This window comes from Leopardus geoffroyi, assembly GCF_018350155.1.
Source record: "Leopardus geoffroyi isolate Oge1 chromosome D3 unlocalized genomic scaffold, O.geoffroyi_Oge1_pat1.0 chrD3_random_Un_scaffold_49, whole genome shotgun sequence".
In the NCBI taxonomy this organism is placed as follows: Eukaryota; Metazoa; Chordata; class Mammalia; order Carnivora; family Felidae; genus Leopardus; species Leopardus geoffroyi.
The window spans coordinates 77,226-178,842 of NW_025543561.1; the positions used below are offsets into that span (position 1 = coordinate 77,226).

A 101,617-nucleotide genomic window follows, 5' to 3' on the forward strand; every position below is an offset into this window, starting at 1 on the left:
TTCTTGGTAGCAGTACTATAAATCAGACATTTGAGACCATGAGTCATTCAAACTAAATGAACAAAAGTTAAAAATATTCATGCCTAGAACTAACTGAGCATAGTATGAAGGTATATTACATCAAAATGACCAACACATAAGTGAAGAAAGATATTCTCACATTAGAAGAAATAGATATAAATATCCTTGTAATATAACAATGACTTTGTCACAACACTGACACAAAAGATCAACTCCCTAGTGTGCTTCTAGGTTCTCTTTCCTGTGAGAAACCAGACTTGTCAATGCTAATCCAGGGCCAAAACTAGTTGTTCTATATGGAGCTAATAGTTAGCCCATTCCAAGTGCATGGCTCCCAACCTCTTGGGAGGACTCTTTCTCCTTACAAAGGATGTAAAGGGACAAAATCTTCCCTGGAGGTATAGGCGATAAAAGGAAAAACAGACTCCTGAGCACACTGATTCCATCCATGTAGCTGGGCAACTGGAGAAGTCATCAAATATTTGTCCTTCACGTCAGCAGACCTAATAGACAATGCAGATCATGCTCAGGGGCACACCGAATCCGGCTGTTGTCTTTCACTAAAGATATTATAGATCTTAGTATCAGCTTTAGCGTTCTTTTAAACTGGAAGGTGTCTTTGCCATTGCCAGCACACTTTATTGTACCTGGGTTAACACCGCCAGCAAGATGGAACAAGCCGCATTTTAAGAAAAAAGAAATAAAAAGGCAACTTGATACTAAGATAGACTCAGGTAGGTATGGGATTTGTTTTATTGGCCAGTGCTGGAAAATACTGGGTCATGGTTCTGGAGTATCTTTCAGGTACTTTTTTTTAATACCTTTTTTTTTTTTTTTTTAAATAAAGGAGGCTCCAAGCCCCGCCTGGAGCCCAACGTTGGGCTTGAACTCAGATCAAGAACTGAGCTGAGATCAAGAGTTGGACACTTCACCTACTGAGCCACCCAGGTGCCCCAATACTTTTTTTCTTTAATAATACTTTTATATGTCTCGTAATCAGTATCTGCCGTCCAGAATCTTAAATGTTCATGCACAGACACCATTCTGCCAATGGATCAACAGATGATACGAAGACAAAACAGGATAAAATCATGCTGATTGATTCTTGAACTGAGAACCAGCCCTCTACAAACAAAACCTCACTTCAAGGGGAATCAACAATAGTGATGCATTGTGGACAATTCCTGCAACTTTGGCTGAGAGGATGTGGATAGGGGATACTAAGGATGAGTGGTTCCTATTCTTTGTTTTCGGCTACGGCAGGAACTAACCACCAGAACTGGTTTGAAACCTGTCTCACTCAATTAATGACAACTTTACATCAATAAGCACATATCTGAGAACTAGCCAATCAGTGGCAGCCCCAGGCTTCTGGAAGCCAGTAAACCCAAACAGATGCACTCCAGTAACTACACTATCACAGATAAAGGCCAGCCAATCTCTAAATGCTCTCTCTACAGTCAGTAGATCTTTTTTTTTTTTTTTCAACGTTTATTTATTTTTGGGACAGAGAGAGACAGAGCATGAACGGGGGAGGGGCAGAAAGAGAGGGAGACACAGAATCGGAAACAGGATCCAGGCTCTGAGCCATCATCCCAGAGCCCGACGCGGGGCTCGAACTCACGGACCGCGAGATCGTGACCTGGCTGAAGTCGGACGCTTAACCGACTGCGCCACCCAGGTGCCCCAACAGTCAGTAGATCTTTACACGTCCAAAATCCCATTGAAGATCAGCTTTCTGCTTTGCTAAAAGAGACCATTCCTAACTAGGACAGCTCTTTCCCTTGCTTTGCAAGGGATAAATTCAGTTTTTTGTTTATTCCTTTGACAGAGTGTTGGATGCAATGGGAGTGAACCTCTAGCCAAAGTATCTTCAACCTTAATGCTACTGCCTTGAAGAGTTGATGCCTATTATGGGAGATGAAAATACAATGATTAACAGCCTTCTTTGTCTTCCTCTTCTTTGTTCTCCTTTTCTTCCTTTAAAATTTTCTTCATAAGTTTTTTATGTTGACTTATTTTTGAGAGACAGAGAGCACGAGGTGGGGAAAGGAAGAGAGAGAGAGAGAGAGAGAGAGAGAGAGAGACAGAATCTGAAACAGGCCCCAGGCTATGAGCTGTCAGCACAGAGCCCGACGTGGGGTTAGAATCCATGAACCACACGATCATGACCTGAGCTGAAGTCAGAGCTACCCCAAACACCCCTAAAATTTTCTTGTGTGTAAAAATTATACCTGCTATTACAAAAAATAAGTTGAGGAATGGAAAGAAGGAAACGAAGGTCAATAATTGCAAATCACACGCTCATAAAGAACTACTGTCAGTGTTTTGACATCCTTTTACTCTTTTGTAGGCAACTGTCTTTATATATATATATAATATATATATAATTCATATTTATATAATGTATAAATATCGTATATGATAGATATTTTTCTAGCTTTATTGAGGTATAACAGACCAATTATCTGTTTAGATTTTTATTGTGAACTTATTTTTTATTATAAATAACTTGTGATGTTTTATGGATGTGTATTAATTTCATTTAACAAATATGTATTGACAATTGGCTTTGTGACTTGTTATGTGAGGTATTGGAAACAGAGGCATGAAGAAGATCAACACGATAAAGGACCTCATGGGTAGAGAGTCTGGCAGGGTTGATATACAATACGTGAGGCACAGGCAACAGGATGATTGCGGATTGTAATATCCACTGTGACAAATAAGAAAACAATGTAATGCAACAGAGTAATTAAGGTATGTATACATGCTACTTTCACTAGGAACAACCTGAAGGATGAGAAGAAGACAGCCAGCCTGAGAAAGGGCCAAAGAGCCTGAGAAGTAGTTTTTGAAGTAAATGGAGAAAGTGCAGAGATCTGGGGTAAGAAAGAAGCAGGAAAAAAAAAAAAATCAGGGGCAGAGCCCAATGTGGGCTTCGAAATCAGGAATCGTGAGATCATGACCTGAGTCGAAACCAAGAGTTGGATGCTTAACCTGCTGAACCACCCAGGTGCCCACTTTTTTTTTTTTAACCCATACATTGAGAATCATTGCCAAGTGTTGGTTCCAGGGATGGGGGCTGTGTACTTGCATACACAGGCATGTTTTTCATCACGCTAGCATTTAGTTTGACCATGATTTAGTTTGATTTAGTTTGGCCATGTGTTCTTTTTACTTTAAAATGTATCTTTACAGACTTTACCATTGCAGCTGTTTAATGCCTGCTTCAGATTTCTTCTCCTTGTACCACTAATGTTTTACATTGAAAATCATCACAACCCTACCTTGTGGACTTGTTTAGCTAGTGAAGGTGCAACCAGGGCATGTTCTCTATTCTCTTAAGACTCTCTCTGGAAGACAGTCAAGGCTTTCCTGAACTTCCTGCCTATCTGGTACTTGGAGATAAAAACCAAATAATTGGCCACTTTGCTTTACTTTTGTTTTGCTTATAATTTCAGGGATTCTATGTTAAACTCCATAATTTTGTGGGACAAATAGAGGCTGCTAGGCCAGCAGTGATACAACTGTGAGATCCAGACTCATTCCAATATCTGGAGGCTGCATTTTCTAGACACTTTCTAGAACGTGTCAGAATTATAACCATCTCTTTGCTGCTGGAGGTGAGAGCAGGAAGTGTGTCTCTCCCTTGACTTTATAAAGGCAGTTAGTCAGTTTTCTGATTGTGTAAATAATTATAATTTTTATAGAAAAGTTTTGGAGATTAAAAAGAGAAAATAAAAATCATTCATCATGCAGTCACTTAAAGACAGTTATTACCATTTTTGTATATTCTGTTTTGGAGTGTAGGGTTTTGATGCATATTTTTAAAGCCATTGGGATCATTGTATATAGACAACTTTGTATTTAGTTAAGGTTTGAGGGCTTTGGATTACATAGGAAGTTACAGATATTTCATCCATTTCTGTTTGTGTATCAGGAAGAAAATAATATTCAGACTTGGCTTTTGTAGAGCCAGCCATGAGGATTCATGTCTTTAGAAGTTTGCAGTGGCCTATTGTGTGCGATGGGATTGTGATAATTTTTTTCTTCTAACTTCTCATGACCCCTGGCAAACACTTAAAGTCTTGGGCAATGTGAGATTTTGACATTGGTGAGTCACTGTAATTATGGCCACTTTGACCACAGGGAAGTGGCTATTTATATAGCCCGTGTTACAGATGTTGGTCTTAAGCTAATAGTGGTTGGTCCTGGTACCTAGCAGAGATTGGCTTTAGAATTTGGATTACTACAGTTTTATTCTGAATGACACTGGTGTTTAATAGCCTTACAGGGTCTCTGCAGACAGTGGGCCATTGGCGTCTCAATAATAAGTGCTTCTGAAGCAAGGGATTCATTCAAAAGGACAAGAGCATCTTGACTGGGGATAATTATTTACTGTTTTTACAAGTTGACTTTCAACCAGGTCTCAAGGCCAAGAATTTAGTGCAACTAAATTATGTGTGTGAGCCTAAGAACTAACATGTAAGTAAACTTTTTTTATTTTTGAGAGAGAGAGAGAGAGAGATGGGGAGGGGCAGAGAGAGAGGGAGAGAGAATCCCAAGCAAGCTCCGTCCTGTCCATTGTTAGTTCAGAGCCCAATGTAGGACTTGAACCCAACCCACAAAACTTGAGATCCTGACCTGCGCTGACACCAAGAGCCAGATGCTTACCACCCAGGTGCCCTGAGTCTGCTGCTATTTCTATTCTCACTGTTCCCATCAATAATTGTACCAGGCAAGTAGTGCAAATTTGTATATTTACTTCCTAGTCCTATAAAGTACAAATGTCTTTCCTATTGAAGTATATTATTAAATTTAAGCATAGCTATTTAAATTACTATATCAACTTAGACTAGGAGGTCCTTTATGCTAGCACAAATATATATCACCCAAATATTATCACTTATGAGGAGATTCCTTTAGAGTCTTCATGGACTGATGTGCCCATGGATGTACCAGATTGCATTTATAATGTGGAGGAAGGTCTGCTTCTGCTTCTCCCGGCACCATTTTGTATTCAAAGTAAGGATGCATATGAGTCAGCTCTTGGCATTTTCCTTCAGTCTGGTACATAAGATGTGGGGCATTTGGGATATTTTGGCTCATGCTCATCTTATCTCTTTGGTCAATCCAAATATTTCTGGGAAGAAGTATTTTAACGCTTTTTATGGCACTGTGTTTTCTGGAAGTCAACGTGCACTTTCATGGACTCTTAAAAATCAAATCACAGGGGCGCCTGGGTGGCGCAGTCGGTTAAGTGTCCGACTTCAGCCAGGTCACGATCTCGCGGTCCGTGAGTTCGAGCCCCGCGTCGGGCTCTGGGCTGATGGCTCAGAGCCTGGAGCCTGTTTCCGATTCTGTGTCTCCCTCTCTCTCTGCCCCTCCCCCGTTCATGCTCTGTCTCTCTCTGTCCCCAAAATAAATAAACGTTGAAAAAAAAAAATTAAAAAAAAAAAAAAATCAAATCACATGCTGTTTCTGGTGTTTGGAAGCATCTCTCAAAGACATTTGCTGATTACCATGTTAATGCCTAAAAAATGTTGTAGAGCTTTTTTTCTATGAGTGCATTACCTTAGCATTTGGGATTTAGATCTGTCTCCGATTCAAAGATCAAAGTATAATCATGGGAACTATTTTTTCAGGAAATTAGATTTTCCTGGCTGAGATAGCAACGAGTCTGATTGTCAAGGAAAATTCTACACATTAACAATATTCTAAAGGAGGAATCAAGAGTCTTTATCTGGGTATTTCAGAACACTGAGGGAAATAATTGTTTAAGGTGGGCCTGATCTTGGCAATGATTGTTTAAAATATTGAAAAAAGGAAGATAAAATTTTTACTTTTACTCCTTTATAACCACAAGATGGCACCATTTTCCCATTTTTTAAAGTTTGACCCTGCTGTTTTTCATTTTTTGCATTTTTTTTCTAAGATTACAAGCTGTTGGGTGATGTTTGGTTATAACTTTCCCTCAAATATGGGCCCACAGATTATAAGACTTAGAGTTCCTGCATTAAATAAGAATTTGTAGGTAGAATAAGATTTGTAATTTTCATTGCTTGCAACAAAGCTTCAATGTGGAGGGAGTGACTAATGAATAAGGTGGAACACTGCAGTAATTTTGCTCACAAATGTTAAATTACAGAGTAAGTTTCAAACTTAAAGCCTTATATTGGCAATTTTATTAGCATTTTCTCATACAAAGTCGTATCTATGATTACAAACCAGCTACTAAAAAGCAATAAATACTAGAAACCTATTTACATGCTTCAGGATCTGGCTATATGTCTTGTCTTTGTTACCATAATTCTAATGCATTTAAGAGTTTGGATGGCCAAGACCAATAATCAAAGTATATTGTATCTAATTGCTTCCTGCTAGCTTTTGTAGATTATCCAATAAATAAAATTGGGATTTCTCAAAACACCTACAAAATAGATTTGGGCTAAACATTCCACAATCACATTTTCTATGATGTTGCTTTTAAAGCAACTTGAAGTTGTGACATCCTTGTTAGACTCTAAGCCCTGGCGACCTTGGATAGGGCCCAGAAGATGATGAGAAGGCATTGACAAAGCAGGTCTGTTATAATTGTCTTCCACATTAGTTTATAAGTGTTACAACTGTTCCAAAGGACATAAAGCAGAAATGAAATTTTCTCATTCAACTGAAAAATCCACAGATAATCTGGCTTCCAGGACAGTTGGATTCTGGGCTCAATATCATTAGGGCTTGACATCCAGCCCCTCCATGCCTCTTCTCTGCCTTGCACTGGGCTGGCTTTATATGCGAGCTTCCCCGTCATGGCCACTGGGACTTAGAGTCTCCCTCTTTGTGGCAAAATGACTACATCAGTTCTAGACTCAGATGAGTTCAAGATTTAAGCCTAGCAGGAACACAAGACCCTTTACTGAGAGATCTGGGAGTCACACATATGCCCACCCAAGAACCAAGCTCCATGGGTAGGGGAATGTGGATCTGAGACATATAGTCCACCAGTGGAGCAGTGGTAGAACCCACCCAGAGTACGTGGACTAGATTGAGGGAGGAGTAATCCCCAGACTGAAATAGGGGGCTGTTATGAGAATAGGTGCGGTGACAGGATCTTACTCTCGAACCGTCTTACACGGCCCTGAGCCTAAGGTAAAGCAGTACTGGATGCAGAGGAGATCTCTATGCTTCTGAATATATTTTGTGGAGGTATCAGTTACCTAGACTTCTGCATACCTGTGTGTCCCCAAACTTGCTTACTTCCTGCCAAAAAAACCCTCACCTTTCCAGAATACCATTCTGTGTTTGGTATAATTTAAGTGCTAGATATTACCTCCTGGACTTTTAATGCTTTAATTCAAAAAATGACCAATAATATTGAGCACTTCTGTGCATGCCTGTATGACTTATTATGTTGTAAACTTATTATGTGGAATGTGTTTTATCCATCTCTGTGACTGATGTTAGCTCTCAATATATGTCGGTAAAATGAATGAAGGAATAATAAAGATTTAAAACTTAAGGGAGATGGGACCAGCAATTTGTGCTTTTCAGAGCTTGGAAACATCTGCCTCTTCTGACAAAGAATCCCTAATCTTCCTGACTAATTATAGATCTTCAAATATTATAGCATGTGGTGGTTAAGGCCAATACTGCAGCCCATATGTAAAAGTCACTACTGAAGTATTGTTTTGGTGCTTGTCAAATTGTATTTGCTTATCTGGGCCATGTTAATCCTTCTTAGTTATTTCGTTCATTCTTTAGAGGTAGTTGAGGACAACATTAGCTATTTACTACACTCTCAAAATAATTTGGGGCAGAACAGTATGTGTTCTCTGAGTTTTCTTTTTTTTTTTTTCTGAATCAGAGGATGAACTAATAGCTTGTGCCAGAGAAAGAGAAAGGGCTGCATAGGTGAAATGTGATTACGTGCGATTACTGTCAATTGTGGGTATTGAATGGTCCAGTCCTGATAAAGAGAGGAGAGGGAGTGAAGTGTAGTTGGTTACATTTAAGGTTAGATTAGTGAGAAAGTGTCCGAACGTATCTAATTGAGAATAATAAATGATATCAGATATGGTCTATAATTTACTCAAAAGGTTTAGAGAAGAGATAATGTTGCCCAAATATATACAAGGGCCATGTCATTTTTAAATTATATTTTCCTTAGTATACAAATGCTGTGATCCACTTAAGTGTGTGCATAATGAGAATTCACAAATGCTGTCAAGGCAAATGCTACGATGGTGTATGGAAGCCTCTTTGGTTACAGGGGTGGAATATACATGGTTGGAATTGCAGTGGGAGGGAAAGGAGTGTCTCTAGGCGTTTTGCAAGTGAACAGGCATTGAGTAACCTAATTTGGGTTATGTGAGGAGAAGTCAGATATAAAGTGATCTTGGCCAGGCATTCCCTGTCTGGCCCAAGGGTACGAGTTGGCTGAGAATACAGGCAGGATGAGAAAGACGGTAAGAATGTCAGCTGTGCTTAGAGTTAAGCTCTCCTAGCAATGCTATTTGTAAGTGAGAGGCATACTGAAGGTGTTTGAGGAAGGAGAAGGAAGAGATCTCAGCTCTGACCTGACTCTGTTAACATATTCTGGTTTAGCATACCATCCTGGGCCTACAGAAGACAAAGGAAGGGATCCCAGTGGGGAACCAGCTATCTTCCCATTCTAAATGCTGTTGTAAAGTTGTTGTCTAGCTCTAGTTCCAGGAACTTCCTCTCCTCTCCCTCCCTTTACCACGTGTTTTCCTCCTCTTCGTCAGTCTGATCCCATTTGGTTGTAAGTAATAGAAGCCCAGTGCAAACTATCTTAAGCAAAAATGAATTTTATCAACTCATGAGACTTAAAAGTTCAGGACTTGAATGACTCCAAACAGTTCCATATAGATGCTCCACTGTTGGCTCTGTTTTTCTCTGTATTGTCCTCAACCCCCTCCACATCTGTCCATGTTCCAGGAAAGTTTGCCCCAGCAGCACTAGATTTTCATGATATTCACAGCCCTCAAGCCAGAAGCCATTAGTCTCTCTCCTGGTATTCCTATAAAGGACCCTCATTGATTGATCTGGGTTATGTGCCCATTTGACTGGCACCTGTGTAAGAATTATATGGACCATATAAGGTGCAATTACCAACAGAAAAGGTTTATGGGCAGATTTTAAATGTAACCTGTGTCCACTAGATCTTCCTAGGAAAGTATCAAGACTATAGCATGGCCCCAGGCCAATGTTCCCAATGCAGTAGGAACTACATTACTAAATGCAGTGAAAATGCACAGCTTATAATTATGGTTGAGGACTAGATCTAAGTCTGGAGATCTTCATCTTAGGAGGAAAGTCTCATGGAGAGAATTACATACGTGACCTGTTGTTACTCTCCAGTATTTCCTGTTCCTTTTAGCCGTTTACCTCTATGGGTGAGTCTAATGGTGGGCAGGTTGTATTCAGAAAAATTCTGGACTCAGAGCCTCCTAACCTAAAATCGATAGCTCTCCCTCTCCTTCTCCCTTTCTCTGTTTCTCCCTCCGTACCTCTTCCACCCAGTCACCAAATGTGACTGGATTTCCTTTGACCCACTTACATGGTACTTGCTCAGAAGCCTGGAATGGAGGCATTCAACAGAAATCTTCGGTGTAAAATCTTTGTGCTCAAAGTGGGGCCTGGGGATGCTGCCTTGGACTGACATGTGGTCATATAATAGTGCTGATAACAAAAGCTCTAGATATAGCTACTAGTGTTGACTTCCATTAAGTTCCATCTCACAAAGTATAATGAGTGTTCTGTAGTGAGTGCCTGGGAGGATGGCTCTCACCAAATCTGGAGATGAATACATGAAGAGGAGAGTTCTTCTGGGTAAAAAGATTCCTGGTGCCAGGTGTTGGAAGCTTCTGTAGAGCTCAACAGCATAATACAAAGATTAATTATATACTTGTATATTTTAGGCTTTCCAAGTCTATTTTATAAAAGCTCAACCCACTATATTAACATAATGACTGTGCTTTTCTTGTGGAAATCTTGGAAACAGACTAATAATACATTTTTCCACCTACTATGAAAACTAGATCGCTTTAGTTCTGAGAGAATCAAATCTGGGTTATTGCAAGTCTCACACTGACATTTTCTACACTATTTTGGACAGCATCCTCAGAATATTTAACATCTACTTTGACAGCAAAACGGTGGAAAGAAAGGTTCCGATTGATTGGTTATGAACCAAAAAGCAGAAGAAGAAGCCTGGCTTTTAAACATAATTTTTTAGCCTGTAAATCCCCTTATGGGTCTTAAGGAAATGAGATAGAGCGTATTCCATTAACCTCACCTCCAGAGTCAGAAGAGATGGCATTTTACCCTCTGACCACAACCGCCCATTATTCCAGATCACATGGTCATCACTTTCCAGCACTTTGAACTTCACTGGCTCTGACAAGTTCCTCACGCTCTATTCCTCCCAGTGCACCAGCCTCTCCTTTCACCATTCCAAACTTCGATTTCTCTCTTGTCAGCGGCCAATCCCCCCCACTTGTATTTTGGATTCCGTCTTCCTGTTTTTTTCTCCAGTTCTTTATGGTATTGATAACTCCTTCTCTATCTTGTAACGTCAGTCTCTACTCACTGAATCCTCCTGGTAGCATTTAAATATGTTAAAGACTCCCTCATTAAGATAACTGTATTTGATTCTCATACACCGTTCCAGCTATCCTTCTGTATCTCTCTCCTCCACACTCAAACTCCTTCAGAGATGATTTGAAGTCACAGCATCCATTTTCTCACCTTCCACGTACTGCCCAATCCATTCCCATTTAGCCTCTGCCTCAACAGAAGTATTCTCAACACTTGTCGCTGAAGTCACCAGTTTTTAGATGCCACATATAAGTGAGATCATGCAGTATTTGTCTTTCTCTGACTTATTTCACTTAGCATAGTGCCCTCAAGTCTCATCCGTCATGGCAGAGGGAAAGGTTTGTTCCTTTTTATGGCTGAATAATTTTCCATTTTATATTTATCCCACATTTTCTTCATCCACTCATCCATTAATGGATACTTAGGTTGTTTCCATATCTCAGCTATTATAAATAATGTTTCAGTGAACAAGGGGGTGCATCTATCTTTTCAAATTACTGTTCTTGTTTTCTTCAGATAAATACCCAGAAGTGGAATTACTGGGTCATATGGTAGTTCTATTTTTAATTTTTTATTTTACTTTAATGTGGAATGCCAAATGCATACTGTTTTCCACAGCGACTGCACTAATATACATTCCCACCAACAGTACACAGGGGTTCCCTTTTCTCCACATCTTCCCCAACATTTGTTATCTCTTGTCTTCTTGTTCATAGCCATTCTAACAGATGTTAGATGATAGGTTTCTCACTGTGGCTTTGACTTGCATTTCCCTAGTGATGAGTGGTGTTGAACTTCTTTTCATGTACCTGTTGGTCATCTGTATGTCTTCTTTGGAAAAATGTCTGTTCAGTGCCTCTGTTCATTTTAAAATCAGACTATATCTTGTTTTGTTTTATTATTGAGTTATATGAGATGTTTACGTATTTTGGATGTCCCCCCTGACTGCCCCAAGTCCTATTTGTACGTTCCCTTTTCACTGACTGGTACCACCAATCACTGAATGTGCTAGCTTATCTCTCATCCTATGTATCACTGAATTCTGAAATTTTTACCTCCTGAAAATCTTTTGAATTCTTCTGTCAGTTTCTACCCTGAGGGAGTACCATTTTTTTTATGTGGTGTATTACCTTGGCCTTAAAAGTAGCCTTCTTGCGTGCCATCTGACCTTTACCCTGGCAGAGTAACCCTTTCAAATATACATCTGATTATACCACTCCTTAGATAAGACATTTCAGAAATTCCCCTGCACAACCTCTCTAGCCAGTGTCTCTCTTGACACAGAACCTTCTCACATGCTGTTCCTTCTTTCTGGGTCACTTTTCTACCCCAACACTGCTTACCAAGGTGGCTTCTATCTACCTACAATACAGGCTTAAGCTTCATCTCCTTGAGTCTGCCTTCCTGGACCCACTGCATCTCTCTTTCGTGGCCCTTATCACCGATAATTTGACATTTGTTTTTATTACTGTTGTTAGCCAGTAATGCCTGTCTTCCCTACTGGACTCCAGCTCCACGAGGTCGTGTTTTAGGTCTGTTTTTGCCAATTATTATTACTGTAGTCCCAAACAAGAGAATATAAAAGGAGCTCAGTTTTTATGAGATGAAAGATGGCTTATATTACTTTACAACATATTTTTTCTATCTAAAAGAAAGCTGCGTATCATTATTGTTCAGTTTGGGCTGTCTTGAGTGTCATTGTGAAATGACCAGCAGAAATTTTGATGGGAAAACACAAAAGGAAGTGTAGCCGGCTACTGTGAATGTTCTTTTAGAGGAGGTTGTGGATATAGTAGCCCAATTTCTCAATCAAGTTACCAATTTTGTTTATTACATGGACCTGGACATGGACATTTTAACTCTGACTGGAGGATTTTGTCCTACCTGCTAATGACCACAAAAGTCGCATAGCCTGTCTGAGTTTTCATGGGGCAGAGGAAGATCTTGCTCTTACCCACAAAACTTAAAGGGAACAAAGGGAGACAAAAATAAAGTTGCATTACGTTTATACCTCATGAGTCCTATATGTTTCATATGCTGGTTACATAAACATAAAGTCTTCAAAGACAAATAAATATAAATCATTTTCTAGGGGTGTCTGGCTGGCTCAGTCGGTTAAGCATCCAACTCTTGGTTTTGGCTCAGGTCATGATCTCCTGGTTTGCTACAGTATCCTGCATATGTTCTGAACTCAACAGGTTTATTGATATTAGTTGTTAAAGATTGTTAGAAGCACTAATACCTAAGTGGCTTTTTAAAATGAAATTTAGATTGCCTGAAAGAGGTTTGCTACACTAGCTTAGTGTGTCACATGTTTAGAGAGTAGATGACAATAGAAAAGTATCAAGCATGCAGGATGTGAAAGAGCTGAGTCAGAGCAGGATAGTAGTCTTGGCTCTGCCTTGAACCAGTTGTCTAGATTTTGAGCAAGTCCTTTAACTTCACTGTTTTCAGAGCGATAATACATTTTTCTTACAGCTCTAAAATTTCATGATCTGATGAGCAGAATGTAGTAAATACGATTCTAGCATTATTATTAGGGAAAATGAGTTTCTCTTAACTGGCTTTATTTGTTTTCATTTATTGTGTGTGTACATTTATTTTTGTTTCCTTTTTTTTAAAATGTTAAATAATTTCATACTTAGAGAAAGGTTATAAAAATAGTACAAGAATTTTTGCATGGCCCCAAACATTAATATTTATGCTTTAAACATATGCTTTATCATTCTTCCTTTACATACACATACCAGTATTCTTGGGGTTTTTTTTGTTTTTTTGTTTTGTTTTATTTTTTTAACTGAGACTAAAACTGGAGACATGATTAACCTCTAAATACTCTGGTGTGTATTTCCTAAATGAAGATGGATACAATTCTACTCTATGTAGACAGATTTCATTACTTGTCTACATTTCTAATGTCTTATTTAGAAAAAAAAAGAAAAAACTATGTTTTGTTTCTGGTCCAGGATCCAGTCCAGGATCACACACAATTTCTCTCCAGTCATTCTCTCTAGTCTTTCTTTGTCTTTCATGGCTTTTACATTTTTGGAGTTCTTACAGGTCAGTTACATTGTAGAATATCCTTCAATTGCATTTGTCCAGAGTATCCTCATGGTTAGATTCAGGTTATGCCTTTTTGACAGGAATTCTTCAAAGTGTTTCTCAGAGCATGGTGGATATCTGTACCATTCCTGTGATGGGATTTAGGTCACTTAAAGTGACATATGCCAAATTTCCGTACTATGAAGTGTCATTCTGTCATTCTAACTATGGTGGTTATCAAACGGTGATTTTTCAAGTCCCATCATTCCATCTACATTTCTCATTTACAATTCTTTAAGGAGGAGGTCTCTTTTTTGTTTCTTTCTATCAACATGTACTCACAGTGCCTCTAAATGTTTAGTCAGTTATACCAAGCATTACTTAGCTTTTGTGTGGCATATTAACATTTACCGATTTACCTTTATGTGTGTGAAAAGGAGTCATTTAAAACACTAGTAATTTAGGGACACCTGGGTGGCTTAGTCAGTTAAGTATCGAACCTTGGCTCAGGTCATGACCTCATGGTTCATGAGTTCGAGCCCCGTGTCGGGCTCTGTGCTGACAGCTCACAGCCTGCAGCCTGCTTCAGATTCTGTGTCTCCCTCTCTCTCTCAAAAATAAAATAAAAACATTAAAAAAAATTTAAAACACTAGTAACTTAAAATCCATTTTAATTTGGCTTTTATATATTACTTGTTCCTTTAAAAATTTGGTAGTAAAACTTCATTTCACTCAGAACATGCCTAACAATGGATAGTGAGGAGAAGGGTAGTAACTGGCAGGAAAATAAATTTGCCTAGAGTTAAAATTTTACTAAGGGAATGATCCATATAGAATATAAAGCCATCTGTCCTCATTTCAAACCCAGTTGGAATCTGGGGAGTATGATACATTATGTGTTGTCCTTCCTATTAAAAGGGCTTTTTCTGTTTTAAAAACAAATACTGAGATTGTGGCATACTGATGAGTATATACATAATTTGTTCCCCAGATGGGCCCTAGGTCTTGAAAAGTATCTTTTACATTTAGGCATCAGATTATTTTCTGCCGGAGGTTATAACTAACATACACATGAGTTTTTAAAATAAAAGCAATTAGCCCATTTGCTATAATGGCCTTGTAAAAATTAGTGCATTGTGGAAAATTAGTATTTTACCAATAAAATAGTAAGGAAAGTATACTTTTGTCTTTCCGTAATATGGTGAGACACTCAAGTTTTTGTCTTGTATTAAAATATCCATTTAACATATTTGTTAGATTTGGAGTCTGAGGATAGTAAAATAAAGTTGGTGTTTTCTTTTTTCCTTTCTGGCCGTTGGCCAGAGTAACAACAAAGAGAGGGAAAAACTAAAACACATACGCTGTATTCCACTAAACTAGAAGAGAGCTAAAAACCCTAGGCCACAAAATAGGCGGAATGTCTGCCAAAAGCAGCGAGAACAAGCAGGCTGCATGTGGGAAGTGGAGCGAGGATACCACAGCTATAGAGCTTGGAACCAGCAAGAGATGCTTCATGAAACCGAGAGGCCCACCCTGAGATGCAAAACCAAAATCCCTTGTTTGCAAAAGCAACATGGCTTTTAAAGCTGATGGCAGGAGTTTCCCTGTACCTGGTTTGATTCTAAGAAGTTGGGGAGATGAAGCCAAACAGGTTTTTTTTTTTTTTTTTTTTTTTTTTGGCATTTTTCTGTCTCTGTAGCAGTGGGGAAGAGATGTCTTTGCATCCTGAAAACCTCAGGGCTGCTTGTCTCCAGTGGCTGTTGAGAATTAAAAAAAAAAAAAAAGATTCTCATGGAAAACCCTGAATCAAAACAAAGTTTTTCTGGTCAGGAACTGGAGTCACTATGGCCTTCTTCATGAACCTCTTACAAATAGCTTATCCAAAAAACCCCCAACCTCATTTAAAGATGAATTAACAAAAGGATTTCAGCTGAAGGCCACTACTACCTTTCCAGAATCAAAAAGGAAGAAAGTAGCAGAAAAACCAAGGACAGATAAAGCATACTCAACAGAAAAAATACTTCTGTAAGGGAGTTGAAAATCATGTCCAACCATTTTGTTACTTTAAAACACTTTTTGGAAGTATTTACCACTGAGAGCACAAAGCAGTGATAGAAGAGGTCAGGGAAGAGATAGTGTAGCCACATGAGAAAATGCAATGTAAGCTGATTGAGCAGAAAGAAAAATAAGGTAAGAAAATAAAACCGTCGCTGAAATGAAGGTGAAATTAGAAGGATCACAAGGGACAGTAGAGACTGGAACACAAAATAAAGGACAGGGAAGCTAGAAATGGAAAAAATGGGTGGGATTTATCAAAGTGAATACAAATGTTAAAACACATTAGAGAAAATGATGTGGAAATCAGAAAAGGAGATTCAGCATATGTGTATTTGAATCTTAGAAGAAGAAATAGAATGAGGCAACAGATACAAAGGTATAACCCAAGGTAATTATTTCAGACATAAAAATAAATACAGACACTCACAAAATTGTAAGAATATACTGAACAGGTTTTTTGTTTGCTACATAGGGGTGTTTGAAAGAAAAAGGCATAAAGTTTCTTTTTCTGCTGTGGCGAGGCCATATGATGGTACTTAATTGGCTGCATAAATAGAACTAATTGAAATGTAAGCATCAGTTAGATCTTGTAGAAATTACATTAATTTCATATAACTTGATTACATGAGCAAAATTTGCTTCATGTTAAAGTTTTTATTTTTATTTTTAATTTTTTTTAAGTTTTTGTTTTTTAATTTACTCTGTTTTAGGTAACTTACTTTTGAGTAGAAAAAGTGCTTTAAGTAAAACTTTTTTTCAAATAAAAAATTAGAAAATTTAAAATGAGTTGCCTACTTGAGGTAGCTCTAAACTGTTCCTTAATCTGGTTGTAAGACATAATTGCTAAAATATATGAAAATGGTTTGAGGTTTGATACATTTCAATGTAGACAAATTTTGGTTGTGATTGGTTGACTTAGGTCAATGATTCTTATTACTCCCTTGTTAAGCTTTTAAAAATATTAATGAGTGTGCCCGCTTATTACCTGTGTTTGGCTTCTAAGGACAAGCGGCCAAATCTGCTCCATCCACAAGTTACCTTATGGTTTGGGTTTACTTAACAAAATGACAATTTATTTAAAATAGTGACTTTATATATCTTGTTTAATGCCATAACACAAACTTGTTAAATTATTTGGAAATATTAGGTAGTTAGAAGAAAAATGTAACTATTCTGTTTCATGTAATTTCATTCAGTTAAACATTTTAATTGGAGTAAAGCAATAAAGAGGGCTCTAGCATTTCTGTATGTAGAATAATGACAAATGGTCTTCATCATATGTAAATAATTTCTTTTTCCTCTTTTACAAAGGGTTTTATTGGGAGAGAGGGACTTTTTTCATATGCCTTGTCAGCACTGATTAATGGTTGATAGACTTTTTAACACGAAGTGTCCTTGCTTTCCTAGATAGGTCTTCGCTCATATTTTTGACATATTTCTGGATTATGTTGACTAATAGTTTAGGATTTTTACATCTGTTTTTGTACACAAGATAGTCTTTATTTTTTTAAAAAACAGGATTTTATATTAAAGTTGCACTGGTTTGTGAAATGAAAGTTTTCTATCCTTTAAAATTGTCTTTATTAGCTTCAATATTGGAATTATCTGTTCTGTAGAGGTTACATTTTACCTGTGAGTCATTTTGATCCTTCTCCCTTCTTCACAATTCTAACCTCTTCCGGTTTTCTATTTCTTAGGACAGCCTTGGGAGTGCCTCGGCGGCGTGCGGCGGCGGCGTGCGGCGGCGGCGTGCGACAGAAGCGTGCTGCGGCGGCGGCGGCGTGCGGCGGCCTGCGACAGAAGCGTGCTGCGGCGGCAGCGGCGCCGGCGGCGTGCGGTGGCAGCGGCGGCGTACAAATGAGGCGTGTTGTGGCAGCGACGGCTGCGCGGGGCGGCTGCGTGGCGGGGCCTGATGTCACCGGGCGCTCGGCCCCGCCCCCCCGCGGTTGCAGCTGCGGAACCGGAGCCGGAGAGCAGGCACCAACACAGTCTGGGCTGAGAACTCAGCGTGCGCGGCCATGGCCTCCGGCGCCTCGGCTAAGCGGGCGCAGGGCGCGGGAGCAGCGGGAGGGCAGCCCCGGGCCCCCACCCCCAGCGCTTGGCTGACTGGCTGCCCCCTCGTGTCGTCCCACAGAGGCGGACACTCGACAGAGGCTGCTGCACACCGTCCAGAAGGAGGCGGGTGCTGGGGGCGGGGTCTCGTTTCTGGGGAAGGGGGCTTTCAAGCCCCCGGGGAAGGGTCTCCGAAGGAGAGGTGGCCGGTGGCGGCGGCTGGGATGGCCATTTCCGGTTTGGGGCTCAACCTGGCTGGGTATTTACCTCCGGCGGAACTGGAGGCGAGTGAGTTTGGGGGTTGGAGTATAGGGGGACTCTGGATGTTTTTATGCTGTGTGCAGGGGCGGGTGCAGCGGGAGGGCCCCCCCGGGTGTGGGTCACCCCTGGATATGTATGGGTAGGACCTCCTCTTGTGAAAGAGCCGGTGGTTGGATCTCAGTGAGGTGAGGCAAGCACCTGGGAGTGCTGACTGGGCATATTGGGTGGTGGGGGGCTGAATGGAGCTGCAGAAGGAAGACCAGACTTCGGAAGGGGGGAAAGGTTCACTGTGGAAAAATGCCCCTCATCCCAGATCTCCCCTTTCCCGCAAATTCTCAGTGCTTGGAGCCACCCCCAGGAGCCAAGAGACTCCCCCCGCCCCCATTCCTGAAAGCCCCTGGCAAGTGGGTTACTCCATTTGTGGGCTTGTCCCCTGCTGTTTTGGCAGGTGGGTTTCCCTTACCCCTACCCCACCCCCACATGCAGTAGAGTGAGAAGCAAGCAAGGTTCAACTGTCCCTCTGCCCCTTCCCTCTCCTTGGGGCCAACTGGGAACCCAGTCCAGCCTTTAGTTTGTAGCCCTGGACTGCCCGCAGACGGGAGAATCCATAGTGGTTGGTTCCCGGGGAGCGTTCAGATGCTTGGACTGTGTGTGCATGTGTGTAAAGCATGCACACGCCTATGTGGGCGAGGACATGTGGCTGTGAGTGTGTGCCTCTGAGCATGTCTGTGCATTGGTCTGGAGATATCCAAGTATATCTTCTTATTGCGGGGTCTGTGTGTTCATGTGTTTTCGTGAGTATGAGGTGTATCTGTGTGATGCATGAGTCTCTGTGTACATGGGTGAGGCCGTGACCATGTATGTTCGATTGTATGTGTGTCTATCGCCTTCCTTATGTCACTTCCCATCCTGGGACCCCGTCACTGCTGAGCTGCCTCACCCCTGTATCTTTAGTCCTCAGCCTGAGACCACAAATGCCCTCAGACCTTGGGGGCTGGCCTCATATCTGTGCCCATGTATGTGTGTTGAGGGTATCCGCATCTGGTGTCAGCACTGAGCACCAAGAAGCCCCTCCCCGCCTGGTGGCAGACAGCCACCAAAGGACAGGTTTGAAGCCTGGACCTGTTGCTGCCCCTCCCTGCTCAGAAAGCTCGGGCATATGTCTGCGTATAGGTCTCTAGGTGTGGCATGTCCCGCGTTGTTGAAAGAATCAGCTTCAGGGCTGACTGTACATTCTAGCATTTCTTTTTTTTTTTTTAAACATTTATTTAGTTTTGAGACAGAGAGGGACAGAGCACGAATGGGGGAGGGTCAGAGAGAGAGGGAGACATAGAATCTGAAGCAGGCTCCAGGCTCTGAGACGTCAGCACAGAGACCAACGCGAGGCTGGAACTCACAGACCATGAGATCATGACCTGAGCCACAGTCGGACGCTTAACTGACTGAGCCACCCAGGCACCCCTCATTCTAGCATTTGTGAATAAGGTGGGATGTGTGGAATTCCTCAGAAAGGCCCAGATGTTTTCAGTTTAGCTCTCTTAGAGGCCCTGTGGGGACCTGAAGAAAGCTCTATGTAGATAGACCACCTTCCAACAAAACATACAGACCTACAATATTCTCATGACTGTGTTAGGGGAGGGTGTCTCTAGCACCTCCCCCAAAAGCCTTCAGGTTAAAAACCTGCAGACTCTTTGTCCATTGTTTAACCAAACCTAGCTGTAATATGTGCTCTGCAGATGTTTGCAACTGGAATGGCTGTGTTTTCAAGGAAATGGTTGGCTGTTCAACTGGGAGTGGGGGCCACAGGCAGAAGAATGTGTGAACAAGGCATCTGCCTCTGGGCAGGGCTCCAGCTGGGACCCTGGTCCCAGCTCTGCCAGCAGCTCCCTCGATGCCCTGGACAAGTCCTTTCCCCTCTCGAGGACTCAGTTTCCACATGTGGAGAAGGAGCATCCTTGGAGGTCCCACCCATGTCAGTCTAGTTTGGATTATTGGCCGCGGGGTGGGGGGTTGGGGTGGATATACCTTGCCCCTGGTGACCAGAGGTGTAGGCCTGCATCCTCTCTCCTGGGAGCAGCCGAGTTTGGGGCATGGAATGAGCTTTCTGCCTGACATGAGGCCAAGACCATCGCCTGATCAGAGGGACCTGTGTGGCATCCCCCTTGGTGCCTCAGTGGGGCAGGGACAGAACCTTGCAAATTTGGGCAAAAGGCCTCTACTGCCCATTGACTCCGGATCTGCAGTCAGAAGGCACGGCTTACAGTAGTGAGTTGGTAGCTGATTCTGAATTCTGTATTTCTTGGGGTACATCATTTCAGGAATCAGAACTTCCATTTCCTGGGGGCTACTCTGTGCCGTACCCTGTGTGTACAGGTAACTTTCTGAGGTGAGTGCGATTGTCCCCACTTTATAGACAGAGAACCCGAGCTTGGAGGGGAGGTGTGAGTTGCTCAAGAGCACACAGCTGACAGGGTGAGGAGCCAGAAACTTCACCCCCAGGTCTGTCTGACATCAGAGCCAGGCTTTTACATGTCATAACCCAAACGTGTCCATCCACGTCTACGCAGCACTGCAATGTCAGCATGTGTGGTGCCATGATTTGCATCGCATGGATCGCCTCCACTGTTGTCAACATGTTGCACGACAGTGGTCCATTTTTAGTAGTATATATTTTTCAGTTCCTTTGTTTAGTTTTGAGTGAGAGAGCATGCATGTGTGTGAGCAGCAAAGGGGCAGAGAGAGAGGGGAGAAAGAATCCTGTGCCCTCAGCACAGAGCTTGATGTAGGACTTGCTCCCACGAAGTGTGAGGTCATGACCTGAACTCAGATGCAGACTTGGATGCTGAACCAACGGAGCCACCCAGGCACCCTGACAACAGTGGTGCATTTTATATGGACACTAACTCATCATTTTCAGGCAAAGTTTCTAATTTGCATTAGTGTTCAGCCTTGGTGTTATACGTTCTATGAGTTTTAACAAATGTGTAATGATGTGAATCCATCTTTGTGGTATCGTGTGAAAGAGTTTCACTGCCTTAAAAGTCCTCTGTGCTGTGCCCCTTTATCCCTACATTCACCCCAACCCTTACCTCTATCGTCTTCCTCTTTCCAGAGTGTCATATAGTTAGAATCATACAGTGGATATCTTTGAATGTTTAGAAAATTAAATTCCCCGGTAATTGAATGTAGGCATTCAGGATATTCTTTGCCCTTTGTTTTGTTTTGTAGCTCATCAGTAGAGGATCTGATGATATATGCCTTCCATGAAAAAAAGCGTGATTTCTCTAGATGTGTGTCACCTAATGGGGACATCATGAACCACTGCATAGCACTCACATTGGGATCATGCTCCTGTGTGATGTGCGGTGGGTCTAGATAGACTCTCTAGCAATGGAAGGAGACAATCTCAAGAGGTTAGAACTTTATCAAACTGGAATACCAAATCCTTCTTCCTTAACTTCCCATTGGAAATAATGCCAGGTAGAGTCTGTTTGCTATGGTTTGGCCATGCTGCAAAGTACAATACCTGTAGAGCACACTTTGTGAGGGGGTGTTTCGTCCTAAAACTGAACAGTCTGTACTGAAGGGCTGGGGAAGTTCTGCCGTGTTACAGCAAAAATAAACATACTCTCTTTTAACTCCTCTAGTAGTGGAAGTCCAGAAAAATCATGCTAGTTTCAGTTTGACATTGTCAGCTTAGGATAAACATTCACCTAACGATACCATTTTCCTCCAGCGTCATAGAGTCGGTCAGTGATGGTCACTGTAAACATCAGTTCACCTGTAGGTGTCAAATTCTGATAAAACCCATTTTTGCTTTTGGACAATATAGAGGAGAAGGTAAGATTTCTTAGTGCTTTAAGCCTACCAATGGTATAATTACCATTCAGTGTAGTGTGGTTTCTAGGTGTGGTCCCAAAGGAATACTTTTGAACAAATCATTAGCCATACACTTGTAATTTCCTGTATTTTTCGATTGTTGATTTAACATGTATTTTGCTTTCTTCTCTAGGAGCAGATAAGAATGCTGAGGAAGACTCTATAACCAGGTAGGATTTTTATGGATTTGTAAAAATGACATTTGTTGGGGCACCTGGGTGGCTCATTCGGTTAAGGGTGTGACTCTTGATTTCAACTCAGGTTTATGAGTTCAAGCCCCACGTTGGGTTTTGTGCTGACAGCCTCCTTGGGATATCTTTCCCTCTTTCTGTGTGTACTCGCTCTCAAAGTATAAAGGAATGAAATAAAATGAAACGAAAATGAAATGAAAGGAAATGAAATGTATGAAATGAAAATTATGTGTTTCCTAAGGGAACATAGAGAACAAAAGCAGTTGTTGAGTGTTCTACCCTGGACGAGACACTATAACCTATGCGTAACATCTGTTGAGCTATATAGTCATTGCATAGCTTTGCAAAGTAGCTGTGTTATTGTAGCCTACTTTTTATTACTTTGGCAACTGTGGTTCAGGGAAGTTAATTACTTGCCCCATGATTCCATAGTTAATGAGTAGCTGAGGGGTTTGCGCGTCAGCTTGTGTAGCTTCCACATCCATGCTCTGGTTCCTCAGCGGCACTGAGATGAAGACATAGATCCTAGGGCAGATCAACTCAGAATGTCAAAGGTAATGATGTCGGAGCTCCAATTTAGGGTTTTCTTAAGAAACCAGGTTAGTCCAAGCATTTGCCCTTATATGTTTGACCACTAGTGCTAACAAAAGTAATTAGTGCGGTGGTAACTAGTCCCTTGTTTTTACCATCAGAGATTTTAGGGTGGATGTCAGCTATGTCCATGGTGTCACGGCTTTTACGTAATAAGCAAGATTTAGTCAGGCAGCTCCTTAGATGTGGTGATATCCCCTCTTCTTGAGACAAATGAGTTTTCTGTAAGGGAAGGATATCCAGTTGTAGACATGTTACATTGATTAAATTCAGCCTCTGTTTTGAGGATATTGCTCTATGATTCTCTGTTGCCTAAGTTCCCCTTCTGGTTTCCCCTTGGGCTAGTACCCTTGACTAGTTCTAGGAAGTTTTTTCTTTTTTTGGAGATGTTTTTTCCCATGACTTTACTGTGTTTTTGCCTTTTTACTTCCTTCTATGGTTTTGTTGGTATTTTTTTTTTCCATTAAGTTTTCCACTTCTGCCATCTAAGGACTCTCCATTTTTCCATAGGCCAAATCAAAAGCATTTAGAATCTCAAGATTTAGGGAACCTCAGAGATTAATTCATCAAAATACCCTCTGGTACTTCAACCTGTGTTTATCCTCCTTGCCCAATGGTTGTTTCCATGGAGAATTTGAAACTCAAAAGAGATTGAAGTGACCTGTTTGGATATGATAAGTGACAGAAATGAGATTTAAATTCGGGTTCTTTTCTTTCTTTCTTTCTTTCTTTCTTTCTTTCTTTCTTTCTTTCTTTCTTTTCTTTCCTTTCTTTCCTTTCTTTCCTTTCTTTCCTTGTTTTTGTCTTCACCTTGCAGGCAAATGTTTCAATAGTAGAAAGCTGTGGAGAGGGTCTAATGAATACAATGAAGGAGGGTAAGAATCGAATTAGCAGAGGAGACCAGGTTTCAAGAAGAACAACACTGAGCTGGATAGGAATAAGAGTTTCAGAAAAGATGTCAGAATATGGGGGTTTATGCCAAGTGAGATAAAGGTGAATGACAGGAATGAAGGACCCAGGATTAGGGGAGTTGCTTAGAAAGGCATATTCAAATAGAGAGTTCAAGAGGGTCCTGACCAGGTTTCTGCTTTTGTGTCTGTTGGTTTCATTGACGGTGCGAGCATACTTCAGATTTTCTGTTGAGAGAGATTAAAAATCATTTGAGCTGCTGGGAAGAGTCTGTTTACAGCAAAGAGAAATACGATATCATCTACTTGCACCCCCACTTAGGGAGGATGGCTTAGATCCTCTCAAGGAATTGGGGGTGGGGGTGGAGATTGTGATCTACAGAGACATATGGCCCAAGGCAAGCTGTCTCCTCACTTCACCTCTTTTCCTAAATCTGTAATGCCCTTCCCATGTACCTGTAGGGCTGGGCAGGGGTAGGACTGACTTGTCAAATCAGTAAGGGAGCTTCATCTGGATAGGTGATAACATGCCTATGTTGAAGTGACTGTGTGGATGACTGAGACTCCCAATTAGCTTGTTCTCCAGGAGCAGGACATGGCTCCTACCCTCGATCATTTGAGCCCATCCTTGTTGTAGGAGTCTGTGCCTTCATAGGCTAAAGATTGAAAGGTTGGAGAATGTCACTGAACCGTGCCGAAGAGTGATGGAGGAGTGGGAGCTCATAGGGAAGAAAGTATTCAGGCAGCGTAGAGAGAAATGGAGGCACAACTACCAGGACCATTTTGATCGCAGTCTCTCTCCTTGGGTAGCTGAATGCCCCTGAAGTCTTGGAAGGTCTTGCTAGTTCTTATGGACCTCAATAAGGCAAGACCAGTGTAGGAACAAAGTTGGCCTTGGGAACTTTTAATCTTTTAATCTCTAGTTGGTACTTCCACTCATAACATAGAAACCTTCACTTTGGTATATTTACTTAAACAGAGGTCTACCTGACACACATGTAATATATGATGCAACAACTCTGGATGTTCCTCCATGCTCGCCATAAGTGTAGCTCCCATCTGTTAATGTATAATGCTATTACGTATCACTGACTAGATTCCCTATGCTGTTCCTTTGAGCCTTGTGATTTATTTACTCTGTAACTGGAACCCTGAATTTCCCTTTCCCCTTCAGCCATTTTGTCCATCCCTCCACCTCCCCTCCCTTCTGGCAACAGTCAATTCTCTGCATTTATGGGTCTGTTTCTGCTTTTTCTCTTTTTGTTCATTTGTTCCCCTTTTTAGATTCTACATAAAATTGAAATCATATAGGATTTGTCTTTCTCCGTCTGACTTATTTCACTTACCCTCATACTGTCTAGGTATATCCATGATGTTGCAGATGGCAAGATCTCATTCTGGTTTATAGCTGCGTAATATTCCATTGTGTGTGTGTGTGTGTGTGTGTGTGTGTGTGTGTGTGGTCTGTTCATGTATTGATGGACACTTGGGTTGCTTCCATATCTTGTCTATTGTCAATAATGCTACAATAAAGATAGGGGTGCATATATCTTTTCAAATTAGTATTTCCATTTCCCTTGGGTAAATAAATACCCAGTAGTGGAATTACTGGATCCTGTGGTATTTGTATTTTTAATTTGTTGAGGCCCCTCCATACTGGCTTTCACTGTGGCGATACCAACTTACATCCTATGACCAGTGCACAAGGGTTTTTTTCTCCACACCCTGAGCAACCCTTGTTGTTTCCTGTGTGTTGAAACTGAGCCATTCTGACAGATGTGAGGTGAGAAGTCATTGTGATAACTTTTATACATTTAATTTTCAACCATTTCAGAGAATTCCCTGCCTGTCACACTGGGTTATGGAAACTCAGACTGGGTGTTTCCTGGAGATTTCACGGGTTAGGAGAGGTGGAGGCAAAATAACGAACTGAAAGCTGTTTTAAAACAGGGTCCAAATTTTGAAAGACCTATACCCTGGAAACCTTAAAACACCGATTGAAGAAATTGAAGGTGACGGAAAGAGAAAGACATCCGATGCTCATAGATAGGAAGAATACGTATTTTTAAAGTGTTTACACTACCCAAAGGAATCTACAGATGTAATGCAATCCCTGTCAACATACCAACAGCATTTGTCACAGAACTATACAAACAATCCTAACTGTTCTATACAATCACAAAAGACCTTGAATGGCCAAAGCAATATTGCAAAAGAGGAAAACTGAAGGTATCACAATCTCAGATTTCAAGTTTTATTCCAAAGCTGTAGAAATCCCAACAGTATGGTTGGTACTGGTGTAGAACATAGCCACATAGCTCAATGGAATAGAACCGATAACCCAGAAAGAAATCCACAATTGTATGGCAGTTAATCTTCCACAAACAGGAAAGACTATCCAGTGGGGAAAAGGCAGTCTCTTCACCAAATGGGGTTGGGAAAACCGGACAAGCCACATACCAAACAATGAACCTGGACCAATTTCTTTACCATAGACAGAAATAAACTCAAAATGAATTAAAGACCTAAGTGTGAGACCTGAAACCATAAGAAATCCTTGAAGGGAGCACAGGCCATCATTTCTCTGTCTTTGGCTATAGCATCATTTTACTAGTTATGTTTCCTGAGCCAGTGGACGTAAAACAAGAATAACTATGGGGACTACATCAAACTACAAGGCTTTTGCACAGTGAAGGAAACCGTCAAAACTAAAGGGAAAGGGAACCTCTGGAATGGGAGAACATATTTGCAAATGTTTTGCAAAGCCAATAAAGGGTTAGTATTCACAATGTATAAAAAATTGATACAAGTCAACATCCCCCCCCTCCAAAAAAGCCCAGTTTAAAAATGAGCAGAAGACATAACCAGACATTTTCCACAGACAACACACAGATGGTCAACAGACACCTGAAAAGATGCTCCCCAAAACTACAATGAGATACCACGTTCACACCTGTCAGAATGGCTAAACTCCCAGACACAAGAAGCAAGTGTTTGCGAGGATGTGGAGACAGAGGAAACCTCTTGCACTGTTGGTGGAAATGCAGTGAGTGCAGCCCCTGTGGAAAACAGTATGGAGGTTCCCCAAAAAATTAAAAACAGAACTCTCCTATGATCCAGTAATCAAAAGAATACAAAAACATGAATTCCATGGGACACACGCACCCCTGTGTTTATTGCAGCATTATTTCCAATAGCCAGCGCAAGCGTCCATTGACAAATGAGTGAACAAAGAAGTCCTATATGTATGTATGTATGTATGTGTGTGTGTATATGTATATCCATACACACACACACACTGTTATATTACTCAGCCATAAAACAACGAAACCTTGTCTTTTGCAATGACCTCGTTGAAGCCCGAGAGTAGTAGGGTAAGCAAAGTCAGGGGAAGACAAATACCATATGGTTTTACTCATGTAGCACTTAAGAAACAACAAATGAGCAAAGGGAGAAAAAAAAAGGGAGAGACAAACCAAGAAATAGGCTCTTAACTGCAGAACAAACAGATGGTTCCCAGAGAGGAGGTGAGTGGTGGGAGGGGTGAAAGAGGTGATGGGGATGAAGGAGTGCCCTTGTCATGATGAGCATGGGGTGTGTATGGAGTTGGTGAATCACTGTATTGTACCACTTAAATTAATATAACACTGGATGTTACTATTACTGGAATTAAAATAAAACTTAATGAAAAAAACAGGGGGCGCCTGGGGCACAGTCGGTTAAGCGTCCGACTTCAGCCAGGTCACGATCTCGCGGTCCGTGAGTTCGAGCCCCGCGTCAGGCTCTGGGGCTGATGGCTCAGAGCCTGGAGCCTGTTTCCGATTCTGCGTCTCCCTCTCTCTCTGCCCCTCCCCCGTTCATGCTCTGTCTCTCTCTGTCCCAAAAATAAATAAAGGTTGAAAAAAAAAAATTAAAAAAAAAAAAAAACAGAGGCCAACTTTTTATTATACCAAGAAACTTTGTTGAGTAAACAGCTGACATTTCCCTTATTTTTGAAATTTTGTTTTTTAATAAATGAACATGTTTTTGTTGTATATTTTTGCTCTAAAGGCTTTCCGACAAACCTGGTCCTGATGATTCATGGCCTACATCGGCTGGCCAAGACTTCGATTTTGGTACCAAGGTAAAGTACCCTCCTGTGAAACTCACTTTCCTGCTCTGAATTTAGTTTTCTCCCTTATTTACTCTTAAAAATTAACAGTAGCCTGTGTCTCATCATTTTATGTGTGTAATGGAAAGTTAGCAAGAACAAACCACTTTGCAGATACATGACGCGTTGAATGTTTTGTTTTGTTTTGTTTTACTCTGGTAAATCCTAGAGGTGGAGGCTGATAAAAGAATGGGCTGGAAAATATATAATGACCGTGACATTATATTGGGAAAAGCTTTCCCATAATGGAGGAAATATGACATTTGGTTAAGGATAAGGATTCTTACTGTGATCATAGCATGACTGATAATACTCATGCCTAAATGAAATCTTATTGGATCCAAGTGTCTATTGTAGGTTGCCCCCAGCCCCGGGCAAGTTTTATGTTGGTGAGACACAGGATTTTCCTTTGTCTCTATCCTTTGTTCTACATTTAGACTGAAATAACATTAGAAAATGTAGAAACTTAGATGTTTACATTATTTCTCAACATTTACCTTACAGAGGTGTTCCCCTGTATTTTTGAAATAACTCCACGAAGAGTAAGTTACAATTGTGCATCTCCCTGAAGAATACGTATTTTGCTGAAAAGAGTAGCTCTATGAGCAGAGGCTCTTCATAGCCAAGTTGTCAAATTTCTAATTTCAGAAATCTTTTCTATTCTAGCTTTTAAAACTATCTCCTCTTAGTCCTTGTGTCTGATTCTAAAATTTAAAGTTTGAAATTTTTTTTTCAACGTTTATTTATTTTTGGGACAGAGAGAGACAGAGCATGAACGGGGGAGGGGCAGAGAGAGAGGGAGACAAAGAATCGGAAACAGGCTCCAGGCTCCGAGCCATCAGCGCAGAGCCTGACGCGGGGCTCGAACTCACGGACCGCGAGATCGTGACCTGGCTGAAGTCGGACGCTTAACCGACTGCGCCACCCAGGCGCCCCATCTGATGTTTATTTAAATATTCATTTCAAAGCCCCTAAATCATTATAAGCTACTGGAGGTTAGGAAACATACTTGTTTGACTCCTGGAGCTCCTAGAATAAAGTCTTGCTTGGAACAAGCAATGTCATAGTTTTTGAATGTGAATAAATGAGTAGGGAAATGGAATTCCATAGAATGGAATTTGAAAAGTAACGAAATACGCATGATATATCACAATTAAATATGTGAATTTAAAAAGTAAGGCTTCAGTTTATATTCCGTTTTAGTGTTTAATATGTATCAACGCAAATGAATTCTATTGAGGAAATCAGGAGTTACAAAAGAAAGAAGGTGACAGTATGTTTTTAGTATCCTCCCATTGTGAGCTTAGAAATGCAGAGAAAAACTCCTCAGCCTTTGTTTTGTTAACCCCATCCGTGTCCCATTACATACATCCTTTGAAGGTTCACATTTCTTCCTAGAATTCTCATTCCAATTCTTTCTCCATAGTGAAAGTTGATGTGTTAGGAACCTTTCTTTTTCTGTTCTTTTGTGAGTGTAGTAATAATTTATAGCTTTTAGGAAGTGATAGATGCCAGTAATTGAACAATTTATAGTGAAAAAAATTAAATTCCTTATTACAGTATTTATAACCAGATATCTGTAGAGTGATACAAGTCAGTATTATTAGGGATATACTGTGAATCGAAGCCTCTGTTTTGCATATAGATTTTATATATATCTTTAAAAGGTTTAGAAAAGACTATTGTTCATAGTATATGCCCAATCCTACTTATGTACCTTTGAAAAGTGTATGTTGTTTCCACTTATCTTATTTTGCTCACATTTTTCCTTTTCTTCCTTGTCTTAAGCTCATGCTTGATTGATTGGTCATGTCTTATTTTTTTTTCCTTTTTCTTTCTTTTCCCCCATTCTTTTTAAGGTATTTTTGATGTTTTTAAAGTTTATTTATTTTGGAGCGAGAGAGAGACAGAGTGCAAGCAGGGTAGGGACAGAGACAGAGGGAGACACAGAATCCAAAGCAGGCTCCAGGCTCCGAGCTGTCAACACAGAGCTCAATGTGGGGCTCAAACCCACAAACTGTGAGATCATGACTCATGAGCTGAAGGTGGACGCTGAACTGACTGAGCCACCTACGTGTTCCCCCCACCATGCTCTTTCTTAATCGTTTACCCCTAGCCTAATGTTTCCTTGCAGAAAACATTTCTTTAGGGTCTGTTCTTTTTTTTTTTTTTCAACGTTTATTTATTTTTGGGACAGAGAGAGACAGAGCATGAACGGGGGAGGGGCAGAGAGAGAGGGAGACACAGAATCGGAAACAGGCTCCAGGCTCTGAGCCATCAGCCCAGAGCCTGACGCGGGGCTCGAACTCACGGACCGCGAGATCATGACCTGGCTGAAGTCGGACGCTTAACCGACTGCGCCACCCAGGCGCCCCTAGGGTCTGTTCTTTTAGTACATCACTTTCTGTCAACTCCATTGTCAACATATTGGTTACGGAATTCTACTGTCTGTGTGTGGTTTTCATCCATGACTCATTGCCCCACAAGGTTTCTTATTCTTTTTTCATCTTTGTTGGAAGGAGCTGAGCTAAATGTTTTTGTAATGTTTGTATTTGTCTTGGAAAGGGAGGGAGAGACAGAACGAGCAAGTGCTCATAGGGAAGGGCAGACAGAGAGGGAAGGAGGGAATCTCAAGCAGGTTCCGCGCTGTCAGCACAGAGTCCGATGTGTGCCATGAACCCCACTAACCGTGAGTTCATGACCTGAGCTGAAATCAAAAGTTGGTCACGTAACTGACTGAGCCACCCAGGCGTCCCAGAAGGAGGTACATTTAAACAGTCATATTTGACTTTAGTGTTTTGAGAAACAGAAGCAACTTAAACTGTTTGCAATTCCAACTTACCTACATAAGATACTACTGAAGAGTAAGTTTGTACATTTTCTCTTACAAGAGATAGTTCATGCCAGTATAAATCATGCAAACATTTCACAAGATAACATATTTAAATTTCTTAGTGTTAGTTTTTTCAACATGCTTTCAATTACATAGGGTTCAAGGTGTATCTGAGGTTACTTTGGTAAAGTATTTACCCGATATTAATCAGTTACAGGTACGGCGAGTAACATTTTGAGACTACCTATGAGATCTCTTGTGTTGCTCACCACATGAGAAAATGGAGACTGGTAATAAATAGTAAACGGCATAACTGAGATTTGAGTCTACATTTGAAAGATTCCAAAGCCTGTGTTCCTTGTGTAAGGGTGCGCATTTGGTAATGGTGAATATTACAATGATTTTATTGAGTTGGATTCTCGTAATCCTTAAAGCTGTTAATTCTTTTCTAGAATGTCCCAAAACCACGCATAGCAAAGCTACTGCATTCTGCTTGGCAATTTATGAAAAACAGTGAGTTATTGGGAGACTTGTATTATTCACTGATTCTTGTCCATTCTCGTGTTATTCACCAATTTGAAGTAACAGGTATTTTCATGTCCTCTTTACTTTGTTTTCTACTAAGTGAGAGCAAATCGTGGCACTGTGAAACCAGAAGGTGGAACCTTATCTGGACAACAGTCCTGATTCTGAAAATAAAGATATGGCTGAAACTCTTTCCAAACCACCAGCCAGAGTTTATGGTGATCCTCTTCCTGTTTTACCATCATCGAAATCTCTTCTGAAACCTTCTCTCAAGACGTTAGCTGTCCTTGGTCTTGCAAAGGTCAGTTGTTTTGTTGTATGCTCCCCCTACCCCATACCATCCTCTTGCTCCTTATAATGATGTAAAGGATCTTAGGATGAAATGGAAGTCCTCAAGATCGTAACAGAAATCAGTGTAATGACCACAGAGAGGAAGGTACAGGATTGAAATTTATAAAGTTTGGTGGGAGTAGACAATTCTCGGGGATGCCTTTATGGAAGCAAAGAAGGAGAAGGCAGCTGGAAAGAATAGCTAGAGGCATATGAAGATGAGGAGGGGGGTGAAGGGGAAGAATTCATTTTAGAGGGGCGAGATGAACTTAAAAGTATGAAGAGTTGAGAGAAAGTATCATCAAATCACAGCAGCAATAGTGGGATTAAGGCAGAGCAGATGTTCTTTAAATTATAAAATGTGGGAGAAAATATTTTAAGTGCAAATTAAGAAAAAAAAAGCCAGGTAATAAAAAAAACAAACAAACAAACAAAAAAAAACCGCTTAGATTCCTCTGAATGACTTACAGCTGATTTCTGTGAAGAACTGGAAGAAACTTTTGCCCTTATGTTTCAGTTTAATAAAGGTGATATCCTGTATTTAGTTTAGCAAAACCTGTGTTTCTAAGGAATGCAAAGTGAAATCTGTTTTAGGCCATACCAGATCGATGGCGAATTTTCAATTTTTGGCTATTGTCTTTCTTGGGGTTTCTAAGGTTACTTACTGTGTGGTATAATCTTGGTATATTTTAGGTCTTTTTGAGTAGAAAGAGAGGAAAGAAACATTTATTCTTTTCATTCAATAAAATTTCTGGTGATGTAAATAAGGTTCTTTATCCGTGAAATGAAAAACTAAATTTGAAGCTGCAACACTGAATTTGTTTTTTGTTTTTGAGCTTATTTATTTATTTTGAGAGAGAGAGCAAGCAGGGTAGGGACAGGGAAAGAGGGGAGAGACAGAGAGAATCCCAAACAGGCTCTTCATTGCCAGCACAGAGCTCTACTCATAGCTCAGACTCACAAACCGGCTTGCGAGATGATGACCTGAGCCCAAATCAAGATGCTTAACTGCCTGAGCCACCCAGGTGCCACTTAAGCTGCCACACTCTGAAAGAAAAAATATATAAAATATGTTTTCTGCATTCTGATTTACCTTTTTTTAAAGTGTTCAACTGTTTATGTATTTTGAGAGAGAGAGAGAGACAGAGACAGAGAATCCTAAGCAGGCTCTGTGCTGCCAGTGTCAAACCTGACACAGAGCTTGAATAACCTGAGCCGAAATCAAGTTGGACACTTAACCAGCTGAGCCACCCAGGTGCCACTCTTTTTTTAATAGTATCTGCATAGAATAGACACATACACACATACCATATGAATGAACTCAAAATGTATAAATTTTTGTCTAATATGAACTCTTTGTCATGACAGAATCATAAGGCAGGAAAGGTTTCCAAGAGAGTATGCAAAATTTTTTGTAGGAAATGATTTTTTACTTTTTTGAAGATTTCCGACACTAGATACATTTTTCAAACCATATTTATTTATTTTTGATAGAGATGGAGCATGAGTGGGGGAAGGGCAGAGAGAGAGGGAGACACAGAATCTGAAGCAGGCTTCAGGCTCTGAGCTGTCAGCACAGAGCCTGACACGTGGGGCTCAAGCTCAGGAACCATGCGATCATGACCTGAGCCAAAGTCAGATGCTTAGCCGACTGAGTCCCCCTGGCGCCCCAAGGTACATTTTATATTATTCAGGGGAAACTTTAGTATTCATAGTTGTTCTATTTAGCATGTAAATTCTTTCATGTCTAAAACTAAGAAAGACTAGTGAGTTGATTTTTTTTTTTTTTAGTCCCTTTCTTCTTTCCTCCTGGGAATGTTCAGTCCTGCTTGATAATGACACATGTATTTGAAGACTTTAAAATCTTCAAATTGGATGATCATAAATATATTAGTTTCTAATGCTAGATTCCTTCTCGGGTCCTTAACTACCTTCCTATATGGTGTAGATAGGAAATTAGAGCTCTTCATATGCTGTTCCCAATAGAATAAAAAAAGTATATGAAGTTTAAAATCGGTTTTTATATTTTTCTTAGACATCGTGGTAGTAGTGGAAAATGGCTCAAAATTCTGTAATCCTGTATTTCTCTTCTATACTTTAAATCGTGTCCCTTAAGATTAATTTTTTTATTTGTTTTACTATTTTTTTTAATGTTGATTCTTGAGAGAGAGTGAGGGAGAATATGAATCGCAAGCTGACTCCATGCTTCGTGTGGACGTGACGCAGGGCTTGATCCCACGGCCTTGGGACCATGACTCGAGCTGAAACTAAGAGTTGGACGCTCAACTGACTGAGCCACCCAGGTGTCCCAAGATTAATTTTTAAAAAGGAGTATTCTTATAAAATCCTGAATTAGTGTTTCACAGTTAAAACTTTTTATGACTCTTAATGCCATTCATTACAGAAATTAATATTTGTCTATATTAGTAAACATATAGTTTGCACCCTTAAAACTAATGTTGGAATATAGACGTGAAATCTTGAATCTCATGTTTTTTTCCCCTGCTTTTGTGATTGTATTATTTTTACTCTTTAAAAATATTTTTAGTGCTTGTTTATTTTTGAGAGAGAGAACGTGAGGGAGAAGGGGAGGGGTAGGGAGAGGGGGACAGAAGATCCAAAGCAGGCTCTGTGCCGACAGCAGAGAGCCTGATGCGGGGCTCGAACTCATGAACCAAGAGCTCATGACGCGAGCCAAAGTTGGAGACTTAACTGACTGAGCCACCCAGGCCCCCCTCCCCTGTTTTCATTATTATTCTTTATTTATTCTTTATTTTTATTAGTTTACAATTTAGTGTCCGGTTAGGGAATATATAGTGTGTACAGTGTAGTCTTGGCTTCGGGAGTAGATTCCCGTGATTCATCACTTCCGGATAACCCCAGGGCTCCTTCCAACATGTGCCCTCCTCAATGCCCAACATGTGCCCTCCTTCCACCCCCTTAACTCCCCACCCCCATCAACCCTCAGCTTGTTCTCTGTCTTTTAAGAGCCTTGTATGGTTTGCCTCCTCTAGGTATTTGTAACTATTTTTTCTTTCCCTTCCCCTATGGTCTTGTGTGAAGTTTCCAAATTCCACCTATGAGTGAAAACATACGATATCTTTCTCTTGACTGACCTATTTCATTTGGCATCATACCTTCCAGTTGTTTCCACAGTGTTGCAAATGGCAGGATTCCATTCTTTTTCATGGCCGAGTCGTAGTATTCCATTTTATATAGAAACCACCTCTTCTTTAGCCATTCATCAGTTGATGGACATTTGGGCTCTTTCCATAATTTGGCGATTGTTGATAGAACTGCTATCAACTCTGGGGTACATGTGGCCCTACAAATCAGCACTCCTGTATCCTTTGGATAAATGCCTAATAGTGCTGTTGCTGGGTTGTAGGGTAATTCTATTTTTAATTTTTTGAGGAACCTCCACACTGTTTTCCAGAGCGGCCGCACCAGTTTGCATTGCCACCAACAGTGCAAGAGGGTTCCCATTTCGCCACATCCTCGCCAACATCTGTTATTTCTGGAGTTGTGAATTTCACCACCGCACTCTGACCGATTGAGGTGGTATCCCAGTGGGGTTTGATTTGTATTTCCTGGATGACGTGTGATGTTGAGCATCTTTGCATGTGTCCGTTGGCCATCTGGATGTCTCCTTTGGAAAAGTGTCTATTCACGTCCTCTGCCCCTCTCTTCGCTTACTTGGTTTTTGGGTGTTGAGTTTGGCAAGTTCTTTATAGACTTTTTTATCCTAACCCTTTATGTGATATGCCATTTGCGAATACATACGTTCTCCCATTCCGTCGGTTGCCTTTAAGGTTTGTTGATTGTTGCCTTTGCTGTGTGGCAGCTTTATATCTTGATGAGGTCCCAGAAGTTCACTTCTGCTTTTATTTCCCTTGCCTTTGGAGACATGTCAAGTAAGTAATTGCTGCAGCCGAGGTCAGAGAGGTGGTTGCCTGTTTTCTCCTCTAGGATTTTGATGGTTTCCTGTCTCACGGTTAGCTTTTTCATGCATAGGAGTTTATGTTTGTATAAGGTGTAAGAAAGTGGTCCAGTTTCACTCTTGTGCATGTGGCTGTCCAGTTCTCCCAGCACCATTAGCTAAAGAGACTGTCTTTTTTGCATTGGCTACTCTTTCCTGCTTTGTTGGAGCTTAGTTGGCCACACATGTGTGGGCCCATTTCTGGGTTCTGTATTCTATTCCACTGGCCTCTGTGCTTGTTTGGAGCTAATACCGTGCGTTTGAGGAGTCCAGCTTTGTAGTACAGGCTAAAGTCCGGGATTGTGATGCCTCCCCCACTCTGGTTTCCTTTCTCAACCTTACTTTGGTTGTTCTGGGTCTTTTGTGGTTCTCTCCAAAGTGTAGGATTGTTTGTTCTAGTTCTGTGAAGAATGCTGCTGTTATTTTGATTGGGATTGCATTGAATGTACAGATTGCTTTGGGTAGTATTGACGTTTTAACAATGTTTGTTCTTGCAAGCCATGAGCATGGAATATTTTCTGGGTTCTTTGTGTGTTCTTCAGTTTCTTTCATAAGTTGTCTATAGTTTTCAGCATACAGATCTTTTACCTCTTTGGTTAGGTTTAATGCTAGGTATTTTATGGTTTGGTGCAGTGGTAAATGGGATCGATTCCTTGATCTCTCTTTCTAACGCTTCATGATTGGTGTATAGACATGCAACCGATTTGGGTGCATTGATGTTTTATCCTGTAGCTTTGCTGAATGCGTGTGTCAGTTCTAGCAGTTTTTTGGTGGAGGCTCTCAGGATGTCCACATAGAGTATCGTGTCATCTGCAAACTGTGAAAGTTTGACCTCTTCTTTGCCAACTTGGATGCCTTTTATTTCATTTTGTTGTGTGATGTCTGAGGCCAGGACTTCCAACATTATGTTAAACACAGTGGTGAGAGTAGAAATCCCTTCATGTTCCTGATCTCAGGGGAAAAGCTCTCAGTGTTTCTCCATGGAGGAGACTATTTGCTGTGGGCCATTCATATGTGGCTTTTATGGTTCGAAGGTCTAGTCCTTCTATCCGATTTTCTTGAGGGTTGTATTAAGAAAGAGTGCTGTATTTTGTCAAATGCTTTTTCTGCATCTAGTGACAGGATCATATGGTTGTTATCCTTTCTTCTCTTCACTGGACGTGTCATGTTGATTGATTTGTGAATATTGAACCAGCCCTGCCGCCCAGGAATGAATCGCACTTGATCCTGGCGAATCATTCTCTTAATATACCGTTGCATTACATTTGTTAGTATCTTGTTGAGAAGAAGAAGAAGGATTAACTCTGTTTTAATGTCTGGTAGGATTCCTCTGGGAAGCCATCGTGCCCAGGACTCTTATCTTTTGGGAGATTTTTAATAACTGATTGAATGTCTTCACGGGTTATGGGTCTGTTCACGTTTTCTATTTCTCCCCGCTTGGCTTTTGGTAGTGTGTGGGTGTCTAGGAATTTGTCCATGTCTTCCAGGTTGTCCAGGTTGTTGGCATATACTTTTTCATCGTATCCTCGGATTTCTTGTTGTGTTTCTGTGCTGTTGGTTGTGATCTCTCGTCTTTCATTTGTGATTTTATCTGTTTGGGCCTCTCTTTCTTTTTGAGAAGTGTGGCTAGGGGGTTATCAATTTTGTTTATTAAAAAAAAACATCTCGGGGCGCCTGGGTGGCGCAGTCGACTTCAGCCAGGTCACGATCTCGCGGTCCGTGAGTTCGAGCCCCGCGTCGGGCTCTGGGCTGATGGCTCAGAGCCTGGAGCCTGTTTCCGATTCTGTGTCTCCCTCTCTCTCTGCCCCTCCCCCGTTCATGCTCTGTTTCTCTCTGTCCCAAAAATAAATAAACGTTGAAAAAAAATAAAAAAAAAAACATCTCTTAGATTCATTGATGTGTGCAACCTTGTTTTTGGATTCTATAGGATTTATTTCTGCTCTACTGTTTCTTGTTTCTCTTCTTCTGCTGACGTTGGGCTTTCTTTGCTGCTGTGTTTCTAGTTCGTTTAGGAGTGAAGTTAGTTTCTGTATTTGGGACCATCCTTGCTTCTGGAGATAGGCCTGGATTGCAATGTATTTTCCTCTAAGGACTGCCTTTGCTGCATCCCAAAGGGTTTGGATTGCGTGTTTTCATTTTCATTTGCTTCCATATGGTTTTTAATTTCTTCCTTAGTCGCCTGGTGGACCCATTCTTTCTTGAGTAGGAAGCTCTGTAACCTCCATGCATTTGGGGGCTTTCCAATTTTTGTTCTTGTGGTTGATTCCAAGTGTCTGAGCGTTGTGATCTGAAAATATGCATGGTATGATCTCAGTCCTTTTATATTGTGGAGGGCTGTTTTGTGACCCAGGATGTGATCTATATTGGAGAATGTTCTATGTGCACTTAAGAAGAATGTGCATTCTACTGCTGTTAAATGAGAAGGTCTCAATACATCTGTATCGATATCTATGTGTATAAATGTATATATAAAGGCCAATATATATGTATGTATATCTGAATACATCTGGTCCAATGACACATTGAATCTGTGTTTCCTTACTGATTTTCTGCCTTGATGATCCACCTGTTGCCATGCGTGGAGTCTTAAAGTCGTCTACAATCATGGTATTTGTATGTATACATTTATTCATGTTTGTGATTAATCGATTCATATATGTGGGCGTTTCACTTTGGGGGCATAAACATTTGCAATTGTTAGCTCCTCTTGATGGATAGACCCCTTAGTTATGATAAAACGCCCTTCTGAATCTGTTACTACAGTCTTTGGTTTAAAATCTAGTCTGTCTGGTGGAAGTATGGCGACTCCAGCTTTCTTTTGACTTCTAGTAGCATGATAGTTAGTTCCCCATACCTTCACTTTGAATCTGGAGGTGTCCTGGGGTGTAAAATCAGTGTCTTGTTGACAGCATATAGATGGATCTTGTTCTTTGGTATTGTTTTGTGTTTTATCCATTCTGATTACCTGTGTCTTTTGATTGGGGCATTGACTGTTTCCCACCCCTCCCTTCTGCCCTGCCAAGTTTCTTTGGACAGGTCTGCTGCTACCCTTATGTGTCTTCCCTTGTAGATTAAGACCCGTTTGTCCCTAGCTGCTTTCAGAATTCGCTCTTTATCTTTGTATTTTTCAGGTTTCGCTATGACATGTCGTGGTGTTGACCTGGCTTTGTTGATTTTGAAGGGAATTCTCTGTGCCGCCAGGACTTGGATGCCGGTTTCCTTCCCCAGATGAGGGAAGTTCTCAGCTATAAGTTGTTCAAATAAAACTTCTGCCCCTTTCTCTCACTCTTCTTCTTCTGGGACTCCTATGATGTGGCTATTATTTCATCTCACCGAATCAATTAGATGTCTAGTACCTGCCTCGTGGTCTAGTAATTTCCTTTCTTTCCTTTCTCTGCTTCATCTTTGTCCACAATTGTATCTTCTATTTCACCGATTCTCTCTTCTGCTTCTCCCATCCTTGCTGTCACTACATCCAGTTTGTTTTGTAACTCGTTTACAACATTTAATTTTCAGCATTCATCGTGATGATTCCTTAGGTCCTTGATCTCTGTAGCAGTAGATTGTCTGCTGTCTTCTATGCTTGGTTTCCAGCCCCGCTATGCGTCTTATGAGTGTTCTTCCAAAAACATGCTCAGATATATTGTTTCTGTCTCTTTTGAGCAGTTCTCTGGCTGTCCTTTCTTCCTGGAATTTTTTTTGAGGAGAATTCTTCGATTTCGTTGTTTTGGCTAGATTCCTGCCCTTTATGTGTTTTAATAGCTTGTTCTGTGTCCCACACCTGCGAGTACTACTATATTAAAAAGGGGTCCTACACGGTCCAGGGCCTGGCAGTTGAACAAATGTTTTTAAAGTGTGTTGTGTGCGCTCTTTTGGTGCGTCTTTGGCTGCTTTTCTCGCTACTTGGAGTGGTGGTTTGGGCCTTCCACCAGGTGTGCTTTGATTTGTTTGTTGAAGTAATCCTGGAAAAAGGGAGAAGAGGGTGGTGAAGAATCCTTAGCCCAAACAAAGAGAGAAATGACAGGAGTGGGAAAAGAGACCAGGCAGTGACTCAAAGGAGCTATAGGGCTTAATCCAGAAAGAGAGGGAGGAAAATGAAGAAGGAGATCGGGAAAAGTATAGAGAAAATGCCCGATCAAAGAAACAAACAAACAATCAGAACAGAGGAACAAAGGAAAAAAAATATATATATATATATAATTAGCTTTGACCCAAAGTCAACTTGAGACTACTAGGCTGATTCCAAAGGGAGAAGAGGAGAGAGGAGAGTAGATAGAGAAAAAAGGGAAAAGAGAAGAAAGGGAAACCAAAGGAAAGAAAAGATGGGCGCCTGGGTGGCTCAGTGGGTGAAGCGTCTGACTCTTGAATTTGGTTCAGGTCATGTTCTCGCTGTTGGTGGGTTCGAAACCCCCATCAGGTTCTGCCGTGAGAGCATGGATCCTGCTCGGATTCTCTCTCTCCCTCTCTCTGTACCTCTCCTGCTTGATCACTCACTCTCTCTCAAAATACAGAAATAAACATTAAAAAAGAAAAGAAAAGATAGAAAGAACAATAATTCAAATGAAAACAAACAAACAAACTAAGATACAAAACCAGAGGAGAGTTGTCTGTTGGTGCCTGGGACCGGTGGCTGTGCTGGTCTAGGGGAGGGGCTGTCTGGTCTCATCAGTGTCAGTCTCACTCCCACAGAGAAGCAGTTACCAGGCACAGAGAGGCAGGGTTTGGTGTAATGGGCCTGCCTCCACTGAGGCTCACTGTGCATTCATTGAAGCCCCACGATGTTGGTCATGGGGGGAGAAATGGCGACACCCCAGTCTCTCCTGCCCACACGAGGTGTCTCAAAACTCACTGTTTAGGCCATCCTCACGGAATAGCCTGGGGGGCCAGCTTGCCTTGCTGCACGGTCCCCTGTGCTCCCTGAGCACTGAGCAGGGATTCAAAACCCTGTAGGATCCCGCTTTGCTCGGACCTGATAGTGGAGTTGCGCCACTCTGCCCAGTGGACAAAGGGCAAGCCCTTGTCCCACCAAAGCCGACTTCCTCTCCTTCCCTTTCTCTGCCCACCTCTTTGGGGAGCATCTCCCCCCAGTATCAGAGAGCCAGGCTCCAGTGGAGTGGCATAGGGAAGCTCTTTGCCTAGAAATCCAGGAGTCAAGTCAACTCTTCCTTCTCCCCATTTTCTGGATTCAGAGGAGCCACATCCCTGCCTGTCACAGCCTTGCCCAGAGACACCTCCTACCCTTCTTTCTGGAACTGTTGGCTTAACAGTCAGTTGCTTTTTTATTTTTTCTATTTAAAAACATTTTTTTAATGGTGTTCTTCATTTTTGAAGGAGAAAGAGAGACAGAGCATGAGTGGGGGAGGAGCAGAGAGAGAGGGAGACCCAGAATTCGACGCAGGCTCCAGGCTCTAAGCTGTCAGCACAGAGCCCGATGTGGGGCTCAAACCCAGAAACTGTGAGATCATGACCTGAGCCGAAGCCGGATGCTCAACTGACTGAGGCCCCCAGGCGCCCCAACAATGAGTTTCTTTAGGCAAGGTGTGCAAGCTTGGGATAAGCCACTGAAGCCACAAAGGTCAGCAGAGGCTGTGGGGCTGGAAGCTCTGTCCAGTGCTGATCTGGGGAGCCAGTATGACCTAGCACCGTGAAACAGGTGAAGAAGGAGCTCTGGGTGAGGTTCGAAATTCTGGTGGTTCAAATTCTGGTGCGTGTATTTACTGAGGGGCATCTGTGTGCCAGACACCAGGCTGGGCTCTGCAGACACAGCAGTGAACAAGATAGTCCTGCCCCCTTGAGGCTGACATCCCAGTATGGTAGACACACCCTGATAGACCTTCTGAGTGTGACTAAAAGGATCATTACAGGCTTTGCACCACAGTGTGAAGGAGAGGCACTTGGCCCCACAAGAACGTGTAACAGGGTGAAGTAACCTCATGTAGGTGGCCCAGGAAGGTTTCCTGGAGGTAGTGATGTTTGAGAAGATATGTGACGCACCTATAAACCCTTTTAGGTAAAGGGAGGAGGTGGAAAGAGAGGAACACCGTTCCTGGCCGAGGGAGCTGCGTCTACAAGGACTTTGTGGCTGGAGGGACCACGATGAACTTGAGGAAGACAGAGGGCTCGGAAGTGGCTGGAGTACAGAGAAAAGGAGAATGGTGGCAAAGGCAGAGGGGCAGAGCATGTGGTCCTGTCCCAAAAGCACGAGGAAAGGAGTGAGGAGGACATGAGCTATTGGCAAGGAGAGGGTGGAGCTAAAATTGATTGCTTGTAAATTGCGCAGTCTCAGGGAAGCATCTGTCTTTCCCTTCACAAGGGTCTGGGGGGTTTATCCATGAGGAGGAAAATTACTCACCTATCAGGATGAGCCATGGGCAAACAGCCACCGCGTTAGCCTGAGCTGCTTCTGAGCAGGTATCTAATCTTGTCTGTCTCCCCAGTGTCGCCCAGGGAAAGCTGGGGACAGGGTGGCCTCAGCATGATTTCTTCCAGTTGAGATCCAGCCCGCTCTCATCCTGGCTCCTGCCAGGCCCGCTTTGCCCTCCCCTCCTTTCCTCTCCCCGCCTCCACCCCTTAATTTTGTTTTGGTTCCCAGAGCAGCAGGGACTGGCTTCTCGTTGCCATGACGACTGCCATTAAAGGAGCCTTCCCATGACACAAATTGATCAGGGAAGCCAAGTGTCTAACCTCCTTGTTTTCTTGCCTTAAGCTGGGCCTGGCAGGCCTCTTAATTGGAAGGAAGGCAGGTGCTTGAGGGCCGACCCCCTGGAGGGGGAGTGGGGATGAGGGGAGTGCTAGAGGGCAGGCCACGTGTACCTCTGCAAACTGGAGCCTTTGTCACTGCCACTGAGCTGGGTGTGTTTGGGGAGCTGCACCTCCCAGCCCCTGGGTGTGGGGTGATGGGATGGGGGGAGGAGGGCATCCCATGCTAAGAAGACAGGAGGAAAGAGAGTCAACCAGTGTTTCTACCTCCTAAGAAGATAGGAGGAAAGAGAGTCAACCCCATGGTGCTTCCAGTCTAACCCAGTGGCATTTCATGAACGAGGGGTGGCAATGTTGCCCCCCGGGTAGGGTTGCCAGGTAACATAGAGGTCACACAGTTAAGTTCGAATTCCAGAGAAACAGCAAGTACTTTTGGAGTGTCAGTATGCATTGCTAAATCTGGCAGCCCTACTCCAGGGGGACGTTTGGCAACGTCTGGGGATATTTCTCATGGTGAGAAATGAGAGTGCTGCTGGCATTGAGTGGGTAGAGTCCAGGGATGCTGTTCAACTTCCTGCAATGCTGAGGACAGCCCCCACCACAGAGAAGTGTGCAGCCCGGAATGGCACTGCTGTGGAGGTTAAGAAACCTCTGTGCTAGGCACTGTGCTGAGTGCATGCCAAGCGTTCCTTCTTTCACTCTTCATGACAGCCCTGAGAGAGAGGATAATTATCTCCTTGAGTCGATAGAGGAGGAGCTGGAAGCACAGAGATGTTAAGCAGCTCACGTTAAGGTCACACGGCCTGTCCGTGGAGAAACTAGGATTCAAATCCTGCTTTCTCAGGCTCTGAAGAGTGGCCTCATGGAGGTTCATGAGAGACCCTGGAAACATGGCTTGGGGTCAGGTGTGGGGGTGGGGGCAGATAGATGAGGCAGGAAAGTCATTAGTTACAGCTTACTTTGGGGCTGTGAATGCCAGGCTGCAGCCTTTGCTCTGTCAGGTAGTGGGGAGCTATGGAAGACTTCAGAGCAAGGAGGGTCTTGCTTAGACTTGAACTTCAGAAAGTTTCAGCTGCTAGTAGGGGCCAGGATTGACCCTTTCTGCCGTTTCTTAGAAGAAAACTTCTTCCTTTCCTTCCTTCCTACCTTCTTCTCTACTCCCTATCTCCCTCCCTCTATTCCTTCCTTCCTTTCTTCCATAAATATTTACTGAACATCTACTATGTACCAGGTATAGCTTAGGAACTGTAAAGAAGGAACAAAGAAGCATCCCTGTTCACATGCTCTCAAGCATAGAATGTAGTTGGGGGACAGATAGATAAACATATTTTAAATATACGCAGGCACATCTCGGAGACATTGCAGGTTTGGTTCCAGGCCACTGCAAGAGAGCAAATATTGTGATAAATCAAGTCAAAAGGAATTTTTTGGTTTTCCAGTGCATATAAAAGTTATGTTTAGGGGCGCCTGGGTGGTTCAGTTGGTTGAGCATACGACTCTTGATTTCGGCTCAGGTCATAATCTTGTGGTTCATGGGATCTGAGCCTGTGGTCAGGCTCTGCGCTGATGGTGTGGAGCCTACTTGGGATTCTGTCTCTCTGCCCCTCCCTTGTGCTTTCCCTCTCTCTCTGTCTCTTTCAAAATAAGTAAATAAACACTTTTTTAAAAAGTTATGTTTGGGGCGCCTGGGTGGCGCAGTCGGTTAAGCGTCCGACTTCAGCCAGGTCACGATCTCGCGGTCCGTGAGTTCGAGCCCCGCGTCAGGCTCTGGGCTGATGGCTCAGAGCCTGGAGCCTGTTTCCGATTCTGTGTCTCCCTCTCTCTCTGCCCCTCCCCCGTTCATGCTCTGTCTCTCTCTGTCCCAAAAATAAATAAACGTTGAAAAAAAAAATTTAAAAAGTTATGTTTACACTATGCTGTAGCATTATATCTAAAAAACAATGTATGCATCTTAAGGGGCACCTGGGTGGCTCAGTCAGTTAAGCGTCCGACTTCGGCTCGGGTCATGATCTCGCGGTTGGTGGGTTCGAGCCCCACATCAGGTTCTGTGCTGACAGCTCAGAGCCTGGAACCTGTTTCAGATTCTGTGTGTCCCTCTCTCTCCCTGCCCCTCCCCCACTCGTGCTCTGTCTCTCTCTCTCTCTCAAAAATAGACATTAAAAAAATTTTAATACTATGTTATGTCATATAATTATGTTAACTTTATTTTTATTTTATTGTATATAATGTGTAAATTTTTCAAGTTTTTTGATAATTTTTTTAAGTTTTCTTATTTATTTTGAGAGAGACAGCACGAGCAGGGGAAGGGCTGAGAGAGAGAGAGAGAGAGAGAGAGAGAGTGAGAATCCCAAGCAGGCTCAGCGCTGTCAGCGTAGAGCCCGACGTGGGCCTCGAACTTACAAGCCATAAGATCCTGACCTGAGCCAAAACCAAGAGTCAGACACTTAACCTACTGAGCCAGCCAGGCGCCCCTGTTATATAAATTTCTTTTTTTTTTTTTTTTTTTTTTAATTTTTTTTTTTTAACGTTTATTTTTGAGACAGAGAGAGACAGAGCATGAACGGGGGAGGGGCAGAGAGAGAGGGAGACACAGAATCGGAAACAGGCTCCAGGCTCCGAGCCATCAGCCCAGAGCCCGACGCGGGGCTCGAACTCACGGACGGCGAGATCGTGACCTGGCTGAAGTCGGACGCTTAACCGACTGCGCCACCCAGGCGCCCCATATAAATTTCTTAGAAGGGAGTGAGAGGTGCAGGCTTCCCTACAAAACACCTTCCTGTTAAAAAATGCTAACCATCATCTGAGATTTCAGTGAGTCATAATCATTGATCACAGATCACCGCAACAAATATAATAATAATGAAAAGGTTTGAAATATTGTGAGAATTACCAAAATGTGACCCAGGGACACAAAGTGAGCAATTGCTGTTGGGAAAATGTGCTGATATAGACTTGCTCGATGCAGGATTGCCACAAACCTTCAATTTATTTTTAAAAAAAGGCAGTGTCTGCTATTTGAAGTCCCAAGTGCTGTGAGGAAAATAAAGCTGGAAAGTGGGTGGAGAGGTGTGAGAAGGGCTCTCCAGAGGCGGTGGTCAGGATTGGGTGACATTTGCACTGAGACCTAAAGGGAAGGAGGGGACCGTACTGACATCTGCAAGAAGGGTGTTCCTGACAGAGGGAACAGCATGTGCAAAGGCCCTGAGTGGGGAACAGTGAGTAGGGAAGAGGCTAAGGAGCCTGGAGTGGAGTGAACAAGAATGGAGGAGGAGGAGAGACGAGGTCACAGGGTCTTGTGACCCTCAGAAGTGAGATGGGAGCCATGGGAGGACTCGGCACAAGGGAAGAAACATGGACTCATCCATGTTGTGGACTGCTCAGGCTGCAGGACCGGCAAAAACTGTGGGGGACACCAAGGCAAGAGAGGAAACTTGTTTTCTGAGCTTTCAATTCTTGGGCTAGAAAGCACAGCCCCCCACTCTTGCCACTTCCCCACTGGCCTGGCCAAGTAGGGGTTCCAAAAATGCTTGCCAGTTGAATGCAGGAATACTGGGTGCAGATATTTTGGGGCTCTCTGCTGGTTCTAGGGTTGACTCAGATCAGTTCACGTGTGTCGTGTTTTCAGGCTTAAGACGGCAGAAATGCTCCTCGTGAATAATGCAGCCACATCCGTGCGCACTGCGTTTTGATGCTTTTCTCAGGTCTCTGGCAGTGCGGCTTCCGGGAGCTTTTGCCAGTGCAGCGCTTGGGCTTCAGCACCTTGGTTCGATGAGAAGAGAGTGGCAGGAGGGGCCCTGGCTTTCCGTGTGGGTGATGTCTTCTGTGCAGTGTGGCTGCGTCTCCCCTGAGGTCACCGCATGAGGGGCTCCGGGAAATGGCGGTAGCGTTTGTTGCCGGTTGGCAGGTAGAAAAGGACATTTTTGTCACCCCAGTGGGCCTGCGGTTCCTGGCCGCAGGTCCCAGGATGGGAACTGAGGACCCCAGAGACCTTGTCCCAGTTCTGCCCCTGACCACGCCCCTCCTCCCTGTGTCATTCTGCTTTCTACGTGGACGAGGGTGGACAGCTCTAGTGTTCTAAGAACCTCAAGCCATCAGATTTGGCCAGCATCACTCTCTGAGAGCCAAGTCTTCCACATTTTCTCAGCTCCACATTTGCCAAGCCCGTACTTAAGACCCATTAAAACTCAGTAGCTGCTAAGACTATTTTGGAGTGTCCATTCCACTCAGGAGAAACAAGGGCTCAACTGAAGGCTTTCTTGAGGATAAAGAGTCTTTTACTTTTTAAACAGCACTTACTGAGCAGTTCATACAGATGAGCTCCTTTAATTGTCCCCTTGCCACGACACGGATAAAACACTGTCCCTTATAGCTAATGAAATCGATACACACAGATGGCAAATGCCTTGCCAAAGGTCATGGACATTGTCAGTGGTACGGCTTGGGGTTCTGGCTCTAGAACCCTGCTCTGCATTACCCTGGAGCCAAAGCCAATGACCTGCATATGGTTACGAGCTACTCTGAGAATGTGGAGTTGGGGAAAGGTCCCGGCTTTGCAGCTGGACAGCCTTGAGTTCAAGTTCCAGCCCTGCCATTTGGCAGATTCACGAACCTTTCTGGCTTCTGTTTCCTCACGTATGGGATGGCGGGGGGGGGGGGGGGGTCACGTACCAACACGGCACCACATTGTGCCATCGCTGCCGAAGATTCACCAGTATTTGTGAAGGGACCAGGCTCTGTGTTTGGCTTACCCTTTGAGAGTTGAGGGGCACCTCGGTGGCTCAGTCGGTTAAGTGTCCAACTCTTAATTTCAGCTCAGGTCATGATCTCACAGTCGTGAGATCGAGCCCTGCATTGGGCTCCACACTGAGCATGGAGGCTGCTTACGATTCTCTCTCTCTCTCCTCCTCTCTCACCCCTGCCCACCCCTCTCCCCCACTTGCACGCTCTCTCTTGCTCTCTAAAATAAATAAAATAAAAAAAAGAACTCAGTTGCAGAAGGATGTTTTGCTGCCCTGTCTGGTCACATCCGAACTTGCAGATGTTTTAGCACAGGATCTTGCTCTCCCTTGGGTAAGCCCTGGGCTGGGGGGCGGGGTGTTGTAGACCTGGAAGGGGGTATTTCTTGGGGTCCAAAGGAATGAGCCCTCAAATGGAGGTCAGGAAGGCTGAGTCTCGCCTGACTGCCTCGCCATCCTGAGGTGGGCAGCTGGATCTCCCCTCTGGGTCTGGTGGGTCACTGGCCCCATGGAAGTAATCCCTCAGCCAAATAAGGTCCAACACCCTTGTGAGCCTCCTGGCCCTGCCACTTAAACACTCTGTGCCCCCGGGGGTCAGCAGCTAAGAGTGCTGAACTCCAGTGGGAGGCGGTGTGTTTTTCTTCTAGTAGGTACAGGAAGACAAGTGAATAGGTTCTTACACTTTTTTTTCCTCACAGAATCTCGAAGGAACTCGGGTTTATAGAGGATGGGAACAGCTCCCTTTGCAGTGAGCCTCCCTTTAAAAATCAGGTAGCTGAGAGGCGCCTGGTGGCTCAGTCAGTTAAGCGTCTGGCTGTTGATTTCAGTTTGGGTCATGATTTCTCAGTCCTGGGGTCAGGCCTGTGCTGACAGCAGGGAGCCTGCTTGGGATTCTTTCTCTCTCTCTCTCTCTGCCCCTTCCTGGCTTGTTCTCTCTCTCTCTCTCTCTCTCTCTCTCTCTCTCTCTCTCCCTCTCCCCCCCCGCTCCCTTCCTCCCTCCCTCAAAATAAATAAAACTTTAAATTAAAAACAGTCAGATAGCTGAAGCCTCAAGAGTTCACGGGATTTGGGTGATGCCTGGGACCTTGAATGAATGGTCCTTTAGTTTGTATTATTTAGTATGTTTCATTAGTAAATTCAGATTATAGGAACTATCATTCATTTTTTCCTTCGTTTGTTTTTTTCTCCCTTTTTTGAGAAATAAAGACATTTTACAACCCCCACATATTAACCACTGCTCTAAGTCACCAATACAGAAAGCAAGCTTCCTGTCGAGTAGGTACAAGTAGCAACTCCTCTTTACTGTTGAAGGAAACCGAAGCTCAGAGAGGTTAAGAGGCTGGACTGAGGTCACACAACTTGAGAAGCAGCACAGCAGGGTGCTGTAGCCAGCTTCACCCATTTCACTGTGGGGAATCCCTTGCAAAGCTAGCTAGAACAATAAAGAAATCTAGAAACACAAAGCCAAAAGGGAAAGAGGCTCAAAAAACTGATTTTATTGGTTCAAGGGTATGGGAAGTTGGGGTGCAGACTGCCAGCTTCAGGTGCAGTTCTGTCCAGGGGTCCCAATGATGTCATCAGGACCTTCTCTGTTTTCCTGTCTCTGTGCTGATTTTCTGTGCGTTGGCTTTATGCTTCGCCTGTCTCTGCGGGGAGGGGGAGTGTTGCCCGGCCACTCTTGGGGTCCAGCCTGCCAGCTTGGCATCAGCAGACAGAGAGCTTCCCCTCCCCCTTGGTTTTGGGGGAAGATGTAGGAGGAGATTTTGTTCACAGAACATGGAAGAGGTACACTGATCCCTGCTCGGGTAGGGAGAGTCCAGGAAGGCTCCCGGGAGGAGGGGACATCTGGGCTGAAGCCTGAATTGCTCTTAGCTGGCTGGAGCATGTAGGGAGGGGCACCTGGCCGGAGGCACAGGTGAGCGAGGGCACAGAGCAGAGCCCATGGCGCCGCCTTTGGGAAGCAGCGTCTGAGGGTCCGTGGTCCAAGGCACAGCCGGCGACGCTGCCTGCTAGATCCTCAGCACCCAGGGCGCTCGCAGGGGAGGCAGAGCAGCAAAACCTGTGCTCTGCTCTTTCCCTCTCCTCTTCACTTTGCCCAAATGCCGAGAACGATTTTTAAAGCCACCCTGACACCCTCCAGATACCCTGCATTAACCAGCCTCTCCGCTGTGAGTTTCTGGCAGACGCGAGAGTCAAGGGGCCTCCGTCTCTTTAGCTACTGCTGGCTCAGTGTTACTCGCCCACCTGCACTGCCAGGCGCCGACCATGTGAGACCCCAGCTGGGGTGAGGTATGCCCTGAGTCAGGACTGAGGCAGCAGGCCTCGGAGGAGCAGATGGCAAACGGGCTGGTTTTTACTTTGGCCTCATATGCGCCCCAGGCACAGTGCTGGGGGCTTTATACCAGGGGGTCCCCTGGGCCAAGTCCAGCCTTTTTGTGAAACTGCTCTTGAGCAGAGAAGAATGGTTTTTACATCCTAAAAGAGGGTTATAAAAACAAGAGACAGTGGGACAGAGACTGTATGGCCTGAAAATAGGTTTGCCAGATGGAGTAAGTGAAAATTCAGATTGCTGGCGGGATGGTGGTGGTGGTGCTGCAGGGCACCTGGCTGGCTCAGTCAGTTAAGCCTCAGGCTCTTGATTTCAGCTCAGGTCACGGTCTTGGGGATTGTGAGATTGAGCCCTGCATAGGGCTCTGTACTAACATGGCGGAGCATGCTTGGGATTCTCTCTCCCTCTCTGCCCCCGCTCGCTAAATAAATAAACTTAATTTTTTTTTTTAAGTTCAGATTGCCTGGTTGAATCTGAATTTCAGGAAAACAAGTAATCTTTTAGCATAGGTATGGTCCATGCAATATTTGGTACATACTTACACACAAAAAAAATTCCTTGTGTATCTGAAGTTTAGGTATCACTGGGCAGCCTGTATTTTATCTGGCAGTCCTATTCCAGAACCTGAAGTGTTTGCTGTCTGACCCTCTCCGGAAAATACTGCCCACCCTGGCCTTGAACACACAGCAGATGAGATCAGACGTCCAAGGGACTTAAAGACACTGCCTGGATCAAAACTCAGTGAGCTTTAGCTGCTGGTGTTAGTGCTACTAATATAATCAGAGTGATCACCAAACATAGATTGAGCACATGCTGTTTGTTTGCCTAGTCAGCGTCCTAGAGATGGACACTAAACGCCCTCAGATGTATAGTGGAAGTCAGGCCATGATAAATTCTAAGGAAACGTCTACAGCAGCAGAAGGGGGTAGGGAGTGGAGCTCTCTTTTACACAGGGTGGGTCTGAGCCCCTGCCCCCATCCTGAGCGCTGTGCGTGTGTTTTTATGAAGTCCGCACATGGCAGCCCAGACAGGTGGTGTGAGTGTCATCTCCATTTCACAGATGAGGAAACTGAGGCCTGAGGTCACCTCGCTAATGGCAGAATTGGAGTTTGACCTGGGCCTAGTGGCTCCCTAAACTCATGTTTTTACTGACTTCCCTCGGGCGCCTTCCTTTACGTGGTGCCAGCTGCATGCTGTGAGGCCCTCTGCCCAGATTTTCCATAATCCTTATGACAGCCCTGCACCCTGGGCTGTATTATTCCTATCCAGGCACAGGAGGGGTGAGCACAGAACCGTGCCGAGAGGCAGCGGGGAGTAGTGGCTGATCTGAAACCTGGCAGGGTTCAAGGTGGGCAGCACGAGGGTAACTTGGTGTGGGTGGGCAGGTGGTGGGAGTGAGGAGAGAAGACAAGGCAGGCCCCAGAGGCCCGGGAGCCCTCTCTTCCGGCTTTGCGGGTTGGTCCGGATTTCCCCGCCTGATTCCCTCCTGAGATTACACCTCCTATATGTTGTTTCAATATTTGCAGGTGGAGGGTGGGAGGGCGGGGCTGGTTTCTGAATGGTTGCAGGGTGGGGCTGGAAGTGTGCTGGGGCCTGTGCTCACTGGTGGCACGTGGAGGGGTGGGGTCACAGCCCAGAGGCCACCTAGGTCCTAAATAACCTGTGGATGAGAAGCTGGGGTGGGTGAACAGAGCCTCAGAGCCCCTTCGCAATTGCCTCTTCACCTAACTCACACTCGTGAGCATCCACTGTGGGCCAGGCCGTGAACCCTACGGTCGCTGCCATCTAAGAGTGGCTTCTGCCTGTACAGTTCCTACTACGTGCCAGGTGCCGTCTCATTTGCCGATGAGGTGGGGTACTATTATCCAACACCCCATGGTACAGGTGGGGAGACTTGTCCAGCATCATGAGTGGTCAAGGATTCAACACCAGTTCAGTGACACCACGTTCTGGCTCCTAGCCTCTCAGCTGCCTCCTAACATCCTGTCGTTAGAGCTAATAAGCTGGTTTTGAAAGAAGTGAGCTCCCCATCATTTGGAGGAATGCAGGCAGATGTTGGAGGACTCCGAATGGATGCTGGACAGAGACAAAATCTTTCTGACCTTTGAAGTTGGCTCCCCCTGCCCAAAGGACCCCCACAGGACATGGTTGTAAGAGTCATATCCGGGTGACCCAGGTCTCCTGACTCCCAGTTCAGTGCTGATTTGGTCCCCACGTTGGGCAAGACTGAGGAACCCCTTCTCATAGGTTTCTCAGCACTTTGGGATTTCACAGGGCTTGACCCATTTCTGGGCAGGTTGGAGGCAGAGCTGTCTGTCAGACCTTAAGTTCAAGTCCTGGCTGCGGCCTTTCCTGGTTGTGTGCCTTAGGGCAAATCGCATCAATTCAGTTTACCCATCTTTAAAACGGGGAGGAGAGGGGCACCTGGATGGCTCAGTCAGTTAGGCATCTGAATCTTGATTTCAGCTCAGGTCATAGTCTCGTGGTTTGTGAGTTCAAGCCCTGCATTGGGCTCCGTGCTGACAGCAGAGAGCCTGCTTGGGATTCATTCTCTCTCTCTCTCTCTCTCTCTCTCTCTCTCTCTCTCTCTCTCTCCTGCCTCTCTGCCCCTCCCCCACTCACATGCACACACTTGTGCTCGCTCTCTGTCTCTCTCTCTCTCTGGAAAAAAAAACTTTAAAATGGGGATGATAATATTTTTGCGAGGATTAAATAAGGTATTCTGTGCAAAGTACATGGCACATAGTAGGTGCTCAGTAAACATACTCTCTTACTCTTAAGCTGGGCAGTAACAAAACTATTTCAAATGGTCTCCAGCTTCTGCTTTGAGGCCTTTGTTAGAATAAAGACGCTGGGTCTGAATCCTGCCGCCTCTGCATGACCTTGGGTGGGTTATCTAATAGCTGTCTGCCTCAGTTTCTTCCATCTATAAAACAGGACTATGTCAGTAATCTGTCTTGGGTTATCATGCCATAAACAGTCCCAGGAACACCATGAGTGCTCAAAAAACAAAACAAAACAAAAAAAACAAAAAGAAAAGCAGCGAGCTTTTAGCATTGTAAAACTCCTACTATGTGCTAGCCAGGCCTCCTCTTTTGCAAATAACACCCCATTGAATCCTCACCCCTGGACATGAAGGGCTGAGCTGGATGCAAACACAGGTCTCTGCAGCTGTAGTCGCACCACCCATAGCCACTGCCTCTGTGCTGCCTCAGTCACGCATGATTCTGGGGCCAAAGCTTAGAAAATCACATGGGCTTTTGCAAGGAGCCAGGATGCCACACTGCCACCGCCATCCCCAGACCACCCCGAGGTTCCTTAAAGCTGTCAACCTCCACAGCAGATCAATTCCAAGCTCATGCCTGGAAGCCTGAGAGGGGAAAGGTGGTTGAGCTGCATTTCAGAGGCCTTCTGTGGCCCTCTCCCCCATGCCCACAGGTGCGGTCGGTTCCCCCGGGGATGGGTCCTCCCCTGGCCAGTTTGGGCCATAGCCTCTTCCTGCAGTGAGACAGTGCCCTCTCCCGAGAGGCTGTAGGGACTGACCTTCCGGGGGAGGCTTTCCCCCCCCTGCCTTTTTAATTTCCTCTTCTGGCCTCAGGCTGTCAGCACATTATTAAGTTCTGGGGAAGTCGGGAGCCAGCAGACAGAACCCTTGTCAGAACCCCTCCCTCAGGCTGAGAGCTACGCCCTTGGAGCTGTGTCCCCACCTCCACTACCCACCCCGCCCCAGATCTATCCCCAGGAGCCTGCCTTCCCTGGGGATTACCCTGTCTGAGTTTCAGGGTCCATAGCTACAAACAGACAACCTTCATTCTGTGGGGTTTGGACTTGAGACAACGTTTGTATACAGTCCGGGTAACAATAGGAAACAGATGATTCCTCCAAACTGAGCACACGAAGATGAATTTCATAAGGGTGCTATTGACCAAGGCAGGGTGGGGTGGGGTGGGTGGGGAGAAGGGTGCAGCACCCCGTGGTTGGAATAGTGGGGAGCCGGGAACTGTTGCCTGCCCCAGTCTGATATGGGAAGCAAGGAGAGGTGGCCAGAAGGGACTGGCTGTGTGAGGAAGGTCCCCAGACAGGAGCCGTGACTGCTGAGTCTCTTCCTAAGGATTTTGGCTGCTAGTTTTCTGTCTCCTCTGAAATCCCCCACTGCAATGTGAGCATGCGTGAGAGTAGCTTGGAAAGCTTGATCAACACCCCAGAGTTGCTGCCTCTGTGGCTCCCGAGCATCTGTATCTCCATCCGGTTCTCAGCTGGTGCTGGTGCTGGTGCTGGTGCTGGTGCTGCTGGGCCCTGCGTCAGCACCACGCTTGCCCTGTACCTGTCCTAGCTTGTCCTACCTTTTGGCCCTTTGGACCGAAAGGCCTTCCAGGGCAGGACTGTCAGACTCCATCCCTGCTGCTCTGTGCACCCAGTGTATCCGGGCCTTTGCCGCGCTGAATTCACCAGTGTTTGAATGGTTTGCAACTTGTCCCTGTTGACTATTGCCCAGATGCACCCATGCTGTATCTTGGCGGTCCCTAAGTGGCAGCTGTCGCCGAGATGGAGGTCAGCATGCAGGTTTATCAGGGTGTGCCTTTGGGATTAACACCCAGCGGAGCCAAGTGAAGCGAGCGGTGGTGGGCCAAGGGAGAAGATGGGTCACGAGGCTTTCGTGGAAGCCCTGTGGGGAGTTGCCAGCTTGCTGGGATGGCCCTTCACACTGTCCCAAGTTGGGGGCAAGGATGCCAGACCTTCACAGCCTACACATTCCCGTCACCGGATGGTGGCCTCCGGGGAAGCAGTGAGACCTTGGAGGAGGCTCTCCCTAGGGCTGAAGGGATCCCTGTCCTTTATGGGACTGGCAGCTGAGGGCTCTCCAGGAGCCCTCCTAGCAGCCTCCAGTCCTGAAGCAGTCTGTGTGGCACATTGTGGCACCTGCCACATCATCAGAACCTGCCCACGGAGCCAGGGAGGGGACAGAGGCTTTCTCGTGGCTGCCACTGCCCTCCCTTCCCTATCCCTGAGTCCTGTGGCCCCTCTACCCCCGGCCAAGAAACCCTCTTGGATCCCTCAAGTACACAGAACCCCCAGCAAAGACCCCTGCCCATGGTTTTGCCTACAGCTGAGTTCCGAATCTTAGTTTTGCTGGGCCCAGCCATCCTGTGACACAGAGAAGCAGAAGTCCCCCAGACCCTATCCTGGCTCGTGCTGAGATGTGGAATAAACGCATCAGTGCTGTTATCCACCGCTTGCGGTGATTACGGGGTCCTCCAGGCCTTCTGGAGAGAGGGAGAGGAAAAGGAAGGGATTGTGTCTTCTGTCATGTCCCTGAGGCCGGCAGTCCCAGGCAGTACATCTGACTCCTGTTTCTGGGGCAGAGTGTGGTGGGTAGAGGCTCCCTTTGGAGTCAGATTGACCAGCATATAAACCTCAGCAAGGTGACCTTGGATTTTCTGATGCCCTTGGCTAGGTAGGAACCAATACCTCTGAACTTGTCTGTCAAGTGGGGTGGTGGTGGCCACCTGGGAACTGTGTTGTGAGGATTATGGGGGGGCCGGCCCCGTGTCTCAGCTCAGGCAGCCGAAGCAGAACACCACAGATGGAGTGGCCTAAACAGACATTGATTTCTTGCAGTTTGGAGGCGGAGAAGTCCAAGGCCAAGGTGCCAGCCCATTCAGTTCCTGGCGAGGGCTGTCTTCCTGGCTTGTAGATGACCTTTTCCCTGTGCTCTTCTCCTCTTCCTCTTTTTTTAAGGACCCCAGTCCCATCCCGAGGGCCTCACCTTCATGACCTCATCCAACCCTAATTTCCCCCCAAAGGCCCCATCTGCAAATACCACCACACGGGGGCTGGGGTAGGGCTTCAGCATGTGAATCTTTGGGGACACAAGCATCCAGTCCATGACACCATGTATGCTTAGCCCAGTGCTGTGCATTTAGTAAGTTGGAGCATTATTATTATTTTCAAAGACAAGCCATTGGCTGAAGCTTCTAGAATAGCATCAAGAGCCTGGGTTGACACTCTGCTTCGGCCTCCTGTTCACTGTGTGACCTCAGGTTTGTTGCTTAATCTCTCTGATCTTAATTCTCATGGTGTGAGAAATCGGTATAAACGTAGAACCATGGGATGCCTGGGTGGCTCAATGAGTTAAGCGACCAACCTCGGTTCAGGTCGTGATCTCATGGTTCGTGGGTTCAAGCCCTGCGTCGGGCTCTCCACTACTCTCAGCATGGAGCCCGTTTCAGATCCTCTGTCCTCCTCTGTCTCTGCCCCTCCCCTGCTTGTGTTTTCTCTCTGTATCTCTCTCAAAAATAAACAAACTTAAAAAAAATTTTTTTAAATAAAAATAGAACCAAGCCTCACAGAGCTGTGGAGAGGGTATAGTGAGTTAATAACATAGGTAACCCTAGAACTAATTCATCACTCATTCATTCATTCATTCATTCATTCATTCGCTGGCACAGAAGAGCTCATTCAGAGGGATACGGATAGTGAGAATACGGAGGGTGGATGTATCAGTCTGCCCTGGCCGCCATAACAAGGTACCACACACTGAGTGGCTTAAACAACAGAAATGTATTTTCTCACAGTGCTGGAGGCTGGAGGTCCAAGGTCATGATGTCAGCAGGGTTGGCTTCTGTGGGCCACGAGGGAAGGCTCTGTTCCCGGCGTTCCTTGTGGATGGCCCTCTTCTCCCCGTGTCTTCATGTGGCCTTCCCTCTGTGGTGGTCTGCGTCCCAGTTTCCTCTTATAAGGACACCAGTCACACCAGATGAGGCCCCACCCTCATGACCTCATTGTAACGTGATTACCTCTGTAAAGATCTTGGCTCCAAATAGATCACATCCTGAGGTCCTAGGGGTTAAGGTTTCAGCATGTGATTGGGGGGCAGGGACACGGTTCAGCCCATCACAGTTGGGGAGGTGAAGGCATCCTGGAAAGTGGGAGTTGGGTAGGTCTTTGAGGCCAGAGGGGTAAACTGAGGCCCCTTGGGGCAGTGCTAGCAGCCACAGCCAGAACTTAGAGCTTAGGGATTTTCCATCCCGGCAACCTTTCGTGGACGGAGCATGTGGGTCCTGGCGGTGACTGCACTAGCCACGGGGGGGGGGGGGGACGCGGGCAGACGGCAGGGCCCCTGCGTCACAGTCACTCTGGCAGGCGACAGGCAGATGGCCACCTCCGAGGGGCAGGCGGACATTGGCAGGAGGGCTACAAGCTGCCTGAGAGAGGGCTGGCCCCTGCGAAGAGCTGGGGCTGGCCCTGTGTGTGGGGTGGTCAGCTGCGTTAGCTCTCCCCCCCGTGCTGTCCCCTTGTGTGACACCAGGGCGGGCAGCCTGGGCCAGCCCAGTGGTACCAGACATTCTCACGCAGGATCAGTGAGTTGGAGAAACACACTCCTGTGTGTTTCTCCTTGATCCCACACTCTTCCTGGACGATAGCGCAGACACCAGAGGTGTGTGGGTTTGCTACACCTCAGGCAGTTCTCCGACGCCAGCCGGGTGGCTGCCCCTTAACCAAATTCTGATGCTAGCTGCCTGGAGTCAGTGTCAGGTCCCACAGGTTAGGGACCCCAGTCCTGCAAGACTGTCCCCCACTTGAGGTGCAAGTCTCAGATTGTCACCTGTACTTCTTTGTTGGTTTTGTTTATCTATTTTTGAGAGAGACAGAAAGAGAGAGAGCGCGCGTGCGCACAAATATGGGGAGGGGCAGAGAGAGAGGGAGACACAGAATCCAGAGCAGGCTCCAGGCTCTGAGCTGTCAGCACAGAACCCAATGTGGCTCACGAACTGCAAGATCATGACCTGAGCTAAAGTCGGACGCTTAACCGACTGAGCCACCCAGGCGCCCCATCCCCTGTACTTCTTGATAGCCACATACTGGGGTTCCCCTAGCCCCCTCCTTAGGTTTGATCATTTGCTCATAGGAGTCAGGGAAACACTTTGGTTCACCACTTTATGACAAAAAGGTACGATACAGGACGCAGATGAACATCCAGATGGAAGAGGTGTGTAGGGCAAGGTCTGGGGGAAGGGCACAGAGCCTCCGTGTCATCTTGTGACACCCTTCCATCACCTCCATGTTCGGCAGCCTGCTCTCCAAGCCTCAAACTTGGGGATTTTTATGGAGGCTTCATTAACACAGACACGATGGAGAGTGAACTCAGTCTGCCTCCCTGTCCCCTTCCGGGAGAATGAGGGATGGGGCTCAAAGTTCCAAGCTTCTCATCATAGCTTGGTCTTTCTGGTGACCAGTCCCCATCCTGAAGCGATCCAGGAGCCCGCCAGGCATCACCTCATTAGAACAAAGGACATTCCTCTCACCCAGGAGAGTCCAAGGGATTTAGAAATTCTGTGTCAGGGACTGAGGTCAAAGATCAAATGGTAGAATAGAAGATGCCCCTAGGCTGTGATCACTTAGGAAATTACCAGGGTTTTAGGAGCTCTGTGCGGGGAACTGGGGGCCAAGACCAACAGGTATGTTTTTTTATTATTTCGCGGTCAGCAAACTGTTGCCCAAAGGACAAACCCGGCTCTCCACTTGGTTTTGTAAATAAAGTTTTATTGGAACACAGCCACGCTCATTCATTGGCATATGGCTGCTCTCCAGATACAAGGGTGAAGTTAAATACTTGAGACAGAGACCAGATGGCCAGCAAAGCCAAGAATGCTGACTCCGTAGATCTCTACAGAAATGGTTTGCAGACCCTTGTTTTTGTGCTTCTCTGTCTATAGTTCTAGGTACCAGGTTCACGCCTGGAACTTCCTTGTTGTGCTGCCTTAGAGAAGTGTCTTAGTCCATTTGGGCTGCTAAAACAAAAATACCATAGAGTGGGTGGCTTAAAAAACAGAGATTTATTTCTCAACAGTTCTGGAAATCGAGAGGTCCAAGATCAAGGTGCCAGTAGTTCAGTGTCTGCTGAGAGCCCGCTCCCTGGTTCACAGACAGCTGTCTTCTCTCTATGTCCTCACATGACAGAAGAGGGAAGGGAGCTCTCCAGGGTCTCTTTCATGAGGTCACCAATCCTACCCATGACCTCATCACCTCCCACAGGCCCACCTCGTAATACCCCCATCACACTGGAGATTAGAATTTCAACATAGGAATTTGGGGGGAACTGAAACATTCAGTACATTGCAAGGAGTGTCCTTCTCCCCAGAGCCTCAGTTTTCCCCCTCTGTAAATGGGGAGACTGTTACCCTGAATTGTTGGGATGATCCCATGGGGCAAGGCAGGCAGGAGAGAACTTCACAAAGTGCCACACTCTCGGGACTTATTCTCTCCATTCTACCTGCTGATAGCCTCCACCTTGCTGTGCTGGCAGCATGGAGCCTGGAGCCTGCTTCCCCCTCTCTGACCCTTCCTCTCTCTCTCTCTCTCTCTCTCAAAAATAAACATCAAAAATTTTTTTAAAAAATCAACAGCAAAATATTTACTTACACTATATTAACACATAGTATCCACACTTGTAAAAATTGTGGTAAAATACACAACATAGAATTTTGCCTTCATCATTTTTAAGTTCAGTAGTGCTGAGTAATTCACATTGTTGTGTGGTCAGTCTCTCTTTGTCTCCCAAAACTACAGCTCTGTACCTGTTAAGTAATAATTTCCCTTTCTCTCCTCCCCCCCAGCCCCTGGCAACTATCATTCTGTTTTCTGTCTCTATGAACTTGCATCCTCTAGGCACCGCTCATAAGTATTTTGTCTCTTTGTGACTGGCTTATTTCACTTAGCGTGACATGTTCAAGGTTCTCGCATGTAGTGGCAGGTGTCAGAATTCCCTTCCTTTTTTTTTTTTCTTTTTTAACTTTATGTGTATATTTTGAGGGAGAGAGAGGGAGGGACAGGCAGAGAGAGAGGGGGAGAGAGAGAGAGAATCCTAAGCAGGCTCCACACTATCAGTGCAGAGCCCGACACAGGGCTCTATCCCACAAACCATGAGACCACGCCCCAAGCCAAGATCCAGGGTCGGACACTCAACCAACTGAGCCACCCAGGTGCCCCAGAACTTCCTCCCTTTTAAGGCTGAGTTATATTCCCTTGAATGTGTCTGCTACATTTTGTTTATCCATTTGTCCATCAATGGACACTTGGGTTGTTTCTGCCCTTGGCTGTTGTGGATAGTGCTGCCATGAACACGGGTGTGCAAATCTCTCTTCAGCACTCTGCTTTCAGTCCTTTGGGGTATATACCCAGAAGAGAACTGCTGGATCAGATGCTGATTTGCTGTTTAATTTTTTGAGGACCTGCCATCCTCTTTTCCTTAGGAACCGCACGATTCTACGTGCCCATCAGCAATGCATGAGAGTTCCGATTTCTCCATATGTGCACTGACACTTGTTATTTTCCATTTTTCAATAGGAGCCATCCTAATAGGTGTGAGGCGGTCAGTATCTCATCACGGTTTTGATTTGCACTTTCCTGATGATGAATGATGTTGAGCATCTTTGCGTGTGCTTGTTGGCCATCTGTTTATCTTCTCTGGAGACGTGTCTGTCCAGGTCCTTTGCCCATTTGGGAATCAGGTTGTTTTTTGTTGTTGAGCTGTAGGAATGCATCATACAGTCTAGACATTAGCTCCTTATGAGATACACGATTTGCAGGTATTTTCACCCATTCCATGGGTGTTGCCTTTTCACTCTGTTTATTGTGTCCTTTGATGTACGGAAGTTTGTTTGTTTACTTTGGCGTGGTCCAGTTTATTTCATGTTACTTTTGCCTGCTCTGCTTTTGGTGTCACAGCCAAGAAATCGTTGCCAAATCATGGCGCTTCTCTGCTATGTTTTCTTTGAGGAATTCTGTAGTGTTCGCTCTGGTATTTAGGCCTTTGATCCATTTTGAGTTGATTTTTGTGTATGGTACAGGTGAGGGTCTCACTTCATTCTTTTCCATGTGGACATCCAGTTTTCTCAAGAGCATTTGTAAGAGACTGCTCCCCCCCCAACACTGAATGGTCTTGACATCTTTGTCAAAATCGTTTGATATGTACTGATAGACGTGAGGGTTTATTTCTGGGCTCTCTGTTCTTCACCACTTGTGTTTATGCTGGTACCTCAAACTATGCTAGTATTTTTATTACCATAGTTTTATAATGAGGTTTGAAGTCAGGAAATACCAAACTTCTAGCTTTGTTCTTCCTTTTCAAGATTGCTTTACCTATTCATGGGAGTCCTTATGACTTTTAGGATAGAGTTTCCTTTTTCTGCAAAAAAAACCAAAACCAAAAACCAAAAACAAAAACACCACGCCAAAGCAACATCAACAAAATGCCATTGGGATTTTGATGGCGATTACACGTAGATTGCTTTGGGTTTTATTGACAACAATATTAAGTCTTTCAATCTCTGAACACATGGGAAGCCTTTCCGTTTATTTGCATCTTTAAAAAGTTCTCTCGGGGTGCCTGGGTGGCTTAGTCGGTTGTGCATCCAACTTCGGCTCAGGTCGTGATCTCACGGCTTGTGGGTTCGAGCTCTGCATCGGGCTCTGTGCTGACAGTCCAGAGCCTGGAGCCTGCCTCTCTCTCTGTGCCCCTCCCCTGCTCATGCTTTGTCTCTTTCTCCTTCAAAAATGAATAAACATTAAAAATAACAGTAATAATAATAATAACAATAATAACAATAATAATAAAGTTCTCTCAGCAGGTTTACTGTAGCTTTCAATATACAGGCCTTTCACCTCCTTGGCTAAGTTTATCCCTAAGTATTTTATTCTTTTGGATGCTACTTTTTTTTTTTAGTGTTTCTTTATTTTTGAGAGAGAGCGAGCATGAGCAGGGGAGGGGCAGAGAGAGAGGAAGAGAGAGAGAATCTGAAGCAGGCTCCGTACTATCAGTACAGAGCCCAACACGGAGCTCGAACTCAGAAACCGCGAGCTCATGACCTCCGCTGAAGTTGGACGCTTAACTGAGCCACCCAGGCACCCCTGGTTTTGATGCTATTGTAAACAGAATATTTAACCTTTTGTTTTGGGATTGTTCATTGGTAGTGTTTAGAAATACAGCTAATTTTCACGTATGGGTTTTGTATCCTGCAACATTGCTGAATTTATTTATGGCTGCTAACAGTTTTCTTGTGGAGTTTCTAGGGTTTTCGGGGCATAAGATCACCCGAGATCATTTTACTTCTTTCTTTCCGATTTGCATACCTTTGGTTTCTTTTCCTTGTCCTAATTCATCTGGCTAGAGCTTCCAATGCTACGTGAAGTAAAAGAGGCGAGCAGAGGTGTCTTTGTCTTGCTCTTGACTTTGAAGGAAAAACTTTCAGTCTTCCACCATCGCATGGGATGGTAACTCTGGGTTTTTCATACATGACTTTCATACGTGACCGGTAGTTTCTTCCTGTTCTTAGTTCGGTGAGAGTTTTTATGATGAACGGGTGTTGAATTTTGCTACATTCTTTTTCTGTATCAGCCGCGATGCCCATGTGGTACTTTTCTCTTCGTTATGTTAATGCTGGTGTCTTGCGTTGGTCGGTTTTTGTGCCTTGAACCCTCGCTGCATCTTAGCAGTAAATCCTGCTTGGTCATGGCGCTTGTGGAGCTCTCCAGATCCTGCCGAATTCTGTTTGCCAGTGTTTTGTTGAGCCTTCTGATGGAGTCACTCTTTGGAGACATTGGTCTCCAGTGTTTGTGTCATGACTTGCTTGGCTTTGCTTTCCAAGGTAAGGTCGGCCTCATGCAACGCAAGTATTCCCTCCTCTTCCATTATTATTATTATTTTGGAAGACTTTGAGGAGGATTGGTGTTAATTCTGATTTTTGTCGAGTCTTTCTTTCTCTTTCTCTCTTTTATTTTTTTGCTCTTAGTCAGTCTGGCTTAAAGGTTTGTCAATTCTGCTGATCTTTTAGAAGACTCAACTCTCTTGGTTTTGTTAAAACCTACCCTTGTATTTCTTCTCTTTCTTTTATCTCTGCTGTGACATTGCGATGACCTTCCTTCTGCTAGCTTTGGGTTTTGTTTGTTCCTCTGTAGTTCCTCGAGGTGTCAAGTTAGACTGTTGATTGGAGACCTTCCTTGTAGTTTGAACATAAGCACTTCCAGCTGTAAATGCCCCTTGTACCCTGCTTTCTTTACATCCCCTGGATTTTGATACATTGCCTTTTCCTTTCCATTTGTCTCAAGATACTTGCTGATTTCTCTTGTGATTTCTTCTTTGACCCGTTGGTTGTTGGAGGCTGTGTATGGTTTGGGGCACCTGGGTGGCTCAGTCAGTTGAGTGTCTCTCTTTTTAATTTATATATTTATAAATTTACATATATTTTATAATTATATATATTTTATAATTATATTTTTTTTAATATAATTTATTGCCAAACTGGCTTACATACAACACCCAGTGCTGGTCCCAACAAGCGCCCTCCTTAATGCCCATCACCCATTTAGCCCATCCCCCCACCCACCTCCCCTCCAGCAAACTTCAGTTTGTTCTCTGAACATAAGAGTCTCTTATGGGGGCGCCTGGGTGGCTCAGTCAGTCGAGGGACCGACTTTGGCTCAGGTTATGATCTCACGGTTCATGAGTTCGAGCCCCACGTTGGGCTTTGTGCTGACAGCTTGGAGCCTGGAACCTGCTTCGGATTCTGTGCCTCCCTGTCTCCCTGTCCCTCCCCCACTCGTGCTCTGTCTCTCCAAAAATATATAAGCGTTGAAAAAAAAAAAGAGTGTCTTATGGCTCAGGTCATGATCTCACAGTCGTGGGTTCAAGCCCCGCGTCAGGCTCTGTGCTTATCAATCTGATGGGTGTTCGAGAGCAGCCACTGTGGGGACCCTTGAAGCAGGGGAATTTTATTCTCCTGAACAGGTTACTGTTTCAGCCAGAATAGAGAGACCAGGTGAGGTTTTAGGCAAGTAACACTACAGGCACCCTGTGCGGCAGGCTCTGTGCTCAGCACATGGTGTGCGTTACCTTGTTCAGTCTTCCCGCAGCCCCATGAGGCAGGTGCTGTTCCTATACGCCCTTCACCCAGCGAGAAAACTAAGGTTCAGAGAGGTGATGTGATTTGACTGTGGAAACACAATCAGTAGCCACAGTGGCCAGGATATGGCAGCTGGAGCTGAGATGGGGGGAAAAAAAGTCCTAAGCCAAAAGTCCAGCCATGGCTTCCTAGCTTTGTGGCCTTCAGTAGGCCAGTTTGCCTCCCGACCCTCAAGTTTCCACACCTGTAAACAGGGCCGGTTCCAGGGGTTTGGCTAGGTAGTTTTCAGACTTGGAAATGCTGCTGGCGAAGCCCAGCTTAGAGCTCGCTGAGCTCAGAGGTCAGCGCTGTTCACGGGGCGAGTGCTGACTCGGTTGTGTGCGGCAGACACTGCAGGGCATGGCCAGGGATGCTCTGAGTTCTGTTTTCCCCTCCAGGAGGCAACCGCAAGGAAGGGGAGAGGGGCATGGAGAGCCTGCGATCGTTCTCTGGTGGGTGCACTGCTGAGCTGGCCTGGCTGAGGCCGAGTAGGCCACGGGGCAGCCAGGAAGGGAGCGGCTGCTCATGGAAGGGGTTGGATTCAGAACTGCTCCTGTTACCGCATGTCACAGCCCTGGCGATGCAGAGCTGGGACCGGCCTTTGAGGTCATCTCTCTTGGCCTCCTCAACCTCAAGGTGGGGAAACTGAGCCTCTAGAAAGGAGAAATGCATGGCTAAAGCCCCATGGTGACGCTGGGCAGACTGGGGGCCAGAATCCAGCAAAGCAGAAGGGTGTTCAGGCCACTGGAGAGTCATCTCTGTGAGCAGAGGCACGGCTGCCCTTTCAGCACTGTGTCCCTCACTCCTGGTGCATCAGGGGCGCTCAAAAAAGATATGTTGAGCGCGTGAGGATAGTAGGAAAACACACCCCCCAGGGAGTCAGACAGCCTGGAATTCGGTGTCTGCTCTGGGCCAGCTTTACTTCTCTGGGCAAGTTTGCTTCACTTTGCTGAGCCTCGGTTTCCCAAATTGAGATCACAGACCCAACTGGTAGGTGCCTGAGCAGGGATTGGAACCCAGAGCTGCTAGATTCCAGGCCTGATTTATCACTATACCTTCCTGATTCTTTTATATACTTGTTTCCCCTTCCGTCCTTCCTTCCTTCCTTCCTTCTTTCTTTTTCTTTCTTCTTTCTTTCTTTCTTTCTTTCTTTCCTTCCTTCCTTCCTTCCTTCCTTCCTTCCTTCCTTCCTTCCTTCCTTCCTTCTCTCCTTCCTTCCAAAAATATTTATTGAGTACCTGCTATGTGCTAGGCACTGTTCTAGTCTCCATGGATACAGAAGTGAACAAGATAGGTGAGGCCCTGGCCTCAGGGAATTTATATCTTAGAAGAAGGTAATAGTAAGCAAGTAAACAGGACAGGAATAGCATATGTACCCAGAAGGGACTGTAACGTGGTGTGAGTGGTGTCAGGGGAGGGCTGTGTCAGATAAGGGGCTCAAGGAAGATGACATTTCGTGTGACACCTGAGAAGAACCAGCCAGGCAGAGGGCCTGAAGAAATAATTCAGTAAAACATGATGCTCTCACAGGCCACAGGCCTCAGACTTGCAGAAGGCGCCATGAGGAGGGCATGGAAGGAGAGAAGTTATCAAAGCACCCCAGATGGCCTCAGAGGGCCAGGAAGGACGACGCGGCCCTTGGGGATGACCGCACCCTGGGTCGCGTTTGGGTCTCCCCGTCCAACTGCCTCTGCCCTTCCAGGTGAAGCAGATCATGGAGGAGGCAGTCACACGGAAGTTCGTCCACGAGGACAGCAGCCACATCATCTCCTTCTGTGGTGAGTCCATGGACCCTGACCTGGAAAGGGGCTTCTTTCTCTGTGGGCTGCCTTGGGGGAGTGGCATCTTTGTGCAAGGATTCTCACACCGTGTTTTGACTTTGTGACTCTGAAGTTATTTTTGGATTCCCGGTGGGCTCTGTGAGGGAATTTGGAACCACGGAGAAGTCGAGAGAAGAAAGGAAGAATGGCCTGTGTACCCAGCAAGAGTTAGTCACTGCTGACGCTGGAGGGACTGTCTTCCCCTCGTGTGGGCTCAGTTCACGGCTACCCATCCCCCTAGTGACGTTGGTCTCGCATGTGACGACAGACTCTGCACCCTTTCCTCACCCTGCCTGTGGCTGTCGCCAAATGAAGGGGGAGGATGGACGGGCTTTAAAGACATAGGGAATTGGGAGCCATTGATCCATCCTAAGGGATCATGTCCAGCTGGCTCAGCAGAGGACCAGGCCCAGGGCTCGGAGCTTGACTTGTATCCTTGAACCAGCTGTGCTCACAAGATTCCAGAAATAAATAACCATGCTGCCAGGTTCTTAACTGTCCTTCCACAATGGCTACAGACACGTGTTTTACGTGTCCCCACAGTCAGGGTTCAGCTTCTAATCCATGTGTATGTATAAGCAGGGATGTTTCTTTCTGCCTGAAAACCTTTTCATTCCATGACTGGAGTGTCTCGCAATGGAGGACGTGCTGTATCTCCCCTCTCGCGCTCTTGGCTCCGAGGAGAGGCCAGAGCGAGGAGACCTGGTCGGCCCTCAGCTTCATCCAGATGGCTGGAGGCACTACCCATGGGAGCACATGCCGTGACCTTGGAGCCCACTGCTGTCAGTTTAGCCCCTTTGCAGCCAGGCAGACCTGGGTTCAGATCCCTCCTCTGCCATTTGTTTGTTGGCTGACCTTGGCAAAAAAAAAAAAAAAAAAAAAAAGTAAGTTTATTTGGAGACAGAATGTGTGGGCAGAGGGAGGGCAGAGAGAGAGGAAGAGAGACAGAGAGAATCTCAAGCAGGCTCTATGCTGTGAGCACAGAGTCTGATGCGGGCCCCGAACCCATGAACCATGAGATCGTGACCTGAGCTGAAGTCGGACGCTTAACCGACTGAGCCATCCAGGTGTCCCCAAGTTTCTTTTTAAAGTGAGATATGTTTATTTAAATTACATGTATGTGTGTGTGTGTGTGTGTGTGTGTGTTTATATACTTGTATGTGTATATATAGGTGTGTATATATATATATACGTCTGCATATGTACATGTGTATATACGCATAAATGTTAACGTGAGAATGTATATATGCCTAATTTTTTTTTTATCCTGGACATCTCTATTTGCAAAGAAAATAATAGGCATACTTCAGAGTGTGCGACCATGCTCAGCCGTTGAAGATTTAAAGGAATAGAACGGGATAAAAATCATCATTCTCTAACTCCAACCCCAGTGTTTGGATGAGGGAGGAAGGGTGATGTTACCGCAGGGTGAGGCCTGCAGGGGCTCCCTGTGGTGTCTCTGCTCCATTGTGCCTTATGAGCCATTGTCAGAAAGACTCGAGGCATGTCTCCAGTGCTTGAACAGTTAATTAACTTATTGCAGTCTAAACAAAAGTGTAGTGTGTGCAAGCAAAATTGAAGATATTTCAGAGAGGCTCACCCAGAATTTATTAAACCCATGGGCAGATTAGGCAATAGGGTGGGCATCCGTTCAAAGCCAAGTAATCGCTGGGGCACCTGGCTGGCTCATTCAGTAGAGCACGTGACTCTGGAGCTCAACGTTGTGAGTTCAAGCCCCACGTTGGGCGTGGAGCGTCCTTAAAAGAAAAACTATAATCATAACGTTTTGAAAAAAGTCAAATAATTGCCAACAAAAATAAACCAAGACAAGCATTGCACCAAACCTCTCAGTATTTCTCCTTGTGTGCAACATAACCTGGGCCAGGCTCTTAACCCTGAGACTGCTGGAGTATTCCTTCTGTGGAGTCACAGTAACTAGAACGCTCACTTCTTGGGTTTTTTCCACAAGGATTAGGTAAGGTAAACCTTAACACTGGTCTCACACCCAGCAGATACCCAATAAGGAGTAGCTCTTATAATATGCTCAGTTTTTCCATCAACATCGATTATGCTCCTATGATATACCAGAGTGAGCTCCCTCCCAGTCTGCTGTGTAAGACAGAAGATAAGAAAATACTCAATAAAGCGCTGCTGAAAGTACCCGAAATAAGACTGGGGCCATCAGAATGGCCTGCACAGGGACTGTTTCCCGGGGGAAGGGGGATGGGGGGGGACACTAAGGCCCAGAGAGGGAAAGCGATTTGCCTGAGGTCACATAGCAAGTTAGTGATAGAGCCCAGGCTACTGCCCAGGTCTCCTGCTCTGAGCAGGGCTGGGCGGGGTGTCCAGGGGAAACACAGACATGGGAAGATGATGACAGTCCTCTCTCTTCAGATCCGTTGTGGCGGCACAAGTGTTGTGAGCACACTTTGGGCTCAGACCTGGGTTTGGATCCCAGCTCGTCTGGGTGGCCCTGGGCAATTCAGTTCCCCTCTTAGGGCCTCAGTGTCCACATCTGAGAAATGGAGATGGTGTTCCTTTCTTCCTTGGCTGTGGCAGAGATGGAATGGGATCCATAATGTTAGCTGTTCCTGGCATCACAATAGTGGTGACGATCATGTGATTCTTCAGCCCAGATAAAGCCCACCAGTCCTGTGGTCAGCCTCCCCTCCCTCACTGACAGGAGTAATAGCTAACGTCCCTAAAGCACTCACTCTGTGCCCAACTATGTGAAGCGCTTGCCATGCATTTTCCCCACCTCGCTTGCTGCAACCACGTCAGATGCCTGTTCGTACTGTCCCCGTTTCACAGATAAGGATACTGAGACACAGAGAGAGGAAGTCATTGCCCAAGGTCACGCAGCTGGTTAGTGTCTGGGAGAGGATATGAACACAGACAGTCTGACCCCGGGCAGCAAACACAGGTTAACTGCTAAACTCTCCTCCCTTTTGAGGGAGTGGAAGGCAGAGAGACGTACGTGATTTTCTTTCATGCTTTCGTGGATTTTGCGATTCTGGGGCTCCCCGCTCTCCAAGGCACCTCTGTGTGGCTGAAGACCTGAGCTGGGCTGGGTGCTGGGGAGCACGGGTAGGGCAGGGCCTGCTGACCATCGTGTCCCTGCAGCGGCTATAGAGGCCTGCGTCCTGCATGGGCTGCGGCAGCGGGCGGCTGGCTTTCTGCGCAGCAACAAGATTGCAGCTCTCTTCATGAAAGTGGGCAAGAACTTCCCACTGGCCGAAGAGCTGAGCTGCAAGGTGCAGGACCTGGAACAGCTGATGGAGAGCGCGTGAGTGTGGAGCATGGGGTATGGGCTGGAGCGTTCCTGCAGGGGACAGTCCAGGCTCCTCCCTGAGCTCTGCCAGAACCCGCACCTCCTGGCACTGTCTGCACTCTCCTTTTGCTCCTCAAACCCGCCAGACTCTTTCCTACCCCGGGGCCTTTGCACATGCTCGACCTACCACCCGGTTCACACACCTCACCTTCCAGGGCTGGTGCCTTGTCATCATTCAGGCTTTCCCCCAGTTAAGGGTAAACTCCAACCCTCGCCCCATTTCTCTTACATATCACTGCTTATTTTCTCTCCTGTGGTTATCACCACCTCTAATTATTCATTCCTTTGTGTACTTTTTACTTGATTGTTGTCTATCTCTCCTCCTTGGCTCTGAACTCCATGAGAACAGGCCACTAAAATCTGTTATTCCCCATTTTGTCCCCAGTGTCTGGACAGTGCCCAGCACCTGGTAAAATGCTCAAGAAATGATTGTTGAATGAGTAAGTGTCTGCTGTTAGCCAAACCCATTCCGCATGCAGGAAGACCAAGTTTAATGAAACTACTGTGGTCTCCATCTGCATGGATCAGATACTGACACTGAGGCAACAAGGGGAACGGTGACTTCACTCACACGTCTGGAGGGCTGATTTCCTGGGGGGGAGGGCTCAGGGCCTGAGGGCATGTACGGGAGAACCTCCCACCAGAGTCCCGACCACACAGTTTGACTCTACGCCAGAGCCGCGGTCTGGAGCCTGGTCAGGTCTGGCAAAGAGGTTTCAGCTCCCGTTGGTGCTAGCAGCCGCCCACAGGACCTTGTTGTGAAAGATTCCGGAGCCGTGATTGGGCTTCACGGGAAAGAATGTGTGGACTGATTCGCCGTGTGTGTGACGGGCAAGAGAAGGGAGAGAGAGGCGCACATGCTGTGTGTGCCGTGGGTGATCACTCCTCCTCAGCGGGTGGGAGATGGTCCTTTCCCTCCCTTGCAGGCTGTGCCAGCCCAGAGCTGCTGGCCAGAACTGTGGGACGGGCAAGGCTGTGGACTTAGCATCACCGCCTCCCTTTCGGAATCAGACTCCTCAGCCACTTGGTCTTCAAGGTGCCTTCCAGTCCGTATGCTAAATTCCCAAGTGTTTGCTGATAACTTCCGAAAGGGAGCGATTTCCATGGGCCTTCCATAATATCGGGAATGACTTTCTCATGGAGGAATTAGAGATACCCATGCCAGGTGGTAAGGGAGAGCCATTCATTTCATTCATGCAATCGCTCATTCATGAGAGAGGGAAGGGGAGAGAGGGAATGAGAGAGAGAGATGAAGAGAAGTATCGCTATGAGAATCTGGCTTGCCCATCAACAGTATATGAAGGTGTCTGTTTTACCGCATCTTCACACTCACTGGGTGTTATCATTTTTTCAACACGTCACCCACTTGCCAGGAGCAACGTGGGCTTTTGTTGTTGTTTTAGTCGCCGTTCCTTCATTCCCTAGAGAGGTTGGGCATTTTGCTGTTTGCACATTGGTCCTGTTGGATCTCCTTTTTTGCGAATATTCCTCCTCCTTCTGTACTGGTCTTGAAGGCGAAACCAGATTCAGGGCCTCCAGGAGAATGTGCGGAAGCTGCTGAAGCTGCCCAGCCTGTCCCCACTTGCCATCAAGCACCTGTGGATCCGCACTGCTTTGTTTGAGAAGGTCCTGGACAAAATTGTGCATTACCTGGTGGAAAACAGCAGGTGAGTGAGAAAGAGCAGCCGCCGTGGCGTGCTCTGGCGCCACCTTCTGGCCATTTTGGGAACTGCACCCTATGGCACAAAGCAACTTTCTTTTCTCTCCTGTTGACGTGCACTTGATTTGAAAGCAGTTAGATAAAGGCCTTCTGGATGTTTGCCTCTAAATGAGCCCAGCTTAGAACCCGGGACTATTCAGGTGCTTCCTGCTAATATAGGATCTTCAACTTTGGAATGAGGAACAAGGATCTTGCAATCTTAGGGATCTTTTTCCTCCCATGAATGAAGCCTACAGTCTACTTGCTAACTGTGGTCCTAGAAGAGTCATGTAGCTTCTCTGTGTCTCTGCTGCTCTTTTAATAAATGGGACAGGGATTGTTGCCATTCTGGAGAAGAGGTGAGAAGGGGAGTTAGTGAGTACACAGTGTTTTGGAAATGTATGATAACTTTTTTTACATTTTCTATTCTAGCTCAGATTAACCTGGTGTAAAGGTTTTAGATTATGAGTACTCTTGGCAAGCATTCATCCATGCATTCATTCATCCAGTAAATATTTAATGGGCACCTACCATGTGCCAGGCACTAACTGAGATGTTGGAGATACATTGGTCTTAACTGTCATGTTAAGAGCTTGGATGTTATGCTAAGAGCACAGAGGAGCCAGTGAAGAATGTGGGCTTTTGTATAACCTGAGACTCTTCATGGCTAACACTCCTTCCAGCCGTAGACAGATGGGGAGAGAGAGATAGACAGGGGGAGTGGGAAAGAGGAAACACGATGAGGGAAATATCTGAGAATCTCCTCATCTCTCGGTATATGAAAGTGCCTGTTTAACCACATCTTCACATGCAGTGGGTATTATGATTACCTTGTATTCTTTGCCTGTTTGCTAGGAAAATATATATGAAAGGAGAGAGCAGAGTCCTTCCTCTCACGAACCTCACATAGTTGCAGGGAAAACAGGAAAATAGTAATTGTGGTAATATGTGGTGAGTATTCCAAGTCAGGTGGGTGGTGTTTAACTTCCTCTGGGTGGTCAGGAAAAGAATCCTGGAAGACATGGCAGTTAATCATCAGTTTGAAGGGCACGTAGGCATTAACCTGGTGAAGTGGGTAGGGAAAAGAGTGTTCCCAGCCAAGGGAATAGCAGGTGCAAAGGCCAGGAGGCAGGAGACAAATTGGAAGAAATCCAGGCTCTGGAGTGCAATTAATCTCTTCACCTTCTAGTAAAATGTGATACGTCTCTGCCCCGTGCCCTCGCATGGGTGCGGGCCTCCGGAGCTAATGCCTTTGGCATATGACCTTGTGTTTTCTGCTGAATGAGTCGGTAGAAGGAATGAGTAATTTATTTGAGCAGCAATGCCAAACTATCTATTTTTTTTTGTCTAAACTTTTTATTTTTTTGATTCGCATAGAAGTTGTAACATTAGCGCAAAGAGTTCTCGCCTGCCCTCAGTGATCACATCCTACATAACCATAGTACAAATACCAAAACAGGAAATTGACGTTGGTACAATACTGTTAACTAAACTACATGCTTTATTTGGATTTCACTAGTCTTTACATACACTCATTTTTTTCTGTCTAGTTCTATGGAATTTTGGCATAGTTAAATTCAGTATAAATACATATATGTATTATTTAATTAAATGTATTATTTAACACTTTAATAAAAATTACATACGTATATGTATTATACTCATAGTATAAATACAGTCTATAATTCTGTGTAACCAACACCACCACAGTCACGACACAGAACTGTTCCAGTGAAACCTACCACCCCAAAGAAGCTCCCTCAAGCTGCCCTCGATGGTCACATCTTGCCCCCAGTCCCACCTGCTAGTTTTTAAGGTACTCTTTCCAAGGTTTATGATCATGCAACGGTGCTGGTTTTCAGCATAGAGACTGAGTGGCAGAGTGGAAAGTGTCTTGAAGTTTTACCTTCAGATCTGACACCAAAATGGATACACTTGCTGCTGAGAATGCACAGAGCATGTCCGTTCGGCTTCAGCCAATATCCTGGTGGATAGAAGATTCCTCTGGGGTCAAATTACAGTGATGTTGCCACCCCTTAGCAAGAACTCCCTGGTGTCAGAGTCTGTGCTGTTGCTGTAAAAGCAGGTCAATATTTAATCCTCCCAACAGCCTGGGCAGGTGAGTTCTGTCATTCTTGTCATTTTATAGCTGAGGACACTAAAGCTCAGAGAGGGTAGTCGTCACATGCCCAGGGACACACAGTGAGAGTGGGAGTGGCCGACCTGGGCTCCCACTCAGTCTGCCTCGCTGCAGATCCTGTGTTCTTAGACCCCTGCTGTAGGATGGGAACACCCAAGCCGGCTGGGTATAGCTTGCATCCACCTGCTGTGTGGCCTCCAAGAAGTCACTTACCCTCTCTGAGCCTGACATCCCTTGGGAAGGTAGAACAAGGTCCTTTCCAACTCTAAAATTCGGTTCCTAGCTTGCAGGAGTTTGCAGAGAATTAGGAGGCACTACACAACAACTCAAACAAAGAAGCAAAACCCATAAACACTCAGCACAAACATTGTCTTGCCCATATGACAAGTTATTTTGAAGAGCCAGAAGCCAGGGGGCGCTTGCGAGCACGTCAGGCCCGCGTCATCCACATAGTTATCCGCGCAGGAAGTCCTGTTAATATAGCTTTTCCGTACACACCACAGCTAAAAAGCCTTTTATTGCCTCAATAATATTAGAAGAGCTGACATCATCTGAGCTCCCAAGCCACTTGGCGCCTGAAATGGAAGATGTGATAGAAGCTGCTAGAAGCAGCCAGAAGCAGCCTTCTAATTACTATTCCCGTTACTCTCATTAAGGCTGTATCACAGCCATGTATTAAGCAGTTACGTGCCAAGCATGGTACTAAGTGCCCACATCTGTTGTCTCTTTCAAAAGTCCCTTTTTTTTTTTTTAATGTAAGTAAGCTTCACACCCAGCGTGGAGCTCAACGTGAGGCTTGAACTCACGACCCTAAGATCAAGACCTGAGCTGAGATCAAGAGTCAGACACTTAACTGAACCATGCAGGTGCCCCCTCTAAAGTCCTTCTGATGGCCCTAGGATATATGTTTTTATTACCCCCATTTTACAGATGGGACATTTGAGGCTTACAGCGTTAACTGGGTAACAAGAGGGAGGCTGAACTCAGTCTGTTCTTAAGCATCAGGTCAGTGTCAATTGTGCGCCCTCTGCTGGTTACCATCCAGACCTGCCTGTCCTTTTCTCTTACTAGTAAATACTATGAGAAGGAAGCCCTCCTGATGGACCCGGTGGATGGCCCCATCCTTGCGTCTTTGTTGGGTAAGTGGTCCAGGGCTCTGAGCTTCATCTGGATCTCTGATGTTGGCTCACTAGTGCACCTCCTAAGGGCCTCTCTCGTTTCCCTCTAGCCTTCTCCATCAAAACTTACCTGTTCCCTGGCTCTTGCTCTCAGGGTCTTGTGCTGGACTCTCCTTAGCAGGACCCTGGGGCATACTCACTGGCTGGAGGGGAGAGGCAGTGAAGGTGGTGGCCCATCTGGGGGTAGACAGGAGGGTAGACTTTCAGGGCTATGGATTCCCAGTCCCCGTATGCTCCACAGTGGGGCCCTGTGCCCTGGAGTACACCAAGATGAAGACTGCCGATCACTTCTGGACTGACCCCTCGGCCGACGAGCTTGTCCAGAGGCACCGCATCCACAGCTCGCACCTGCGGCAGGACTCACCCACCAAGCGTCCAGCCCTCTGTGTGAGTAGGGGTGGACTCTGGGGCCCTGGGAGGGAGTTGGGCTGAGTGCCAGACTTGGTGTGGAGGTGGAGAATGGAGTGGGACATTGAGGGTCACCGCAGGCCTCACCCTCCACCTCCCCTCACCCTGCCAGATCCAGAAGAGACATTCAAGTGGCAGCATGGACGACCGACCATCCCTTTCTGCCCGTGACTATGTTGAGTCCCTGCACCAGAACTCCCGGGCCACACTCCTCAATGGCAAGAACAACGTTCTGGTTCAGCTGGTGAGAGATATCTGGGACCCAGATCTTCCACAGGGGGTCTGGCTTCCGGTTATACAGGAGGCGTTCCCTCTGGTTCCAGGCTGCTCATCCATTCATCCATCCATCTATTCACATCTCCATCTCTCCATCCATTCATCCATATGACAACATTTGCTTCTATCCATCCATCCATCCATTCACCTACCTACCTGTCTTTACTTCTACCCATCCATCCATCTGTCCAGCCACCTATCCATCCATCTTCCTACCCAGGTTTTCATCCATCCATTCATCCATCCATCCATCCATCCATCCATCTTTATATCCACCCACCCATCCATCCATCCATCCATCCATCCATCCATCCATCCACCCATCCATCCATCCACCCACCCATCCATCCATCTTCCTACCCATGTTTACTTCCATCCATCTAACTACCCATCTATCCATCTACCCATCCATCCATCAATCCACCCACCCATCCATCCATCTTCCTACCCATGTTTACTTCCATCCATCCATCCATCCATTCACCCACATACCTGTCTTTACTTCTATCCATCCATCCACCCATCCATCCATGCACCCACCCATCCATCCATCTTCCTACCCATATTTACTTCCATCCATCCAACTACCCATCCATCCATCTATCCATCCACCATCCATCCATCCATCCATCCATCCACTCATCCATCCATCCATCTTCCTACCCATGTTTTCATCCATCCATCCATCCATCCATCCATCCATCCATCCATCTTTATATCCATCCATCTACCCATCCATCCATTTATCCATCCACCCATCTTCCTACCCATGTTTACTTCCATCCATCCATCCATCCACCCATCCATCCATCCATCCACCCAGCCATCCATCCATCCATCCATCCATCCATCCATCCACCCATCCATCCATCCATCCATGCACCCACCCATCCATCCATCTTCCTACCCATGTTTACTTCCATCCATCCATCTACCCATCCATCCATCCATCCATCTACCCATCCATCCATCTTACTACCCATGTTTACTTCCATCCATCCATCTACCCATCCATCCATTTATCCATCCACCCATCCATCCATCCATCCATCTACCCAGCCAGCCATCCATCCATCTTCCTACCCATATTTACTTCCATCCACCCACCCATCCATTCATCCATCCTTTTTTACATCATCCATCCATCCATCCACTCATCTTTACATCCATCCACGCATCCATCCACCCATCCATCCATCTTCCTACCCATATTTACTTCCACCTACCCATCCATCCATCCACCCATCTTTACCTGCATCCATCCATTTGTCCATCCATCTATTTAATTATCCATTTATTTTCCAGTCCATCTCTCCACCCACCTGTCCACCTAGCTGTCCATCCATCCATTCTCTTTTGTTATCACTCACTCATTCAGCAAGTATTTATACTGAGCTTTCCTTGTGCTGGATGCTTGGGATATCAGGATAAATATCTTCATGGTTGAGATATTTTTTAAATGTTTATTTTTGAGAGAGAACATGCATGGGGGAGGGGCAGAAAGAGGGGGACGAAGGATCCAAAGTGAGCTTCACCCTGACAGCAGAGAGCCCAATGCGGAGTCGAACTCACGAGTTGTGAGATCTCAACCTGAGCTGAAGTCAGACGCTCAACCAACTGAACCACCCCGGCGCCCCCTTCACAGTTGATATTTATGGAGTGCTTTCTTTGTGTCAAGCACCATGATAAGTGCTTTTAACTATATTAATTCATTTAAAGCTCCCAGCAACTATTTGATGCAAGTAGTGTCATCCAAGATGATAACGCTGAGATGTGCACAGGGGGAGAGTAATGCTTTGAATTCAGGCTGCCTGATGTGGGAGTTGAATCATTTATCAATCACCTCTAGGCCTGGCTGGTGCAAGCCCCAGAGATGGGTGGTGAGCCAGGCACACGAAACCCCTACCCTCATGGAGTAGATACCCCTCTGCCTTTCCCTTCCTGAAACTGTGTGGATCAGTGTGGTGTTTGGGCTCAGCTGGGAGGAAGCAGAGGAAGCTGCCAGTCGCTCTAGCTCTGTGGTCGCAGTTGTGATCACGGGGTGACCCTGAGCGAGTCACTTCTCCCTGTGAGCCTTAATGTCCACATCACAATGGGTACAAGATCCTACCTCCTCAGATCTAAGAAGCTATGGATTTAAGATGCTCCATTTTTAAACATAACCATCAGGAAGTAAAAAAACGATACTAAGTTCTAGAAGATGTTTTCTCATTACTTGGAAATTTTATTTGACACTTTTTGAAAGAGTTCTTTGAGCTCTTTGATTTGGATAAAAGGAGTTTTGTTTTTGTTTTTTAGGGGTGCCTGGGTGACTCAGGTGTTTGAGTGTCCAACTTGGATTTTGGCTCAGGTCATGATCTTGTGGTCTGTGGGATCGAGCCCTGCATCAGGCTCTAGGCTGGCAGTGTGGAGCCTGCTTGGGATTCTGTCTCTCCCTCTCTCTCTCTGCCCCCTCCCAGCTCACTCTCTCTCTCTCGAAGTAAATAAATAAACTTAAAAAAAAAAGTAAAAGGGTTTTTTTTTAATCATACATTGCTTTTTTAACTATGCGTAAGGGAACTTATAACTGACATTCATTAGTTAAGACAGTCCTAAAATTTCTTCACATTTCAGGGTTTAATTTTCTATATCAGTTTTTGACTTAGAGTCATCACTGCTTGTATTTTTCTAGTAAATACTGTTTTCTTTTTTTTTTCTTTGTGAGAGAGAGAGAGAGCATGTGCACTTGCACACACACAGAGAGAGAGAGAGAGAGAGAGAGAGAGGGAGAGAGAATCCCAAGGAGGCTCCGTGCCTAGCACAGAGCCCGATGTGCAGCTTGATCCCATGACCCTGGGATCGTGACCTGAGCCGAAATCAAGAGTCAGACACTTAACTGGACTGAGCCACCCAAGCACCCCCAAATACTGTTTACTGTTCCATCCAAAGAAGGGGTCAACACACTATAAACCCATGGGCCCAATGCAGTGCTCCACCTGTTTTTGCAAATAAAGTTTTATTGTAACAGAGCCGTGCCCATTACCTATCGTGTATGGCTGCTTTCACGCTGTAACGGCAGAGTTGAGTGGTCGCACCTGAGTCTGTATGTCTCACAGAACCAAAATTACTCCCCGTCTGACCCTTTATACAAAAAGCTTGCTGGCCTCTGATCAGGAGTGTAGGAGGCCCAGCGTTTCTCACAAGTGCATGTCCTTGGTTGTTGCTCTGCAAGGCCATCTGGAATTGTGGGCATGGCTGTAGTGGTGAATGTGTCTCCTCTGCCAATATCCAATCAGTGCTCTACTGCTCTGCTGCCCGTGTTTCTGCATACACAAAAACTTTTGAAGTCGAAGATGACTCACCGTCTAATTTTTCTGAAGACGTTTAAAACAGCACCTGTTCTCCGCATGTGAAGTAACAACATAGGAACAACTAGGACCGAGTTTGCAGGAGGTCAGGCAATGACCACTGTGTCACGATGGTGAGATGCCACCTGCTGTAAGATACATCCACACTTCAGGTACAGGAAAACATGGAAAACGTTCATGACCCGGGCAGCAGTGCTCCGTCATGGGGCTGCAGGCATGAGTGGCTAACTTAAGACAGTGTGGGTAAAGCTGACACATGCTAGGTGCTCGGTAAATGTTGGCTGTCCATCTCCACATGTCGTTGAGGTGAATTTGCGTCCTTTATTTGTGAGGCTTGGAGAGACCCCCCCTCCGCCACACCCCACCTGGGATAAAGCAGAGGGAGCTGCTGAGAAGTTCTGCAGGCTCGTGGGGAACACAGAGGGTCAGGCTGCTGGGCAGTGAGTATGGTGTGGGTGTTTGGAGGAGGAGATTCAGGATAACGTCTGTGGTTGGGGCATAGAACTCGGCTGCCCTCTTGTTCTCCCTTAAGACTGGCCAAAATGATGCCAGATAAATGACTCCTGTCAAGGAGAGCGTGGTGTTGGGGCGCTTGGGTGGCTCCGTCAGGTGAGCATCTGACTTGATTCCAGCTCAGGTCATGATCTCATGGTTTGTGAGCTCAAGCCCTGCGTTGGGCTCTGCGCTGGCAGCACGGAGCCTGCCGGGGTTTCTCTCTCTCCCTCTCCTTCTACCCTTCTTCCCTCTCTCTCTCTCACACACAATAAATAAATAAGACATTTATTTATTTATTTTAATTTTTTATGTCTTTATTTTATCTTGAGAGGCAGAGTGCAAGCGGGGGCAGGGGCAGAGAGAGAGGGAGACACAGAATCTGAAGCAGGCTCCAGGCTCCGAGCTGTCGGCACAGAGCCTGACGCGGGGCTCGAACTCATGGACTGTGAGATCACGAACTGAACCGAAGTCCAACGCCCAACCGACTGAGCCACCCAAGCACCCCTAAAACATTGTTTAAAAAGGAGAGCGTGGTATTAAAGAGGGATAGAGCCCCTTCCTGATTCTAAAGAGTCCCCGGCTCTGCCCTTGCAGCAGGGCTTCCTGGACCTTGGTTGGGGGGTGGGTGGGAGTGTGAAAGTGCAGGGGGGCACCTCTCAGAGGTGCATCTCTAGAACCCATCCTGGGTGGTTGGCTGCAGACTGCTTTACTTAGCATGGCCCCCTGGAAGGAGGTACAGGATCTTCCAAATGGTCATAGCCTTGGAGGGCATGACCCAACCCCTTGCATCTGGTTATGCCTCCTTGAGTCAGACGGCCCAGGGCCTATGACCACTGTGACTCTGGCACTTTGACCAAGCCTATGCCCTCCTCTCTCTGCAGAGGGATGATATGGAGGCCGTTCCAGGGTACCTGTCTCTACACCAGACAGCTGACGTCATGACCTTGAAATGGACGCCTAACCAGCTGATGAACGGGTCGATGGGGGACCTGGACTATGAGAAGAGGTAGGGCGCCGGGTCCTTCTCCCCCTTTGGCACAGGGAAGTGTGTGCTCTGTCCTTTGTGTCCTGCCCCGCCCCGCTGTTCTGTCTGGTTGTTGCGGCCACTTGGACCAGCCCCCCTGCAGCTGTGGCCTTATGGGTAACTCATTAGGAGGATCTGGAGACCAACTAGAAGAATCTTAGAATCTAATACGGGAATTAGGCAGGCCCTGGTCAAACACCACCCAGAGGGAGAAATCTTAACTAAGAGCTTGGGAGCCTGCAAATGGCAAATATTCCCCATCTGCTGCCGTCCTTCCCATCACTCCGTAAAGGAGGAAAGCTGGAGGTGTTGGTTGGTGGGCATCTGGTCCAGGGTTGTCTCCTGTGACCCTGGGATTTTCAAGACTCAGCAAAGGCTTTGGAGTCACACGCCGAAGACACATGGAAACCAAGGGTCCCCTGCTACAATCGTGTGTGTTCCCGCACAATTAGGGATGGCCCTAGGAGGAGCCCAAACAAAGGGAAGACTCAACCTGATTATTTCAGCTTGAGGAGTCTTGGCAGCTTTATATAAAATAAGGGCTCCTTTCAAGGAACATAACCAGAACACTGTTCTTGTGTTCTGTTTCATGTTAAGCTTCAGTGTGAGTAACACGAGGCCTGGATGTGATTAATACCATTCTCTAAGCCACTTCCTGTGCAGAGGTGGCCATCTGTCTTCAGAGACGGTCAGTGGGAGGTAGAGTTGGTTCTAGGCTGAGCCGTATAATTCAGCTCTAGCTAGACTCCAGAGTTTCTGATCAAGAAGCCCTCACCAAAGAACAGCATGGGGCCCAGGAGATGCCCTTGGCCTGGGGCATTATTTCAATGGACTAGTTTTAAACCTCAGGCCTTCCGCAACCCCTCCCAGCTGAATCTGGATCACACGGAACCCTGAACCTCCTTTAAAGCATTTATAGAATTGCAGACACATAATAAATCTGTGCCTATTTGTGTATCAGCTGTTGCTTCTAGACCTCAGTTCCGTGAAGGCAAGGCACTTGTCTTACTCATGTCTTCTCTTCGGCAACTGCCACAGATCCTAGTACAAAGTAGGTGCTTAGATAATCTCTGTGAAGCAAAGCAGGGAAGTTACCGGATTCAGTCATCAGATCTGAACAGAGCACCTGCTACATTCCAGGCACTGTGCTAGATACAAGAAACATAGCAGATGAACAGAAGGAGAGGAAAATCTTTACCCTCTCGGAGCTTCACTGTATTTACCTTACACTGAAGGAGACCACAATAAAACAGGTGTATGGATAAGTGTACGTTTTAGGCCCAAGTGCTTGCTTGTTTCTCATCCTGCTGGAAGATTTGGGGTGTGTCTGTCTCTCCCTGTCTCTGGGCTTCAGTCTCCCCTTCTATCAAATGAGAGGCCTGGACAACATGATCTTCCCAGAACTCAAAGGGTTTGCAGGGGCTCTCCATACACAGAAGTGTCTTCTGTCAAGTAGCACAACCCAAAGGCCCTGTTTGCTGTTTGGACTTACACCCAGGATTGTGTGGGCAGAAACCTTTTTGTTTTTAATTTTTTTAAACTTTTATTCATTTTTAAGATACAGAGAGAGACAGAGTGTGAAGGGGGAGGGGCAGAGCGAGGGAGATACAGAATCTAAAGCAGGCTCCAGGCTCTGAGCTGTCAGCCCAGAGCCCGATGCAGGGCTCAAACCCATGAGCCATGAGATCATGACCTGAGCTGAAGTTGGAGGTTTAACTGACTGAGCCACCAAGGTGCCCCAACTTTGTTTTTAACTTTTTTTTTAATGTTTATTCATTTCTGAGAAACAGAGTGTGAACAGGGGAGGGGCCGAGAGAGAGGGAGACACAGACTCTGAAGCAGGCTCCAGGCTCCAAGCCAATGCAGGGCTCGAACCCACGAACAGTGAGATCATGACCTGAGCCGAAGTTGGACGCTTAACCTACTGAGCCACCCAGGCACCCCTGGGCAGAAAACTATTTTTTCTTTAATTTAAAAAAAATTTTTTTTTACATTTATTTATTTTTGATAGAGACAGAGCACAAGTGGGGGAGGGGCCGAGTGAGAGGGAGACACAGAATCTGAAGCAGGCTCCAGGCTCCAAGCCAATGCAGGGCTCGAACCCACGAACAGTGAGATCATGACCTGAGCCGAAGTTGGACGCTTAACCTGCTGAGCCACCCAGACACCCCTGGGCAGAAAACTATTTTTTCTTTAATTTAAAAAAAAAATTTTTTTTTACATTTATTTATTTTTGATAGAGAGAGACAGAGCACAAGTGGGGGAGGGGCAGAGAGAGAAGGAGACACAGAATCTGAAGCAGGCTCCAGGCTCCGAGCTGTCAGCACAGAGCCCGACGCGGGGCTCGAACTCACAAACCGCGAGATCATGACTTGAGCGGAAGTCGGACACTTAACCGACTGAGCCACCCAGGTGCCCCTGGGCAGAAAACTTTTAATGTTGATATTTTGGAGAGGCATTGAGCCAAATGATTGCCAAGTACCTCCCACTCCTCCTCCAGCTCAGATCAGTGGGACTCCATCTTTCATCATTATCTTTTCCTCTGAGAACAGGCATAGCATAGGCGCATCAACATTTGCTTCCAACTGAGCCTGTACTTCCCAGGTCACTACTGAGGGGGCTAGAAACTTCCCCAGCCTTGGATTCTCAACCCCCATCTATCCAGTGAGAGAGAAAAAGCTAAGGGTCAGAAACATGGTGGTTAGCCTATAGGATGTGGAGGTGCCCAGGGACTCTGGCATCTCTTTGGGGACCAAGAGACAACAAAGATAAGGGGTATGGTCCTTGTCTGAGGAGCTTCAGTACCTCTTCTCTTGTCCCAGCCAGCGCCCCCTCGTGTACAACCAGGGTCATAACTCCCCAGCTAGGTTTCCTCATGTCCATGAGGAAATATCACCGAAGAGTGGCTATTTGGGCTCTGGAGTCAGGCCGGACTTGGCTCAGATCTCAGCCCTGCTGTGTGGAACAGCTGAAACTCCCATACCCTGCTGATGGCCCAACCACTTGACAATCTAGTTTAGAAGTGTTTTCTGACCTACCCCTTACCATGTGACCCAGCAGTTCTGGTCTAGGAAGTTGTTAAAACCTGTCAAATGAAATTAAAAGCTCAGCTCTTGCTCCTTCCCAGTTGAGCGATCTTGGACAACTTCGCCTTCCTGAACCTCAGTTTGTTCATCCGGTGTAAAATGGGGATGTGGTCATGGAACCTCCGAATAGGTGTACAGGAAGGAGTCGATGAGAAAATGCATGTAATACCCTTAGCAGGGAGACTGGAACCCAGAAAGGCCTCTCAGTCATGGGACTGTTGGTGTTAAGTTTACACAGATCCAAAGGGACTGTGGCCACAGAGATCCTCTTTGTTGGTGTGTGGTGGTAGCTGGAAAGTTGTTTTGTCTACTGGGCACCCTAGGGTATTCACCATTCACTCTGAATATTCTCGGAGCATCTTGCAGAAGTAAAGAAAACCCAGGCGCTGTCCAGTTCAGCACCTCTTGGGGGAGACAGGAGAAAACAGGCAACCGCAACCTGTATGATGGGTACAATGTGGAAGCCCAGGGAAGGACCTTCTGGCCAAGACTCGCCCGTGAGGGACTCAGCAGAGGCTGCTCAGAGGCTCTGAAAATGTTTGTGCACTCAGCTGCCCTCCAAGGATGTTCGCTCCATGGACCCTGGCGAGGCTGACTCTGGTACACATAGACCAGTGCAGGAAGGTCCCTTAGGAAGCTTCTGTTCCAACTTCCTCATGTTGCAGCTAAGGAAACTGAGGCCCAGAGAGGAGAAAGGACTGAGTCAGTATAATTGGTAAAGTGGGATTTGAAGTTTGACCTTGAAGCCTGTGTTGGTTCAGGTCCTCCAAGAAGCAGACCCAGACAGAATTAGACATGCAGCAGAGACTTAACGTGAGCGGAACCTGTGAAGGATGAAAGGGAAGAGCAGGAAGAGGCAGGCAGAATATTCAGAAGCTGGTTGACCCCTGTGAATGGGGAGGGGAAAGAAGGAAGAGAGAGTCTTATATGCTGCAGTTCTTAGCATGTTCAACCAGCTCAGCTGGGAGCCCCTGGGCTAAAGTTGACCATCAGAGGAGCCCCCCATCCCGCAGGAATAGGCCTACGCTGGTGCCCCCATGTGCCCGGGCCTGCTTGAGAGCTGCCCAAGAGAAGCATGGTCTTGGCACAAACATGACGGTGGATCTGGAGAGGTGGCCTCTGAAGCTGTTGGTCAGCTCTGGTCCCCACAGCAAGATCTTAAGGACACCCAAGCAGTGCATTCCCCTGACTGCCACAAAGCCCCAGTTCCTGTGAGCCCCACCTCCATGGTGTTCTGAGGGGAAAAGTGATCTGTTTCAATACAGCAGTAGGCTTTGATCTGAAAATGGAAAGAATAAAGTATGTAAGCACAGAGACCATGAGCCAAGTACTTTTTTCTGTATGAGCATTGTGTTGAGCCCTTCAAATATGTGATTCCATTTAACTGTCACAGCCGCACTGTGTGGTGGGTAATTATCATCCCCCGTTTTACAGAGGAGGAAACTGAGGCCCATAGAAGCCTTCACATCACACTGCTGGGACCTATGGGGTCAAAGCTGTTGAGTGGCTCTTCTAACCCCTCGGATGCATGGTGGTTTGGTGTTGGGGTCTGAGTCAAGATACTTAGATACCTGTGACAGAAAACTAAACTCAAGTGGACTTGGGCATTGAGCCGAAACATTCTGGACAGTGGCTTCAGGCATGGCTGGATCCAGGGACTCAAATGATGGGGGCCTGAACTCTCCATCTCTTGGTTCTGCTTTCCTGACTGTCGACTCCATCGTCAGGCAGGCTTTTTCTTGCCATGGTTCCCTATGTTTCCAGACTTTTATCATCTCTGCTCCTACTCTCCTAGCAGAAAGGAGCATCCTTTTCCCAGTTTATTCTAACATAAATCCAACAACTGAGTCTCATTCATTCTGCTTGGGTCATGGGGCCATCCCTGAACCAATCACTTTGGCTGGAACAGTAGAATGTGCGGATCGGCCAGGCCTGGATCACATGGCTATTCCTGGAATCCTGGCATAGAGGGTGGGTGGAGTCAGCCTCAGCCACATGGATGGGGGCAAGGGAAGTGTGTTCCTCAGAAAATTGGGGTACTGGGACCAGAAGAAGGCGAGGTAGATTTGGGGAAGTCTTGAATACAGATGTTGGGGACAGATGGGTCCTAGTGAAAAGGGTTAGCAAGGGTGTGGACTTCTGGCTTCATGGGCCCTTCCCCATGATGAAGTGAGCAGGCATCCTGTGGAACTAACCATCCCTCCCCTTCCAGCGTCTACTGGGACTATGCTATGACCATCCGCCTGGAGGAGATTGTATACCTGCACTGCCACCAGCAAGGTAGGGACTGTTGGGGGAGCACGGGGTGGGGGTGTTCCTTCTGGCTCCCCTGCCTGCTCCCACCTCCTCATTACCTGTGCAACCTCAAACAAGTGATTTCACCTCTCTGAGACTCGGTTTCCCCATCTGTGAAATGGAATCATCACAGCATCTAGTCATGGCATTGTTGTAAAGATCAAATGACATAGGTTCAGGACTTAGCATCAAACCCACGGTGTTAGCTGCTGACACTTAATGGAGCCCTTGTGATGTGCCCAGCAGGGCTCTAAACAGGTTGGCACAAAGTCACACAGCCTGTAAGCTCCAGAGTTTGGACTCAAACCTGGAGCTCAAAGAAGGTACACTCAGAACAAGCAGAGGGCTATCCTGTTGTAGAAAGCAAGGGATCTGGACTCTACCAAGGCATGACACATTAATCTTATTTAAAACCTTTTTAATGTTTATTTATTTTTTGAGGGGTGGGTGCAGAGAGAGAGAAGGAGACACAGAATCCAAAGCAGGCTCCAGGCTCTGAGCTGTCAGCACAGAGCCCGATGCAGGGCTCGAAGTCATGAACCATGAGATCATGCCCTGAGCCAAAGTCGGACACTTAACCACCTGAGCCACCCAGCTGCCCCACATTAAGCTTAGTCAATGAGACAGACCTGGGTTCAGATCCAGACTCTACTGTGCGACCCAGAGCAAGTCATGTACGCTCTCTGAGCCTTAGTTTCATCATTTGTAAAATAGGCAATAATAGATAGACCTTCTAGGGGTATTTTGGGTATTCCAATAACACACTGCCTTTCATGTGCTGTGCTTATATACAGTAAGTGCTCAATACATGCTAGCAAGTCACTACTGCCCTGAGAAGGGGTAGGTCTGAAAGCCTCCATACAAAAATAGGTCAGGTTGATGCATAGAGGGCACTTGAGGGACATGGGGTGTTTCCCCCTTGGTGGGTGATTTCAGGGGGGGCGACCACATTCTCCTGGACCATATCCCATAGTTCCCAGTCTGCAGCAGTGGCGGGTGGGATGGGAGGGGCTCTGGGGAGGTAAAAACTTCCCCTGACCTTCTGCCCAGGCCTTTCCCAGAGCCTTGGACCAGGTCCACGGGTCTGGCTTGGCATGCCCAGGGCAATGTGTTTGCCGGGAGGACCCCCATCCCATGCCCCATAGTGACTTTCTGCCGGGTCTCCTCTGGCTGGGTCGCGGTGGCAGTGGACAGCGGTGGGACAGTGGTGTTGGTCAGCCAGGACGGGATCCAGAGGCCGCCGTTCCGCTTCCCCAAGGGGGGGCACCTCCTGCAGTTCCTCTCGTGCCTGGAAAATGGGCTGCTCCCTCACGGGCAGCTGGACCCTCCACTCTGGTCTCAGCGGGGGAAGGTGAGTGACCGTGGGGGCCCCAGGGAGGCTGGGATGGGGGCGGGGGTCAGCCGTGGGGAGTGGTCATTCTTTTTTTTTTTTAATTTTTTTAACGTTTTATTTATTTTTGAGAGAGTGTAAGCAAAGGAGGGACAGAGAGAGAGGGGGACAGAAGATCCAAAGCGGGCCCTGCACGGACAGCAGCAAGCCTGATGTGGGTCTCAGACTCACCAACTGCAAGATCATGACCTGAGCCAAAGTCAGATGGTCAACTGACTGAGCCACCCAGGCACCCCAGGGTGGTCGTTCTTGCCCATGACTCCTTACCTGGCTTTGTGGGCTCATGCACACCCCACTGAGACCCTCAGGCCGTGCACAGACTGTGGGGACAGATGTATCCCAAGGGCTATGCATTGGGATTGTGCTTTCAGGGCAAAGTATTTCCCAAATTGCGCAAGCGAAGCCCTCAGGGTTCTGCCGAGTCCACGTCTTCGGACAAGGAAGATGACGAGGCCACAGATTACGTGTTCAGGATCATCTATCCCGGCATGCAGTCTGAATTCGGTAAGCTTCCCAGTCTCTGGGCCCCCGAGATCTAACCTGTTAGCTGAACGTGAAAATAACTCCAGGTGTTTGGGGCTTGTGGACAGGTGGTCTGGGTTCTGGGGCCAGTGGGGGGGCGGGCAGGGACTTGAAACCAGGAAGTTAGTATCTTGGTTTCCCCCCAGTGAGAACCACGCACTACTGAGCTTAATAAAGGTGAACCTGGAGCAGGAATTACCACGAGGTAGTGAGTGGGCTCTGGAATCCTGGTTGAATTGGGGCAAGTCACTTCACCCTTCTGTGCCTTGGTCTCCTTATCTGTAAGATGGGGACGTTAACATAGCACCTGCATCATCGGGCCCTTGTGGGGACTAAGTTAGAGAAGGCCCTTGGCACAGAACACGTCCATGCTAGCTGCTGTAATGTGGTTGTTGGTATTTTATTTCACTCTACTGTTGTCAGGATTCAGTGAGATAATGAGGTGATCAATGTAAAGTCCCTGGAATCAAGTCTCACACACAGTAGGGCTTCAATACATGATGGTCAAAAACAGCAAAGGCGGGAAGCAAAGCACCAGGCCCTGGCACACGAGACGCTAATATATGTCTGCCACTTGGGACAGTGACTGCCGTGACATAGATGCTTGGTTCGTAGAGACTGTTACCATTAAGGTCGTCTTTACCACGGAGGTGTTATTTGGATCAAATGAACTGATATTTGGAAAGTTCTCAGAGGCCTGGCTTTTATTTTATTTTATTTTATTAAAATTTTAATATTTATTTATTTATTGACAGAGAGAGAGAGAGGGAGAGAGAGGGAGCTGGGGAAGGGCAGAGAGGGAGAGAGAGAATCCCAACCAGGCTCTGAGCTCTCAGTGCAGAGCCTGATGCAAGGCTCGAACTCAAGAACCGTGAAATCACCACCTGAGCTGAAACCAAGAGTCGGATGCTCAACCGACTGAGCCACCGAGGTGCCCCAGAGTCCCAGCATTTATTAAGCACCATGTGGATGTCTTGTTTCAGCAACTCAGTATTAAGCTGTAGTGCTTTCTGTCAACCCCGTTTTATTTTACCCTTGGTGGTCCTGTTGTTCCACTTGATGGATAATGGCTCTGAGCCTACCTTTGCTATCGTGCCAGGTCGCTTCACGCTCTGGCTTTCGTCCACCACTCAATGGGGTCTGGGGATGTGGGGCAGGCTTGGTGGTAAGGTCTTATATTGCTCAGGTTGGTTTCTCATCTTCACCCATATATTCATTCCTTCATGGTCAGTTAGGACCAAAGCCTCGTGTTTCTGCATCACTAGGAGCCTGAGAGTGTCCTGAAGTGTTCATTACTACATCCGTTCCTACCCCGGTTCGGGGTCTGGAGCCGTCCCAGCCTGTCAGCGGTACCAGGCTCATACAGCACCCCCAAGAGCCGAATGATCAGAGGGGCCAGATGCCCCCTGTCTGCCTTCCCGGGAAGCCCTGTCTCTGCTCCCCAGAGAGGCTCATCCAACATATAGTTTGTAGGCTCTGCTGGGAGCCAGGCTGGGTGCCGGAGGTCTTACTTGCTTGGGAAGTGTCCATGTTAGCGTGTTGGGGCTCTCCGTGTGCCAGCAGAACAGACGCTGGCAGTGCCCACCCACACCCCTCCTTGAGGGCTCTCCTGTCGACTCCCATCCTAGTGTCTCTCTGCCTGAGGGTCCCTTCTGCCTGTGGGTGGGGGTGGGCTAGAGGTGTCCAGGAACCAGGATCCTCCCTGGAGCAGCCTTCAGCCAACGACTGGCAGGAATTAGTGTATAAACGCCCCGGCTCCTTCACCCCCCCACCCCGGTAAGAAAGCTCTGACATGCGTGTCTGCATGTCTCCCAGAGCGCCCCCTCCCCCCCAGGAGATCAAGCACCAGTTGCCCATAGTGGTAACCTGAGCAGTAACCAGCCCTTTGCTCTGCCTTCTCGTGTCACTTCGCCTACCCATGCTTCTTGGAAACATCTCCCAGATAGACTCCCGGCACTTGAATTCTCATCTGCCTGTGAGGAAACCCCAGTGAACTCAGTTTATTTAGATCAAAGCTTCTCACTCATAGCGCTGCCGATGTTGTAGATGGAATAATTCTTGGAGGGGGGGTGTCATGTGCCTTGTAGGATGTTGAGTGCCATCCCTGGTCTCCCGCTACTAACGGCCAAGCAGCAAATCTGCCCCCTCCCCCACCACCAAGCTGCGACAACCGGAAATGTCCCCAGACGTTGCTGAGTGTCATCTGGGAGCAAAAGGGCCCTTGGCTGAGTAAAGCACACATCACTTCATTCACCTCTCTGCCACTGCAGCATGGCCAAGTGACTTGCCCTCTCCAGGCCTCATTTCCTTGTCTGTAGAATGGGGAGACATTCTACAGACCCTCCCCACCCAGGGTCATATTCTGAGGAGTCAGTGTGATGATGTATCAGGCACCTAACGCAATGCTAATCCTCACCACGGCCCTCCTAGGCAGATGCCACTGTCTTCACCATCGCCTGCTTTTCAGAAGAGGAAGCTGAAGCACAGAAAGGTTAAGAAACTGGTCCAGAGCCACACAACTAATCCTCGGCGTGGTTGGGATTTGAACCCAGGTGTCCTGGCTCCAGAGCTTGTACCTCTCACAACCACTCCATGCAGATTGTTTTTTGACCAGGATCGGTTGACACTGTGGTTTCACCCCCTTCATGCCCAAGCTCAGTCAGATTCAGCCCACGTGGAAATGGTGCCCCCTGCTTGGTTGATTTTCTCAGGGGCCTGAGCCCCAGAGCTATGGTTTTCACCTTTGAGGACAATGAAGTCCCTTCTGAAGAAGTGCCTAAATCAGAAATGGGCAGACTCCTTCCTGTGGTCCAAATTCGGCCCACTGCCTGTTTTTGTAAATAAAGTTTTATCGGAACACGGTCACACGCATTCACAGACAGCGTGTCCATGGCTGCTTTCACACCACAGCAGCAGAGTGAGATCATTGTAACCAAGACTGTAGGCCCACAATGCCAAAAATATATTACATGTCTGGCCCTCTATAGAAAAAGTTTGCAGATGCCTGCCTTCAATAATAAGGGAGAAGAGTTTTGCCCTGTGGGCAGGATGATGTGGCCATAGATGGTTCTAAAGCCCCTTTCAGTGTCTTCTTGCCTCCGTCTCGTGTCCTTGTGCACAGAGGAGGCAGAGACCAGTTCTGAAACATTGAGCCCGTTTCGGAGTCAGAAGAGGGCCTTTCCATTCTCCTGTGTTGCTGAGACTGTCTATGCCGTCTGTGATGGCAGGCGTGAGCCACGCATGCCTCCCGAGCGCTTGAAATGCGTCTAGTTCGGATGGAGCTGTGCCTTAAGTGTCAAATACACACTGCATTCTGAAGACTTACAACAACCAACAGAAATATAAAATATCTCCTCAGTAATTTTATATCGATTGCACGTTAAAATGGTAACATTACAGATATACTGAGTTAAACAGAAGTTATTGTTGAAATTGATTTCATCTGGTCCCCCCCCCCCCCTTTAGTGCAGCTTCTAGAAACTTCTGAAGTAAGCATGTGTCTTAGGTTGGATTCCTGTTGAACAGAGCTGGTCTAGGGCAGGGTTTCTCAGCCTCGGCACTGTTGATATTTTGGGCTGAATAATTGTGTATTTGGTGGGGTGGAGGTGGGGGGTCTGGTGCATTATCCCTGTCGTCTACCCACTAGATAGATGCCAGCAGCATCTAGCAAATTCCCAGGTCGTGACAACCCAAAATGTCTCCAGACATCGCCAGATGGCGTCAAGGTGCCAAAATTGCCCCAGTGGACAGCTGCTGGTCTAGAGCAAGGGTGGTGTCGGGGGAATGTCGGTTGAGAGAGTATTCAGTAGGACCTCGGGGTCTGACACCCTGGGTTGGAATCCCAGCCCCACCGTTTGCTAGCTGGATGGTCTTGGGCATGCTGCTTCCATGCTCCGTGACTCAGTTCCCGAATCTGCAAAAGGGGATAGTGGTAGTACTTGCACTCAGTAGGTGATAGCTGTTGTTGGCGGAAAGAGAGGGGGACCTCAGTCAGAAAGGAATGTTACGCCAGTTACCACCCGCTGGGGCTGGGGCTGGGGCTCATTCCGAGCCTCAGTTTCCCCTTCTGCAGAATGGGAGAAGAGAGGCCTCCCTCACGGGGCGATTGAGGACGATAGGGCAATCCTGTGCCTGCACAGCAGCTGGCACATAGTAGGCACTTTATAAACACGGAGCTGTGTGGAGCAGGGCAGGGGAGAGGTTCAGCCCTGAAGAATTGGCTCTTCGCCTGTGTCAGTGTTCTGCCCACCGCGGACATTCTGTTTCACTGGTGCTTTCTGTTTTGTGTCTCAAGTTGCTCCCGACCGCTTGGGCAGCACTCCCCCAGTCTCCGTGAGCCCTGCCTGGACGGTGGTTCCTGCCGGCCGGTCGGTGCTAGTGGTGGCCAGGGGCAGTCAGTGGGCACGAGCCAGATGGGACGCCACCTTCCCCATGCCGGGTCCGAAGCAGCAGCCCCCCAGTAACGTCTGGGCTACTCCCACCCTGGGGCTGGGTGCCGGCCACCTCTGCCATGTTGTCATTTGAGTCTTGGTCCCAACGAGGGAAGCGGGAGACAGACCGATGCCCTCACGCTGTCCAGCCTCCCCAGTGCGGGATGTCAGGGGTTCCATGGTGAAGGGATCCATTGGTGATGCCTGTGGAGTGCGACGGGCTGGGGTGCAGGCAGCCTTGCCACAGCTTGCTGAAATCGATCAGGGAAGCAGAGAACTGGGGACACTTTTCTAGAACATTTTACAGGGGCTCACTGTGCTTTCTTGGCCAGCTCATCTGTGAGTCAGCTTGGGAAGAGCTTTCTATGTGACATTGTGAAGACACCTTTCTATACTGTCAGTGGGTAGGGCTGGGCCCTGTCGGCTACTGAGCGCTGATGACAAGTAGCGTGGGCTCGGCAACCATTCCCCTCCCCCCGACCTTGCAGCCCAAAGGAAGAGGCCAGGGATTACCGGTCATCCTTGAGGAGGCGTGGCTGGTGGGGTCGATGTGAACCCTTCTTAATCTCCTAGGCAAACTAGGGCCCACAGGCCGGAGCCAGCCTCATTTTGTGCAGCCCATGAGCTAAGAATGGTTTCCACATATTTTTATTAATCGATAAAAATCAAAAGAGTAATATTTGTGACATGTGAAAATGATCTGAAATTCAGGTTTCAATGTCCATAAATAAAGTTTTATTGGAACACACCCGGGCTCATGTCTTTGCATCTTGAGCATGGCTATTTTTGCATTCTGAAGGCAGAGTTGAGTGGCTGTGATCGCAGCCAAATGGTTCATAATCCCTAAAATGTTGACTGCCTGGTCCTTGACGGAAAATGTTTACCGAGCCCTGTCCTTGAGAAAATAAGCTCCTGTCTGGAGCTGTCACGAAGCCAGGAAATTAACGACAGAAATTGTAACGCATGTGTCACTGTCGTGTTGGTCCTGCAGCCCCGCAGATGCCACGGTTTCCATGGAGCTGGGAAAGGAGGCAGTGAGGGAAAATCTAAGTGCTGTATCCTGGGAGCACTTGATCAGGACTCCCCAGTATCCAAGTGTTAGGAGATCAGTCATGCTCTCTTGGTTCTCGAATGTGGCTGCTGTTATCAAAATTGTTTTTGGTATACAGACTTAAGGGCTCTCTCTCTAGCAGGTTTTAAATCAGTAGATCGGGGTGGGACACTGGCATGTGGCTTTTCAGCAAGCGTGATGCTGGGTGGCGGTCGCCAGCCTGCTTGAGACCCGTTGATGGAACAGCTGTATGGCTCAGGCTGATGGACAGTGCCGACAACCTCATCAGCGGGGCCTCCGCTGGGTCCCTTGCCCTTGGGTGCCCTGCCTCATCTGTTGAGTTAGGCTCCCTTCTGCCTCCCTGCTAGAGATTGTCTCTCCCAGAGAGTCTACCCCAGACTGGGACTCAGGATCATCAGCCTTGCCCAGAAACCCCCAGCAGGCCCCTCTTCCTTCTTGTCAGTCTCCTATAAGGACAGCTGAATGACAACATGGTGAGGCTTGGCCTCCTGCTGTGGTACTGGGTCTATTTTCTTGGCTCTTGGCGTGTGCTCTCTCTCTCTGTCTCTGTCTCTCTCTTTCTATCCTCACTCTCCCCCCCCCACCCCGCCTTCTTCCTTTTTCTTCCTTTCTTTACTTCCCATCTGGTAAGGGCCCCAAATCTTGCTGGTGGCTTTCATTGGATCAGGTGGGCTCAAAGGCCATTATCTGGGTCAGATAATGATTGGGGTCGCTGTTTCTGGCTGTCACATTCAGAGTCTTTCCCTATCCCTGTGCCGGCCTAGGGGCGAGCTGCTTGCTTCGGGGTAAGGTTTCCGTGACCCACATAGATTTAACTGGGGCTCTTGCCCCATCCCCTCTATCCACCACAGCCCCCCAGGACCTGATGGATGTCTCCGTGAGCAACCTACCGCCCTTATGGCAACCCAGCCCCCGGAAATCCTCCTGCTCATCCTGTTCACAGAGTGGCTCCGCTGATGGTGGCTCAACCAATGGCTGCAACCATGAGAGGTATGAGGGGCTTACGCCATGGGTCGAGGGAATGGAAAGATTTGCAGAAGATTTGTAGGCACCTGTTTGTTGCCCAGCGCTGAATTCAGAAGAGAGATGTAGGCTACGGAATCACTCAGGTCTGGGTCAAAGGCTAGCCTTGTGAAGTCCTAGCTAGCGGAGCTTCCTTACATGTATCGGTCAGGATAAACAAGGTTATGTTGCAGTAACAAACAGTCCTGCTATCTCAGTGGCTTCTTACAGCAAAGGCTTTTTATCATGCGTACTATGTGTCTGTCCTGGGTCAGCTCGGGGCTCTGCTTGCTGCCCATTAAAGGGCCCGGTGACACCAAATATTACTTAATGCCAAGCACACATGCCTCAGTTTGCTCCTCCACAGAATGGGGATACAAATGCCTGGTAACCTGAGCAAGTCTGCACCCGACCAACCTGAGGGTACAGTGAGGGTTATTTTCGTGTTTAATGCCTCCCTGCGTGTAACTGGAGGACGTTAACCATGCCTCCTTCCTGTCTCCCTGGGTTTTGCTGGGTGGCCCCCAGGAGGTCCTGAGAAAAATATGCAACTATTCCTCCATCCTGTTCTCTGCAAGCATGCACAATACTCCCTTCAGCAGTCCTCGATTTCCCCAACACTGCTGGGGCCTTACTCCCCTCTCCTCTTGCAGCCAAAACAGCCCCCAAACCCCCCCCCCCCCACCCCACGCAAGGAGGAGCTCTGAGGCATCACCTCTGCAATCAGCCAGACTCTGAATCGCAGTTTGGCTCAGTTTGGTTCAGCTGGGCCACTTGAGAAGTGAGAACTCTTGGTGCAAGTCACTGAAAAACCACTTCAGACTAGTTCAAATACGAAAGGAAATCGCAACAGGATGGAGAAGTCCAGAGGCGTGGTGACTTCAGGCATGGTTGGCTCCAGATGCTCAAAACAGAAATCTCTCTGTTTCTTCAACTCTTGCCTCTGGTTGCCTCTGTGGTGGTTTCATTCTCAGGCAGGCCTTTCCTATGGAGTGGCAAGAATGGATCCCAGCAGCCACTGTCCTATATCCCTCTGGCTTAGGAGCTTGAACAGAGAAAAATGGGTCTGTTTGCCTGTAGTTCCAACAAAAGTCTCAGGGCTCATTCTCATTGGCTCAGGTTGGATCACGTGACCACCTCTTATTCAAGGACGGTGATTCCAACCTGAGTCAGGTACTGGGTAGAATCAGCCTCATCCAAACCGCAGGTCCAGAGTGTTGGGGAGGCAGTGACCCCAAAGACTAGGGGAAGTGGCAATGATGCTGTATGGGTAGAAATAATAGTTCCCCCTCCTCCAGTCCCCTTAACTGACTGGTTTTAATCTGCTCCCTACAGGCAACAAGCTGTGCTTCCCCAGGGAACCTGGGCTCTGTGGGGTCTTTCCTAAGTGTCGTCTTTTCCTCCACCTGCAGGGCTCCCCTGAAGCTCCTCTGTGACAATATGAAGTACCAGATCCTTTCCAGAGCCTTCTATGGATGTGCGTATTGGCTTTACTTGCCATTGTGGTCTCTGGGGGCATTTATCAAATGCCTGTTGTATGTCAGCAGTGTGAGGGGAAGGTGCCTGGCTCTGGCACGTGAACCTCTGCTCCCCTATTTCCCGAATGTGTCTGTTTTTAGCGTAGTTACATGCACTTCTCTGAGCCTCATCTATAGATGGAGGATAAATTGTGTCTGTAGGTGCTGAGGGGGGACAGCAAACAACGGGGCTTCTCAGTGGCAGGGGTCTGGTTAGTCACCATCGCATCCCCAGTGCCCACCTTAGAGGGCTTGTTTTCAGGATTAAATGAGAAGCATATATAGAGCCCCTAACACCTAGCAGGACACGTCCTAGGTGCTCAATAAGAGTCGGTTCCCCTCACCTGTGGGCAGAAGAGTCAGGTGGTCTGATCCCTTTCCACGGAGTTAAAAATGAAAATTTAAATACAGGCATTCCGATGGTTTCTGTTTAACAAATGAGGAAACTAAGGCACAGGGAGGCAAGGTAACTTGTCCAAGGTCACACTGCTAATACATGACACAGCCAGAGCTCAAGCCTAACCCACTGACCACAAAGCCTGATTTTTTTTTTGTTTTTCATTCTGCTGTGATTCTTAGCACATTTTATTTCCCCAGCCTCCCAGCCTAGATGGGGGAGATAAAACACGTATTTTCAGGGATTCCAGAAAAGTGTTACTATGTCCTCCATGGCCTGCAGAATAGCAGCTCAGGCCATGTTCCCCCGCGCCTGGAGAGGCAGGGAGAACGTGAGCTCTCAGGATCAAGGTTTTTGCCTGTTCTGTTATCACCCATCCCCAGTGCCTGATGCAGGGCCTGGCTGGGAGCCAGGGGAGCGTGGACACATGTTTATGGAACCCAAATGGAAAAGCTTCCTGGAGAAAGGGTCGAGGGTCAAGATGAATCTTGAACAATGTTGTCGCGTGCCATGGCTCATCCCTGATGGTGGTTGAGAGCCCAAGTTCTGGCGCTGGGCAGCTGGGTTTCAGATTCCATCTCTGCACTTCCCGGTGATGTGACCTGGGCAGGTGACACGAGCAGTCTGTGCCTCAGTTTCTTCATCTGTAAGATGGATCTATAAGATGCCTCTTACAGATGTTGTTGTGAGAATTTAATGAGTTGCATTATGGGAGCTCTGGCAGCTCCCTGGCACGTAGTGTATGCGTGTGTCAGTGTTAGCCATCTCCCTCCTCCCCTTCCTCCCCCTCCCCCCTGCCCCTCCTTCCCCTCCCCCACCTCCTCCCCTCATTTCTCCCCTCCCTCCCCTCCTCCTCCTTCCTCCCCTCCCCTTCCTTCCTCCTCTCCCTCCCTCCCTCCCTCCTCCTCCCCCCTCCTCCTCCTCCCTCCCCTCCCTCTCCTCCTCCCCCTCTTTCTCCTCCTTTCTCCCCTCCCTCTCCTCCTCCCCCCTCCTCCTCCTTCCTCCCCTCCCTCTCCTCCTCCCCTTCCTCCTCCCTCTCCTCCCCCTCCTCCTGCCTCTCTTCACCCTCCTCCCCCTCCTTCCCCTTTTTGTAATCCTTCTCCTCCTCCTCCTCCTACTACTCCTCCTCTTCCTCCTCCTCCTCCTCCTCCTCATTGCTGGGAGGGGCGAGTCCTCAGGCTCCAGAAAGCCCAGGGTCCTCTCCAGGAGTTGATAGGGGACAGCCAAAGGGAGGGGGCATGGTCAGAGCAAACACAAGCTGTCATTTGCTGAGTGCCTCCTGTGTACCAGGCACTGTGCCCTCCAGGTGCCCAGGGTGGAGCGGACGAAGGGTGGCAGGTTGGCAGGCATTCGGTGAGAGTGCGGGGCCATCTTTGAAAGCAAACCAGGCGCATCTCCCAGGGCCTTCTTTATCTAGCTGCACTGTGAACAAGAGCTGCCCACCCCTGCCATTCTCTTTCTCTCTTGCTACGGATCGGAGGCACCCAGAGGCCTGGAGAGCATGTGGAGTCCCTGCCTCCTTCCTGCCTGCCCCTTGTCTTCCTCCTGCCCATGGATTAAATGCCTTGGCTTCCGGGAAGAGGAGGTAATGGCACCCTGGCCTGGGCTGAGAAAGGTGACCGACTTCCCTAGGCTCACAGAACTATTAAGCAGTCAAGCCAGCAAGTGACTTCACCCCTCCGAGCCTCGCCTTCCTCATCTGGAAGAGAAGGATGATGGGACTTTCTGCGTCATGAGGGTTCGCTAGGATTGCAGGGTGGGGCAGCGCTTCGAGATCCACGAGACAAGGCAAGGCAGGCTGGATGGTGGATGATGGCACTTTCCCTCCCTCCTTCCCTCGCCAGGGCTTGCCTACTGCAGACACCTGTCCACTGTGAGGACCCACCTGTCAGCCCTGGTCAATCACATGATCGTGTCTCCAGACTTGCCCTGTGATGCCGGACATGGGCTGACGGCCAGGATCTGGGAGCAGTACCTTCAGGATAGCACAGTAAGGCTTGGCCTGGCTCTGCCTGCAGTGGGGCAGAGCCCTTGGGGGGACTGTCTTGTCATCTGAGCAATGAACCCACCTGCTTGCGGGGACTCAAGGCGGCTGTGACACCTTAGGGGTGGTCGGCGTACCCCACCTGAAGGCCCCGCCCTTCTTGAGAGTGCTAAAACCCACAGCCCCCTTCTGCCCATGGGTGTGAGGATCCAGGAGGCTGGAGCGTGCGCGTCCTCTCCTGGAAGGAGTAAAGAATCTGTCACCAAGGATTTATTAAGCATCACACGTATGCACAGTGCTGCACGAGGTGCAGTAAGTCTCTTCCGCAGGAAGGTTGAAACTACTTAGCTACTTAGGAGGAAGGTAGCTAAGTCAGAGGAGGCAGCTGGGCCCAGAAAACCGCCGCCCCCAGCGTGCAGAACCCTTCCACTTGGCCTCACGACCCGAGAATCCTCCCATCAGATATTTCACCTGGAAACGCATCTCTAAGGTTTTCTTACTAGAAGGCAAACATCCCTGCAAGGAAGATGTTTATGTGTGAAAAAAGTTTCACAGTGAAATAGCTTGGGAAACGAGAGGGGTCAGCTTTTCTGTATCCTGCAGAACTTCCCAGAACCTTGGCTAGGCTGATAGGCTTATGGCTCTCAAGAAACTGGGTTGGGGGGAGGGGGGAGGGGGGAGAGCATATGGAACAGTTTCTAAATGTTCCTAAATGAACTGTGAGATCATGACCTGAGCCAAAACGAAGAGTCGGACACTTCACCGACTGAGCCACCCTGGTGCCCCTGTAATTCTTATTTTTTTAAAAATGAGGTAACAAAAAAAATGAGGTGACATTGAGTTTGTATTTTAAGCAACAGCTTCATTTTATAGCAAAGATGTCTTCAGATCTCTAGGCGAAATGTTGAACGTTAGAACCTTCGCACTTCATTGATGAGTAGACCATACTTTATTCAGATCTTCCCCTAATGATAGACAGCTGGGCTCTTTCTCTTTTTATTTTTTTAAATTTTTTTTTAAACGTTTATTCATTCTTGAGAGAGTGTGAGCAGGGGAAGGGCAGAGAGAGAGAGGGAAACACAGAATCTGAAGCACGCTCTGAGCTGTCAGCACAGAGCCCGATGTGGGGCTCAAACCCATGAACCACGAGATCATGACCTGAGCTAAAGTCAGACGTTTAACTGACTGAGCCACTCAGGCGCCCCTGGGCTCTTTCTCTTTTTAAAAATTATTTCAAATAGGGCTTCAGTCGACATCTTTATAAGCACATATAATTCTTACTAGTGCTTTTATTTCGAGAGTAGATTCCTAGAAATAAAATTGATTGATATGCATTTAAAATTTAAATAGATGTGCCAGTTTACTTTCCCAAAAAGTCCTAGTGCTCATAATCCCGGCTGGCCTGGGAGAGTGCACATTTCCTGAGGAATTCAAAAGATTTGTAGACTTCTGGGCTCCACTCCAGCTTTACTGATTTAGCATCCCTGGGAGTGGAGCCCAAGAATTTCTGTTTTTTGAAAGTTCCCCAAATGCTTCTAGTGATCTTCCCAGTTTGGGAGGTGCTAGTCTAAGGACAAGTTGGTTGAAAAGATAGATTAGTCAGAAGTGAGTATCTTTTGTCTAACACTTTTGCAACAGTTTCGCAAACTGGCCATGTTTTTACCCTTCTTGGTTGCATTATTGCATTCGGGTGGACTGAGCTGCAGTAACCAATACAGTAACTACTTCAGTTGCTTGACATCATGGGGTGTATTTCTTGCTCACTCTTCAGTCCTCAGTGGGCGTTCCTGGTGGGTGGGCATCTGTCCTCCCTCCAGGGGCTCAAGAGTCTTTCATTCTTGTGGCCCCACCATCCTCCCGGGGGCCTCATAGTCATCTGCCTCCAGGCAGCGGAGCAGAAATACATAGTCTGAAGGGAATACACCTGCTTCTTCAAAGCTCTGGCCTGGAAATGGCTTGTATCACATCCTATCACATCCCATTGGCCAGAACCTAGTCACATGGCCACATCCAACTGCAAAGGAGGCTGGGAAATGGAGTCCAGCTGTGGGCCCCAGGACCCGAGCAGGTGGATTTTCAATGAAGCATTTACAGCCTCAGCCACAAATAGTTGTCTGATGTTTAAACTGCTTTGACAAGGCTGTCGGCAGAAGGTGAATTAAAATTTCCAACAGAGACAAAAGAGTGGCTGGTTTTGCCATTGTGGTGAGGTACATGTAAGACTAGCATTAAGATGGGAAATCTTGTGGGGCTCTTGTCTGGCTTGGTTGGTAGACCATGGGGCTCTTGATCTCAAGGTCGTGAGCTTAAGCCCCATGCTGGGTGTTAGAGCCTACTTAAAAATGTGAAATATGCTTGTAATTTTAGAATGTACAGTAAAGAGATGGGAGGAAACTGGACCTTGCTGCCCTTCAGAGTGGCTTTTCAAAAAGCAGTCATTGGCGTTTTACACACACACACACACACACACACACACACACACACATACACACAGATGGGACCTGCTGGTCCCCTCAGTGTGACTAATTATAACTGCAAAGCCTTTGCCTGAATATGAGTTTTTTTTTTTTCGTTTGTTTTTTTTTTTTTTTTTAATTTTTTTTTTCAACGTTTATTTATTTTTGGGACAGAGAGAGACAGAGCATGAACGGGGAGGGGCAGAGAGAGAGGGAGACACAGAATCGGAAAACAGGCCCCAGGCTCCGAGCCATCACCCAGAGCCTGACGCGGGGCTCGAACTCACGGACCGCGAGATCGTGACCTGGCTGAAGTCGGACGCTTAACCGACTGCGCCACCCAGGCGCCCCTGAATATGAGTTTTAAAAAGAGCAAACCTATTTGACAATACAGCAAACAGTTGTTAAAGTTATCCTTGTGTGCACAGAAGTTACTAGTGCATGAAGAACCAGCTGGAAATGTTCATTTTGGATTGATTTGCTTTTAAACAATTTTCTCTGAGCTGAGTCAAGGTTAATAACTTTGAGATGGTATGGCCAAATAAACACAATGCACGAAATTGACTAAAAGCTAAGTACAAATGTTAATTCATTGTATACTGGCTTTTTTTTTTTTTTTTTTTGTAAAAATGGGGTCACACTAGATATATTCTCCACCTTGTTTTTTCCACTTAACAATATACATCGAACATCTTTTTTTTTTTTTTTAATAAACTTCTTTTTTTTTTTTTTTTTTTCCAACGTTTATTTATTTTGGGGACAGAGAGAGACAGAGCATGAACGGGGGAGGGGCAGAGAGAGAGGGAGACACAGAATCGGAAACAGGCTCCAGGCTCCGAGCCATCAGCCCAGAGCTCTGACGCGGGGCTCGAACTCACGGAACGCGAGATCGTGACCTGGCTGAAGTCGGACGCTTAGCCGACTGCGCCACCCAGGCGCCCCTACATCGAACATCTTTTTGTTGAAGTTCTCATGGATGCACCTTCTGCCCTTTTTACTCTCTGTTGGTATTCCTGTGTAGGGATGCCCCGTTCCCCACCCCCCCACCCCTGTCGGCAGGCAGTTGGGGGATTTCCAGGGTTTTGCTTTCTCATATGATGCCATGATGGATATCCCAGAACATACGGCTTTGTTTGTTCACACCATGATCTCTAAGGACCAGGTCTGAGAAGTGGGACTGTCAGGTCACAGAGCCCACCTTTCCTGTTGACCAGACCCTTTACTTCCTCCCTCCCCGCCTACCACAGAGTTACGAGGAACAGGAGCTTCTACGCCTCATCTACTATGGAGGCATCCAGCCGGAGATCCGCAAGGCCGTGTGGCCCTTCCTCCTGGGCCACTACCAGTTCGGGAATGACAGAAACAGAAAGGAAGGAGGTTGGTTACGCCTGATGGGCAGTGGGGTCTTTGGCAACAAAAGGAGCTGGGTACTGTGGGGATGGAGGTGCTCTGGTTCCACGTTGGACCAAGATGGCACAGGGGAACATGGGGGAGCCAGGAAGCTCCAGGGCAATGCTGCCTGGTAGAAATACAACACAAGCCACAGATGCCATTGTGTAAAATAAACTTTAATTTTGAGAGAATTATAGATTCACGTACGGCTATAAGAAATAATACAGAAGGATTTATCTGATTTCTCCCAACGGTAGCATCTTACAAAACTATAATATCACAACCGGGGCATTGACATTTGTCTGTGTGTGTGTGTGTGTTGTGGGGGGTGTGTGTGTGTGTAGCTCTCCACATTTTATCACATGAGTAAGTTTGTGTATCACTCTCATGGTCAACAAACTGAACATTTCTGATGCTACCAGGGTCCTCCTGTTGCCCTTTTGTGGCCACAGCCTCTCCGTTCTCCCTGCCCGCCTAATAACACCTGACAACATTACCAGAACGTTCTTCGTTCCTGTAGTTTTGTCATTTCCAGAACATATATACATGGAAGCCTATAGTATCATGGTATATAACCTTTTGGGATGAACTTTTTCACTCAGCACAATCCTCTGGCAGTCTATCCTTTTCATGGCCAAGTGTTCTATGGTGGTACCCATGGTATGGATGTTTGACGATCCACCTGTTGATGGATAGGTGGGTCGTTTCCCCGGTTTGAGCTTTACAAATAAAGCCTGCTAGTGAACGTTCGTGTTTTCCCTTGAGCATAAGGTGTCATTAAACGATTCAAGATGACAGTTGCTGGGGCACATGGCGTGCTTGTTCAGTTTTGTAAGAGACTGCCAAGCTTCTGCAGTGGCTGCAACCGTTTTATATTCCCACCAGCAGTAATATGAGCGACCCACGCCTGCATCCTCACCGAGGTTTGGTCCTGTCACTATTTTTTATGTCGGCCACTCAGGCAAGGGTTAAATGACGCGTCATTGTGAATTTTAGTTTGCATCTCCCAAATGACTGGTGATACTGCACGTTTTTGCATTGTATGCTTATTGCCATCTGTGTATCTTTGATGAAATGTCCGTTCGTGTCTTTTTTCTAAGTGAATCGTTTGGGTTTTTACTGTTGCACTTGGGAGCTCTTTCATATGTTCTTGATACTTATTCCTTGCTGGCTGAATGGTTTGCAAATATTTTCTCCCCAGTTCTGTCTTGT

At 46.6% G+C, this 101,617-nt stretch overlaps 1 protein-coding gene across 1 annotated transcript; it reads left to right on the forward strand.

The window, feature by feature from the left end:
• The first annotated feature begins 21,925 nt into the window (after positions 1 to 21,925).
• Positions 21,926 to 100,553, forward strand: LOC123595693 (small G protein signaling modulator 1-like). Its single transcript, XM_045473362.1, is given in 20 exon segments — positions 21,926 to 22,103; positions 27,674 to 27,746; positions 31,059 to 31,119; positions 31,232 to 31,432; positions 64,847 to 64,922; positions 68,088 to 68,250; positions 69,810 to 69,962; positions 73,206 to 73,273; positions 73,554 to 73,699; positions 73,833 to 73,964; positions 78,720 to 78,844; positions 84,161 to 84,228; positions 85,431 to 85,594; positions 86,005 to 86,137; positions 90,450 to 90,614; positions 92,509 to 92,647; positions 94,072 to 94,136; positions 96,418 to 96,563; positions 100,261 to 100,362; positions 100,364 to 100,553. Coding segments are annotated over 17 exon segments (2,010 nt in total). The 5' UTR covers positions 21,926 to 22,103; positions 27,674 to 27,746; positions 31,059 to 31,119; positions 31,232 to 31,309; the 3' UTR covers positions 100,406 to 100,553.
• The last annotated feature ends 1,064 nt before the right edge of the window (positions 100,554 to 101,617 follow it).